A 144,179-nucleotide genomic window follows, 5' to 3' on the forward strand; every position below is an offset into this window, starting at 1 on the left:
AGTTGGACTATAAAGACCCACATGTTGTCATTGGATCAGACTGCCACTCTCCTTAAGAATAAAGAATTGGACTCTTAAGTAGTGTGCTTGGAATCCTAAACTTTTATGAGGCAGCTGTCCTATTGTGGAACCAAAATGAGCTGGCAACCTCAATCAGTCGTTTGTGTCTTCCAGGGAAGAGCAGACTAGGGGACCGTGCAGGAGCCCAGGAGCAGGCACACTAGGAGAGAGCTTTTCTCTCTGATGCTCCTACGGAGGTCAGCCCAGCAGACCACAGAAGCACCCAGGAGGGAAGGTGCTCGAATGAGATGGGAAGCCAGCCACTGTGCAAATTTCAAAGCTGTTGGGGCGGGCGCGCGGGGGGGGGGGGCGGTCCGTCCTTAGTGTTCAGGGACTTTGAAAGATGGCTCCATTTTTGTTTTTGTTTTTCGATTATGCTAAAGCTTACCAGCAAGGAAAAGATCCGCTGTGGCTCACCTGTTGGTTTATTCTGCTCTCTTGTGATTTCCCTGAGGGCTTTATTATTACTGCATGATTTTAGCTCTTCGATCCCCTGAAGAGGGGTTCGGGAACTGCTAACCTTTCCCTCTAATCTTTCCTTAGTGTTCTTTCTGAGTTGAGCCATGAGGACTTTGTATGAGGCTGAAAAATAGTGAAGCAAGCAAGCAGCTCCAGCCAGTGTAACATGGCCACAGAGCTGTTGCTAGGCAGGGCATTTTAATATATGAGCATCAGCCTGGGTTGCCAGGTTGGCACCAAGTCATAGGTTACCTCACCTGTCCTCCTGGTTAATCTTGTTATGTTAATGGGTGCGATTTCCCCCACTGTGGAGACTCAATGTTCTTGGCACCTGTTCAGAGCCCTACAGCTTGACTCAGAGGTGTATAAGAACTTGTCCAGAACTTCGTTATTACCAGTCAAAGCTGCAGGCACTCCCTGACCAGTGAGTGGTCCCAGATCCACAGGAATATGCCCACAGGTGGACCGTGCAGGACTCACTCCAGGAAAGCAGCCTTGGAAGAAAGGGAGGGACTTCCGGGAATTCCTTTTGGTCCACAGAACATACTTAACAGTTTTTATGACTTCTTTGTGGTGCTTTTCCTTTCCTAGTGGAAGTATACGTTTTCACATGTGCATGGTGCCCTGAATGTGACATCCTAGCTAAAGCATTATCACATTCCTGTGCATCTGAAGAAGCTTCCTTCTGTAACAGGAACGAGTCATAGCACACTTCTGGAACACCTAGTCGAACCAGTGCGTTATGTGAGAGGGCTGGAGAGCCAGATTTAGGGACCCCCTTAATTATATGGATGAAACAGCTCCCAATAACACTAACAAGTATATATTGGGTAATCTTTACCTTTGAAGGGTGGTGGGCCTCACTGAGCAATTCCATTCTGCTGGAAAGCCTAGGATTTGCCATTACCTATTCTAGAGGTGGTCTACCAAGTGCCAGAAAAATCCATTATTATTATTATTCTTGGCCTCATTTGTAATCTGCAAGGTGCCTCGCAGAAAACTCACCTGTTAAAAAAGCTTTATTTTCAGATTTAGACAAAAAGAATAAAGACAGTTTGAAGCCTATTTTTGAATTGTGTTGAAAAGTCAGATCATTACTAAAACTTTGAAAAGAGTTTTTATCAGATGAAAAAAAAAAAAAAAAGGAGCTGAGTGAGTAAGAGAGGCAGAGTTCTTTTTTGTTAACTATCCAAGGACTTTATTCCTCCGGAGATGGGTTAGAATCCCAGCTTTGCCTTTTCAGCCACAGCTCTCCAGGTGATTTACTCACGCTCTAAAAAGCTACTTCACAGACCAAATGGGAACACATCTGGAACCTGACCAGCCTAGCCTGGCAGATAGTGCCCTGCTGGTGGGTAGTGGTCCTGCCCAGTCTTTTCTGTTAGAAGATTTTAGCCATTCTTCTAGGAAGCATTGCAGATTCTGTTTCTAGATTTTTCTTTCCATGAGAGCCACTACAAACCAGAAGAGAATAAGACCTTTCAACCCTTTACATTAGGAGTACTTAAAATAAACTTAACATAATAAAACTCCACCACCCTCTTTTATTTTTCCCATTATGCGCTCTCCTGTCAAAGTTATGGGAACTGTATCAGGATAAAGGCACACACTCAAAGTCCTGGAATTTGTTGTTTCCCAAAATACCTTTGAAGAGGGAATTTGTGGGAAGCCTATGCGAATGGCCATGGTTATAGACTCATGACATCACTGAACAAGAATCATGGTCATTCTGGGCCACTCCCCAGTACATCATTCCTGTCATATTTGAGTGATAGCCATTTGACTAGAACACAGATGATCGATATATTCATACCTATGGAAATGTGCATGTCTATTAAAATCTTTGGGTGTGCCTGCTTTTGTTTAAAAACATATTAGTTCACTTTTTGAAAAAAAAAAAAAAGCTGTTTTCCTCTGTGTCCCCTGAGCCACCTGCATGTCCCCTTCAAATACCTGATTGACTCAGTACTATCCCCAATTCTAATGTATCTCCCACTAGCTTCTACGCTGATCAAAAGCACTGGATTTAACTTCTCAGTTACTTCTTTTACTAAATGTACAAGCTTGGGCACTATTCAGCCACCTTAGCCTCTGTTTCTTTTTTTCATCTGTAAAAAGGTGACAATACTAGCATTCATTCTCTGTCATAGGTGTTTTTGGTGAAGATTTAAATGAGAATAGAGAGTTTAGTATGGTGCCTGGCAGATAGAGTCCTATAGTCATCACTGTTATTATTATTGTGATGTCAGTATCTAGCATGACTGTTGACTGAAATGAGACTCAAAACGTTTTTAAAAATCGATTTATTGTGGTTACACCGAGTCGTGCTTATCTAGCTCTCTGCTAGCTCTGTGCTTTGATGTTACAGGGCTGAATGTGGCTGGAGAAGAGTAACAACCGTGTTGACGGGCTTCACTTTACATTCCTGACCCTTAATCTCAAGTGGGCACTTCACCCTGCCCAGCGCTCATACTGGGACTCTAACTCAGTCATCCTCTTACTCGTGGAGGTGAGTGGTTCATACTTTCTTCTCGAGCCTTGAGCCTCCCCCTTCTTACTCTTAACTAATAGTCATGCTTCTATTTCAATGAGGAAAAAAAATAAGATGCAATCAGAGGAGGTTGCCCCCATCTACCCCATACCTGTTCCTCTTCTAGAAGCCCATGTGTTCTATATTCTGCCCTAGAACTATGGAGGGACTGCTGTGTCCTTGGCTGAAACCACCCCCTTCTCTCAAACACATTCACCACCACCACCCCTCCCTTGCTCACTTGAGCACATTTCTCTAGCATTCTCCCTTCTCTGCATCATTGATTTTTCTCTTTTTACTGATTATTGTCATTCCAGTACAGGTATTTTATTTTTTTCTCCCACCTTTGAAGATCTTATTTTGACTTTTCTTTGGACCTTCTTTGCTCCTTCAATGACACCCCATCTCTCTCCTTCCCTTTAGTGCAAAGCTCCATGAAAGTGTGGACCATATCATCTGTCTTTGGTTTCTGTTCTCAGCCTCCTTTTGCTGATTACTTAACCTCTAAATGTTAGAGAACCTCAGGATTCAAACTATACATCTCTTTTCTTCACTATCTACACTCTCCTCGTATGTCCTTCCTGGTCAACTCTGGGAACCAGCAAAGTCAACTTCACCTAGTAGGGGGTTAGAAATGGCCCACCCCGGGATGCCTGGGTGGCTCAGTGGGTTAAGCCGCTGCCTTCGGCTCGGGTCATGATCTCAGGGTCCTGGGATCGAGTCCCGCATCGGGCTCTTTGCTCGGCAGGGAGCCTGCTTCCCTCTCTCTCTCTGCCTGCCTCTCCGTCTACTTGTGATTTCTCTCTGTCAAATAAATAAATAAAATCTTAAAAAAAAAAAAAAGAAATGGCCCACCCCAGACTTGCTGAATCAGAATCTGCATTTAACAAGATCCCCATGTGCTCTGTTGCACTTTAATATCTAGGATCACCTCAGGTGAGCCTGTCTGATGGCTTTAAGTGGCATGTATTTGATAAGTTGACTCCTGGATTTGTACCTTGAGCTAAGAATCTCCAGTGAAATACAAACTCATTCACCCAACTACCAACTTTTCCTCATGGATGTTTTATAGTCATTCCCAACTTAACCTGTCCAAAACTGAGCTCCGATATTCCCACTAAAACTGTTTCTCCAGTGTTAGTCCCTCTCTTCATTAATCAGGACTCCATTCTTTCATTGCTCAGGTAGAAATCCTTGGAACTGTTCTTGCTTCTTTCCAATATCTGGTCTGTCAGCAGTCCTGTCAACTCTACATTTTCAGTGTAGTCCCAAGGTGATCATTTTCATCCCCTGCCATCTTGGAAACCCTGCTTCCACCCTTCCTCTAGTGTACGTTGAACACATTTTAGCAGTTTATGCCCCTCCTTTGTGCAAATCCTTCCAGCATTCCCACTTGACCATAGGGTATGACCCATGAGACCCCACATGGTCTGTTTCCCCTACTACCTCTACTATATTCTCCTGCGAATTTTCTCTTTATTTGACTGCTCTCCAACCTCATGGCCTGTTTCCCTGTTCCTCAAACTCGGCCGGCATGCTCATGCCTGAGGGCTTTTTTGTACTTTCCGTTCTCTCTGCCTGAATGCTCTTTTCCCAGATATGAGTATAGCTCCAACCCCTTCTCCCTCCCTTCAAACCTCTACTCTAAAGTCACCTTCTGCTGAGGTTTTTCCTGGCCTTGCTCCCTACAGTCTTAGTCTCAACACCCTTCCTCCACTAGACCCCCTTTCCCTTATTTATGTAATCATTTATCTATTACCAAATCTAATATTTTCCCTCTCTCCTTTGCTCTCTGTATTAGAGTTCTCCAGAGAAACAGTACCAGTAGGAAATGTATGGATATAGAGAAAAAGATTTATTATGAGTGGTTGGCTTACATGTTTATGGAGCTTAAGTAATTCCTTGGTCTGCCATCTACAAGCTAGAGGCCCAGGGAAGCTGGTGGTGTAAGCCCAGTCCAAGCCCAAAGGCCTGAGGACCAAGGGAATCATTGGTGTAAATCCCAGTCTGAGTCTGAAGGTCTGAGAACCAGGAGCTCTGTTGCCTGAGACAAGAGAAGATGGATGGCCCAGCTCAAGCAAAGAGAAAGCAAATTTTCCCTTTCCTTGCCATTTTGTTTTATTGGGGCCCTCATTGGACACATGATGCCCACTCACATTGATGTGGGTGATCTTTTCTCAGTCCACCAATTCAAATGCTAATCTCTTCTGAAAACATTCTCACAGACACACCCAAAATTAACAATTTATCATCTATCTGGGTATCCCTTAGGCAAGTCAAGTTAACACAAAAAATTAGCCATCTCTCTCTCTAGATGATATAGATGTAGACACAGATACACATATTTGTTTGCTTCTGGGCTTTTATCATGTTCCACTGGTTTTATTTGTCAGCGTTTTTGAAAATGCCACATTGCTTTAATTACTGCAGGTTTATGGTAACTCTGTTCTTCTTTGACATTAGAATTAGCTTTTCTTTTTTATTTTCTTTTTTTAAAATTCTTTTGTCAGAGAGAGAGCGCACAAGCATTGGAAGCAGCCGGCAGAGAGAGAAGCAGGCTCCCTGCTAAGCAAGGAGCTCCATGAGGACTTGATCCCATGACCTGGAATCTGGGTCTGAGCCAAAGGCAGACCGTTAGCTGATTGTGCCACCCAGGCACCCTGGAATTAGCTTTCCTTGTCCCTTTGCTGTTTCATACACATTTTAGAATCTGTTTCTTGAGGTCCATAAAAAATTTTGCCAGCATTTTGGTTGAAATTAAATTGAATGTATATATTAACTTAGGGAGAGTCAACATCCTTTTTACATTCAAATTTCCTGTGCATGAAATGGCATTTGTCTTTATTTAGGTCTCCTTTAATATGGTTTAATAAAAGCTTTATATTTTCTCTTAACAGTCAGGCAGCTTTGTTATGTTTATTTCTAGGTAGCATATTTTTTAATGTAGATGTTACATGTGAATTCTTTAATGATATTTTTTTCTTTGGGGGGGATTTTTAGAGTTACAGAAAAGTTGTAAAGATAATACAGAAAATTTATATATACTCCTCATTCAGTTTCAGATTCCACTAAGTGTTATCATCTCCCATTACTGCGGTATGTTTGTCCAAGCTAATAAATCAACATTGGTACAATACTATTAACTACACTCCAAACTGTATTTGAATTTTCCCTGTTCTTCTACTCATGTCCTTTCTCTTTTCCAGAGTGCCATCCAGGATTCCATATCACATTCAGTTGTCATGTTTCCTTAGTCTTCTCTGGGTGAGACAATTTCTCAGCCTTTCCTTATTTTCATAACATTGACAGTTTAAAAGAATATTAGATATTTTGTAGAATATCCTTCAGTGTGGGTGTGTGGCTATTTTTCTCAAAATGAAATTGGGGTTATAGATTTGGGGGGAAATAGCACAGAGGTGACGTGTGCTTTCTCATTACATCATAGTGCAGCATGCCTGCTAGCCAAATGACATCGATGGTGACCTTCACCTGATCACTTGGTTAACATCTACATTTTATTCAGTTTTTTAAAAGAGAGAGAGAGAGAGAGAGAGAGAGAGAGAGAGCAGGGGGAGTAGCAGGCAGAGGGAGAAGGGGGCTACCTGCTGAGTGGAAGACTCAACGTGGTGTTTGATCCCAGGACCCTGAGATCATTACCTGAGCTGAAGGCAGATGCTTAACCAACTGAGCCACTCAGGTGCCCCATTTTATTTTATTTTTATCTTGGCTTTTTTATTTGTTTTTTTTTTGGATGTTTTGTTTTTTGTTTTGTTTTTATCTTTTTAAAAAGTAAAGTCCCTAATTTCAATCTTTTTTTGACAGTAGGCATTCAGTAAATACTTGCTGGATGAATAGATTTTTTCTTTTTTTGTTTTGTATTTACTATTAAATATATTTAATAGTATATAAAATATTCAATAAAATGTCAAATATTTCACATGAATGTAAGACACAGGAAGTCATCATAGTTGATAGTTGATCAGTTGGTCCAGTATGTTAATAGAAGTGGCTTAAATTAAACAAAAACAAAGCCCAAATGCCAATGGGCAGCACACCAAAATCTTAAGACACAAATCAGAATATTATTAAGAAATACTAGGTATATTTTAAGTATCGTATCTTATTTTCACAGAAGTAAAATGAAGCTATTCTCATTCTTGACATCTTGAGGAAAAAAAAATGTTTATTGGATGACTCAGACCATACCCAATGTGTGCTATTCAAAAGCCAAGCATGAATGTAGAATTTGAATTGGATACCACTAGTTTCATCTCTCAGCCTTCTCTCCCCTCTGGCTGTGCTCCTGGCGTATGTACACACGTGTTCTTCCCTTAGTGTGCCTTTCCTTATCTTCCTTTTGTTTGCAATCCTCCAACCCTCTTCTTGAACACGCCCCTTCCTATCCTCATTTCTTCACATGACTAATACTTACTCAAATGAAAACCACTTCCTCCAAGATGACTTCCCTAAAACCCTTAGACGAGGTCAGGTGCTACCCGAATCCACTTGCCTGGGATCATCACTAGATTAGAATCTTGTTCACTGTTTAACTGTTGAACAAATGATTTGCTTATTATCTATAGTAAGGATCTTGTATATTGTGCCAAATACCAAAGGCCAACAGATGCCAAATTGCCAGGACCCCAAAGATTTATTTATGGTAAATAATCTTATGCATTATTTGGATTAAAACCAGTTGTCTCACCATGCCGCCTGATAGCAGCTTTGATACTATGTATAGTTTTTTCATGCAGCATCTGTCTAATTTTGTAAGGAGAAAAGACTTCGGGGATCAAGATGTGTATGTGGTCAGACTGTATGTATCTTCATATTTAGCTCATTGTATCTAGTCTCTTCATGTCTGGAAACATTCTATTCCAGGTCCTTTTTCATTATCCAATTCATTTATGGGGGTAATGTAAAGCTGGTCAATATTTTCTATCTTAAATAATCTAACAATTTAGGCAAAAAGATTTTAATCTCAGGATCAAATATTTTTTACCTCAGTATCTCCATATAAAATTAATTTGCTTAATGCATAAGTTGCATTATGACCCTTCAAAAGAGTGTTATAATATAGTTATGAACTAAATATCTGAATATCATATCACATAGTTATGAACTGAATATCTCTTGATAGCTCAAAGAATGTTCAAAAGTGGTTTCAAGTATCCATATATTTGGTGTACGTTTTAAAATTGAAGCTGAAAGAAATAATTTTAAACCAACTATCGATCTCCCTTTTTTGTGTGTGTCCCAACTGGAGGAAGAAGTCTCCAGCTCCCACATAGGATTGGTGGGACTTGGAGAGTATATTCACCAGCAGTGCTTAGTTAACATAGGCATTTGAGATCAACTTTCAGATGTTACTCAGTTCACACAAGGGGCATCAGAACTTGAGAAATACTCTTACATTATCTGGAATTTTATTTTTATTTTTTTATCTTTTTTTGGCCGTTGTATCAGTCAGGATGGGCTAGGTAATGGTCTGATAACAGCAAAAAAGATTCAATGACATTACATAACAAAAATTCATTTCTTCCCCATAATCATTCTTAATGTATTTCTGAAGGGAGCTGTGCACCCTATGGTCTTTCAGGGATAAGAATCAAGGTAAAGGAAAAAGAAGTTGGTAAATGATGCAATTGCTCTTAATGCTTTCTTGTAAAATTTATATGTGCCACTTCTCTTCACATTTTACTGATCAAAGTAAGAAAAATGGCCATCTTTTAGGTTAAAGGATACAGAAGCATGGAAGTTCAACTGTATCATGTATCCAGATGGGCAACAGGAATGTTTTGCAAAAGTTCATATATGGCATTATAACAGTGTTTAAAAAAAAAACTCTGCTTTTTCCTTCTCTACACTCACAGCAATATGGATGGGGATTCTCTCCTCTAAATATACCGGGGTTTTCCCCACACCAAGCAATTCTTAAATTTTCCAGATAGAAACCCTGGGTGTCTTATAACTCAATTCTGACACTGCCTATGTGAATATAGGGTTAGATCTCACAGGGTAAGGGCTAAGTCCCAGAGGACTGCAGTCCCATCTACTCACTTCAGATGCCAATTGCAAAGCCAGGTGGTTACTTGTGTTTTTGACCAATCAGCTCTCAATTGGAGGTTTGACAACCTGCTCCTGGGATTCCATTAATTTGCTATAGGGCTAATAGAACTCAGGAAAACATTTTACTTTTTAGATTAGCAGTTGATTATAAAAGAATGTAACTTAGAAGAAGCCAGATGAAAGAGAGTCACAGGGTAATATATGTGGAAAGGGAGAGGAGTTTCCATGCCCCTTCCAGGCACGATAACGTCTCAGCACCTCCATGTGTTCACCAGCCTGGATGCTCTCTGAACCTGTAGTTCAGGGATTTTTATGAAGGCTTCATCACATAGGCAGGATTTATTGCCCATTAGTGATCAAGTCAATCTCCAGCCCCTTTCCCCTTCCTGAAGGTTGGGAGGTTTCAATCCTGTCATAGGGTTGGCTCCCCTGATAACAAATCCCAATCCTTTGGGGTTTTTCTAAAGTCACCTCATTAACATAAATGCAGGTGTGGTTGAAAGGAACTTGTTATGAATGACAAAGAGACACCTGTCTCATTTTTATTGCTCTGGAGCTATTTCAGGAGTAGAGGACAAAAACTAAATATAACAAAATGTGCCCCTGTTGCTCTAATTACTTAGGAAATGCCAAGGGTTTGGGGAGCTGTGAGTCAGGAATGGGAATGAAAACCAAATATATATTATTAAAAAAATCATCACAAACAATAATAGAAAATTAGAACTGGTATAGGGGAGATTATCTATTCAAATGTAAATTTGAATAGATATCCATAAAGAAAGACAATATACCAGGTTGCTTTTTTTTTAAAGCTTTATTCTGTTGAATGCCAGAAGATAAAGCTTAGTTGAATCTTAGAACCACTCCAGAGCATCTGCAGTTGAGGAAAGTTGAGTAGTGGGTTGAGGTGGAATTCTGTGGAGCATCAATGTTTGGATGAGCAAAGGAAGCAGTGAGGGAGACTGAAGAGAAAATGTATGAAAACTGGAAAACCAGAAGAGTTTGAGCCAGTATAACAGAAAATTTGCAGAAATAAGGAGTAGTTGGTGTCATGCAACAGAACACTTGAAGAAGCTAAGGGTACCATGCAGGTCTTCGGTTAAATAAACATAGGACCTCAATGGACCTCAAATTCTGCCACTGTTCTAAGTTAATTGTTCTTCTCTCCAATCATACTCTTCCTCCTGCATTTTCTATTTTAATTTTTGGCATCTGGCCACCAAAGCTAGAAAGCCAAGAATAATTATATGCTTCTGCAACACCCACATCCACTCAATTTCATGCACATTTATATTCCTGAATATTTCTCAGATCCTACTCTTCTATCCATCTGCACCCCACAGCCCAAATTAAGGCCCTCATTAGCATTTGCCTGGACTATTTTATGACCTCCTACGCAGTCTCATTGCCTCTGGTCCTGTTCCTGTACATCCATCTGTATTGGTTATCTATGGCTGCATATCAAATTATCCTAACGGTTGTGACTTAAAACAACAGTAAACACTTAAACCTCTCACAGCTCTTATGGATCAGGAATTTGGGAGAAGCTTAGCAGTGCTGTTCTGTCGGGAGGGTTTCTTATGAAGTCGTGGTCAGGTTGTTTGTGGTTGCAGTTTTCTGAAAACTTGACTGGGGCTGAAAGTTCCACTTGCAAGGGGCCTCTTGCAAGTGGTTTGCTGGGGAGGGATTGCTGGTGGGAGACCTCAGTTTCTCTCTGGTAGTCCTCTCCACAGAGTGACTTGAATCACTTCATAGCCCAGCAGTTCACCTCCCACCAGAGCAATTAATACAGGCAGAGGCTGTAATTCCTTCTATGATCTGGCCTCAAAAATCACATGTTTTCATGTGTACTATATTCTGTTGGAGAGAGGAGACCACACAGGCCATGACAATCAGGTGTGGGGAATTTAGCTAATTACTCCATGGTATTGCTGCCTTGGTATCCATTCTGTGGTGAAGAGGCCTGCAGGGATCTTAAACTGACACCAGCTCCTCCCATGAACACATATAGCAGCAGCCCCCAAGTCACAAGTGAATCTAAGTTCCTGATAAGAATTCCCCAATAGCCCTCTTGATCAGCGGTCTCCCCTGCCTTTCAGTGCTTATATATCTTATATATACTAAAATAAGACCCTCGTGAGATTTAGCAAAACTCCACTCTTTTGGTTTAAATTAAACAATCTGGCCCAGGCCTGGAAACCCCAAGCACTCCACTCATGGATGCTAATAAAGGCATCTGCCCCAGGTCCTGCTTTTCTCTCTGTCTGCACTCTGCCTTGACCTCCCCATGGGTCCCTTAAGGCTGCAATGTACTTTCTCCAACACCTGAGATGAATAAACTTCTCTATTTAAATTTCTTTTATGGTCTGTTGTTGAATTGTGGCTCACCTTCCTGCTCCCTGTGCTTTACTTAACATATGTTAATAGCATCCAAGCGAAAGGCTAGTTCATCCAGATCATCTTGGAGTCTGCCTCCCTCCTCACGTCCTCCTCATTGCTTTCAGAGTGTGATCACTTAAATTTGCACATGATAGCTGAAAGTGGAAGTGGTACAGGTGCAGTGGGGTAGGGACGCTGCGAGGGATGGTGAGGGTTCAGCACAGTTGCAGGGAATGGAAAAAGAGGCACTGAGATTACTGGGACCAAGTGAGAGTTTTGCTGAATGGTGTTCTGAGTTCAGCTGAAGACCGTTGAGAGGTTAGCTGTAATAACAACGATCTGATTATTCAGACATTTTCTTTAGTATGCTGTACATTCTAGATGTGGGAGAATGGAGCACAGATTTTGGGTGTGATGAGGTATTGGAATTTAGCAGGAACATGCAGTAATAAGAAGGGTAGGTGGCTGGGAGTTGGATTGCTGATGAAGAATTGAAGTCATCTGCTGTGGTGCCAAGACTAGGTAGGGAAGTAAGTGAGTTGAAGAAACTGAGAAGTTGAGAGAAAATGGAGTTATCGGGAAGAATTAGGGTTATCGGGGGACCTGAAAGAGGTATAGGACACTAAAAGTAGATTTAAAGGTGTCAGTGGAAGTGAAATATTTCAAAAGATAGGAAAGAGATCAGAGTGGGCACTGGAGTTTAAGGTGTCACATTAGGACGGTCTGGCTTATAACATGTCCATGCTGTGGCCATGAATGTAGGTTGAAGAATGTAGAGTATTGGAAAAGTCATCCCTGTGGACACTGATGAATGTCAGTGGTTTTCAGTATGATAGAAGAACATGGAATAGAGAAGTAAGCTATAAGTAGAGTACCAGGATGTAAGTTAAATATCAGGCTGTTAGGGGCCAACAGTCTGAAACATAGAAGGCACAGTAGTCAGATGCCATCCAGATTTGTATGCAAATATGGAGGACAAGAGTTTGGAAGAAGCATTGAACAGCTGTGAGAATCCGGAGACCATCTTGTGGCCACATGGTTGACTAATGGCATTGCTCTTTGGCCAGACTCTCTGCTGATAGAGAGCAAGGAAAAATTGTCATCTTTCACTCAAGGTTTTCTAGGGAGAGAGATTGTAACTTTGTGAAATCGATCCTTAAGATAAGAAGATGAAGTTGTCATTCTGTTCAGGTGTGTTTAGGTTGTATGTGTGCTTCTAAGAGAACTTAGTTGCCATGAAACAGGAATCTCAGAGAGTAGTTGAAAAATGCTGAAGAAAGAAAAGGTGGGAGAGTAGGCTGGTGAAAAGGATGTAGCACTGAGACATCTGAAGGTGAGAGCATGGGAAAACAGAGGAGAAAAAGCTCTCATTTTAGGCAGTGACATGCAGGGACAGGATTTCACACAGGTGGAAATAACTGTCTTTGTGGTGTCAAATGAAATCTGGCATGCCATTTTGGCAGAGGCACAGCAGAACTGACTTTGAGATTGTGAATTAGTGACAATAAAATTTGAGTGGAATATCTCTGATCGGGGTTGGGTCGGGGTGGGGACAGTCTGAAAAGTTCCAGGTGAATCCTAGAGGACTCAACTTCAGGTTTCTAAGAGAAGAGAAACTCTCTCCTATTTAGAAAGGTACTGGCAGGTCAGGGAGCTGAGGAGAATTTCAGTCAATGGGCAAGTGGGTTTAAATCTGCATATGGCCTGCGATCCAGTTAAGTAGATTGTACAATGTTAATTTCTAGGGTTTGATATTGTACTATAGTTACATGAGATTTTTTACCATTGGAGGAAACTGAATGAAGAAGGGTACACAGGACTCTCTGTATTATTTTTTTATAATTGTATGAGAGTTAATAATTATCTCAAAATAAAAAAGTTAACAAAAAAGGAAGATGTAAGGTATGGTCTGAGGGGATCTAAGCCCCCAGAGGGAGGAAATGTAGAGCAGTATACATTGTGGTACCCAGTGGAAGTATATGGGTGACTGACGGAGATGGCTACATGATTTTTTCCAAAAGACTGGGGACTAGAGGAATCTCATTCAAATGTTTGAAGATATTATACATAAGAAGCTGATTTTAATTTCATTAAGTACAGAACCAAAGGTCCTTGTGGGCAGTCACTTTTTGCCTACTTGGGCAACTGATGGATTTCCAACACTTAGGACAGTTGGTATTTGGTGTATATAGGTGCTCTTTGGTTGAATGAATGATTGAATGAATGATTGATTGAATGAATAATATCTCAGGAACTAAGATACTGTGGTCTAGGTTCTGAAGGGTTATTCATCTATTTATTCATGTTTTCCCAAAACTTAAGTTTACTTAATATGGCCTTTATTCTTTCAAAAAGAGATGAATAAATGACTTTTGGAACCCATCCTCGATATTTTAGAAAAATAATTGAAAAGAATTCATGTGGACAATTAGATTTTTCTTAAAAAGTAAAGGAGATACCCTCTTTTTATGGGGCTCTTTTTACTTTTTAAGAGTAAAGAACTCTTCTAAGTTCTTTAATAAAACTTCAACTTTATTGGGGCTCTAGTTGTTTCTAACTCTTTAGTGTTTCTAAGCTCTTTAATAAAACTTCAACTTCCTATTTAAAAGAGAAACCCACACAATTCTATCTAGAAATCTATGCCCTAACAACCTCTTAGCTCTTTAATGGGAGGATAAAAATAACAGCTGCTATTTATTGAGCACTTGTATGGCTTGGCATTGTGATAAATAATTACATACATCATTTTATTTAATTTTCTCAACAACCCTCTGCAGTTATTAGCTCTGTTTTACAAGTGAAGAAAATGAGACACGGAAAGGTTATGTAACCTTACATTCACATAGCTGAAATGTGGAGGAGTCGGGGTTTAGATACAGTCTGATTCCAAAGCCAGGACTTTGAAAAAAGTGTTTTTTCCTATTAAGGTATAAATTACATACAGAATAATTCATTACTTTAAGTGTCCAGCTCCATGAGTTTTGACTAATGCAGACAGTAGAGTAATTACCACTGCAATCAATCTGTAGATAATTCCATCACTCCAAAAAGTTTTCTCAAGCCCCTTTGTAGGTAGCCTCTCCTTCTACATCCATCCCTTAGAGACTACTGATCTATTCTCTGTCTCTATAGTTTTGCTTTTTGGGGGGAGGGGTGTCATATAAATGGAGTCATAGAATACACAACTTTTAAAGTTTAGCTTCTTTCACTTAACATAATGCCTATGTAAGCTTTCTCCATGTTGTCTCAGTAATTTTTTTCTTTCCATTGTTGAATCCATTAGATGAATGTATCTTGGTTTGTGCATCTGTTCACTAGTTGGACAGTTGAGTTACTTCTAGTTTTTTAGCCCTTACGAATAGAGTGGTTATAAACACTCATGTTTAGGCTTTGTGTGAACATAGTTTTCATTTCTCTAAGGTGGGATTGGGAGTGGATTGCTGGCTCATATGGTCAGTTGTGTTTAATTTCATAAGAAAGACTGCACTTATGACCACCAAAGGGGTTCAAGTCATTCTTCTGTAACTGTCCTGGAAGAAAGCTAATCAGGTCAGTATTAGGTCAGAGGCAGAAAGATTAAATACTGAACTCCAGAAACCTGGCATAAATCTTGTATCTTATTATACTGTGCCTCCTTCTATGGAGCAATATTAGAAGAATCAATACCCCATGGGTGTTTCATAAAACAAAATAGAAAATATATTGATGAAGCTTCCTGAATGATGCATCTCTGTTGACCCCTGTCCCCCTGCTTGAAGGGTGGTCTGCTCAGTGAATAAATTTATGTGATGTAACTGTTCATGAAAGGGTTGTCTGGCACATGAGGAAAGAATGTCATTCTGACAGAACATTTCATGACAGATTCTACAAGACTATGTTTATAGCTATTCTCTTTTCAATCATATTTCATATTTCCTGCCTGTCCTTTAATAAATTAAATAAAAATAAGAAATTAGATGTGATTATATAAAACAAAAATATCAAAGAAAATTAAAATAAAAATGATCATGAAAGAAATGATCATGAAAAGTAGTTATGGAAAAAGGAAAGGAGAAATAAAAATATAAAGTGATAAAAATAACTGGAAAAAATGAAACAAGAAAGAAAACAAACAATTCAAGAGTACAATGAATATACCTTATTTTTCTAAGCAGAAAAAATTAATAGGTTATTTTTAGGGATTCTAGGAGGTCAGGAACAAAGGCAGATTTTATTTTTATTGCAATAGGGAAACAGGGCAAGCTGAAAGTTTACCATGTCTTGTATTATTTTGACCTTTTGCCATACTTGCCTTCTCCAAGACTTGAGATTCCTTGCAAGTAGTCTCAGGGTAGAGCTCCTCCAGCCTAAGACCAGGCAAAGAAATGACCCCTGACTTCATCTAGAAGATTCTGTTCACTTTTAATATTTCTCCCATTTTAAGGTGTCTGTGTTGCAGATACTATAATGTGTTCACTTAGAATTTGTTAAACTATGCCTCACATCCTACCTCGTTTGGCCTTTTTGCATTTTCAAATTTACCTGGGAATATGATCAGATATCAGAGTAGACATACTGCTTCTTGGTCTGAATGGAAGGTTGTGACAGTCCACAGACTTCTGAGTCAAATAAATGTGGATTTAAAGTCTAGCTTCACCAATAAATACACTGTAGGCCTTGGTAATATGGAGCAGAGATCCTTCGAGGCCAGCTCAAATCAATAGCATATGGAGTAAAGATTGGCAAGAAGGTGAATTTCAGGGGAAAGCCAGAGGCAAAATCCACATGGTGCTGGGTCTTTTTGAGCTTGGCACTGGAGCTTTGTTGGATTTGGGCCAGCTCAAGAGTCCTTCTGGTTTGTGAACCTACCCTTTTGTGATTAATGTGGCTCTGGTCCATTCCCCAGGTCCACTCTAATTACCTCTCTGACTTCTCATTGAGTAAAATCAATGAGATCTCTCTCTACTTTCTGCTCAATTTTGCTATGAATTAATAAATAATTTAAAATTAAACTAATATTTAATGTATTTATTTAAATTTAGTTTCTTAATTAAAATTAATTTATTTAAATTTGTTTGAAATAATTAAAAATAAAAATTTGATTTATTTATTTAAATTAATAAATAATTTTTAATTTAAAAAATAAAGTCTATTTTAAAAAGTCCCTAAGCAAATAGAAAAAGCCAAACCAAACAAACATACTACCCTACTATTCAAGAGGCAGTAGAACTTCAAGGGTAAGAACAAGACCTCTGGTACCAGATTATCCGGATATGACCTTGACTCTGCTGTTTACTGGCTGCGAAATGTTGGGCACTTTCCTAACTTCTCTGTTCCTCATCGTCTTCATTTATAAAACAGAGTGCTTCAAGTATTGATGGTGGTTACCGTTGAGTAAGTATCTGTGAACAACTTGGAATTGTGCCGTTGAAAATTTACCTGTTATTGTTATTTCCTTTCAGGATTGTTGTGAAAATTAAATGAGATGAATTAAGCAAAAGCACCCAGTATGCAGTATATGCACCACTGATGGACACTTCCAAATGAACTGCCTGCCTGCAAATGTGGACCTTACACTCTGCTTTCAAGGGAACTCAGATTCAACAGCCACCTAGAATGTGCAATCACTGTGCCTTCATGGAAGAGAAATTGAAGAAATGAAAACCAAATAGAAATACGTGGTACTCTACTCCAGACAAAGACAATGATCACAGAATGAAGTGTTGTAGTCTTAGTTACTGCTTTGTTTCTTTTTTAAATATGAGACTTCAACTTCAAGACTTGGCCTTAGGATTAATAGCTCATAACTCCATGAGGAAACAAGTATAATGCCTTCTACTATTACTAAAGTATAAGCTCCTTTGGTGCAAAAATTGGAAAAGTCCCCAAAACAGCTTCTATGAATAGATGACAATATACTGGCAAATAGAAGAAGTGTCCACACATAAAAGGTATATGGTGGGCAAAGTGGGTCTGGGAGAATGAGAAAATTCTAACTTCTCTCCTTCCAATAAGCTGCTGTTAAAAAAAAAAAAATCTTAAAATTTTGCCAGGTTCCCAAATCAGTGATACTTGCTCAGTAAACCCTATAGATTTGAATTTGGTCTGAGAGTGTTCCCATTTCTGCACAGCCAGGGGTACATCCATGTGTTACTCTAAACAGTCAGTAAAAGTATCTGTCAAAGACCCCTATGTCAAATGACTCAGAAATAGCCAAGGGCTTAGGACAAGGTCTAAGTATATGGAAGCCTATGTTACAATGTCCAGCTCTGGGCAGGCAATCCATCACTGAATCATGGGGTTCCTTCTCACTAAGTGCCACAGTCACAATTTGGAGGAGTCCTTGGAGGGTCTGAGGGGGTTGCTGCAAGATATATTATCATCAGACGCTCTCTGGCTTCCCAAACAAATTGACCTGTGTGTAAGTCTTAAGGCATACATCAGAATCTGAGCAGGACATTTCACTGCTAGAATACACCCTTCCTTGGGGGCCATACTGGAAGCTGCCCTTGCAATGTTATCAATCCCACTGCCTTCCTATTCAATGAAGCAGATGTTCCCACTCCCAAGGAGATCAACCATGTCTGTTCTTGGGCTTCCAGCCAGAAGACAGCAATGAAAACTAGAAAACTAGCCCTTCAGTATTGGAAAATTCCCCCACTGACACCTCTTCTTCCTGGCCCACACTGACTGAGGCCTCTGTGTCCCAGTAGAACTGAGGTCACATGGACTTGCCTCCAATTCTGATCTCGGGATCATTTGGTAATTTGTTTATTTATTTAAAGATTTTCTTTATTTATTTGACACAGAGAGAGAGAGAGAGATCTCAAGTAGGCAGAATGGCAGGCAGAGAGAGAGGGAGAAGAAGGCTCCCTGCTGAGCAGAGAGCCGGGCATGGGGCTCCATCCTGGCATCCTGGGGATCATGACCTGAATTGAAGGAAGATGCTTAACTGACTGAGCCACCCAGGCACCCCACCATTTGGCAATTTAGAAGTCAGAGCCCTGGTTCAGCAGACTCAGATCTATCTCCTTCTGATAGCTCCTTTTGGGTAGATTCATCCATTAAACAACACTCAAAGTACCTCGGTAAGCTGAGCAGCGTCCCCAGTCTGAGAAACTGGTGTCTGCCATCACTGCTTATTTTCCCCAACCTGGCCTTCTCCTTCTTCACTCCCTGGACCAATGTCCCCTTACTGCTTACATGACATTCTACCCCCAGACCTGGCAGGTCTTTTTGTACTCGTATTGTTGAACTCCATGGGAAGAGGTCTTGTAGAGGGGACACATGGGGCTTTCCCAGCCAAGATTGTTTCCACCTGGCAGTGTCATCACCTTCCAAAAGCCTTACACCCAGGGCATAGTTTATGATTTTAGATACCACCTTTACCTCTGCTTTGCCTGAGCTGCCAAGCCCTGCCTTTCCCACCCCAGCCCCTAATCTCAGCCCAGGTAGCCAGAGAGTCAGGCCTGTGGTGGGAGCGCCAGACTCCTCCATAACTAACCCTGGCATGGGAGAGAAGGGTGTCATGAAAACCCACCTTCAAGAAACTTGTGTTGGATTTCTATACTTAGCCAAATTTGTATTTTAACTGTGTCCATTTTTTTTTTTTACCTTTATCAACACTGTATTTTTCTACTTTATTCAATACTACTGAGGTCCTGTCATAGACAAAGATCTCAGCTAGACCCTTTGGATAATACAAATATGGATAGGGTAGATATAGTGCTCTAGGAACTCGCTGGCTGGTGTTTTGAAAAGTTAAATAAAAACACAACTTTTTCTACATTGATAAGCTTTATTTGGAGGCTGATTTATTATACCAGACTAGAGTTGAGGTAGACTATGAATCCAGCAGGTTTTTGAACACCCAAATTAATTTTCTATGCAAATAGAGAAGTTTTGGCACTACAAGGCCAACTGAACTACACGAAGTCAATTATAAGTTGTCTGATTTTTATTCATTTAAACAGAAAAGTATTACCAGAATTTTGAAAAGGGAGAAATAATCCAGAAACAGGAAACTATGAAGAGGACAAAAAATTATACTGGGGAAAAGGGATGCGTGAAATTTTCAAGACTTTGAACTCTCCAGTGATGGATTGAGGTCTATTGATATACAAAGGAACCCTACCTAAAGCAAACTAAGCCGATTTAACAGTGAAGAACATAATAACTATGAATCACTAGAAGAAGCTCCTTTGTACTGGCCAATCCCCTCATGGTAAAATGTTCTCCCAGCTTGTGCAGGCCTGACCCAATGCAGTTAGAACCAAGGTAGCAGTCTGTCCTTCCACACTACACTTAATCCCACCTACATCTTGGCTCACAGTCACTGAGGTGGGTCAGAGCTGACTGATGTGACATTATCTGCTTTATGTCGGTGTTTCTGGACTCTTCCATTCTCTGTTGGGATGAGCAGTGGGCTCTTTGTATTGATTCCAGTTCACAAAGAAAGGAACCGCCTGTGTCTCCCTGCTGAGACTGACCTCACCAATGTTTACTCATGAGACTGTGTGGGCAGGACTCCAACGTCCTTCTATTGCTTCTATTGCTTGTTTGTATGGGATAGTCCAGAATGTCCTTTTTTGACAAGAACATTACTCATGCTTTTCATCTCCCTGACGTAAATTCTGCCAATTCAGTGATCACTTGTATGAGTTGGTACTGAGCTCTCCTACACATTTTGGTCCCAGCCCCTAGTCTCCTGTGCCTTTTGCCACAGAAAATTTTTTAAAGCAGTGGTGAGTGTACTTCCCCTCTTGTCTCTGTCTGTAGCAAAACCGAACTTCAGCTTGACTTGTGAAGTTGGGGAGAATAACGTCTCATTTAATCACTTGTGATTTACACACACACACACACACACACAGAGAGAGAGAGAGAGAGAGAAAAGAAGCCAGATGTAGCATGCATTTATCTCTCTGGAGTTGACAGGTTTCAGTGATGATCTCAGCATGATGATATTTTACAAATAACACACATGACCTCCACCTCCTGAGACACTGCGACTGTGTGATTTATTATCCAGGACGGCCTCTCTCACCTGTTATTACTCTCTCTTTCAAGTTCGTCTCCACGAAGAAATTTCATTTTTAAGACATGCGATGCATAAAATTAAGAGCAGCAACTTTCACTTTTTCTTTTATGCATGGGTTGGAGGTCTTCAGATGCCTGTGGCATCATGATTTCAGAGTGATTCCAGGAGAACTGGAAGGGGAAGGAGGAAGCCTAGCATACTGCCCAGAGCTGCACTTTCTGCTCTGTGGCCTGCAAACTGCTGAGCAGGCCTCTGCACAGCTCCTACCTGAGGCCCTAGCTGGAGCTGCAGGTCAGGAGCTCAGATGCTACGGACAATTGGGTGGTTCAGTTGGTTGGGTGTCAGACTCTTGGTCTCAGCTCATGTCATGATCTCAGGGTCATGAGATCAAGCCCAGGAGTTGGGAGTTGGGCTCCACGCTCAGTAGGGAGTTCACTTGGGATTCTCTCTGTCTCCCTCTTCCCCTCCCCCTGCTCTCTCTTTCTCTCTCTCAATAAACAAAATCTTAAGAAGAAAAAAAAGAGTTCAGACACAGAATGTTTTTCCAAGGAATAAACACACTGTTGTCATCACCCCAACTTTCAGCCAGGTAAGACAGAGGAATAAGGTGAATCTACTTCTCCCACGGTGGAAATGGTAATTGGAAATGTTAGCAATAAGGGATTGTTCAACTAGATTGTGGTATATATTCTTGGTGGACTATTACACAGGCTTTTAAAGGGAAAATTTAAAGACCGTGAAGTAACCTGGGAAATATTAGTAGTAAAATTTTGTATAAAAGTCAGAACACCCAATTTTATCAAACTATGATTGCAGCAAATGTGAAGGCATATGGTGTAAAAATGGAAAAATGAGCACTTTGCTATACGTCTGGAACTAGGCATTTTGTTTCTTTTTATATACTTAGAATATTTGGTACAGTACAAGTGCATTGCTTTATAAAATGGAGCCTAGGTATGAATGATTGTATCATTATACATGTGATTTTTTTTTAAGTGGTGTGTTTGATAGAGAGGCAATATCCCTGAACAATGTAACCCCTTTTCACTTCTTATTTTCTTCTTCTTCTTTTTTTTAATCTCCAGAACCAGTGAGCAAAGTGAGTTAACGAAGCCTCGTAACTCTGCATAATTTATTTTTTATTTATTTATTTTTTTAACTCTACATAATTTAAAAGAGAATCTTCAAGTACAATCATAACAGATCAAAACTACTATACTAAAATTTTCATTAAAATAAAAAGAAAGTTTCATGTTCCTTTAAATAGTATTGATTTTTTAAAATATACTTTTTAAGAACAGCTTCAGATTTACAGAAAAATTGGGAAGATAGTATAGAATAATTGGGAAATAGTATCCTATAACTAGTTTTCCCTATTATTAATGTCCTACATTAACATGATTACAATCATAACAATGTTACAATTATCAAACTAATATTGATACATTATTATTAACTAAAGTTCATATTTCCTTAGTTCATATTCCTTTAGTTTTATTCATATTTCCTCAGCTTCATTCTGAGTTCCTTTGTTTTTACCTAGTATCTTTTTTCTGTTCTGGGATCCCATCCAGGATATCACATTATTTGTAGTTAGCTTGTCTCTGAGGCTGTCATGGCTGTGACAGTGACCTTGATTGTTTTTGAGGAGTACTGGTCACGTGTTTTTTAGAATGTTCCTCAAAGGGGATTTGTCTGATGTCTGTCTGGTGATTACTCTGGGGTTATGCATTTTTGGGGGGAAGGACCACAAAGTAAAGTGTCATTTTTACCACATCATATCAAGGGTACGTACTATTAACATGACTTATACTGCTGTTGTTAACCTTGATCACCTGGCTGAGATAGTGAAAGATCTTTTATTTTTTATTTATTTATTTTTAAAAGATTTTATTTATTTATTTGACAGACAGAGATCACAAGTAGGCAGAGAGGCAGGCATAGAGAGAGGGGAGGGGGGAAGCAGGCTTCCTGCTGAGCAGAAAGCCCGGTGTAGGGCTCGACCCCAGGACCCTGGGATCATGACCTGGGCCGAAGACAGAGTCTTTAACCCACTGAGCCATCCAGGCGCCCCGTGAAAGATCTTTTTAAAGCACTGAGTATCTGCCAAGAAGAAAGAGTTAAAATAAACTTGGCATAAAATTACATAAACAAACAAATATGGCAAGACTCTACTCTGTGACTCCTAGACTTTATTAATAAGAAAACATAATTCTTCACATGGGTTTCCCTTCTTACCTTCCCCATATACCATTGCCTCCATCACTCCAGCTCTCCCTGCTTTGGCATCTATATTTTCTTTTATTTATGCCTTAGTGAGATATTTACATTTATGTCATTTTGGAGAGACAATGCCATAATCCCTCCAGAAAGATTTGAAGGCTCCAAGCTTGAATTTTGGGCTGTGAAAACACAAGCCCAGTTTTTATGTAAAGATGGAAATTAAGCATACAAAGTCATCTTTCCTTCATACTGACAGAATAAATAAATTTCATAGACTTGTCAAATCAAAAATGTGCTTTCAGTGATGAGTGTCAACCATGGGAGCCTCTTCAGGTCTGCAGAGGATGAGGCTTATGGTGAAGGGAATCGCTGGGAACAGGCACTTTTCAGCAGCCTCAAACTGTCATTTCTCCCCATATCTGACCCATGGAGAATGCATAATAAAAATGTTGAATAAATAGCTGCATATTTTCATAATGGGCCAAGAGAATATTAGAAATGAAGTGTCCTAGAGTTATTGGTCACTGTCAGTCCTGCTGCAGGCCTTTCTAAGGAAGGTGCTGCCTTTACAGTCTTTGCTCTGTGAAGTCTGAAGTCATTCCAGGAGCTAGACCCCCACATGCTCAGAGATTGGATAAGCTTGACCCAAGGAGAGCTCGTTCATAGATTTCCCATCATTTATTTAGGGGCTGGCATGCAGAGATGAGCTGGACCAACTAGAGTCTTCCCCTGGAAATCTGGAGTAAGAAATAAGGAATGAATTCCCAAAAACCCATTTTACTGGAGTTGTCAAATTGCCACAAGCTTGAGTAAGTCACAGGCATGTGCAATGTGAAGTTATGAAGTGACATATAGAAGAGAAAAAAAGCTGATAGAGGAAGAATGACCTTGAGAGAGACTGAGTCAAAGAGAAACCCTGAGAGGGTATGACCTCTGATCCGTTCTGGTTTGTTTGAACACTTCTAGGTAATGCCACCCTTCTTCTTGGATGTAAGGGGAGTCTTTGTTTTTTGAAGTTCAAAGAGCACTACCTAAAACAGTAAAGTTCTGTAGACCTCTGCTCACCAACAAATTTCTGAAAGATTTTTTCAAATTTGAATAATTTTCCTTGCAAAAACAAACAAACAAACAAACAAACTTTAATGTCATATATCTGTGTATCCCACCATCAAACTTCCCAGTTTACTGTTTCTCAAAAGGCTTTTTAGACATAGTGCAGAACAAAAGAAAAAAAAGAAACTGGACAGTATTCACAGTCTCACCATCTCCAAGGATAACCTGAGGCTCTTTTTCCAGGTCACACTTAGACTGTCCTGCCTCCTAGATGGAGCTCACCGCAAGAGCTCTGAAGTCCATCTTTGCATACACACATAATGATGCAGAAACCTCTTTTCCTGGAAGCTACTGGGATGCCACCCTTAGTCATACTATAGGAATGCATTTTTCCCATCACTAATGATGTTTTTATAAGATCAGTTATGTTATGTGCTTGTTGAGAAATAACACTGTATTTTTTATAGCTGCAAAGACATGACCAAGGAATGTATTAAAACACACAAGTAGAATGCTATGCATAGCAACAGATTTATAAAACACTAATTAAAAGATGATTGCTATTCCAACCAACAAAATATTTAGAAATGATATTTGAATAATTACGCTTCCTTTGAACATCATCTCTGCTTCTTTTTTGTAGTAATTTTTTGTTCCCTTTAAAGTAAATGTATTGATCCTTTTTTTTTTTTTTGGTGTTCAATTTTCTCATTTGGGAAAAATTGTTAAAAATCAACTTATTTAGTTATGCCGAAAATAAATAAAAAAATAAATTAAAAAAAATCAACTTATTTAAAAGTGTAATTGTGGAGTCTTCAATGAATTTTTAAAAGCAACTGTTCTTTTTAGTAACCAACAAAGGTTGACACTTCTTGTGCTTCATGAATTTATTGAGTATGAAATTTGAAAATGTTTTATTAGGTCATAGCTTTGTCTGAAAAGTAGAACTATATAATAGCATTAGAATTAGATTTATATAATTATATCAATTATATAATTGCATGGAATTGGAGTTTTTCTTAAGATCAATAACATAAATAGTGGCTAAGTGTGGTTGACATTGAAATGGATTTTTAATTCAATTTTGTGTTTAAGTAAAGCCTGGCCAAGGACCAGACCAAGATGTCAGACAGATGGAGGGAGAAATTGGTAAAAGTAGATTATTAAGGTGAGTTTCTTTCCATCTTTGAAATTGAGGCTTTACTTAAACTGAAAACAAACTTCATATTTTAACCACTAAAGTTTAAAAGAATATTATTACATCTAAAAGCATAAAACATCTGGGGTGCCTGAGTGGCTCAGTGGGTTAAAACCTCTGCCTTCGGCTCAGGGTCCTGGGATCAAGCCCCGCATCAGGCTCCCTGCTCAGCAGAGAGCCTGCTTCCTCCTCTCTCTGTCTGCCTCTCTGCCTACCTGTGATCTCTGTCTGTCATATAAATAAATAAAATCTTTTAAAAAAAATAAAAGCATAAAACATCTATATATTTCACTAGAATGACTCCTGGGATGGCTGGTAGTGTTGAATGGAAACTTCACTTAACATTGCATATGGATTAGAAAAAATATAGGGGGAGTAGAGTAGCAGCAAAGGAAAGTAGGGCTTGGTGTATGAAATTTGCAAACCATCAAGCCAACAGCCAGTATTTATTCATTCTTTAATTATGTACTCAATAGTTCCCTTATAGACAGATTGTGAACATTTAACTTCAGTTATTCCTGTGACCCAAAAAACAAGACCTGATAATAACTCAAACTCCTTTCATCCAGAGAATGCCTTAGTTTATATTTGCTTTGGTAAACAAAGACTGATGGACACTTTATTTATAGGGTGTGTGTAAGCCTACCTGTTTGAATTGGTGAGGGTTACACCTGCTGGACATTGAAGAAGTAAAAGAATAGATCCAAACTCAATTCCTTTCTTGCATATATAAATAATCATATTACCAAAACAAACTTCGGTCAGCTCAGTTGACAGAACTCTTCTCAGCTGGTAGACATACTCAGTGTATTTGTATTTTCAAGCATTGTAATTTATGTTTGTTTTATCTGTGCCTTTTTTTTTTTTTTTGAAAGCTGCTAATGGGTTAAAAGTATGACTTCTCCTTTCCTTGGAAGCTGCCCTCAGTGCTCAAGATAATGTTGTGTCCACAGAGACGGTTCAGTGAGCACTGGGGTCCCTTGAGAGATGATTAAACTGTTTCTACGCTTACGAGAATATGAGAAGAATGATAATTTTTACAGATTTGTTTCAAATCAAGAGGTTGATGGGTTACTCTTCTTCCTACTTTGTGTAAAATGCATTATTTATGGCTCTCACATAAGGAGCTTCTTTTCTGCTTGCACCATTTAATTCTTGTAGCCATTCTTTCACATTATAAAATGGATAAAAATCATTACAAATATTTCTGTGAAAAACAAGATAAAAAGCCTTGCAAAACTTTACTTAGGCACAAATAGCATTTGTGTTTTCTTCTTTAGTGCTTCTTAGACTTTTCCACCCAAGTAGAAGATCATGAATACAAACCCAGAAACCCTCAATCTTCAGTTAGAACTTAGAAACTTCTGTAAGCTCACCCCTTTTTGGACATCCCCTATTGATTTTTCTTTCTGCTTTATAATAAATATTCACACTTGATTTAATATAAAATCTTTCTGTAAATGAGGATACTTCGAAGAGGTATATTTTGTACTTCCTGTGAGCAAGGCTGTTGGTGTGCCTTTTCCAGTTTAAGTACGAGCCAGAACAAAAGATAGACTCTTTCACTTTGTTTAAAGAATAAGCTATTTTACTTAAGATTTAAAGTATTAATTACATGTGATTTAAATATGTAAACAATGATCAAGTTTATGACATCTTATAATAAAAGCTTATGACTGAATTTTTGTTGAGAAATATGTGATTTGTTTTTATAAGATTTGCCTAAGAGTTTATTAGAAATAATAATAATTTAAAAAAATCATTGTAAAGGCAGCACTATGAGTGACTAAGGTCGGGCTCTGGGGACAGGTCTGAGTCCTGTCTTTACGACTTACCTATCATGTGACCTGCACATGTCACTTCACCTCTTGTGCTTAGATTCCTCATCTATAAAATGGGATCAAGAATACTACTTACAATGTCAGGTTGTAAGAATGACCCAGTTGGTGAATATATGTAAGGCACTTTGAATATTGTCTAGTGCTACAGAACTATTGGAAAAACTTTTATGCGTAAGGAAGTTGATAATATATTGAGATTTGTTTTATAAAAGGAGTGACATCAATGCAGGGTTAATTTCAGAGCACTGTTTGGGTGGAACTCAGGCCCTGGGCTCCCATATGAGTTAGAATACCGAAAGTTGACCTGTTGTACCCCTCCTCCCACCATCACATTGCCACAACAGTTGATAGCAGGCTCTTTCTCTCTCTCTCTTAAGTAAGTAAGTAAATAAATAAAAGCTTAAAGAGAGAGAGAGAGAGAGAGAGAGAGAGAGGAAAAGCCAGTCATTTAGATCAGTCTTGTGAGACCCAGGCAAAGGTTTTGGAAATTTGGAAAGAAAGCTTATCAGAAAACTCCTCCCCCGACTCCTCATTTCCATTCTTTTTCCTCCCCCACTTCTCTCCTCTCTTCTTTTCTTTTCCTGTTTCTTTTTCCTGGACCCTGCACAAACACCATCAACTTTTAGATTTTCTAGGTAAGTTATGACAGACAGAAGTATCTGGAAAGTACTTGAAGCTCTTCAGAAAACAAATTTATCTTGAGAACCCAAAATATTCCTATTTCTTAAAAGATTAACCATTTTATATTACTCCCTGATTGACAAATTATTCCTTTATTTAAAATGGAAAGATGTATTTATATAATGACCTTTGTCAAGGGTAGTGTCTCCTTTGAGCAAGTTGGGGTAAATTCCACTGAGCATGCAGTATCCCAAGATGTCAGGTTTTCCTGGCCAGCCACTACCACTGTTTTCCACTAACTGCCCACTGAAAATAGCAAGAAAGACAGGACACAGAGCAGTTTTCTAATCTAATATACAGTCCTTTGGGAAAGTATGACCCTAACTCTAAACTTTGATGAGCAAAATGGGTTGATATTATAAATGGGGGAATAGAAAGGTACTGAAAGGGAGATGAAGTTTTTATATTTTATTGAAACTGGCAAAATGACAACTGTAGACTGAAATAAACTACATAAAATAAAATATCCAGAGCAAACACCAAAACAAAATCTATACAAAAGGATGCACTCAAAAAACACTAGATAAGTTAAAATGGAGTTCTAAAATACATTCAAGTAACCCACAAAAAGGCAGGAAAGATAAAGAAGATAAACAAAGAACAAAGGAAACAGAGAACAAAAAATAAAACAAAAGCTATAAACCCTAACCTATTAGTAATTGCATTAAATGTAAATTGCCTAGATATATTAAGTAAAAGACAGAGATTGGTGAAACAGATTTTTAAAATCCTAGCTATATGTAGGAAGGTTGAGAGAAAAAAGATGGAAAAAAGATATATCATGAAAGCATTAAACAAGAAGGAAAGAAAGAATAGCTTAAATCAGATATAGTGAATTTTAAAGCAAAGAAGTTATTTAGGTCAGAGAGGGACATTAAATAATGATGAAAGAGTCAATCCACCAAGAAGACAAAGCAATCTCCAAACAACAAAGCTGAAAAATACATGAAACAAAAATCAATAGAACTGAAAGAAGAAATAGAAAAATCCATAAGTGTAGCCAAAACCTTCAACACCTCTATCTCCACTGATAGAACAATTAGACAATCAGATCAGGGTTTTGTGGTAAATAACATTATCAAAGATTTTGGTTGTAATATGCACTGAGGTAGGTATCACTGGGAAGGAGAAGGTTTATGTGGAGGAATGGAAAAGAAGATGAGCTGGACTTCAGTCAAGTTAAAATATTCAAGAGCAATGTCAAAGGTTAGTTGGATATATGAGAAGGTAAAAGGTTAGAAATATAGAGCTGGAGTCATCTACATACACTTGGTAATTGAAGCAATGGGTTTCAGTGAGTTTGCCAAGAAGAGAGTACAGTGTTACATATATAGTTTTTAATTGTAGGCTTGAATTTTGAGGAATTCTGTCAGTTGTTGTCTGTGTAGAGAAAGAACAGTCTATTGGGAAAAATGAAGAAGCAGTCAAATATGTTAGAGAAAAGTTAAGTGCTTGTGACATGGACATTGAAAGCATAAGGTATTTCAAAAAGAATGAGGAGCCCAAAGTGAATGCTGCTGAAAGGACAATGAAGACTAGAACTAAAAAAAATGACCATAGGATTTCTTGACAGTGAGGTCATTAATGACCTTGATGAGAGGAAATTGATGTAAGGAAAGGGGTAGAATCTTGGAGTAGATAAAGCAACAAATGAAAAAATTAAGGCATGTCGATAGATAAGTAGAAATAATCATTTTCATAAGTTTGACTGAAAAAGAGAATTATGAGGAGCTGAGGGAGAGACTTTATTCATTCATTCACTCATTTATTCAGTTGTTTAGACATGGTTATAGGTTTTTTTGTCTTTCCCCCCTCCCCTGTTTTTTGTTTTTCCCTCCAGGGAGAAAGATTAGACAAAAATGAGAAGAAGAGGCTGAGAAAAAGAGAAAGTTATAAAAATTCTGTAAATTTTTGTTAAAGGAAAGGTGGGATAAGAATCAAGCAAGAGCAGAGGGACTGGCATGCCTCTTCTTAACAGGAAAACAGAGGCAATGCGTACAAATGGAATATGATTGGTTGTTTGGTAGGGGGAAATAAAGGGATTTCCTATCTGGTGTTTTTGCTTTTCTTGAAAGTCTTAAAAATCCCCACTTATGGAAAAACACAGAATCATTTTTGACAGATAAAGAAACAATATTTTATGTACCAAAAAGAGAACAAAATTATACAGGAAGTCAGGAGGAGAGTTTGTTGCAAAGCCCTTTATATGAAAATTTCTACAATAGTATAAAAATTAAGGCACACTAAGTTTTACAGTTAGTGAACACTTAACTAATTGTCTACATCACAAAGAATAAACTATTTTGGAAAATCAGGATGTGTGCAGACTTTTGGTTGAAAGTGACACAAAATCCTGGCTAAAATAGCTTAGGCAAAAAGAAACTGTTATTATTCCTGCAATTTTTAGTTTTAGGGGATGGCTTCAGCATGTCTGCAGTCAGGCCCGAAACGATACCATGGAAACCTCACCTCTGCCTTCAGCTACGTTCCTGCAGTCTCAGCTAACCCAGGAAACAGCAGCAATGGAGTCTTCTGCTTTATCCTCTTAGATCCACACCCAGTAAGGAAAGTCTAGGATGTCTTTCCCAGAAGACCTAGAAAAATCTCTTTGGCTTTACTTGGGTCATGGGCCAATCCCTGAAGTAATAACCGAGGAGGATTAGATATGTCAGTAGGATTAGGTTTGTGGTCACTGTGGGAGGTGAGTATGGAGTCACATGCTGTTACAATGGAAATAGATAGATTCCCAAAGGTCAAGGACTATTGATTATTCAAAATACAACCAAAGTGATTAACATTTTCACTTTTCCTCCCTGTATATAACCTTTGAGGTTAATAGCTAATGGATATGACAAATTACTGATTTGAGTTTCTCTTCTGCCCCCTTTACTATAAACTTGTCTTGAAGGTGCTGGACCCCAGTGAGGTGACCAAAAGGGAGATTCTACATGGATGAGCTCTGAATCATGGGGAATGGTTGTGATAGTAACCAATAATTAAAAAAAGAAAAAAATTATTAGGGAAAAAAGATTAAAAGTGCCTTTTTATTTAGCTTTGAATATGCAAAGTTCACTGTGATTTAAAATGTGAAAAGGTATAATTTCAATTTTATTAAACATAACTCCATCAGCATTTATTTCTTTGAATAATGTCCTGATATGGTGCATTCCTAAAATTAGTTTTTATCAACCATAGTCATGAAACATATTTGGGCATATGACATGACTTTGTTTATATTAGGTAAAATACAAAGCAAGCCCTCTATCCAGCAAGGCTTAGGTCAAACCCAGTGTAACAGTATAAAGATGGTAGCACTACCAATCCAGTATGCTGTGAATTCCTTAAGAGTCCTAATTAAGCAGTCGTCACTTCTGTGTTTCTTCTGCCTAGCCCTAGGCACCAGTAAGACTATGCTGATTTGATATTTTAGCTGGCCTTCTCTTAAGGATTCACAAGCATCATCAGTCCACTGAGTTAAAACTTTTAAAGCATCATGTGGTTTGGAATCTTGGCAGTGGGGTACAATCCCTTCCTTGTTTTTCTCCCTATTAATATTTGTGTACACATATTTCTTTCTCCTGAACTGTATGCTGCTTTCAGAGCAGAAACCATATCTAAAATCATAAATTCATTTATCCATTCGCTAATTTACTAACCACAAATATTCATTAATTGTTCTGTACATGTTAGGAAGTGTAACTATAAAAATAAAACAGAAACCACCCCATGAGAACACGTGCCAAGTTTTAACCTGCCCTGTTATGGCTTCTTCTTGTCTTTATTGCAATATCTGGTGAAGGAAGCAGCACATAGTGCAGGTTTTAGAAATGCTTACTTAAATTCTTTGATGAGGGAGAGTTCTACCAAATATAACCTATATCTATAGTTACTGTCAAATCACAATGTAAGTTATTATATATCCTCTTCAAGTAACAGCTAAATAATAACCATCATTTATTCAAAATCTTTCATTTAGGAACCTTATGTACATCATTTTTTAAAACATCACAACAGGCTTATATATTTCCTCATTTTATACAGGAGAACAGAAGACTGGAAGAAACTTCTTAAGTCTTACATGTAAAGTAGCAGACCTAGGATTTGAACCCTGTTCTGTCTGGGAGTGAAGTCTACAGTCTTACTCATTGTCTCATACTGGTTTCAACACTCTTGAAACACCTGCCTCTTCAGTCCTTAAATTCCAATAGTTTTTGGCAGCTCTTTTCTTTCTCGTTGCCCCCAACGTATCTTAATGTTGGACAATAGCAATCTAACACTTCAACTCAATATAAATTCATGTATTTTTTTATGTTAACAGCCATTGATCTTCTGCAGTGAAAGATGGCTCAGCTCTCTTTTCATGGATGGGTCTTTTAACCACCATTTTATAAATTCTTTGTTATGACTCTACCTCTCTGGGCTCAATAGGAAAAGACATACTTCAAACACTCTAAGAGAAGGCCCCTCTTGGCTTTCAGTTTCTGGACCTCAGGCAGATAATCATTCAATGGTCAAAAACAGTCAGCACAGTGATCTTCTGCTCAGATGGAAAACCATTTTTGTGCCAGTGAGCTCTGTGAACTCTGAATGATTGCAATTCTTCTCACTCTTTAGAGATTCAAGTGTGTAAACATCATCAAGAGAGCTTTGTTCTCATTGTTCTTTTCCATACACAATACCTATATTTTGCTCTTGTTTATGAAACCTATTTCTGTTGCATGTTCTTACAACCACAATGAGGCCCTTTCGATTCTGAAGTATTATCCCAGGGCTGTAGTGGGAGCAGATTCAACTGAAAACTGGGCTTAGTGTAAACAGTGTAAAACATGCAAAGTCCAAAGCCTGGTTGCTAGGCTTTCAACACAATGAAAAATACTCACATAAGGTTTATCATAAAGGACCAAGGTGATGGAAAAAAAAGAAAGCAATTGCCAGTGGTTCCAGTGAGAGGTGGTCTCTGAGGTCAGTGTCAATGAGCATCTTCATCATTGTCTTTTTGAAAAGGTTAAAGGTTCCTAGTCCAAATGTGGGAACAAAGAAAAAAATATATACCCTGAAACAATAATCTGTAGAGACAAGACAGCGCCAGAAAGACAAAGCCAGTTCAGCTGTGTTTCCTGACAGCCCTGCCCAGCATACTTCCACCTCAGGCAGAGAACTGAGTTTCTAAAGAATAATTATATCAAGTGATGTCATGATGGATGGCCTCTTTCCAGTGGCTTCATGGCTTATCTTTTGAGCCAGAGAGTTAGGGGAGGTAGCCTGCTGTGAACTGTTGTGGCAGTGTGATGGTGGGAGGAGGGGTACAACAGGTCAACTTTCGGTATTCTAACTCATATGGGAGCGCAGGGCCCGAGTTCCACCCAACAGTGCTCTGAAATTAACCCTGCATTGATGTCACTCCTTTTATAAAACAAATCTCAATATATTATCAACTTCCCTTACGCATATAAATTTTTCCAATAGTTCTGTCGCACTAGACAATATTCAAAGTGCCTTACATATATTCACCAACTGAGTCATTCTTACAACCTAACATTGTAAGTAGTATTCTTGATCCCATTTTATAGATGAGGAATCTAAGCACAAGAGGCGAAGTGACATGTGCAGGTCACATGATAGGTAAGTCGTAAAGACAGGACTCAAATCTGCTCCCAGAGCCCAACCTTAGTTACTCAAAATGGGGGAGGGGAGGAGAAGGAGGGAGAGAGAGAGAATCTCTAGTAGACTCCCCACTGAGTTCAGGGCTCCATCTCAGGAGCCTGAGATTATAACCTGAGCTGAAACCAAGAGTTGGAAGCTCATCCAACTGAGCAACCCAGGTGCCCCACTTTGTCTCATTTTTTGACTAGCTGGTGGGCATGCTTAGGATTTGAGAATGATTGTATTCTAAAAAGTTTCTTGACAAGGAAGTTTCTGGGAAATGTGTAAATCAAATCACTGAAGCAATCCAGACAGTCTCTCTTCAGCGTTTCCCATTAATACCATTTCTACAGGTGAATGTGGAAAACCTCAGTGTTTGAATGGGATGGAAAAAAACCATGATCTCAATCCTTTAATCTATTCCTAGTAGATCACTATCATTATCTACAATCAGTTCTATATATAATTAGAGGGTTTATTTTTGCATTACAAAAACTATCCCTAATTATGTGTTATTTGCAAATTGCCGCACAATTGACATTCATCTTTATGATGAAATAAAGGTCTTGTCCCTCACAGTATTAATATCACTTTTATGCTTTTTTTCTCCTACCCCAAATCTTCAATTTAGTGACCAGTTAAGTTCAAAACATTTTTTAAAACATTCACCTGTCTTCCCAGCATCCATAAGACATGTTCTGGGTCAAAATACCCTTTCTCACTTATCTGTCCTCTGGCAGAAGCAGGTAGAGAGGTAAGTCACAATGGGTAAAAGCAGATACTGAACAGGCTTTCTACAAATATTGCATTTGCTAACTTGACGTTCTGACATAAATGCTTACTATAAGCATTTTCTTGTTCCTTTGCTTAAACATGCCCAGCAAAGTTGTTTTTTTTTTTTTTAAGATTTTTATTTATTTATTTGACAGAGAGAGAGATCACAACTAGGCAGAGAGAGGGGAGGAAGCAGGCTCCCTGCCGAGCAGAGAGCCCGATGTGGGGCTTGATCCCAGGAACCTGGGATCATGACCTGAGGCGAAGACAGAGGCTCAACCCACTGAGCCACCCAGGCGCCCCCCAGCAAAGTTTTAATAAGGGATGTCCTTCTGGGGTGGACCTTCTTTTAGAAAAAAGAGATTCTTTTACACTAAACAAATTGGTCAAGGCTATCTTTGGCTGAGGAGAGATAAGATAATGAAAAATAAGTTATTTCTTCATACTTGAAGCACTCCTGAGGATACACGGACCCGCAAGGTGAAAGAAAAAAAAATTTTGAAGTAGTTTGGAAAGCTAATGAATACACAATTGGAACTAATGATTGTATAGTCTTCAAAATGTATTTCAATGATTGACTAAATTATTGCTAGAAAATTGTCCTATAGACTAAACAGAAGTCCTTTATTTTGTATCTCCAAACATGTAAACGACAAAATCCTTCTAGCACCATCAGATTCAGCTCACTCACACAGAGAAGGAAGCTCAAGGGGCTAAACTGTGTCCCTATGATTATACCAGGATTGTGGACACCAAGACTAAGTAAGTTTCCAGTATGTGCTAGCATTAAAACCACTTTCATTTTTAAGTCTGAGATAAAGCTGAGACATTGAGGATGAATTGTGCAAAAAAGATCAGAATTTTAAATCCCCACTCTGATACTTCTTTTCCTTGGAACTGGATGACTACTGCATTAAAAGCAGTTCTTCATACTGGAATCCATTATTTAACATTTATCTGTAAATCATATTTATTTTAAAAAATCTCAATGTAGATTATATTGTCCCTAGGTTATTTCTTCTACTGTCAGTAATGTAAAAAATCCAGTAGAGTTGAAAATATTATGGAGAATGACCACATTTTGTCATTAAATGATAACTTGGTGAAGTAGTCCTTCAGGATACCTGAAAATATTTAAGATCCCATCATCAATATTATTACAAAGAATATTTATTAAGAGCTTCTTTGCCTTTGCCTTCCCTGTGTTAAGAAAACCTGGTACTCCTTGAGGAAACTGGGAAGGGTCCAAATACTTGCCAGTCTCATCTAATCTTATACCTTTATCTGCTACTCATGCTTGATATTCTCGAGCATTCAGTATTTGGCCCATAGACATGACACCTTCTTGGGCAATCTCACCTCTTTTGCCACTAGTAATTACTCGAACAGGTATTACAGATATAGGAGGACTAGACTAACATAATGAGTAGGAACACAGTTACTGGCCATGAATGTAGGCTTCCTGAGTTCAGACCACCTCTCTGACACTCACAAACCTCTTCAAAATTCAGTTCTCCAATCTGTAATAATACCTATTTGATAGAGGTATGAGGTTTATACATGTTAACGAAGTGCTTAGAACAGTTTGTCACATTGCAAGTGGTCAGTGTTGATGATTATTATCCTTACGTCATTGTTTCTCAAATCTATATTTCTAATATGTCACCCAAACTTTAGAGCTAAATAAATTCTCCCTAAAAAAAAAAAAAAAAAAAAAAAAAAAAAAAAAAAAAAAAAAGTTGTCCAAATAGACTATACTAGTATCACCTGGGGTGCTTATTTGAAATGCAGATTCCTGGACTTCAACCTGTGTTTCATGAATCAGAATATCCAGGGTTAGCCCTCAGGAGTCTGTATTTTAACATATATCCTAGGCATTCTGATATAAAGTAAAATTTGTAATGACTTTTTCTAGGTTTCTGTTTATTGCCTCTGAGTCATCTGTACTAGGCTGACCCCCAAACACCCAGAGCTGAACTTAACCCAAACTTGTTTCATTATCTCACCCTCTGAAAATCATCCTTTCTTAGTCACTGGCATCATCTGTCCCATACTCACTAAGACATCCTAGAATTATCCTTGACTTCTGACCCTGTCAATTCCACATTTGATTCCTATGATTTCTAGCTGTCCTAAATATGTCCTCTTCTCATCTCCCATTGTTATTGACTTGGTCATCCGTTCAACTATTAGTAACCGAGCACCTACTCTGTGGTAGGCAAGGGATACAACCATGTCTGTGTTAAGATTTCAATTTATGGTAGCTCAGGCCCTTATCATTGCTCTCCTGTATTATAACTGCCTACTAGTTCTTTGTGTCTTTAGTCTTCAGTGCTTTCCAAATAATCCTTCACATTGCTAACTAAAATTAAGTCAATCATATCAGTCTGTGCTTCAAGCTCTGTCACTTCTAAAATAAGGTTAACCTTCACATTGTCAGAAACAACCTATTCCAAAATGTGTCGAAGTCTTTGCTCTACTTCGTATTACTCTCTCCACGTAGGACTTTTGCTCCAAAAACACTAAAAAATGTATAAGCCTCTCTCCCACACCATAACTGTGTCAAATGCACATATATTTAGCTTTTTCTCTTTCCAGATGTGTGTGCAGAATTTTTTGTGAGATATGAGAGCATTGCTCAGTCTTGCCCGGTAAGAGAATTTCCTGCTTCATGCCTCAGTGTCTGTCCTAGCATTGTTCTTTCTTGCAACTTCTACAATCCTACTTTCCCTCTCTCCCCAGCGCCCTTGTTATTAGCTTATCTTATTCATCCTTCAAGATTCATCCTTCCCAGTCAATCTCTACATCCTCATGCCTGGCCTAAGTTACCTTCCTGTGATATTTAAAAGAATCCGAAGCATCGTGTTCACTGTGTTGGACTGTAATCTATTTGTGTGCTTGTCTTTCTAACCAGACTGAAAACTCCTTGAGAGGATAAAGCCCGATCATCCTTGAATTCCTGGCAGCCCAGGGTCAAGGCAACCAGAGAAACAGAGGCACCCTCCCAGCCTGAGCCTTTACTCTTCTTACTCCTTAGTTCCCTCTTTCTTAATGAAAGCACATTCAAAATCTCTCCAAAATCCAGCCTCCTCTCTTTGGTCTGAAAACAGTTACTCCTTGGCTGTCCCTTGGACCTAAAAGCTGACATTCCAGACATGCTATCCAGACTTTGGAGAGTAGTAGAACTCAGAGAGTCTGCACCACCCCTAGAAGAAGGCTCAGGTCATCAGGACAGAGAATTCCAGGTCCCAAGTGACAGAACATGGTCTGGTTTGGGGATGGGACTTCAGTAGACATGTTCCCTTTATCTGATGGAGAGGGATGAGACTGAAGGAGAGGGATCTCCCCAAGCACAAGGTTCTGGGGAGCAACTCTGACGATATAGGTCTAAAGGCAGAACTGATCCTATGCTGAATATAGACCAATGGCTGGTGCACAACAGGTGCTCAACACATGTAGTCAAAAACAGAACCTTGAATCTGACATTCTTTTCCAACCCACCAACCCCAATGTCATGACACACTTGCCTGTCGCCATCAATTATGAGTTAATATGTACCAAGAAAATTTTGGATTTTGTTTTCATAAGCAAATTATCACAAATTCAGAGATGTCACTCTATTGATATCACTCCTCACTGCAACTGGCATGGCTTTATGGTGGGAGAGAAAGTGGTGATGGTAGTGGTGGTTTTGGGAGGGTTGAGAGCTCCTGGGTCATATGCACAGCTATATAGCCTCAGCAGGAGGACTCAGGAGTGGATTTCAGTTTATATTTGTACAGATTATAAATTATACTTTTATTTTTCCATAATTTTATTTTGGTGGGAGGTTTATCTGAAATTTAGTTTTCACATAAACTAGATTGCCTGAAAAATAAAAGTGTATAAAAAATACCAATGTTTTAAAGTTGCAAATACTCCATGAAGAGAGATGAATTTCTCTTAATTGGAGAGGTACATAGTGAAATGTCATGGACATTGAAGTTTCAGTTGTGCATTCCAGTTCCAACTCTACCATGTGTAGGCTGTGTTTTGTCGAAAAAGTAGATTTGGTCTTTCTGAGATTTAGTCTTTCCATAAAACAGTGGACTACTTCTCAGGTCTATGGTGAGGTACAAAAGACCTAATATAGATGATTGCCTAGGTTCTGCCTAACATGGACTGTATATAAGAGGTGACATGTTACAGACTTTTGTTTTCATCTATCTGGTCAAGGGATGAAGAAGAAATAAAAGCAGAACACAGAACTAGGTGGAAAAATAGAAAGTTGACCTGCAACTATGTCCTGTTAGAGACATTCTTTTGGCATTCCAGATAGATAAACAAAAAAGGAAACCAAAACAAAAACTAAACTATTTTTCGATCTGCCTTTTCCAGAATTCTTTAGTGAATCAAAGATTAGAAAGAGACAGAGAACCTGCACCCTGGTGAAGGGGACAGCCACATGGGAAAGGAGCCACTCTCCGAGGACACAACCTCTGCATATACAGCCAGGCCGGACAGCTCAGGTAAGCAGGTGTCACAGCATAGTGACAGGCCCTTTGGAAGCCCAGTCACAAAGGCTGTTTAAGAACAGTACTGGGTCTCAGGGAGGGGGAGGGCTCACCTGGAACTTGGAAAGATTAACTCATAGTGGGCCCAATCCAGAGGTAGGAGATCTGCTGCAAAGGGGCCCAGGGTTAGAAGTGTCTGAGGTGCGGCCAGTCTGGCAGAAAGGAGAACTGAGGCTGCAGAGAAGAGCTTAAATTCTCTTTCTAGGTCTCAAGGAGTCATTAAATACTAAGACCTAAGAGTGTAAGTGGAACTGAAGAGTTTCCTGGGAGCCTGGGGTGGTAGAGAAGCAAAGGAGTGAAGCAAAAGGCAGCTGGTAGCTGATGTGCATGAATACTGATGTATATCAGTTTGCTGAATCATTTACCCTTCTTAGCTGTTACTAAACTCAGCCTTCTCCATCTCTTATGAAGTTAGTTTTCCTAAATTCACTTTTCTGCTGTTCTCCCAGAATCTTTTGGACTATGACAAGTAAAAATATCTGTCATCTTCCAGACACTTTCTTCCTGCCCTTACAAAATGGCATCCAAACAGAAATGATTTTGATTCCAGGGGATAAAGATCGGACCAGAAGAGAGGTTAAAGACCATCTTGTCCACTGATCTAGAAACTTCTTTTAGCCATGGGCAAACACAGTTTATACAGAGGCACCATATTTGAAAAGATACAAGGGGAGCTGCTTTGGGTACAGGAAAGGAATATTTATTTGTCGGGCACAGGAGCAGAGACCGGGGAGCTCTGCCAGACTGCTTGTCTCCCTCCCAGTACCCATGTCCTGCTCAGAGAGCAGAGTTTGAAAAATGCCAATCTAGTCCAGCTCCCAATTCCTTATCTTCTTCTTTAAAATCCATGTCACATAGTTGCCCACGTGCAGGGAAAAAAAATCCCTCACTCTCTAAAGCAGCATGTTCTATCTTTGGCTAGTTCTTCCTTTTTTTGTACCACCACGCTTTGTTTTTGTGAAATGTCCACACATCAGCACTCTTTGGTACCATACTAAGACATTTTATCCTGAGATCCCTTGACTTAAATCAAGGATTTCACAAAACTCCTAATTTATATCTTTGGAGTTTATCTGTGTTTCCTTTTTATTACAAACATTATACTGAAAACAGAAAAAGGAATATTATTTTTGGAAAAGGGAGGGTCTGCTAGGAAGTAATATCAACAGGGTGTGGGAAATAAGTAGCATATAAATTAACCACATATATATAAACAAAAGCATAGTCCCTAAGATGAAATATCTAATCAATGTTGTAATGTCAAAATAAAAACAACTGAGTAACAAAATTCCTCAGTAGTAAAGTCTTCTCAGTTAAAGGGGGAAAAAAGCAAAACAAATTTATGTCACAAAAGTGTGTCGAAAGTGTATTTATATAAAGTAGGAATGCATTGTTTACCTACAAAGAAATAGTGTATATAGCAGGCATCGTTTTAAGTTACAAAGTTGAGATAGTATGTATCCCTTAACATCAAAAACAACTATTAAAGTGAAGAATCCTCTAAATATCATGACTTATATGTGCCACAGTTTCTCTTTGCAGTATCTGTCAATATTTAACAGGTTATATCAGGTGGCATTAAGCTACCATGAGTTTCATTGTCATAAGGATATGAACTCTGTGGTGGTGGGGGACCAGCATGCGAATGTAGCCACCAAAAAGGTTAATATGATTTTAAACTGTAAATAGAAACATTGCTCTGGGCAGCAAAATCTAAGTTTGATATTTAAGACAGAGTGTTGGAGTTGTAATCTGGCTCAGACAGCTAGGCTATCTCAAAGTGTTGTGCATTCTGTGTAGACAGAATGGAAACTCCATCATTCAAGGAACAAAGAAAAGTGGGCATAACTGAACTGGAGAAGAGAAGACTCCTGAGGAATTTGATGGTCATTTCCAGGATCTGGAAGGCTGTTTTAGAGATAGCAGAGACATAGACCTACCTCTACACACAGAAATGTTCAGAAATAAAATAGACTTTAACAGAAGAATTCAGACACCAGTCATAGGGGTCATTAAAAAAAAAGCCAGGGGCCTTTTGCTGGAGATGTTTAAGTAAATGTTTTTCAAATATGGTTCCAGACCTATGTGAAAGTCATAAAATGAAACAAACTTAGTGGATTATTACAGTTTTTTGTCCCTTAAAGAGAATAAAATAGGAAATATTCATATTCTGGGCCTGCGGAAAACGTGTATAAAGGCATATATTATTTTGCTATTATTTCATGAAACTTCTGTTATACACACATGAGTTGTGTTCAAGGTCTCAGTATGAAATAAGTCCCTTCTTTCAAGGAAGCTCTATGACCAATGTGGGGCTTGAATTCTTAACTATGAGATCAAGAGTGGCATGCTCCATGGACAAAGTCAGTTAGGCGTCCCCTAAAATGCCTATCTTCTTGTGAACTGCAGTCAAGAAAAGTATAAAATTCACTGTTTCGGTTATCATCTTACTTCCCGGGAGAAAATCAGGAGCCAGACACATCTGAGCTAGCATCTCAGCTAGAAAACTTTTATTTAACCTGTGGTTAACTTCCCCATTTAAAAATGGAGGAAACAATCACAGTTACCTCTGAAATTTACATACATATATATATTACATGTTAAAAAGAGATACATAAATGCTTTTTATAGGTTATGTAAATCATCATTTCTGCCTTTAACTTCTTTAGAATTACTTTACAGAAAGTAAGAGGGTTTTTTGTTTTCTTCATGCGCTGGCCCCAACATACACCAATACAGGTAGCTTTGAGAAGAGAAATCAATAGGCCAACGTTCTTGGGAGAAGGTTGTGGTGGCAGGGAAGGGTAGCAGAGTATGTGCCCAACTCCTTAATACAATAACGCGATTCATTCCCAGACACCCAGATGTAGCTCTTTTGCATTCCGCCATGGCTTTGGAGGGAAAGGAAGCCTTTCCATTTTTCTTCAATGGCTCTTTTGCAACTGTTAACTTTGGCTGTTGGTGTCTCCCCAGCTGGGACTGAACATTCATGTTATCAGAGAACTGAACATCTTGGCCCCTCGTGTGTGAGCCCCATTGTCTGACAAGGGCTGTGGTACAGGGTGCTGTACCAATGGTGTTTATTGCTGTTTGGGTAACAGGAAGAAACCTGGTACTTTTGTACTGTTCAAACACTCATCCTATTCATGGCCACTGTTTATGCCAGAGGAAAATGTTCTCACAGAGAGACCAATAATTTAGTAAATATTTGAGCGGGAGGTTGAATAGTTTCTATTGGTGTCTTTATTAATGATCTCTATTTCTGAATACAATGCAACTCTGTTGTAAAAGTGTTCTCTACTATGGATTTGGTTTATTGCAAGCCAACTCTTGTTCCCCATGTACAGAGTAAAATCTTCATCACCACAAGACAAAAAGCCTGTAATATGTGTGGAATTTTTGCTCCTGACTTCTGGGATGATAGGATGAACTGCAATTATATCTATATGTCTGCATCTATATTTATATGTGCATGTAAACATACAGTACTCTTTTCAGAAGAGAACAAACTAAATAGAATAAAAATGAGATGTCATTGTAGGTATTTTCAAAAGTGTATAAAGGCTACCATTCATTACATTAAACATACAAAGTTTTCCAAATTGGAGCAGTGAATTGGGTAGATGGGAGGGATTTTTAGACTTGGAGAAATATCTGGAGGTTTACGAGCTACTGACACATCTTTCCAACTTTTGATTAGAATAAACCAGCACAACTGAAAAAACTCAATTTTCTGAAATGTTACTTGCGCACATAGTGGGTTAAAAGTCTTCAAAGGCAGGTTTGTAGAAATAAATTTATTTGTCTATAAATTGACTTAAGGTTTATTTCTAACCTGCATTCTTCTTGGTTGTGCATATCTGGAAGGGCATAGCCCTGGCCAACGCTTCGAGAGCACAGTGGCATCTGGTCCTCAGATCATCTTGTCACGCAGGTATCCCCTGAAATATCCTTGGTCCTGCTAACCATTCATCCTTGTTCCATGCAGATCCATGCTTGGTTGTCCTGTGTCCCCAAATGCAAAGCCACTGGGCAGTAGGTAATCACTTGGATCCTACCAAATCCCTCTAGGGGGCACAGGAGTCATTCGACTGCTGCTGGATCATGTTGAGCAATGGAGAACCCCCTAAACCTGGCCAAGTTCAGCCCACCTCAATGCCCACCTTCATATGCAGAGGAGACCTTTTCAGTCACAGACTACTTGGGGATATTAAAGGACTATGAGTCTCCCTAAGGCCTGAACTCTTTTTAGTTTCTGTTGCTCCACCCACACTAGACCCAGGATGCCTGGAGGTCTATGGCCTTCTCTTCCTACGCACACCACACCCGTGGATCTGTATCTGTATCTTCTCTGTTTTTGCTTCTGCCCTGAGGGTAGGCCAAAGAAGAAAGCACAGGTCCCTCTAATCTCAGAAAGCACATCTTGGGCCTTGTTTTCATTCTTCCCAAAGTTTAACCTTTGGTAAGAGACAAGACATAGAATTCATCTTTCTCAGGAATGTATCTTCAGGGTTCTCCTCTTCTTCTCCTAGTCAGAGTTCTTGTCCAGAGCCCTAAGAATTGGGAAAACTTTGTTCTTATGCACTAAATATTCAAAATTATGCACTAAATATTCAAAAAAATTAGACATTTTTGAAACCTCAAAGCCAAGAACTGACTCATTTGCTCTCTGCTTTCTGTTGTGTTATCAATAGAGAAGGTCTAACTGACTAAAAGGGAAAAGGTCAGGGGTTACAGGAAATAGGGAGAAAAAAACCCCAAAACTTTCTCTTTTAAACAATTTCTTTTCACAGTAGTAACTGTCTTCATTGGTTTTGTTGGCTTAGCTGTCATTGTTTGAGGAACTGAAGGGCACTCAGAACTATGAGAATGATGTATGGATTGCAGTAGCCTTGTTTTTTTCTTCCATTGAAGAATACTTGGGCAAAGCATAGTGAAAAACTTGGATCATTAGACCAGACAGAGGTATTTTAAAAATATTGTCTTGGGCGAACAACCTATTTACCTTAGTAGTCACTTTTAACAGGGGTACCCAGGATCCTATTATAAATACAGTTTCTTTCCACGACCTCAAAAAATAAAATGAGAGGGTTTTTTCATCTCTAACATCCTTCATAATTTATCATTAAACTCATTCATGAATTTATTGTTTTCTTTTGAAACTAATTTTTATGTCTTATTTATCTATTATTCTATGTTAACATATTCCAAATTCTTATTGTAATACAAAGTTGAATTTTATTTCCACTTTTACAAGCTTCAAGAGTTACTTTTAGTATGAATGAATTAGGGAAATAATCCTCTCATTTCATATCTGTAGGAACTGATCATCTCCTTGTCTATTTTTGTGGTTTGGATCTTATAATGTTTTGTTAGGTTTTTCTTGAAGTATGGGGAGAAGAATTCTACATAGTAAAATTCTAGATGTGGATGAAATATGATTTCATAATGAGTAGACTTTTCAGTACCCTTTCAAATAAAGCCAAAGCCAAAATGGATAGACCATTTTGTTTCTAGGAGGATAAAGGACTACATACACACACACATGGGTTGTGTTGATTCTAAAATACCTTCCTAGAGATGGCCTGAATCTATGTGTCATGAGAACCACTTGGGCAATTTTTGTGACAATCTTGAGTTGGGAGTTTAAAGAACATCTGTGGCTTTTCTATTCATTCCCATAACTCTGAGATAAGGCAGGGCATTGTAGAAAGATGGTGGGATTTGGAGCCAGGGGCATGAGTTCTAATAAGCTCTCCATCCTTATTATCTGTGTAATCTGGGAAAGTATTTCACTTCTCTGAGTCCTAATTTCTGAGGTACAAAAAAACAATAATACTTAGCTCTCAGGTTTGGTGGTAAAGAATTCTGTGCTGAGTAAAATGTAAACATTAATTGGTGGTGTTATCTATATTAGATTGACATTTTGGGGTAGCCATGGAAAACCAATCCCTTCATCCCTGCTCTAAACAAAGAGTTTCTTTCCACCTAGGTAATATCAGATTGGGTTGGGTATAATGACATATGTTAGTGACACAGAACAGGATCCTCAATTGCAGAGATCAGGCCACATAGTTGGAAGATTTTCAAAAGAACCCCTGTATGGCTACTGGACTCAACAGGAGTTGCACTAATTCATCCACTCACTTATGCATTTATTGAGAACCAACTATGTATCAAGCATTGCACTAAGCGCTGAGGAATAAATCTGAATAAGGTATGATCCTTGCCTTCATGGTCTAGTTGGAAGTGAAGGTGAAAGAAATATAAATAGATAATTATAATATAAAAATATAAGTTCCTCATTAGATGTATGTCTGAAGAACAAAGCATAGAGAAAGGAACTACGAATTCTGCCTGGGGCAGTGAGGGCAAGTTTCATAGTCATCGCTGCTCTTTCGACCAAAGAAGATTAAAAAATGGCATGGGTATGGGTGTATGTATGTGTATGTGACAAGGTTTCAATGTATACTAATTTGTAAAAATAAAACTGACCACGTATGATCCCATTTCTATAAAATACAATGAGTGCCTCTGACCTCCTAAATCCTTTAGACCTTCCCTTTTCCAGAAGATGTGTTTTTTGTTTGTTTTTTTTTAATGGGCTATATACTCTTAGAAGGGATTCATCAAGTGTAATGGAAATATTATGGAAAGGCTATTTAATACATTCAGAGGAATAATATGTCAGCAACTTCAATTCTGTTTTTGACATGAATTAACCATTTTCTTCCTTGGGGTCTTCTCCGACATAGTTCAGTTCTCTCTGCTCATTTTGGTAAAGGTTTTACACCAGTGGTTATCTGAGACTAGGGCAGATTATCTCTGAGGTAGTTTGTCTCTTCAAAATGTCTAAAGGGAACTCAAAAGTTCAGGAAGTAAGAAGCACATATTCTCATGTGAAAGATGTGAGAAGAAGAACAAACTGGGATGAGCTGATAACTTAAACGTCTCCTTGCTGAGCTGAACAATTAGTGGTTACCCAATGGCTTCTGGACCGGTCTTGAATTGGTTTCCCATCTCAATTTCCCAACATTCTCTGTAACAAAAACTACCAAAGCAGATTTCTTAGCAGTTAACTCTTTCGGGAATCTATATGAAACACCAAAAGATGGGTTCTAAGAAGTGTATCAGGAATCAAATAAAGACATCTAAATCCACAAATATATTTTTATAAAAATTTTAATTTAATACTCATCTTTCAAAACTGCAGGAGGATGTAGTAAGCTAAGAATTGCATCCATCCTGTATGCCACAGGCAAGTTTATTTTTTAAGAGTATAAAAAAAGAAGATACAGATATTCAGAAACAGATGAACAAAAAAAAAAAAAAAAAAGCCTAATGACTCAACATTAACTTAACAGTGGGTTGACTTGGTTTTAGTTCCAGGCACGGGCAAAGGTTCAAGTTGGATCTCGTTTTATTCAAACTGGTTTTCCCACCAACTTTAGTTACATCGTGACAGAACTCCCACTACTATGCCTCAAATACCAAACACTTTGCCAATACTTTTATTGGATTAAAGAAAAGAGATCTCAAGTAAACATGTTTTGATACCCCCAAAGAGCATGAATCTCTATTTTGCTAGTGCCCCTTGTTTCTTATTTTTTTTTCTAGATTCTTTCACCACACCTCTTTGCTGCCAGCTATTTTTGTAGAGAAGGAATCTGTAATGGAGAAATGTACTTTTTTCATTGCCCAGTCATCCTCCAGTGAGACCTAAACCTGTTTAGCTGCAAATACAGTATCATTATTTTGCATAAAACTTCACGCCACTGTCATTTAAAGTGGATTGCAGTTCTTAAAATTTGCATAACCCAAGGAATGCCTCAATGTATTTGTCATAAAAAGAAAGAAAAATGGCTTCATCTCATCTAAGAGCCCAAAGATATTTTATAAAGACTACTGGATTGAGCAGGCAGTATTGCTGATATATTAAAGCCATGAACTGCTCTCATCCCCACATTAATGCTATGTATGACATCTCACAAGGTTTAGCAAACTGCATAAAACAAACTGCATTTGTTCCCATATTCTTAGGCCTATGGGCTCAGTTTCTGATTAGCAAAAGTCCACTTTGGGAGGAAAATGCAAAATGTGCCTATTACCAAAATACTTCAAAAATATTAATTTTTGCCTCAAGAGTGCCTCAAAGCCACCTCCATTTCCACCTCTGTCAACTACTTCAGTGCTCAGTGTGAACCATTTCTTTAAAATGGAAGGACTTAGATCCTCTTTTCCATTCCATAACATCAATTGACCTGAACAAATCGTGTTTTTTTCCTCTCTCAAAGGTAGTTTACCTCCCCCAGAATGCCTTCAAACAGTTACTTAAAAGATTTTCATGGTCGGGTTGGTCTCAGGCTAGAATAACTTAAGAGTCAATGGTAAAGGGCACAGAAATAAAGAGAGCCCTGGGCACCTGGTACACTTGATTGAAAAGGAGTCCTACTTTGGGCCAGAAATTACTGTTTATGCTTGGGATACAATAGGCACTACAGTAAGTTATTAGAAATGTGTCTTATTTAAGACCAAAGACCAGATCATAATCACAAAAACGTGCAGAGATTTTTAAAAAGAACATGGAATACTTTAGATTTTTCTGATGGTTTATCACCAAGTACTATACTGAATAAAGTGAATCCAGTAAAGAAAACATGAGACATCAGATTTAATCAATGGTTGGTTATAATTATGTTCTGTGTGTGGCCTTGGAAGGCAAAGAATAAGATTTTGCCAGTAGCATGTCATTTCCTGCCCATTTATGCCCAGAAGCCCAAATGGGTTTGTATGTTGGTGGAAGAATACAAAAGTTTAATCTAATAATAAGCTTTAGTTTAAGAATGGGGACCAATTACATAAAGCAGTTTCCTTCTAAATAAGCATTCTGAAGATAATTACATTACTTAAAAGTGAAGTACTGCAATGTGTTAGTTTCACATTGATGGATTCTGCCCGAAGCTGGAAGGTTGCACAGCGCTCCTTCAGGGCTGTCTATGACCTCTAGCTGGTCAATTTCAGTTCTTAGCTGTATCACAGCCACAATGACACATGGATATTAGTTGTCTCCATATCCAATATATAGGGTTATACCTTTGTTAAGTTAAAAAACCAGAAAGATATCATGGAAAGGTTATATGGTGGGTATGGGTAGGAGGCAGAGAGGTGGAAAGTAGGCAGTGTTCCCTAGTAAAGCCAATTTACACCTTAAGTACATAGAAAACCATCTAAAAAATATTCTGACCATTGCTTTAACTAGTTGATTCAAGAGTTTTTGTCTTTAAGAAATGTGGATGTGCGTACATGACAATCAGAATGACAGAAACATCATTACGTCTACCAATCACATTACCTTACAATATGACCTTTGTTAATCAAATTGTTAAAAGTAGCATTCAGAGAGGTGATTCAGAAATTGTTCTTATCTATCTCATAAAGGCAACTATAACCAAAATGCTACAATGCCAGTGAATCTTCAAGGAAATATTGGAGCCTGTTCTATTGATGTTTTCATTAAGGAAACAAAAGCAGACTATATTGTAGTTGAATAGAAGAAAGGTATTCTAATAGGAATGCCAATGAATATAAAGAAATGACATTTCTAGTAAGAAATTAGAAAAGACATTTTTAATAAGAAATAAAATCAAGGAATATAATAAAGAAGCAGTGTAATTTTTAAATGAGATAAATTCATAAAGTAATACAGAAAGCAATTATTTAAATAATTTAATAAATAAAATCTATTTGAAAGATTTGAAATTAATTTTATCATAGCACATAAGAATGTTGGAAAGGAAGGCGCCTGGGTGGCTCAGTGGGTTAAAGCCTCTGCCTTCAGCTCAGGTCATGATCCCAGGGTCCTTGGTTCGAGCCCCAATCAGGCTGTCTGCTCAGCAGGGAGCCTGCTTCCACCTCTCTCTCTCTTTGCCTACCTCTCTGCCTACTTGTGATCTCTGTCTGTCAGATTAATAGATAAGATCTTTAAAAAAAAAAAAAAAGGAATGTTGGAAAGGGAAGGAGTAAATATTAGTAGTCACAAAGAATATGTGAAGAGGTTAACATAGGCATATTGCATTTTCTTTCCCAGCATGAAAGAATCAAAATAAATGTAATTATTTACCGACAATACAGAGCTTTGAAATTCAAGTTGGTAACAGATCCAGAGAAATTCTTCTATGTTATCTATATTATGAAAGGTTGAAAACTGAGTTGGTCATTTGAAATGACTTAGATATTTAACACCAAATATCTAGCACTGAATGGTTACATAGATAAGAACTACAGTTCTGCCATTGCTGTCATAGGAAAGGTGATTCTGAGTCTCCTTCACTTATTAACATGTATATTCAGGTTTCCTTATTTCTAGATAAGTTAATGTAAAAAGAGGATTCTACTTCATATTTTTCACATAGAATTAAAAAGGAACATAGGAGTATGGACGAATAATTAGTTTTATCCTTGCCAGTTATTACCTTTCTTTTCACTCAGCCAAGTAATTTTAAATTATATGGAAATTATTCAACTAACATGATCTGAAATAAAAACACCACCACACACATGGCTAGAAACTAAAGGCACAGGTGAAAAATGTATCTGTCAAAAAAACATTTCAATAAAATCAAGGGCAAAGGTTAAAATGGCTAAAGGTCAAACTAACCCTCTGGAAACATGGAGACTGCTTAACTGATTTGGGAGACTATAATTGTATTTACTTGTCTTTTGTTGGAACCATTCCAACAAATTCCAAGCCATTCTAGAAGGGTAAATTTAGCATGGTTAAGGGAAGAAACCTCAGGACTTTTTTTAGGGACCTGCTCAGATATTACTTCCTATTCTCTATAGTGGCCTATTAGAGATATTGAGCCTTCTTTATCCCAAGAGCCGTAGTGATGGTTATTGCTTCTAAGGTACTGATTGTGATCCTAGAAATGTCAGAAAAAATACCCAAAACCTCTCACCTGCCACCAAAACCTCTCTACCTGCTTTCTGGGCACAATATCTTAGCTACTGTACAGTGGGGGTAATCTTTCTAGATGGACTCTTTTTTTAAAAATTTATTTATTGGGGTACCTGGGTGGCTCAGTCAGTTAGGCATCTGTCTTAAGCTCAGGTCATGATCCCAGAGTCCTGGAATCGAGTCCCACACTGGGCTCCTGGCTCAGTGGAGAGTCTACTTCTCTCTCTGCCTCTGCCCCTCCCCCCTATTTATGCTCTCTCTGTCTCTCTCTCAAATATATGAAAACTTTTATTTAAGATTTTATTTATTTGAGAGAGAAAGAGAATGTGCATGAGTGGGGGAGTGGCAGAGGGAGAGAGAGAATCTCAAGCAGACTCCCTGCTGAGAACAGAGCCCAATATAGGGCCCCATCTCACGACCCCAAGATCACTTGACCTGAGCTGAAATCAAGAGTCAAAGGCATAACTGACTGAACCACTCAGGTGCCCTGAGAGGGACTCTTTAATGCCATATTCCAGAACATGAAGTCAGGAAGTTAAAAGCCAGGTATTTTTGTTCCTTCATGAAATGGAAGGGAACACAAGCTGCGGTTGATAGATTTTCTGATGTTCCCTGTTGATTGTGAGACAGGACCACCAAAAATGAATTGGACATTTTTTCTTTAGCTCTGTGCCTGTGGTGTCCAATATGGTAGGCACTAGACACATGTAGCTATTTAAATCTAAGTTACTTAAACTTGTAAAATTAAAAATTCAGTTCCTCAGTTGTACCAGCCATATTTTAAACATACTCACTAGTCACATGTGGTAGTGCCCATCATATTGAATAACAAAGCTATAGAATATTTTTATCTACATAAATGTTCTACTGGACAGTGTTGCTTTACAGTATAAATGATGATTTTTAACATCTTATATCTTAAATCTGTATTGAGCAATCTCATCACCATTTGTACTTATAGGCAAAAAAAGTTGTGATTCCAAGAGGTTAAATGACTTGTCAGGGTGACACAGTGAGTGGTGATTTGCAAAAATCTGAGACTCACCTAATTTTAAGCAAGGTCAACTGACGTCTATCAAATGTACTTTCACAGAAACTTCACACTCAAAACAGATGAGTTCCCCAATAATGAAAATTCCCTACTTAAGATTTTTTTTTTTTAAGATTTTGTTTATTTGACAGAAAGAAAAAGAGAGAGAGAGACAAGCAGGGAGAGCAGTAGGCAGAGGGAGATGGAGAAGCAGGCTCCCTGCTGAGCAAGGAGTCCAATGCAAGACTCCATCCCAGGACCCTGAGATCATGACTTGAGCCAAAGGCCAGATGCTTAACCAACTAAGACACCCAGGAACCCCCCACCTGCCTTAAGATTTCTTACACAAGATTGTCAAAGGTGAAGAAGGGAGACTATCATGTGGTTATAGAAATCCATCACTTTTTCCTTTTCCTTGCTTCTAAATTACATTGAACTTTACACCTGTGTCTTATTTCATATTTTGGATCTTTCTGATTCATGGCCACCAATCCCAAATTTTTCACTTTAATTTATCTCATTGAATATTTTACCCTGATGTTCTAGTCACTTCTCTGGATCTAATTCATATGGAAAAACTTTGAGCCACAGATCTAGCAGATTTCTCTCACTCACAGACTCTAAAGGCGGACTATGACTGTGGCTAGGGAAAACAGATGCTAATGTCCAGGAGCACCTGGCTCAGATTCTGATCTTGCAAGTACTATAGGCAATAAGCAAACTGTAAAGTTGTAAACATAGACTATGTGATAGACCACTGTGGGCTCATTTGCAGTTTTGGATTTTTGACGACCAATATGGTCACAAAAATCAACAGTGTTTTAAAAAATGGGCAACAACAAATAGTATAAATGATTTGAATATATTATCTCTATTTTGCTAACTTCTCCATGGTCACAGTTAACACCTGTATATTTAATAAGGATATTACTCAGCCTAAAAATGTACAATTTTAGATATATTTCCTCAATGACCCAAACTTCTTTATGCTTCCTGATTTTCTATCTGTTTTTATCAATTATTGAGACATTGGTGTCTAAATCTCTGGCTATACCGTAGATTTGTCTATTTCCTTTTATAGTTTTATTGGTTTTGCTTTATGTATTTTGAAGTTCTGTTATTAGTTGCATAAATGTTTGCAACTCAGTTATCAGGTGTGTCCTGATTAATTGAAACCTTGATCATAATAAAATGAATTTAATTATTCCTGGTAATATTATTTGTTATCAATATACTTTTTTGGTATTAATATAGTCACTCAAGCTTTTTTTTGGACTAGTTTAGCAGGGCATATCTCTTTCTATCCTTCAAATTTTGACATATTTGTTTCTTTATATTAAACCAATTACTTATAGGTAGCTCGGGTCTTGCTTTTTATCCAGTATGACACTCCCTGACTTCTGGCTGATGTGTTTAGATTGTTTAGACTCAATGCTATTATTGATATAGTAGAATTTAAATATACTATTTTGTTCTTATGTTATTATCTAAACTTTTTGTTATTTCTTGCATATACTTCTCTCCATGTATTTTTTTTTTCATCCAAAGTAACTGCTATTAAAACTCCCCTGGAACATTTGTGTGTGTGCATTTTATTCTGTGCCACATTATTACATGTGTAGATTTGTGTAACCACCACTGCAATGAAGATAAGAGTTTTATCCCAAGGATGCCTCATGCTACTCTCCTATAGCTCCAGCCACCTCTCTAAACTCTGACAAGTATTAATCTCTTCTCCATCTTCATAGTTTTGTCACTTCAAGAAAGTCACCCTACATGAAATAATACAGTATGTAACCTTTTGAGATTGTTGTTTTCACTCAACATAATTATCTTGAGATTATTTTATTTTTTTTTACATATCAGTAGTTCATTCCTTTCAACACTGACTAGGACTTATGGCATATATGTATCACAGTTTATTTATCTGTTCTCACGTTGAAGGATTATTTGGGTTGTGTCCAGAAGAACAAAATCAACAACAGATTTATCTCTGTTAAAGATGCTGCGAAGGGAATGAAAAGACAAGCTACAGACTCAGAAAATGTTTGCAAACCACTTATCCAACAAAGGACTTGCATCTAAAATATATAAAGAACTCTCGTAAGCCAACTGTAGCCAACAATTAGAAAATGGGCCAAAGACATGAAGAGACATTTCACTGAAGAAGTATTCATGTGACAAATGAATATATGAAAATATATTCAGTATCACTAGTCATTAGAGAAATACAAATTAAAACCATGGTGAAATATCACTACATGCCTATCCAAATGGCTAAAATTAAAAAATGGCAATAATACTAAATGCTGGTGAGGTTGTGGAGAAATTGGACCACCCATTCATCACTGGTGGGATTTCTAAATGGTACAGCTAGTCTGGAAAATGTTATGCCAGTTATTTACAAAGAAAGACATGTGCTTACCATATGACCTAGTAATAAAAGCTTGGGCTTTTATTCTGGGGAAATAAAATTTTAAGTTCACACAAAAACCTATATGTGAATATTTATAGCTGCTTTATTCATGATAGAGAAAAATAAAAGAATTTTTTAACAGTATAAATTCAAAGGATAAAAAGTACTGGGGGATTTACTGTGAAACTTTAGGGTTACTTAAGGACCTACTCTTTGCTTGCATGGTGCCTTCCAAGGCTCTAGGAGAAACTCTAACAATGTGTTCAAGTGGTCATTTATTTTTGTATGATTTGTAAAGGTAAGTATTTTTTACTGTAATTAGTTAAGATTGATGTGTATTTCTACTCTTCTCCTTTATCACAATGCGTCTTGCATTGAATGGTGGCTATGGTCACTTTTGGGATCTAAGTAAGGAAGTTTATTTGGGTGTACGTTGAGTTTTGGTTTAAAAGAATATATTTATGTTGCATGCAATCATTTCTGTGAATAGGTGTGTTATCACAAGCCATCCTAGATTCTAGGAATATTTTTGCTATTCACTTTACCAACACTCTAGACATCACAATGCAAATGTGATGTATTGTAGTATTGTAGTATTGTAGTATTATTGTTCCTATGATACTAATATATCCAAGTAGTGCCAAAGTAATAATTAAAATATACAAAGCCAGAAACTAATGTCTTAAAAATTGTTCCAAATATCAGATATATAAAATTTGGTGAATAATTTGGTGTCCTTTAGACCATATTTTTTTCTGTTTTGATGAGAATTTTATCAACTGTGATTTATAAGATTTTTTGTGTTTATAGAATATAGAACAATATTGTCATATACCAACTCTATGTGTAAAGTAACATGTTTTGTGTATCTCAGCTCTCAAAGAAAAAGAAAAAAAAGTTTAACCATGTTAGAGAAAAGGTCAAAATATTGTTCTATTTTCTCTAAAGAAAGTGTTGTTACAAAATTGTTTCCATGTAAAGAGACAATCAAAGTGTATATCATCAGAAAAATTATGGGAGAAAAATATTATAGAATTGCATCAAGCTACTAATCAATAAAAATATACTATCTTTTAAAATTTGTGATATCTATAGTATTTTTAAAAATTTGTCACTTTTAGGTCTTATTTTCTGATTCAAAACAAATATTCACTTTCAAATCAAATTTTGTATTCATAATTTCATCCTCATTTTCTTAAAAAGTATATTCAAAACTATACAAACATTTCTGGTAAAAATTTTTTGTACAAACTTTTTTTGGTACAATTTTATCTATTAGATCTTTCTGAAGAGAAGAGAGGAGAGATGAAGAGGGGAGAAGAGGAGAGAAGAGGTAGAAGAGAAGACAATAGAATCAGGAATGAAAGTTGGAAGCTAGAAAGCAGATGGGTGAGTAAGTAGTTGCTTACTTAGCCAACCAGAAAGTGCCTATGCAAACCATAAAGGTTCCTTAAGCTTAAGCTAAATCCTAAACTGGTGATAGTAGAAGCATAGAAGCATATAGAACCCTAGAAAGGCTCGGATAACCCAAACACAGAGGAGCATATCAAGCTGAAACCAGGAAGACCAAGTAAAATCTGCTTAAGAACTAAGTATTCGTAACATTATATAACAATTGAATATTAATTTTATGAGCAATTGTTGCATTCCCTCAATTCATTGAGAGAAAGAGGAAATTATGTATGAGGAGTGAGATAGGGGTGTAAGCAAGTTAAGTTTTCATAATCCATAGTATGCACTTAATGAAGCTATCTAAATTGGGAAAATCAAGAAAGAAAAGCATAAACATGTTATTTAAAAATATGGAGGGAAATATCAAAAAACTTATTGAAAAGGGTTTTGTCTCAGGAACAGAGTAAGAGAGAAAGAGGGAAAGACACAGAGGTAGTATTTTTTTTTTATAAGCTGTGTCCAAACATTTAAAATTTGTGAATGCACTCAGATGGGATCTTACAAAGCCCTTTGTTCTCCAGCTTGCCTTTGTATTTCATTTTTGTGCCTTGGAGTTCTGCCTATAGCAGTACATATAGGTCTGTTTTTTTCTTAAAGACCAGAGAATCATCTATTTTATTGCTATAATGTAGTTTACCTAACCAAGATTATATTGATGGACACTTAATTTGGAGTCAGATTTTTTAAATTACAAAGCCTTAGGGGCAAATCTCTCATGGCATATTTTTGTTTATATACATATAGGATAAATTCCTAGCAATGTATTTTTTAAAACTATTTCAAAGAGGGTTTTGTTTTATCTTTCTTTTTTACAAAGAAAACCTTTGTAAACAAAGGTTTACAAAGTTACCTTTTTGACTAGTTTTTTTTTTTTAAATGTGGATATAGTACAGAGAGTTTTCATATACTTGTTATTAATATCTTACATTAGTATGGCACATTTTACATTAGTGAACCAATATTGGTACATTTTTATTAACTAAACTGCAAGCTTTATTCAGATTTTTTCAGTTTTTAACTCATTTCCTTTTCCTAGTCCAGGAACCCACCCAGGATACTACAATAAATTTAGTCCTCATGTCTTCTTAGGCTTCTCTTGTCTGCAATAGTGTTCCAGACTTTCCTTGTTTTTGGTAACAACCGCAATCTTGAGAAATAGTGGCTAGGTATTTTGTAAAATGGCCCTCAAATGGGATATTTCTCTTGGTTAGGATGGAGTCATGTCTTTTTCAAAGGAAGACCACAAAGGGAAAGTGTCATTTTCACCACCTCATAACCACGGTGCATACAATCAACATGACTTCTCACTGTTGATACTAACCTTGAGGCTCTATTTGTCATATTACTTCATTGTAAATTTATACTTATTTTTCCACCCCTTTTCTACCCTTTTAACATTTCATGCAAGGCAGACCTGCTATCAATGAATCCTCCCAGTTTTTGCTTGTAAAAAATATTTTATTTTTTCTTGACTTTTGAAAGGTAATTTCATTGGATATAGAATTCTAAGCAGGTTTTTTGTTGTTGTCATTGTTCAACATTTTAAATATTTCAGTCTATATTTCAATCTATCTCTTGTAGTTTGTATTGGTTCTGAGGAGAAGTCCACTGTAATACTTCTTGTTCCTCTGTAGATAAGGTGATTCTTTTTTTGCTCTGACTTTTCTCAAGAATTTCTCTTTGTTTTTTTATTTTTCTGCAGTTTGAATATGATATTCCCAAGTGTGTGGTTTTGGTATTTGTACTGCTTGGTGTTTTTTGAGCTTCCTAGATCTGTGACTTAGTGCTGATTATTAATTTTGGAAAATTCTTGGCCATTATTACTTCAAATCTTTCTTCTGATCCATTCTTTCTTTCCCTTTTTAGTATTCTAATTACATGTATGTTATACTTTCTGAAATTATCCTACAGTTCTTGGATGTTATGTTTTGTTTTCTTCTTTTGTTTGTTTGATTTTTTTTTTTTTTTTTTTTTTTTTTGCATTTCAGTTTGGGATATTGTCTTAATGTTAATCTCATTGGTTCTTCTCTCGACATTTTCAGTCTATTGATAAGTCTCTCAAAGACAATCTTCATTTCTACTACCATGTTTTTTTTGTTTTGTTTTGTTTTTTGGGGATTTTGTTTTTTAGCACCTAATATTTATTTTTTCTTAGACTTTACAATTCTCCACTTAACTACCCATCTCCTCTTACATATTTTCCCATATTCCTTCAAATATTAATCACAGTTATTTTGAATTCCCTGTCATCTATGTTGCATTCGAGTCTGTTTGCCTTGTCTTTCCAAATGTGTTTTTCTTACATTTGGCTTGTCCCATAATTTTTGTTGGAAGTTATACATGTTATATTGGATAATAGGAACTGAGGTAAATGGGCCTCTAGAGTGAGGTTTATGTTAATTTCTGCAGGGGGTTGATCTCTGTTTAATGTTTGAAGTAGCAAGAGAAGCCAGTGGCCTTGAATTTCTTAAGTTTCTTTGCTTTTGACTCCCCTCTTGTGTTTTGTCACCCTTAACTATTCCCCTTGGAGAGAATTTACATCTTTCATCTCTAAGTCTGCAACTCCAAGGAGTATCTCTTTCTCACACTAGACCATACTCAACCTCTGGCAATTTGTCAAAGTTGCCATCCAAGTGTTCCAACTAGTTTGGCTCCATGGGCATCTGCTTCTGGTAAGCAGATCTCAGCTTCTGACTCACTCTCTGGATCCCAGATTTGGGGGTGCCAATTTGTCCTGTGACTTTAATTCTCTGATGAGTCCAAGAAAAGTTATTGATTATCAGTTTATTTGACTTTATGTTGTTGTAAGAATAGGAGTGACCCAGAACTGAAACTGGAAGTGTTGTAGCAGAGGAGATATTTTGATAGATATTGGCAAGTTGCCCTCCAAAAATTTTTGACCAACTCACGTTCCCATCATAATATGTGCAATGATTTCAATATACACTTATTTTTAAATATCTTGACATCCACATTTGCTAATATTTGACCTTGAGACTGAGATAAACTTAAAAGAGAATAGATATTGAAGAAAGTCTTGAAGATAACTTATTTTCAAAATGCATATGCATTTTTGTTATGTATTCACATGTGATTACATTCTATTATAATGGTGGTAGCTGTCTATTTTGATTTCCAAAGGGACTTATTAGCTTGACCTAAAGAAAGAGGAAGTGGGGTTGAGGTAGATTGGGTTCTAATAAGAATTCCTCCAGTTATGTTCATTTTTTTTAAAGACTTTATTTATTTATTTGACAGACAGAGATCACAAGTAGGCAGAGAGGCAGAGAGAGAGAGAGGAAGCAGGCTCTCTGTTGAGCAGAGAGCCAGATGTGGGGCTCAATTCCATGACCCTGGGATCACGACCTGAGCCGAAGGCAGAGGCTTAACCCACTGAGCCACGCAGGTGCCCGTTATGTTCATTTTTAATTAAAAGAAATTAATGGGTGCCTGCGTGGCTTAGTGGGTTGAGCGACTGCCGTCAGCTCAGGTCATGATCCCAGAGTCCTGGGATGGAGTCCTGCACTGGTCTCCCTGCTCAGCAGGGGGTCTGCTTCTCCTTCTGACCTTCCCCCTCCCATGTTTGCTTGCTCTTATTCTCTCTCTCTCTCTCTCTCTCTCTCTCAAATAAATAAATAAAATCTTTAAAAAAAAGAAATTAATAGGCAGGAATACTGATTTTGCTGAGAAAATTTGCATGCATTTGGATTTACACATACAAAATGTGTCAGAATTTTTTGTAAGTTAGCAATCAAAATTGAAATTTATGACCTTGTTCTGGCTTCAGGAGGGAGTAAAGCTCAGCTATTATGTGCATGAACTGACTTCTACACTAGTCCTAGATAGTTTCAAGCTCTGCCTCTTCTTTCTTTTTTAAAACAAAAATATTCTGCTAGAATTTCTCTTAATGTCCTTGATTATTGCCAGGAATGTAATGAGTGCTTTCCTCCCTATCTCTCCTTCCATGTAGAGATGATGAAGCAGAATGAGTAGATTTTTTTTCTTTTTTCCACATGAATGTTATTTTTCCATAAGTGCTTTTTCTGTAACTGAAAAATACACTTCGAAATCCAGTAAATGCTTTTTTAGTCAGCAAATAGTAGAATTTTAGCAAGCCAATGATCTTTCTGTTGGACTTAAATTTTCAAGCATTATTTGATCTCACTGAAAATTTTATCCTGAAAATAATTAATTGTTGGTGTTAAGTAGAATAGATGAAAAGAAAGGTCTGATATATCAGGGCCAAAATGCAGAAAAAGGAAAAAAGTCAAAGAATTTTGAATGATCAAGCCATTTTAACTCAAGTTTATTCTACTCTCCAAGTAAAAGAAGTGGAGACTATTTTAAATGGGCTATTTAATTATTGTGAAGAATCACAGTGTCGTTTGTTCATTCACTGATACAAATGTCTACTCATAGTAAATAAATTCTATATTCTAAGGAATGTTAAAATGTTCTCCATCCTGTAAACAATACGTTATGTAAAGGAAATGAAATATGAAACGAAGCCAAAACTCTTACTGCAGCTTTGTTTTGTTAAGTTCTGTGTTCGTAAGATACTGTCAGCCGTGATGAAATGTAGGACTTTATTAAATGTTATCATTTAACGACATGGAGTATGAAAAAATAAAAGCAAGTCACACTTGATGTTGTGGTTGGGACAAACTGAAGAAGTTATCTTCACATTTATATGACAATATTGCTATAAGCTGTGTTGAAAACTGGCAAATATTCAAGTTTTTAAAAAAATAATTCAGGTTCTACCCCTTCTGACCATAGAAGTATATGTATCTTGTAGGAAATCATCACAAAACAAAAGTTAAAGATTTCATCTGCATCCTGATCTCATTTTTTTAGACACTATATTTTACTAAAAACAGTTTTTGGACCTAAGGAATTGAAGTAAATATGAATTTTTTTAAGAGATTATGCAGCCAATAAAAGTAAATTTAATTACCAAATGAAAACTTACTATATGAACATAAGGTCTTTCACTCCCAAATCCCTCTGCTTCTGTTTTAACAGAGTTGCTGAGTGGGAGAATGTTCTGAAATCGCCCACTTTACAGCTCACTTTCTAAACCAGAAGCCTAGGATTAGAGAGGTTTTATCCGTGTACAGATAAGTAACAGTAGTTAAAATATCTTCTACATTCAGGCATCAGGAATCACCTTTGTTCTCTTGTCTTTCCTTAAGTCAGAAAGAAGTTTCTCAAATATTCTCACGTTACTAAATGTTATACTTAAATATTTGTTTATCCCATTAAAACTGGCACTTAGAATGTATGTGTCTTCTTTTTTTCTTGACTTGAATAGAAAATCATTTCAGAGAAAGCTCTCAATCCTAAAAACTTAAACAATTTTTTGTATCATGAGAAAAACAATGCTTAGAATAATGGTGCCATTTGCAGGTACAGTCCTACCATGTGAACTCTAACCCTAAGCTTATTAAGAGGCATATTAATGAGAATCTAGTCAATTTCATGATGAGTGGGGGGTTAATATTTAGTTGGTCAATTTATTTACTAAAGATTAACTACTTTCAATAAATGATATATCAACTCTTTATTTGTGGGCTAATTATTTTTATTGAGAGCAGACTAGGAACAAGAGTATGGAATGAGAAGAAACAGGGAAAGAGAAGTGAGAAATAGAGTTGATTTTTTACTGTTGGGAAGATAGGCAATTTATATTGGCAATCCTTTCTCAGATGCAGTAGTGAGGAGGTATTTAAGTAACAACCAACCCATGTAGCAGAAAAGTTCTGCTGCCTTCTCAAGCGTATGTGTAGTAATTACCAACTCTTTCTGGAGACCCATTGCTGTCCCTCCTTTTTCTTGGTCAGTCTGACTGCATTTTAGCTCATCCAAGGATGGGTCATTGCTCAAAACCAGTTGTTTCTTTTGCACTCTTTTTACTGATTTTAGCTTTTTGAGCTCCTATAGTGGTATACTGCAACAGTCTGAATCTAGAGAAGCCTATGCAGTTCAGCAATCTCTGTGTTGAAAATGTATTATTCCTAGCCTGTTTGTTGGTATCAAATATAACATTTTCCTGTGTAATGAAATAGGGTTCAATGTAGAATAATGAGCTCCAAAGTAAGAAAGTATGGGGTTATGTCCCATCTCTACCACTGTACCACTGTATAGGTGAATGCCCTTAGCAAAGTGCATTTATTCTCTGAGTCCATATTTTCTCATTGGCAAGTGAATGTAATAACAGCACTTGCTTCATGGATTTTAAGTTATTATTACATGAGCATCTGCCTGAACAGAGCTTAGCATAGAGCATGGGGTATAACAGACACTCAGTGAATGATACCGTAGAAAAGAGGTTGAATAAATAGCATGGCAAATCTACTCTAACTAGAAGGAAATTGAGTACAGTACTCATGCCTTGTTTAAAGCCATTCCTTGGAAATGTGGTGAAGTATTTAAAATTAGTTGCCATGAATCTTAGAACTCAGGTGTCAAGTGTGTAGCTTTCTGGATTCAAGCCACAAACTGGAGGGCACAGAATAGTGGCAGACTCTGATTCTCATAGCTGATGGAGCCTAACCATAATCCATCAGGCCTAAGGCATCAGATAAACTTGTGGTCTTCTTAACATCAGTCATTATTAATTAATTTAATTATTAAAGCAGGGTGTATCTCAGGGCGAATTCCTGCCACTCAAAGACAAGTCTTATGGCTCTTATCAAACAAGGTCCCAAAACAGATGATCTATTTTGTGAAGCTGTTCCTTACAAGCTGACTTAATGAAACAGAAATTTAAGAAACTTCCCTTCTAGAATTATTGAGATTTGGCTTTTTAACTATACATTATGACTCAGAAAAAGAAAGAAAGGGAAAAAAAAAAAAAGTTAAAGAATCAATAACTATTTTCTAGCCAATTACTCCTTGCTAATTTCTAGTGGACTTATGTTTCTATGATAAAGTATGACTTGGAATTTAAAAGATGTGTGCTAAGTAATATAAATATTGCTCTAGTTATTAGGCTCAGTGTTCCAGTTTTGGTCTTTGTGATGTCCTCTAGTTGTTTGATGTAGTTGTGGAGGGTTCAAAGTAGGTTAGTCATTTTTCATTGCAATAGTTCATGCATTTTTTTTTTTATTTGCTTATGGCTACTCAACAATGCTCTTTCCCAGTGTTTGACATTTTATCCAGCAGGTCAGCAGATGACATAAAAAGAAATTAAATACTAAGTTGTAAATTGACTCTTTGTTAAGCAGTAGGGTGGAAATTTTGATAGAAAAGCTATCAACTGTTTAAACAACTGTTTAAAATAAAGTTTGTGAATGATGTATGGTTTCCAATAATCTATTCTTTCCTTTTTCTCCTGTACCACTGATTATCAAGATTCCAATAACTATAAATAAACTCTCCAGATGCAGAGGCTGAAACTGCCAATCAACATTCTCTGCCGTCTTCTATGAGTTCCTGGATGTGTGCCTTCCTATTTTTTCCTGGTAAGGAAATGTGTCCAGCATGCCTTATGCTGGGTACTTCAATATTAACTCTTTCCTGAGGACTTTCTACTTTAACATCTACAAAGTCATAAATGCAAGCTGACATATACAAAAACGCTATATTGATACTATTGCCAAGAAATTTCTTTAAAGCCAGTCACATTCCAAGGCAGTGTTTCTCAAATTGGTCCCATTGAAATTCAAAGGAAGCAAAAGAAACACTCTTTAAATATCTCTGCAATTCCCTCGAAAAGCCCTCCAGTGTCCTAGTGTCCTTTTGTTTGTTTGTTTTTAAGTAAGCTCCAAGCTCTGGGCTTGAATTCAAGATCCTGAGATCAAGACCCAAGATGAGATCAAGAGTCAGATGTTTAACTAACTGAACCACCCAAGTGCCCCCAACAGCTGAGTGTCTTTTACCCCACATTGAAGAATCCAAGGGTAACCTTTAACCTCTTCCTTCTTGCACTGTCCTTTCTGTCTTGCTCCCTTGTTGGCCAGGGAGCCCTTTGAGCTTGAACTTCCCTTACCCAAAATGCAAAGTAGACAATGGACTAGCTACATGGATCATCATTACCGGATCTTTAGTGAGTGAGGTTAAAATTCGTAATAGTCATTAGGATGTTAGCTCAAATCATTTCCATCTTCATTTTTAATATAATAAAAAGTCTTTGACTCAGGCAGCTAAATGATTTCTACAGTTGTGGTTCCCTGCCATTGGTTACTCTTACTGCCTTAGTTTCTATGAGGTTGAGTTATAAATTGCACTGTTATTAGTCTTATTGCCTTGTTTCTATGAGGCTGAGTTATAAACTGGAGAAAGCTTTACTAATCCCAGAAGGCTTTCTGAAATAGTTTTGTAGTTAAAATAAGAAATAATTATTGGGAAGACGCATTTGCTTTAGACAATAGTTAGGAATATTAGTCCATTGCTGCGGGGGTGCTGGCTTCATGAGCAGGTAAGTCTATAGGGGCTCACAGGAGTGATGAGGGAGCACGGGGCTGGCTGAAGACAAAGCAAAAGCTGGCGCCTTGCACCCCCCTCTCCAAACCTCCCTTCCCCTCACCTTCCCCCAACCGCAGGATACATAACCTACCATCCCCCATCCCTCACAACCCGGGGCGGCAGCTCTTCCTGCCCACGGGTCCTGTTCCCGTGCTTTAATAAACCATCATTTTGCACCAAAGATGTCTCAAGAATTCTTTCTTGGTCATCGGCTCCGGACCTCAGCCCACCGAACCTCACCTAGGTTCTAGAACTTCATCAGGAGGACCTCAGGCTTGGTTTAGACACCGCTACTGTTGATGAGGGGGAGCAGAAGGCTAGCTGAGGATAAAGCACAAGCTGACATCCTGCAACCCCTCCACCTCCCAGATGGGACATGTGTGACATTCTTCCTGGAAGCATCAGATGATCTTTATGTTAATGTCTTGCTAGAGGGAAAAACAACCTTAACTTGACAATGGCAAGGGCTTCAATATCCTGGGAGTCCTCTTTAACATATGAAAATCCTTTTAAAACCTCCCTTTTCCTTACCTCCCCAAACTCCTGAGGATATCATCAGTCATTCCTCACAACCCCAGGGTAACCTCTTTCTGTCCAGGGGTCCTGTTCCCATGCTTTAATAAAACCACCATTCTGCACTAAAGACGTCTCAAGAATTCCTTCTTGGTCATCGGCTCTGGATCTCACTTTATCAAACCTCACCTATATTCCAAAACCACATTACTGCCATCTTAAAAGTCTTAATAATTTTATCCTTGAACTCAGGCTTTTAAGTGACATTAAATAGGGCAATGAAACATGCGTTTGAACAGATAAGATACATATCTTATTATGGCTGTGATTCCTTGTTGCCCCATTCTCATATAATGGTCACAGTGGCGCCTGAGCACAGGACTCAGGTGGACCCATGAGGCACAGGAGTTCACTGTAAGGTGGGGCAGATCAAAGCAATATATTAGGTTTATGACTGTGTGGGGGAAGGGCAGTCTGACAACCCTGAAAGGTCCCTTTCTCTTTTTGAAAGGGAATTTGCTCCATATGCAGATAGCAGATAAAGGAGTTCTAAGAAACACAAATAACTAAGGAAGTCTAGCCTATCTTTCCTTACTCCTGTTACTTCCCTGTATTAGCCAATCACATATGCTAGAAATCGTGATCCAAAGGAAAGAGAGTGATCATGGCTACCTTTCCTGTTAGTCCTTTTTTACCCACTGAAGGTAGTGTTAGAATGTGCTTGCACTGAAGGTTGAAGTAAAAACAGCTGAGTTAGTATTCTGCAGCGTTTTTGCCCTTCTGGGGTAAGAATAAAATACATAGGCAATGTATGAGCTATAAAGTGTAATGTATGAGCTATAAAGTGTAAATTGTGTCATTTTGATGATTCTACATGCAAGTTAAAGGCTTTTATATTTGTATTTAAGACTAGCTTTACAATATAAAAATGAATGGTAAAATTCATGCTAATAATTAAAATTTTTACTTTTTCTGTATTTATAATGATTTAAGTAAAAATTAAAAAGACACCATGACAAGTCAAGAGAAAAGACTGGAAGAAAGGGATAAGTGTCACATTTTAATACTTCTAGGAGCATGTTATTTTCTGCTTTTTGAAAAAGAGTTCTACATTTTCATTTTCTTCTGGCTCCTGCCAATGATATAGCTGGCCCTCATTGCTCCAAAGTTGTCTGGGTTTTGCCCTATCATTAAGGGATGGAGTTTGGGACAAAGGGAAGGGGAGGTGAGATGCTAAAGGAACAACTCAAACCCCTTCACTCCTGAGGCCGTGAGGACTTTTCTCTTTATTGTTTTAATGGAAGTCTTTCTTGCCTTTTCTGAAATTATCTTGGTAATAGCAGCTTCCAACCAAAGAATGGTCCCAATATTCCTCCTTGTTTCGGATTTTCTAAATACACAGAAGCTTAAGTGCGGTTTGCTATTATTACTTCCTAGAGAGCAAGTTCAAATGCTTGTGTTCGATCACTTACTTTCAAAACATTTCCTTTTCATTCCATTTTTAATCCCATAATTTGAGGTCACTAAAAGCATTTTACACATATCCTGCAGTTTGATTCTCTCCCTTGCCCTTTATTCTTCCGCTTTGACTTCATTTTCATTTATTCTTAGGTGCATGGCATGACAAGTTAGGACACAGGCCTTTGTAGATATCCTGCAGGTTGCTGCTAAGGGGGAAAAAAAAAAGAGAGAGAGAGAGAGAGAGAGAGAGAGAGAAAGTAGCATTGCTAATGCTCTTTGAAATTCTGCTAGGCAGGGTGCCTAGGTGGCTCAGTCAGTTGACTTGATTTCAGCTCAGGTTGTGATCTTAGGGTTGTGACATCCAGCCCAGTGTTGGGCTCCCCATTTAGCAGGGAGTCTTTGGGATTCTTTCTCTCTCTAAAATAAAAAGAATGAATGAATGAATGAATGAGCGAATGAATGAATAAATAACTCCGAAAAGGCCAGAACCAACTGACCCAAATGTCAATCATGTTTTATCCCCGCTTTTAACTCTAGTGGCCTTTTCTGACCTTAAAGTAAATCTTTTGATGTCACCATAACCTCTGTTTTGCCTTTTCAGTTTCTCTGATATCCAACCTCACGATAATTCCTTGAGTCTTAGTATCAGAAAGTGCTAAGGTGTAAATTCTGTTCTGGTTTCTTTCATCTGTGTCCTAACAGAAGGTTTAAAGTTTCTGGACAGATGAACTTCATGCCTGGCCCCCACCAACATGCCCTGCCCTTACCTGCCTTACTCTGAACAGTTCAGAAATAAAAGCTACTTGTAGTTCTTCGAAGGTGCCCTATGTCTCAGGCCCCTTTACTTGCTTCATGTGAATCTTCCTGTCTAGAATCTTCTCCCTTATCTTCTTCACCTAGATAATTACTCTTCAAGCTCTAAGTATCATCTTTGGCACTACCCCATCTAGAAGCCCTTCCTGTTCCTTCACAAGGTGAATTAAGAGGGCACCTGGGTGGCTCAGTGGGTTAAGCCACTGCCTTCGGCTCAGGTCATGATCTCAGGGTCCTGGGATCGAGTCCCGCATCGAGCACTCTGCTCAGCAGGGAGCCTGATTCCTCCTCTCCCTCTCTCTCTGCCTGCCTCTATGCCTACTTGTGATCTCTCTCTGTCAAATAAAAAAATAAAATCTTTAAAAAAAAAAAAAAAGGAGCCACAGGGTCTCTTGGCTGTCACTCTACTCTGTAAATACTATATTACAGTGAAATCATCTGTTTGTGATAGCCTTCAGACCACATTGCAATATGTTTTTCATTTGCTGCAAGTTCTGTAGTCTTGGGCACACACCAGGTATATATATATATATAATATATACACATATATATTATATATATAACTGAATTAGATGTATTCTAATCTAATATGTGATATCTTTCTTTTCTGGATATTATTTATGTGGCTTTCACCCAGAGATCACCAATATATATATAGAAATTATATGCATCTGTTGGGGTACCTTGGTAGCTCCATCAGTTAAACATCTGACTCTTGATTTTAACTCAGGTCATGATCTCAGGGTTGTGGGATTGAGCCCCAAAACATGTGGCAGTCTCAGTGTGGACTCTGCTTAAGATTCTCTCTCTCCCTCTCCCTTTGCCCCTTCTTCCCTCTCCCTTATCACTGTGTCTCTTTAAAAAAAAAAAAATTAATCAATCTAAATAAATAAAGAAATAGAATGACTTATATGCATTAGCATTATATTTCTAGAGTTTTTAAAGTCATAGATTCTTAAAATTAGAAGGACCCCCAGAATCTCCTACGGATGCTGGGATCCCATTTACAAAGCCTCGGTCCATTTTATTTTATCATTTAATTTAATTTTACTTTTTTAACTGTAGTTGGGGGAAGAGGATGATTGAGGAAGAGAGTTTCTTGGATCCTTTCTATCCAAAGCCAATCCCTAATATAAATTCTCTTTTCCAGAAGCCTATCCCAATCATAGATGAGCTACTCGTGTAAGAGGTAGGGGAAAGTCACCAGAAACTTAGGCAAATCCTTTCATAAAAATATCCAACAGAAGACACAACAAAATTTCCAGGTATTTGAGAGTTCTATTATTTGCTCAGCTAAGAAAATCCAATCAGAAAACACTTTTGGATCCTCTTCGTGGGGTTTAGCCAGAATTTTAATTTCTTAGGACTTTTTCAAATCTTTCCTTCCAGAGAAAAGTTAATTGCCTTCAGTTGTCATTTTCGTCCACATCCTGCATCACTTACAAGATTGACGTCTGTTCTTCTCAGACTAGAACAAGTACACTGAATTGATTCCAAGAAACAGCTTCCATGTTTTTCAAGTTCTTCACTGTCATTATCTCCTTATACATCTGTCATACCTACCTTCACACAAACACACCGACATATATGACTTTAGGCTTCTGGGGACGAGAAAAGCCAGCCTTGCTGCTCAGATTGGAGACTGATCATCAGTCCACGTGTCTAGGGACCCAGCCTAATGAAGAGGGCTTGGGCCAGGAACCTCACAGGTCGCTTCTCCTTCATGTCCTGTTGCCAGGTCTTTATGAGGTTCCAGGGTTTCCTACCTTGTAGTGTCTCTCTGCTGACACCCTCCACTGCCGAGATAGACAATGCCTTCCTAACTTTGCCAGCAGCTAATTTTGAGAGTTGAAAGAAAAAAGTATATGCAGAGTCCAAGGTGCCATCTGTATTGAGAGCTCATTCTTTTATATTCCTTTGCATGGATGGTTAGTCCAGATGGGGTGGAGTAGAGAAGGAAGGGCTATGAGAAATGAAGAAAAGTTAGCCTAACGCTGGTTGACCTGTTTGACCATGTACTGATTTAGACCTCTTAATAATCGGAAGACTCTTGGAGTCAGAATGTTTTTCTCTGAAAAGAAAGTGAATTGCTAAATTATAAAACAATGAGATGGAGAGACTTCTTACCCATGATTTGACTGTGGATTATTTCTTCCTCTCCATGTTTGTCCATTGAGAGTCAGAATTGCTTTGAAATTTAATAGATACAATAGATAACAGAGCCTGGCTTGCTTCTGGGCAGCTCTGGAGGGCCCCTAGCACTCAGAGCCATAGGTAAGTACCACCGTTTATGGCTTGTAGCATTGTGACCACTGGGATAAGAAAAACAATACTTCCTGCTCCTAAAGACAGCTGCACGTGCGGCAAGGGTCATCTGGGCGCCACTGTGTCCCTCCCCTAATGTAGCTGGTGCTTCATCAGTGAGTCAGGACTGGGGGAGACGCGAATTGTTTTTTATTTTATTTTTAATGTTCCCTCTAGGCCCCAGACTCACTGGAGACATCCTGACACAGAATGCTTTGCCCGGCACAATGTGATGCCCTTTACCTAGTAAAAGAGGGAGTCTCATAAAGGTGCTGCCTTCCCCTCAGAACAAACAACGGAAATGCATCAGGAGAGCTCAGCTGCAGACAGAATGCCCATCGTGGAGCGGGAGCCACTCTGGGATTCCTCAGATGAAAGCCGATTTCAATGAACATTGTGCTTCCCAGGCTGCTTCCTCTTGCTCAGTAAGAGCTACAGAAGGAACATCCCACTTGCGTCTGCTGACACAAAAGAATGCTGTGGCTGGGAGATCTTATCAAGCCTTCCTGTGACACAGTAACAGAGCTCCAGTGTGTCTTATAAGAATTGCTCATTGTTTCACAGGACGACTGGCTCCTTGGGGTGGGATCTGATGGCATGTCAGGGAGTGGAGGTAGGTGGTGTGGCGGGGTGGGGGGGGGCGGTTGGAGAGGGTGGTCAGCCAGCCACATGACCCAGATTGCTGGCTGTGGGGAAGTCAGCTGGAGGATGGAGCTGCACCCAGGTTGGCTAGGGAGCTAAATCTATAAAGTTAAAATACGCACATGCCATCTACTTACTAGTATCTTCCACAGTGTGAACTAGAAGTGATGGTCAGGGTTTCTCTGTTGTTACACATTCTTCCTTCTTTATTCATCGATTCGCTTAAGCTGTTTGATTATGGTAAAATAGAAGAGAATAAAGGAGAATTGTTCTGAAAACAGAAATGTATTCACTTAAAATCATCTCTGGACAACTTGGATGTGAAGTAAATGTTTTAGTGTGTATGCTACGAACCTCAGAAATACGTACTTGTTTTATGAGGATGAACCTCAGGTTTAAAATCCTCATATTTATATTTAAGAGTACAAGTTAATAAATTGAATGAACTAAGTTTGGCCAATTTGAGATGTTTCCTTTCCTTAGAAAGTTCATGGCTTCCTAGTTTAGGTCTTTTCTTTCTTTCTGTTTTTTAAAGGTTTATTTATTTATTTACTTTACAGAGAAAGAGAGTGGGCAGTGGGCAGAGGGAGGAGAGAGGGAAATCATCTCTAGCAGATTCTCCACCGTATGTGGAGCCCAACAAGGGGCTCAATCCCAGGACCTGAGATCATGACCTGAGTTGAAAACAAGTCTGATGCCCAACTGACTGAGCCACCCAGATGCCCCTGGGTCTTTTCTAATAGAAAAAATGGATGGTTACCTGTCTAGCTATATGGAGAGTAGAATTGGGTTTTGTTCTCTTTCCTCTTTCTCTTTCTAAAGGTTTGTTACAGTAATCAGTACATACAAGATATATATAGCTGGCAGTAAGACATGCCGAGCAAAAAGGGTGACTGTGAGTTTCTCAAAGGGAGAGTGCTTGAGATGAACGTTTATAATTTTTCCTTTTATATCTTCATGGAGTACATTCTGAAATGGCCTTTGCCCTAAATGTCCTCATAATCAATTACTTCAACAAAAAACCCCAACTATTCTCCTCTTATTCTGTGCAAGATCCTGAGGATCAAGGTAAAACCAAAACACCATCTCTGCTCTTAATATATTCATTATTAAAATTACCAAATGTTGTGATTATGTATAGATTTGTTTTCTCTGAGTGAACTGTGAGCATCTTGAAGACAGGAGCTAGGTCATATCCCTCTTCTTGTCTCCTTTGCTAAGCACAATGTCTTAAACATATTAGTGTTCACTAGACACTTGTTGGATAGATAGATGATGGATGGATGTACTGACAGACAATAGGTGGCTGGCTGCTTAGGCTGTGGTGCCTACATTTACAAATGGGGGGTTCATTCAAGTTGTCTACGTGGTTCTTGTCATGACCACACCTGTTAATCCTCTAGGACTTCATTATTCCATTCTGAGATGCATCAAATAAAGAGATTTTTCAAGATTACATAGTCTAGCTCCTTCCATTGACAGCTAAGGAAACAAGACTCCGAGAATCTAATTTATTCACAGTCCCATCCTAATAAGTAAGTGCCAGATCTGGGTTAAAATCCAGATCTCTTGCTTTTTAGTCAAATGCCTGCTACATTATGTTGTTTTCCATGACTCATATTTGGAGACTTTAAGGGACCCTGTGGAGCAATCTGTCACTCTTGGCTTATCTGTGAGAAAAAGTGGGGCTAGAGCAAAACTAGGTGAGAGGAGCCTAAGGACTGCTGAATTCATTTGTTGATGGTACTGAAGAAAGGTAAGAACAAGAATGACTCATCTTTATTCAGGGGGATGTCATTCATGTTTTTCTCCAAAGATGCAACACTCAAAACTCAGTGGGCATTCCATTCCCTCCCTAGTCTCCTGGACAACATTTGGAGATGGTGCTGTCCAGCCCTACTCCACTGGCCAAGATTTCTGTTTGATGCAGAGTCCAGCCTTTGAAAGCCCTTTCCAAAGAAGCTCATGCTGTCTACCTAGCAGCAAGGCTGGCATGATGACACTATCTCTCCATCCTCTAGCTACTGGGACAGGCTCCCAGCATATAATCTCTGATTGCCTGGATTTCTGTTTCTCTGAATTATGCCTAGTCACACTGCATCTAAATGCCAGTGATTGACCTGTTCTAACAATCCCTTCATTAAGAATTTAACTTTTTAGATTAAACTATTTTAGAACGAACATAACAACGTAGATGAATCTCGAAATAATTGTGCTGAGTACAATAGGCCAGACAAAAAAGAGCATATACTGTCTGATTCCATTTACATAAAACTCTAGAAAATGAGAACTAATCTTAAGTAAGAGAAAGCACATCAGTGGTTAGCTGGGGAGTTGGGAAAGGAGAGGTAGGAAGGGAGAGTTAAAAAAGTGAATTTTGAAGGTTATGAGTATTTACTTGAGTGTAGTAATGGTGTCATGGGTATATGTATACATTACCATTTATCAAAATGTACAATTTAAATATGTGCACTTTATTATATGTCAATTACAAAACATATAATAAAAAACATCTTTTTTAAAAGAATGTAACCTTTTAAAATTTAACCTAAATATGATATTAATCAGGGTTCGATGACAGAAGCAGAAACACTAGGGTGTGTGTGTGAATGAGTATCTGTGTGTGTGTTCATCTGTACCTGATGCACCTATCCCAGGTCCAACCAAAAATACATCACTTTTCCTCAGAAGAGGATATAAAGTTCTTTTCTGACTTGAGGTGATATTTATTCTTAGTGTGATTCTAACAGATTCACATTTTTCCTTTGCTATCCTATAACTTATATACTGAGATAATTAAGTTAACTACTTTTAACACATGTTAGATAGTCAGGGGATGAGAAAAGACAAACATAAAAAATAACTGGTTAAATATATATGCAAAAATATGTTTATATATATACATATATATAGTCATATCATAATGAAGAAAAAACACTCAAAACTTATAATACTTATATCTGCAAATCGTCATGTGGTCATAGATGGTATTTATAACTGCTTCCTTCCAGTACTCATTCCATATTCCCTTTGTCTTTAGCAAAGACCTCAGCTAGTTGTGGATTCTTGCCTGGTGGGGTGAACCAAATCTTTATTCCTGAAGGGTCTGGGTCATTAACCGTCCTTTTTAGCTTAATACAGGATATGGGAGTACGGGGAGATAACCCAGAAGATTTTTAACATCCGAGACACACTCTCCCTTACCTCTGTGCAAGGAAGCCTGAGTGAGTTCAATCACTCCCTTCTTTGTCTGTTGATTCAGTGGCATGTGTCAAAGTGTCCAGGGACATACCAGTTCACTAGAATCATCTTTGGGTCCCCTGGTGGGAATATTCCTCCTTTTGGAACTAAGACTTCTAGACCAGCAGAGTCTGATATCTTAAGGATGGGAAACAAAACTTTAGTGGGTCACTAGTGATAACAGTGAGAGGACCCTTTCCTATAACACCCTTTGGTCCCAGACCCATGAATCTTGGACACAGGAGAAAAAGAAATATATATCAGATGATGATTTAGAGCATACTTTGCATCCTAGACATCCTAGGCCGTTCTGCCAAGCTATCAAGCCAGCATCTTTTGACTGATGGGAGTCCTGGTAAGACCAGTAAACTGCATGAGCCAATTGCTGTATTTCATTTAATATAAAGTAAGTTCCTCAGGCAGATGCACTGTGCACAAGCAAGGCGTAACTGTGTCCAGAGTTAGTGTCTATTCCAGTAGGAACAAAGCATGTCTGTTCTGTGATGGAAGTGATCTGATCTAATGTTATCAACCTGCCAATAGATGGCTAGCTGATAGCTGGGAATGGTGCCATGTCAGGGGCTCAATATTGATTTCTGCAATTTGCAGATGGAGCACTGCACGGTGGCCGTAGCCAGGTGGACCTTGGTAAGCAGAAAAGTATGTTGCTGAGCCCATGTATAACTTCCATCTTTGCCACCATTGTCACTTTATTCATGGACCAATTGGGCAATGACAAGAGTTGCTGGAGAAGGAGGCAGACTGATGTCCAATGAATGGTGCATCCTATCCAAATATTCCTCTGCTGAGTTTAGTCTTTGGTGAACAATCACATAGAACACAAATATTATCACAGGCCATGCCCATTTAGAGAGGTCTGTCAATCTCTCTTTCCTTTAGGTCTCTTTGTTACCAATTTTTCAGTGTGTTCCTTCCAAATCTCTGACCTTCTAACTAAGTATTAGCTATGACCCATGAATTAGTGTGACTTGTACTTCTGGAAACATCTCCTTCCCAGCAAAATGGACAATCAGGTGTCAGCTAAAAGTTCCATACACTGAAATACACTAGGAGTTTTGTCCTTCACCACTGTCCTACAGGGCCATCTCAGAGTGGGGCTGTCATGCTTCACCTGAACATTTTCTTTTCAGCTGTCCACTGTTAAGTGACTTCTGGCCTCTTTTGCTGAATCATGTGCAGACTAGGCCTGAGTTTTTTCTTCCTTCATCACCTGGTCGCAGGAGCTCCCCAAGAGGTCATAGATGCAGGTTAAGAGAGAGAAGACAATCAAGAGTAGGAGTCATGGGTGGTGGGACCACTTACTCATGCAACATGCTTGTGCCTTCAGGTTCGTTCAAGCCTGATTTCGTATTTATCACCCCCCTTTGAGAATGAAGTACTTCTGCACATGCTTAACTTTATGGCTTGGTCAGTCAGAAAATACCTAGTAATAGGCAGCTTAGGTCACACACTTGGTAACTTGGTGAGCCGTCGCTAAGCACTGAATTTCTACTACGGCCCAGTAGAAAAAGAAGAGCTATTTCATAAAAAAAGAATAGTTGTCCACAGAAGATGCAGAGCTTTATTCCAAAATCCTAAGAATCTATATTGTGATCTCCCTATAGGAGTCTGAAAAAGGCTCTAAAATGCATCCCTATCTTGACATTTCAAGTACCATTGAATCTTCTGGATGATATGGTCCAAGTGGCAGAGCTGTTTGTAGAGTGGTCTGGACTTCACATAGAGCTTTCTCTTATTCTGCACCACACTCATGATTAATAGCTTTTGGGTCGCTCAGTAAATGGGTCAGAAAGGGTACCTCAACATAACTGCAATTGGAACCCTAGACCTTTCACTGAGGTTGCAGGTCCCTGGTTTATATGGGATTTATTTCCCTTATCTCAGCCACACTATGTCTTATCATTGTGTCTAGAGCTGTTGCTACTGCCTGCTACCTGAGTGCAGGAATCTGAGAAGCTGATGGAGGATCCAGGGGAAGAAGGCTACTGCCTTACACTTGTGTGGTGAGATAAGCAACAGTGTAGGTAAGCCTGGCTGCTGCCCCATTCTGCCCTCCCCATCTTCCATAACAATCCTTCCTACAGTCCACCTTAACCAGAAACATACTGGACCAGGAATTCTGGGAAAGGTAGTTCATCCTAGCCAAGGTGACACACTACAAAATCACCACAAATACAACGTATAGTAGATTGTTATAGTAGATCATTATAGGGTAGAGAATCCAATTAAAAAAAAAAAGTTCATGGCATGATCTTCTTTTCTGAAGAATTAATCTAACAAAATAGTTCTTTTCACCTACAAGGCCTTGATTCCATGGAATATCTGTGTGTTCTCTGGTCTTGGGGAGATTATCAAAAGATAGCTCTTTTCAGAAACATATATTATTTTTTAATAAATAAATGCTTAACAGTGTGAAAATATATTCACAGTTAGAAGGTATTTTTTTTTTTTTAATCAATTGCTTTTCCAGAGAGACTAAAGTTTGTTTTGGTTTGAGGGTTTTGTTTTTTTTTTAATGTTTCGACTTCAAAGAATTAGAATTTGCTTTTAAGTTAAAAAGTGTGCTTCAGGCCAGCGCAGTGTAATATGCTTTCACATTTTAATGAAAAGAAAGTCCCAGAATTTGCTCTTTTGGATGCCTGGAATGCTGGTCAAACTGGTGCTGGTGAATGACCATTGTGGTTCCAGAATGGGCTCTTCCTGGAGAGGAGAGAATTGACCATCTCAATTTGCGCATGTGTTTTGTACAGATAGCTTTCTTCTTCTTTTGTTTTGGAAGTCTATGGTCTAAAAGGCAGCTGACATCAACTTTTGTCTCTGACCATAGGAATCTATGATTTTCTCTCAGAAAATGGTAAGACAATTGCTCTATGCAAGGAAGGAATGTGTATGTGTGAGTGTGTGTGACATGGCTGGTTTGCAGGGACTTAGAGGACATAATTTATGACAGATGAGAGCTGAAGGAAGAGAAAATACAAATGAGACAAAGGGAAAGGAGGTTTTCAAATTGCCCTTCCTTATCTCAAGCCAATTCATGACTTCTTGATGAGGATATTGTTGGTGTTTTAGAAACACCAACAGCGCTTGTGTTTCTAAAAATTCCCATCACACAATAACTGTCAACACCTGTCTCTGACACAGAAGCCAGGAAAAACCAGAAGTGGGAAAGATATTTAAGTGCACAATGTTACTGTTGTAGTGGCGGTCAAAATTGGTCATCCCAGCTAATTTGCTGAGTTGAAGGATTAAAAAAATAGCTGTGTGGTGTCTTTGACGTAGTATTGGCTGAAGAATTATTTAACAAATACAATTGGGTGTTTGATGAAACGGGGAAAGAGTTGCATTTGCTGTTTATATAGACATTTAGCAAATATTTGGTCCTATCCCAAAAGAGTTCTGACTCCCCCCCCCCCCACCATTTTGGTCTTTGAGGCTTTAAAATCTCAAGTAAAGTTGACCCTTACAATGAAAGCATGTTTAGGATCAGAATGGACAGAGACCCCAAACAACTGGACAAAGGAGGGAGGGACAGAGTACAGAATGGAAAGAATTATGGAAATTCTCCACCCATGGACTGGACATATCCGTGCACAAACAAAGCTTTTGGATTAGGGCTGTATTTTAGAAAAATGTGATAAAACTTTTGATAAGCCCTAGGGGGCCCTGAGAGCATAAGCAATAAATTCTTCTTCCTTTTTTAATCCTTCAAAATTCAGTACCACATCCTGAGTAGTTGAAGGGGAAAGACCTTTCGTCAAATCTGTTTCCAAATGTCTCTCTCCCTTCTGGAGGCCCTGAAGTCTGAGCTGCTGTCCAAAGGGAGAGGCTGTGTATCAGCAATTCTGCTTCTGGGTCCATCAGTTCTTGTCCTAACCATGCGAATCCACCATTACTAACTCTGAGAGGACTACTTGGCCCAGTGTCACAGGAGGAGCGGTCAGGCACATTTCTCTCTGGATTGATGCTGTTTCTCCAGCTCTGTGGTTTGCTCTGTGTCACTCAGGACAAGGCAGAGAAGACAGATGCAGGTCCCTCTGGAGTTTTGCTCCCTGCAGGCATCTCCCAGTGCTTTGTAATGGGGAGCCAAATATCCGAGGTCCCTTGAAAGGGTTTCCTTCCCCTAACACATCTTTGTTGAACCACTTTGTCAGAAAAAAGTCTGTCGATTTTTAGGGTTTTGAGACTACAATAAAATTGCTTACGCCCTGTTGGTTAATATTAAGCACTCAGATAATCTCAGAGGTGGTTGTAAACATCTGGCTCTAAGCTGCATTTTTCTTAAAAATAGTATGACCCATCTCCTCCATTTCCTTTTGTGTTTGACTTGGGACTGCCAGGCCCAAGAAGAGCATGCAGTTTACTTGTGGTCAAATGTTATATGTTACTTTGGTGCTTTACAGCTTTCAAAAAGCTTTTACACAAAAATGATCTCATTGAGTTTTCAGAGAACCCAATGAGGTGGGTAGGGTGGTTGGATACTCATCACCATTTCTCAGAGGAGGAAAGAAGAGTAAACGAGTTATGCAACATGGCCAAGGTCACACTGCACTTAAGTGGTGGAAGTAGTTTCCAACAGAGGCATCTATCCTTTTTCTTTTTTTCAGTCTATTTCATCACACCAAGCCACCTCTGAAGGACAGGTCCATGTATCACCCTGATTCAACAGTCAGGTTACATACCTACAAATCTGCAGCCACATTGTGGTATCTCAGTAGCTACGCTTAAGAGGTGACAACTGGTTCCATATTTCCATATCCTTTTTCCTCCACAACTATTTTCATTTTCTTCCCTTGCCTGTATCCCCTGTTTCCCATTCACTAAAAGAAAAAACATCCTCTTCTATTTCTTTTGGTCCTTTTCTTTCTCCCTCTTTTTCTCTCTTTTTGTCTTCCTCTCTCCTTTTGCTTTCTCCATTTCATTCTCTTTCTCTCTTCTTTAAGTTTAATTTTGTTTGTTTGCTTATATATTGGGTACTGAAAATAACACATTACTAGGATATGAGAAGTAGGTTTGAGATTTTCAATTTCATATCACTTTTTAAAAAAAGATTTGTTTACTTATCAGAGAGAGAGAGAGAGCACATGGGGGGAGAGGCAGAAGGAGAGAGAGAATCTCAAGCTGACTGCGTCAAGTATGGAGCTCAAGGTGGGACTTGATCTCATGACCCATGAGATCATGACTCAAGCTGAAATCACGAGTTGGATACTTTACTGACTGAGGCACCCAGGAGACCCCAATGTCATATAACATTTATTGATCACTGTAGTTTGTTTTATTTATAAAATTGTGTTTCCTAAAATAATGATTTTTCTGCAGCAGTGAAGAACAGAAAAGGGAAAAATATGATTTTTGTGTTAATCAAAAAAAAAGTATATAGTTAGAAATGTCTTTTTAAAAAACCCAATTTGTAGATTTCCTTATTCTAAGGTTACAGATGAAGTGACCAAACCTGGCTCACTGGTCTATAAGTTAAATATTTAGTGGTTTTATTCTATAGTTGACTTCCATTAGGCTAATCAATAAACCATTTTTCATAGAAAATACCAGATTATCCAAGATTTAGGCAAGAGAGAAGTCAGAGTTTGAACAAGATGATCCTTGCTTCACCATTATTAATACCTGATACTTTCTCACATTGATGGCATTATTTTAAGCTCAGATCTAATAGTTAACAAAAAAGCAGCAACAAGAGAAAGAAGAGCCAAGATGGTCATCCCAGCACTCTATTTTTCTGGTGCTCTTTATCAAGCTCAGCCATAGGAGGAGGTGGGGGTGTTTAAGTACTGACTAGAAATGAGCTGCATTTAGATACTGTCTACAGAGGTTTCTCCTAGGATGAAGCCCTTATTTAGTGTTAAACCATGGTTCTGTAGGCTTATATGCTCTGAACACAGCTGCGTAATTAGTAATCATCATTAATCATTTCTACTTCTGTACTTCTATCACCAACAAAATTACAGCAACCTATATTTTTAGTAAACTTTAATTGCAAGTTTAATTTGATACTTATTTATCATTTTAAGGAGCAGTTTTCCGAGCTGATTATACAAATCTAAAATGATGTTTCTGAAGATAGAAATAAAGCTTCTTATCAGGAATAAGTACGATTTTCAAAAGAAGAGTATTTTCCTCTAGGCAAGAAAAAAAAAAAAAGGACTTAAAAAGAGTTGGGGGGAAAACCCCTAGAAGATCAGGCTCTCAGGCTTCTTCTACTTTTAATGTGAAAATGAGTGTTCATGTGGGGCTGCTTCAGACTACCTATTGGAAAATACATATCAACTAACAGATGTATAATTTATGGAACTGATCGCTTTAAGCAGAGAAACTTAAAAATGAGTTTTTGCAACTCAGGTGGTTCTCATGTGATACTAACAGATACTAATTATTCAAAATAGATACTAATTATTCAGAATTGAAACCTGTCCATGAAACATACAACAAAAAGGAAATGAAACTTATAGGAATGTTTGAGAAGTAAGATGTCCCTCCTCTCAGGGGCACCTAGGTGGCTCAGTGGGTTAAGTGTCTGCCTTCAGCTCAGGTCATGATGTCAGGGTCCTGGGATCGAGCCCCGCATTGGGCGTCAGTGGAAAGCCTGTTTCTCCTTCTGCCCCCTCCTTGTTCTTTCTCTCTCTCTCTCAAATAAAGAAATAAAATCTTTTAAAAAAAAGTTCTACCTTTTAAAGAAATATTTTTGTGTCTCTTTTTGTAGGAAAAGATCAGATAGAGGGTTGTTTATACTCTGTTTATTTGTTTTGTTTACACTCTTGAAAACTCATTAGAGAGTGAGACGGCACAGCTAAGTTTCTCTCTCTAAACTGAGTAGCTGTTCCTGCCATGCTGTCGTGGGTAGATAGAGGAATGCATGTATCAACTGAAACATAGAAACACCTTCTAGGCGGGACCCAAGACATGAAGGGGACAATGGCTTATTTCATTTATGAAATTGCATCATTAATAAACTCAAGAATGAAAGTCCAGTGAAGATGATTAACATAGAATTGTCACGATTGGCTTATATTATGTCCAGAAGAACTGGATTAGAAAACCAAGCTCCATGTTGTCAGCAGCCTGGGGTGTGCGAGGAAATTTTCTCAAGAAGGTGTGTGTGAAAAATGTCCCGAAATGTAATCTGACACCTGTTAGTAAAAAAGGGCCGAATGTTCTTCACTGGTAAGAGGGGGGCAAGGGAAAAAGGGCAGTCTTTAAGGTAGCTAGAAACCTTCAGTCACATGCAAAAACTGGTTGTTTGAAAAAAACAAACCACCCAAAAGAGTACAGTTTAAATATCACAGCAAATCAAGTTGAACCTGATAAGTCAAACCCCACAGAACAAGGAGTTCCAAGGAGAGATGCACTGAAGTTCCCAAATATTCTACAAAGAGCAAGGTAGCCTTCACTTCCCTCTTATTTCTTGTTTTTGTTACGTTTTGTTTTGTGTTCATTTTAATGTCTTCCCTGGAAGACACAAAATTTTAAATTTTCTCCCATTTAAAATGGTGCAAAAGTTTAAATTTTCTCCAATTTATAAAGAAAGAGGAGGGCCCTTAAGAATAGAATGGATAACAGAGAGTAGGTAGTCTATAAATAAATTAGCTACTAGCTACAAGTAGCAGTTACTTATAAGAATCTCAAAGAACATAATATTGAGCAAGAACAAGTCATAGGAGAATATGATTCCATCTATACAATGGTCAAAAGTAGGTAAAATTAAACAATATAAGAATTCATACATAGGTGGTGAAACTATAAAGAATAGGAAGGAACAGCTAACAGAAAATTCAGGATTATTGTTTTTTGGAAAAAAGAACTGAGAGAGAGATATGTGATCAAGGGGGAACCTGTCATCTATAGGGGGAATATGTCATCCACATTGGCCATGTGCTCTTATTACTTATGCTGATGATGGGTGCTTGGGTGTTTTTTATTATTGTTCTTTTAACTGAGTATACATGTTCTCATGTACCCTTGTAAATGGATGATATACAAATTCGAGTTTGGTTTTTTTTGTTTTTTTTGTTTTTTGTTTTTTTTTTTTCAGAAGAAATGGGTCATTGTTATCATTTCCTTTTACCTCTTGAAATTCTAACATTCCTATCTTCTGAAGATAGCCTTTGCCCAGAGACAACAATGAAAAAAACCTCAAGATCTGGAGGTTCCAGACTCAGACAAGGCAACCATAGAGCACAAAATGAACAAACAACTAAAATAAAAATCAGGAAAAAAAAAAATCCATGGTCAAATGATTTCTAAAATTGGCCTCCACGCATTTGGCCTGCCACGGCCTGACCACTCAAGGCTTTTCCTAGCTGAATCCAGTCTTTCTAAGAATATTCTTCAGAACTTCCCCATAGGCCTCTTTCTGTGTTAAATATTCCAAGCCTATACTTTCCACCCTTGTGCTTTTGGTAATCTCCTTTCAGTTACCTGCATTTTCCAACCACTTGACAATTGACCATCCCAGTTTGACCTCTTCTGGGAAACCACAGTGATAACCTCATAGCCTCAGTCTGAGGCGTTCTGGCCTTTTCCTGAACTCTTAACAATGGGCTATTTAATTTTTCTAGCAATTCACCTTGTGTGTCTTCTGACACCTGCCTTTTCACTAACCAGATTCCTTTTCCTCCTAGGCATGGAGCTAGGCTGCATTTTGACCCTTCCTTGCAGGTGGCTGCAGCCACATGATTGTGTCTGGCCCAAAGGAATGCAGACAGTAGGTGCATCTACCTTGTCTGGCCTGGCTCTAACACGTCCCACAGAATCCTCCATGTCTGGCCCACTTTCTTCTCCCATTGATGGCTGCTTAACGTGGTCCAAGGGAAGCCCTTTAGTGCTCTGAGGAAATGTGGACCCATATCAGAAATCAGCAAGCTTTTTCTGGAAAGGGTGAGATAAATACCTTAGGGCATCTCAGGTACCTAAGGTCTCTGTTGCTGCTGCTGCTGCTTCTGCAACCCTTTAAAAATAAAAAAATCTTTCTTAGCTGGATTTGACCTGTGAACTGTAGTTTCCTGATCCTTCCTCAAGATGGAAAGAGCCTGAATTTTAGAATGTCTATGTAGAGCAGAGTCTTCTCCCCCACTGCCTCCCAGCCCCCAGGCTCCGCAACTGACTCACTCATATTATGGTGGGAATATTTGTTACCAGGCTTAGCTTTCTCTGAACTACAATTATGGGATCTCTCAGGGTCAAATGCCCTGAAGAGATAATATCTGCTTGGTTAATTTGAACCAAGTAGAGTTCCATATTCAAGAAGTCGGGGCCCATTCACTCCAGTAGTCTTCTTCATTACAAATTTGCTTACACTGGAAATACCTTAATTGCTACTCCACTTGGTGTAGTCCTTGCCTAGGAAGCCATCATGACCAAACCAATCTGCCTAGGGCAGAGCAGCCTCCTTTAAAATCACAGCTTTGAAATCAGGCAGAAGAAATTGCCAAGTGGGAGGGAGAATCAAGAGGAGAATCTGAAAGAATAAACAAAGAAAGATGTATGCTTTACCACACATAAATTGAATCTGCAACATGTATGAAAACTTCAGGTGTATGTGACTCGTACATAGTATTAATGTTTTCTCCAAGACTTATAACCTTCCTCCTCTTTTCTGTTTTTCTGAAATAACCCACATCTATGAATTTTCTTTCTTATCTGTACTCTCAGTTCTTATTGATTCATAGAACTCACTAGAATTGACATGCCCAGGCAGCCTTGGGGAGCAAGTCAGAACGGTGTAATGAAAGTTCCAGAAGGAAAACACCTCACCTCAGCCTGGTTCCCTGAAACATGCCGCCAAGATGGTGTAGTTTTCATGTGAGAAAGCTCTCCTTCACCTGTATCAACAGGTTGTTCCCCCTAAAACAGTGGCTTGCCTTTGTTTTGACCCTGAGTAAATAGCTATTTCCTTTCCTTTGCTGACATTATTTTTTCTTTGTTCCTTGAAGCTACAAATTACCTCAAGGGTAATTTTTTTTTCTACATACACTCAGTCATCACTTAATTGTTCACATATAAAACTTGAGTGGCACAAGAGGAAAAACCACCAAGGAAGAGCCAATAGACTCTTGTATCTGTTTCTGTAATGCATTTCTAGAACAAAAGAAACAAGGTGTCTTTTTTGATTGTGATATAAAAAGCAAAAAAGAAAAGTGATAGCTTTCCTACAGTTGTCTTAGTAAAAGAGTCCTCTATGTTTTGGACTCCCATCTTCCTATCTCTGGAAGCATATTCATACCCATATCTTTTCCCTGGAGTAGGCTATAAAATAGACCATAATTCTCAGCAACCGCAAACAATGGACTCTGAACAACTTATTTATATGTGAACTTTGACCCTACCAGTCTCCTTTAATTATCTGGTCAGTTAGTAATATTTTATAATATTCATAACTTATTTGTTAACTTTTGTAGAGAAATGACATTTTACTCAGACCTCTGAAAATTATCACTGTGGAACTTCCATAAGCAACAGAAAACCCAACTGAAAACAAACCAACCTCCTTTCTGGAGGTAGATCACACTATATCACACTGTCCTGGTAGTATCACACTTAGTAACTGCAGACTTCATGGTGCCTGGTCTTCTGGCTTGAGTCAGATGCCTCCAGACTGGGGCTGGTGAAGGGTGCGGAGACCTTGAGGACTAGCCTTTGCCATCCCATGAATGAATGAATGCTGGTCCGGTGTGTGGGGGCTAGTCTAGAATGAGCCAAAGGGATAGAGTAGATTTTATTTTCTGTTCAATCTTCTAAGGTCTTTTTTCTAATGCAATTATTTAAAATATAACTCAATGGAAAAGAGTCAGATTGCTCTAAGTTTCTTGAAATGTTTATTTCATAGGAAAGCTTTTCCTTATTTAAATAATTTTGGGGGGATTTGTAGCATGATATTCTCCTTCTCCACAACCCCTCCAAAAAATTTTGAAGAAAAGATGAGCAGTTTAAAATTTTGAGTATCTGAAGAAAGGCCTTGGCCCTTGTGAAATTTTGTTTGGAAATTCAGAGAAAGTCAGGGGAAGCAACCATGTTCTTAGAAAGTGCCTTTTTTGAGACTCAGTTGGGTCAGTTCTGAGGTTATTCTGGGAGCTGGGTGCATTTGTTCTCCCCTTGAATCACAGATTCTGACATGCGATTTTACAAGTTCTTGGCTGTTTCTAAAAATTGACAGGCATACGGAAAAGTTAATAATTCAGCGAGTAAAATATGCTTATGTCTGCAAACAACAAAGATGAAAAAAGATGCCCTACTTTTACTGTGACTCTTCTTAGGAGTATTAAAAATGCAAACCCAAAATTGACATAGAAAAAGTGCAAAAGATTTTGGCCCTTAAATCTTCTTGGCAGTTTCTCATTGTCATATAGTGTGTTCATTCTCCTTGAAAGGAAACAACTTGAAGACCAACTTTTGATCACTCTGTCCTATACTACAGAGCCTCTAGAATTTAAAAAGGGGTAGAGGTTTTTTAGAAAAACATGGCTTTTGTTTGTGAAATACAGCCATATTTCACAAAATGGTGATTTCTACACTACTGTCTAATTTAAAGATAAATTTAAGGGTGATTAAAAAATGATAGCAATGTCTTTTACAAATGCATGGATACAAATCAGATCTTTTAAGAACACACGAATAGGACTTACCTAACCACTAATATTTACCTTCCATTGTAACTCTTCACAATGATATTCCAGTTATATTTGGACAGTAACTGTCAACCTATACAAATAGCGTCATAGCCCATAAAAATTATGCCATCTTCAAATTAAAGATGAACACTATTTTCCAGAGCATGAAAAGTCCCATAGTTAAGGTTGCTATTCTATCTGTCCATAACTGAGTAGAAAACTACCTACCAGAAACCCAAACTTAGGTAGATCATTTTTGAAGAAATACATAAACTCATTGAGAGAAAGAAAACCATTTATGATGACAGATCTTGCTGTGAAGCAGTGGGACAGGAACAGGTTCTTTTCTCCTTGGGAACATGGATTTCCTTTGCCTAGAATCCTTGTTTCTCCATCTTTGTATGGCTGCTTCCTTCCTGTGGGGAGCTCAGGTTAAAGATCGCCCTGGAGTCATCTTTCTTACCAATCAATATAAGTAGGGGCCCTATTATATAATTATCTACATAGCACTTATCACCAACTGAAATTCTTGGGTTTTGTTTAATGTCAACCTCCTTACATTCAAAGGGCATGAACTTTATTTTATCCATGCAGTAATCCCAGTATTAAAAGTACCTGCTGGGGCGCCTGGGTGGCTCAGTGGGTTAAGCCGCTGCCTTCAGCTCAGGTCATGATCTCAGGGTCCTGGGATCGAGTCCCGCATTGGGCTCTCTGCTCAGCAGGGAGCCTGCTTCCCTCTCTCTCTCTGCCTGCCTCTCCATCTACTTGTGATTTCTCTCTGTCAAATAAATAAATAAAATCTTAAAAAAAAAAAAGTACCTGCTAAAGCAGGTGTTCTAGGTTGAATTGTATTCCTCTTCCAAAGATGGGTTGACATCCTAACCCCAACACCTCAGAGTGACATTATTTGGAATAAAAGTTGTTATAGATGCAATTAGTTAAGATGTGATCATATGGAGTTGGATGGGCCTTTGATCCCCAAAAACCACTGTCTTACAAGAACAGAGAGACAAAGACACAGAGAACACGATATGAAGAGACAGACACTTGGAGAAGAGGGTTGTATAAACTCAGAGGTGGAGATTGGAGTTTTGTTCCTACAAGTCAGCAAATGCCTGGGGATACCAGAAGCTGGGAGAGACAAAGAAGGATCCCCCACTAGAGACTTGGGAAGTAGTATAGCCCTGCCAACACCTCCATTCTCTTTCAAATGTTGGGGGCCAACTTTCCACCCTCTTAACCAGTGGCCAAATATGTCCCTTAAAAAATGAAACTAAAGAAGATGGGATTTTTGCAATTAAAACCATCTGTATAGCAAATGGGCCAAAACATACCATTCTATTGCAGTTTTCTGGTTTGGCTTGAAACAATATTGCTATAATTTCATCAGAAATATTTTGAGAAAAAAAAGAAATATTTTGAAGAAGAGTTTTACCATAATTCTGTGCTCATATTACTATAAATTTGCAAGTTTCAGCTAACATCTTTTAGTAATATAAAAATGCATTACAGATGTATATATACATACACATATATTTGTTTTTTCCCTTTTTTTGTAGTGACAGGAGCCAGGAGCATACCTTTGGGGTACTAGATGGAATCTGATAGCTAAACTAAAGCCAATTCCAGTTTTTAAGAAGAAATTTTCATGGTACTTCCAGATAAGCAAATTAAAAAACAAGATGAATCAGTGTCAAAATGATGAAGAAAGATTATTAATTTACATTATTATTTGTGTTATAATTTATATTATAATTTGGATTTTTCTTTAAAGATTTTATTTATTCATTTGACAGATAGAGATCACAAGCAGGCAGAGGCAGGCAGAGAGAGTGAGAGGGAAGCAGGCTCCCTGCTGAGCAGAGAGCCTGATGCAGGACTCAATCCCAGGTCCCTGAGATCATGACCTGAGCCGAAGGCAGCGGCTTAACCCACTGAGCCACCCAGGTGCCCCTATAATTTGGATTATTAATTTACAAACTCTACATGGTCAAAATGAGTAATAACTCAGAAACACAAATTCAAAATTTACTCATTACTACTACTGACTTTTAGTGATTGCTTTTTAAAAAAATCTGTAATCACTTGAAAATCAGTCACACATATGTATATACGTATAGATAAGTGTGTGTGTGTGTGTGTGTGTGTGTGTGTGCATGTGTGTGAAATCATTATTACCATATGGAAACTAAAAAGATTATATTAAGCATTCCTTTGTGAAACTACAATAACCTTACTATTTATACTGACTATCTCCTTATGACCCCATGGTAAGAGTCTTTCTTGATCCCTTGGTGCTGTAAGAGCAATTTCCTTTGGAGGCATATTGTTCTATTGCAGTTTGCTCTCTGTCTCATCTGGACACAATGCATAGACTTATGCACAAAGAAGCATGGGGAGATATTGAAAGCAAAGAGTCGTGTGCAGGGTCTGAGCACGTTTCCTGTCTCACAGGAAGTGTGCACATCATGACTTGTCATCTATACTGTTTAGCTTAGTGTCTCCTCACTTCCTGGAATAAAACCAAACTAAGCAAAACGATAAAAATGACAACTTTTCTGTGTTTGGGAATTCCAAACTCTTATTACTGGAATGCTAAATCTTTCAGCTCTACTGGCCATTGTGCTCCCCAACATTCATAGTGGTTTTTATGGTAAGCTTTTTCAAATGTAGTGCTTCTTGATACACCCCATATTTTACAACTTATTTTAAATGTTATAACAAAACTCTGCTTGACCCGTGTCAAGGGAAAATACTGACTTATTATTCAAATACTTCAGTTGCTATTTCTGTAAGTTTCTTGGACAAAATTCATTCTCCTTTAAATATTAATTGAGTTTTAGATGTAGGCAAATGCAGGGAAATAAATGATATGAAAGCAATCCTTAGTTTATCCTGTGAATTTACCATTTCTGCCCCCTACTTGTTGGTTCAATGTTTTCCAAAGTTGATGTGTAAGTTTCAACTTGGCTTCTCTAAGAAACCATCCCATATAGAAATGAGGTTCTATTTCATCAGCACTATCCCTGCCAACTACATGACCATCACTGATTTTCAATTTGTAGGAAATCCAGCATTATCTGTCAAGTTGGGAAGATGTCAAAAGTGCGCTGAATGTTTTAGTGAGAATCACTTGTTCAGTAATAGATGCATTTTAGGGACTCGGATCTGGGAAGAGCTTCTGTGTCAGAAGCTGCCACATTGCATAGGTCAGTAAAATGGTACAGATACTAGAGGCCTGAAAATCAACAAAAACCTCTGCTTTTCAAACCAAGCTAAGGTGCCCCTTCTAGTGTGCCCTTGTAGAATATGCAACCATGGGTGAAGTGTGTCCCAAGTAAAGGGACAAACAGGAGCTGGATCATGGAGTGAGGTGACTGTAGGTGTCTGTGTGTGTGATGGAAAGAGGTTTTGCTAGTAAATCATTTAGCAGCTATTTTTAAAATATCCAAACAAATTCAGATTCTGGAAGCAAACGCAAAATTATCATAACATTTAGGATGAAAACATTTTAAAGTCATTTTCTGTTTGGAGCAAACATTCATAGAGTACAAATTTCATTCAGCCTGCAAGAAACATCTCAGGATTACCTAATCCAATGTCTTCATTATACTGTAAGGAAATAAAAGTGATTTACCAAGCGGCTAGAATCCAGATGTTCTGACTGCTAGGCTTCAGCTCTCATTCATAGCTCTTTGAGGAAAGAGGAAAGTCGGAATTAACACTTATCAAATTGCATCCATGGGCCAGATATAGCAATAGCTGCCAGGCATTGTCACTGTGGTTAAAGGTGAGGTTCCCAGTCAGAATTCCTTAGCGGGAAATTTGTTCTGTCTCTTATTACCTGTGTGACTTTGGACAGGTCACTTACGTTCTCTAATTCCTAGTTTTTTCATGTATAAAATAAGATCATAAATGAAGTTTCCTCACCGACAAGGATTAAGTGAGATAATCCTTGCAAAAGTCTTAATAGTGCTTGGCACACAAATGTTGGCTCAATGAATACTGAATTTAATAAAAAAGGAAAAAAACCTTTGCCTGTCATAGGGGTGGAGAGAATAATTTGATGCATCTTTTACAAATGAGAAAAATTAGGATCGAGTAAAATTCAGTAATTCTCCACTGAGTTGTAAAACCAGAATGTGAGGTTGTATCTGTTTGAACCTAAACTTCAGGCCGTGTCTGCTCTACAGCGATGCGCTTCGAAGAACCACATGGAGCTGGAAAGAACACAGAGACCATCCACCTTGAAAGCTGGCTGCTGTTCTCATGCTGAGTTCTGAAAACCTTCTGACACTTTTCCAGCAATTCTGCCAATCTGCGAAGCTCTGAACTGGGTGTTGCCCATTGGCAGAAGCCAATGAGAATATTGAGGTGATCGTGCAAATATCACTCAGCATTGAGTCTGGAAGGTAAGCCTGGCTTCCTTTAGCTAATGACCAGTCCGTTCTCAAGAATAGGGGCTGGGTCTGCTCTTTCTGCAGAAAGGACTCACCCCATACCCAAGACTGTAAGCTCCCTCTGTATCAGCTCTGCCCATAAAGGAACCTTGTCCAGGTCAATTACCTCTTCAAGGCTGGATTAGGACAGATCCTCAGGCCACACCCCCACCCAACTATCCCAGACTCCCTACACAGACCTTGAAAGATCCACTTTTATGTAAACTTTTCACTGAATTAAAGGTTATATCAGAAAAAAAGGTACAAATCCTGTAAGCATAAAATTCAATTAATTTTCACAAAGGGAACACAGTCTCAAAGTCAGTAGTAGAGCATTCCAGTCCAGAAGACAATCCTTCTAGGTCACCATGCATCCTAGGCACAATCTGGTAAGATAATCACCATATTCTGCCTTCTCCCATCATAGCTTGCTTTTACCTATTTTTGAAATTTATATAAAAAGAATCACAATGTGTGTTCTTTTGTATCTGGCTTCTGTTACAATATGTTTGTGAAATTCATCTATGTTATCGCATATAGTTTGTTTTCATTGTTATTTGGTGGGGACGGGGTCCAACATCTTGTTTTGTAAATAAAGTTTTATTGAAGCACCGCCAGGCCAATTCATTGCTGTATTGTCTACAGCTGCTTTCACACCATAATGGCGGAGTCGGGTTGCGACAGAGACTGTGTGGTCGTCAAAGCTGAAATATTTGCTATCTAGCAGTTTACAGAAAAGAAAGTTTGCTGATCCCTGCTCTGTTGTATCTCATCACAACATTTCTTTATTCATTCTATGTTTGAGGGATATTTGAATCTTTCTAGTTTTGAGTTACTGTCAACAGCGTCACTATGAACATTCTGTAAGTGTCTTTTGGTGACATTATGTACATGTTCTACTGAGTATATGGATGGCATCTGTATTTCTTAAAAAGTCTCTGACTTACTCTAATGTACCGACAGTTTGGAAACTGTCTGTTTAAACTTCTTTAGAGAAGTTTAAAGAGTTTAAACCCAAAGTGTTCAGACTGCTTTGCCCTCAAGGTCATGCGGAAAAGAATTGGCAGGACAGAGACTGATAGTCAAAGCCTTGCTTCTTAGAACAGGTCTGGTTTTCCACTATGGGTCCTGTAGTCCTTATCTCCAGAACATTAACTTAAATGCTTCTTGACTTATCCCAAATCCTTCACAAGATGACTCTTTTCTACCACATCTCTTGTGCATTTTCAAGAACAGGACACTCACTATCTTATGAGAATCCTAGAGAAGGAAGGAATGTTATAAATCACTAATTCAATCCCCTCATCTTATAAATTAGTTAATTGAGGCACAGACATACTGATAATTTGCCCCAAATAATCATTTTCAGTGTTTTTATTATTTACTACAAAATGATTTTGAACTTTGTTTTTTTCTTTGCATTTGATGTTATTTCAGTCAATTCATTACAAAAATAATATTTTTTAATTTTAACTATTTAGACATTACAGAATTATCTACAGTAAAACTAGTATTTTCTCCTTCTCCCTCTAGCTGTATAGTCTCTTGCCCCTAGGTCATCACTCTTGACAATTTATATTTATCTATATATAAATGTATAATTATGCCTATAAGTGATGTGAGTCCCAACTTTGATAAAGAAGGCATATAACAATTTTCCTTAACTCAAGTTAATTTTTAGTTCGAAGGTCCGTTGTGTTGGTTAGATGGCCACTCAGTCTCAGTTAGTGTGGAATACGCTCCTTTTTCCTGAAGTTATGTCTACATTTCGGGAAGTTTTATGTAGTACCAAAAAAGTGAGTGGGAATTTGAGCATCGTCACCATCTGCTCCTTGGTAGCCATAGTGATAGTGAGACATCTTTCACTCTAACTGGGCCTTGGCCACCAGTCCCCACAGGTGTGTTGGCCCCTGTTGTCAGACCGTGTCAGGTGTGGTGGTTCAGTGCCTGAGCCTTGGCAGTTTCCGCCAGGCTGCCTGCAGCCCTACCAGCTCTGGCTCACTATAGCCATTTCCTCTGTGGACTCTTGCCAGCTTCCTTGGCCTCTACCAGGAAACTGAGGCCCAATTTTCCTCTGGTCTTAGGTCTCACCAGACTCACTGGAATTTTCCATTTGTCCAGGGTCTATCTGTAGCTTCTGGCATCAACCCTGCTCTGCTGGGCTCACCTCCAACACTCATCACTCTCCTTTCAATACAATCTTGTCTCTCTCCAAGCTGGGCACATCTACTCTCCAACCTTCTGTGAGCATCCTTGTACAGGGTTTTATATGCTAGTATTTATATCTCAGTCAGGCAGTAGGGAGAATACTCTCCCTACTGCCTTAAATGTTTGCAAATTTGACTTTTTGGAAACTGGTTGCTGAGATGATTCTTTTGCTTACCCATACCTCATTGGGTACAACAAGCCCAGAGCAGCCCAAGGGCTTGAATGAGAGAGAGAGTAGAAGGAGGTAAAAAGTGAACTATTAGAAAGAAAAAATTATTGTCAATATCTCAAATTATTATTGTACTACAAAAATAGGCACCTATTTAGGGGAATTATTTAATTTTGCCTTTTTCCCCAAACTGGGGTTATGCAATATATCAAACTATAATTTGCACTTTTTAACTTCCTACTACTTGGACAAATACATGCATACATACACTTATGTTTCATTATTTGTAATGGTTTCATAGTAGCATTTGTTCAGTTATATTCCTTGTTGATGGATGGCCAGGTTGTTTCTGTTATTACAGATAATAATAATCGTTATTTATGGTTTTAAAATGACCAACGTTAATTATGGTTTTAAAATGACCAGATAATGTTCTAAACACTATCTCATTTAATGTTAAACAACATCCAGGAGATAGATATTACTGTTGCTTCATTTTTACAGATGAGAAAATTGAGACATATAAGGATTACATAATTTACTTAAGGTCACAGCACATTAGGATTTGAATCCAAATGAGTATGCTCTTCCCCACTATGTGGTTCTGCCTTCCCTCCCCTAATTAGCATACTTGTACATGTGTTTATATACTTCATTTTTATTTCTGTCCAGTAACTACCAGAACTGAGAACGTGGGCAAGTTTCCTTGCATTTTATATCTTAAGATAAGTTGGCAGATTACTTTTGGACTAAAGCAATTTACAGAGCCACCCCTAGTATTCAGGAGTAATGATTACCCCCAAGCCTTACCAACACTGGACGTCAGGACTTGTCTGAAGTTAAATCATGCTGGCAGGAGCACTGATCCTTCACCCCTAAATGATTACCAGGTGTTTCAATCTTCATTCCCTCATTACTAATGTGAATGTCAAACATCTTAGGCTTATTGGCCCTTTGTGTTTTCTCTGCTGTGAATTGCCTGTTTGCTACTATAATTTTCTAATTAATTTCAAGAGCTCTTTGTGTACTTGGGATATTAAGCCATTGTTTTATATGTGTTCTAAATATTTTCTCTTAGGAGATCATCTGTTCTGTGCTTTCTACTACATGAAAGTTACGCAAATTTATTTAATTGACCCTTCCCATTCTTTCCTTTATAAACAAGCTACAGAACAATCTATACTATAGTTTTTATTTATTTATTTTTTTAAACATATATTTTTATCCCCAGGGGTATAGGTCTGTGAATCACCAGGTTTACACACTTCACAGCACTCACCAAAGCACACACCCTCCCCAATGTCCATAATCCCACCCCCTTCTCCCAAACCCCCTCCCCCCAGCAGCCCTCAGTTTGTTTTGTGAGATTAAGAGTCACTTATGGTTTGTCTCCCTCCCAATCCCATCTTGTTTCATTTATTCTTCTCCTACCCACTTAAGCCTCCATGTTGCATCACCACTTCCTCATATCAGGGAGATCATCTGATAGTTGTCTTTCTCTGCTTGACTTATTTCGCTAAGCATGATACGCTCTAGTTCCATCCATGTTGTCACAAATGGCAAGATTTCATTTCTTTTGATGGCTGCATAATATACCATAGTTTTTAAAAACATGTATTTGGTTATTTACCTTCAGTTTCCCATCTTGCCAAAGAAATATTTCCTCATTCCACAGGTATACAAATATTTTCCTAATTTTCTCTAATATCTTTATGGTGTTCCTTCTTTTATATTTAGTTTCTTAATATGTCTGGAACTTACTTCTGGATATATTATAATGCAGGAGTTGACATTATTTTCTTTATGTTTAGCTAATTATCCCAACTCCACTTATATTTACTTTGAATTATATATATAATTAATATTATAGGTCCTTCCCCAAAGATACCTCCTCCCAGATATACTTGGCCCCAAACCCTATTCTTTTTCATTGATCTGTCTGTTTTGATTCTGCTTTGATTCTCATCGCTTGATAGTGGGTTTTGATAGCTGTTAAATGAAATACTTCCCTCACTTATGAAACAGAACTTTAAAGTTCATTAGATATTTCTCTTCTCCAGATATTTAATAATATCACAGGAGGCCATGATGCTACTTCTTATAAAAATTTTTTAAAAAGATTTTATTTATTTATTTGAGAGAGAGAGAGTGAAAGAAAGAGAGAAAGAGAGAGCAAGTGAGCATGAGCCAGGGGAGGGGCAGAGAAGCAGACTCCCCTCTGAGCTGGGAGGCTGACCTGGGACTCAATCGCAGGACCCTGGGGTCATGACCTGAGCCTAAAGCAGACACTTAACTGACTTAACCATCCAGGCATCCTATATTGGTTTTTTTGTGAATGTAGAAATGCAACCTTTTTAGGCAAATGAAGTTCTTCATGTCTGACATCATTCAAATTTCATCAAATAATATTATCAATGTATAGACCTTGAATTTGTATTAAAATTAGCATTTTTTTCCAGCTTTAGATACTGTCCCAACTCCAGACAATAGGAAAATCAGCCAGTTAGGGAAAGAAAGCTAGTAGATTTATGACTGATAAAGATCATTATCTTATTTAAATAGAAACAATTGAGTTTAACAATAATTTAACTGAAAAGTTATATACTTACTATTCTTATAGTGCAACATTTATCATTGGTATCTCTTCCCCCATCACCCTAAACTTTACTAATTTGCATCCAGCTTTAATTCGAAAATGTATAAAGATATAGAAAACATCACATGGTTTTTATTTCAAGCTTCATTAAGGAGAAGGGAAGTTGAAGTTTATTTTTCTTTTTAATGCCAAGATCTTAACTAATTCTATATTGAACTTCATGGGTGAATCAGTACTTATGATTTTTGACGAGGTCATTTTTGTCTGTAAATGCAGCTACATCTGCGTATTTCTCTAGATTATATATATATATATATATATATAATATATATATATATATATTCAAGCAATCAAATTAGAACTACTCTGAACATAGCATATTACTAATCTATAATCTGGAATGGGCACAACAGTGATTCATGTGCTGTAATACCCGTTACTGCTTATAACAAGCTTTGAAAAACTTTATTTTGGGAAGAATTCTGTCTCAATATCCCCCACAGTTAGATTTTTGCCCTCATTTCCTTTGTATTTATTCTGGTTGGTGTTTGCAAGACTATGAGGATCTATTTTGGTTGGGGACACTGTTCTCTTCCTAGAGGAGGAAGTGAGAGCGCTGTGCTTTGTCTCCAGCTCCAAAGCTGTTAGACAGATCAGACAGGGAGCTCTGTCAGCCAGGCTCCAGGAAGGGTTCTCTCTTCTGATGGAACAACTAAACAATTGTTACTATTTACAATGGGCCAAATGGAGAAATATTCTTAGAACAATAAGAAAAGGGAAAGTCGGCCACTAGGCAGGAAAGAAGGCTTTCAAGCAACATCAAACTTAAAGAATGTGGATATCTTTTAAATGTAAACAGTTTACCATATCACTTCTCCAAATAACAATACCAAGAGTGCTTGCCATGCGTAGGGCACTTGACGGACACTATTATCTCTAATCCCATATCAACCATACCAGACAAGTATTATCCCAATCTAACACATGAAGAAACCAAGGTCAGAGAGGTTGTAAGTACTTTTCCATGGCTGGTAAATGTGGAATTCTAACACAAACGTATACAACTTTTATATTAGAATCTACTTCTTCTTCTTCTTCTTTTTTTTTTTTTAAATTAAAAAGTAGATGAGGCCTCCTAGGTGGCTCAGTGAGTTAAGCCTCTGCCTTTGGCTCAGGTCATGATCTCAGGGTCCTGGGATCGAGCCCCGCATCGGCTCTCTGCTCAGCAGGGAGCCTGCTTCCTCCTCTCTCTCGGACTCCCTCTCTGTCTGCTTGTGATCTCTCCCTCTCTGTCAATGAATAAATTTAAAAAAAATCTTTAAAAAAGTAGTTGAAAAGTTTGTAATTCTTGATAAGAGACTCTATAATGTCCTTACAAAAGCACAAAGTTTTGAGGAGTTCATTAATAGTTTATGTTCTTTTCCTTTTGCATTTCCTATGAAGGTGATGGGAACCTGAGGAAAATTTGGCAAAGCTGTATGTGATGGCAAAACTGTCCTTTCCTTTGTTACACGCATAATTATTCTCCCTTGATCCCTCTCAAATTATTCAAAAGACACAGAGGATAAACTCTTATTTGTTTACAGTAACTTCAAATCTTACAGACAAGTATGTAAAGATCTAAATTATTAATAACTATCATACTAATTTTCAACACCACTATTGGGTTACCTACTGTACACATATTATATACGCATCTGAAAGATAATGGTCTGTTGTCAAATAATTGTCAAATAATTTTTTTTCCGTTAGAGTTTTAGTATTTCATTGAATGTTTCCTTTAGGTGCCAGATCAATGAAACAATTCTTTACCTTAATTTCACATAATTTATAGTATGTGAGAAGGCAAAATAATGAGTCTAAAAGTGAGGTATGCTTTGGATTGCTTTTGGATATGTAGTAATACACTAGAATAAGTCAATAACTCAATGAATGACATAATGAAGTTATGACATAATGAATGACATAATTAAAGTTACTAGTTGACTGGTTACTCAAGAATAAGAACACAAATGATTTTATAGTTCTTTACTAACTTTTTAGCTTCCACTGTGCCCAACCTGGGCATAATCAACATATAGGTGGAGCAAGGGGCTATTTATATGGTATTATGGGTAACTATATTTCTTGTTGCCCAGTACTACACATGCATTGGAGATTTCCTGGGCTTCAACTCTTGCATTGGCCTGCCCCAGTTTTAGTAGTATCTACCTCATGCTCTCATTAGCTCTAGTTGGTAACATTTTCATAGATCAGTTAGCCATTCATTGATTAGCATCACAGAAAGCCGGATTCTTGGTTAAAAATGAGATGGAAGACAAAAGGTGTGCTGTGAAGTTAGGACGGCAATGGTGTCTGGAACTCTGCTCAGGGCACTGAACATAAGGAGAAGGACAGAGTAGAATGGAGGAGAGAAATAAAGCATGAAAAGAGAAACGTTTCCCCAAAAAGGAGGTAAAAGGCTTCCTTACCCTTTTGCCTAAGGGTCCCTGAAGTTGACTACATCTATTAAAATGCTCAATTTACAAAACACACCAAGACCTTGACACGGCTGCCATGCATGCCCATAGTCTCTTCAGAGGGAAACCACTAAATCCACAGCACCTGTTGAGGAAGTTACTCTAGGAAGTTCCTAAGGCATAAGCAGCCAGGTTTTGCTCCACATCAGCCTGCTCCCCACAGACAATTGGACCAGAGTGGGGTGCCTAGGTGGCTCAGTTAGTTAAGTGCAGGACTCTTGTTTTAGGCTCAGGTCATGATCTCAGTGTTGTGAGATGGAGCCCCACACTAGGCTCCATGCTCAGCACAGAGTCTACTTGAGATTCTCTCTCTCCCTCTTTCTCTGTCCCTCCCCCTGCTCTCTCTAAATAAATAGATAAAATCTTAAAAAAAAAATCAGAACAGGGTATATGCCTAACCCAAAGGCAGTTAATCTAGTCAGACAAACAGCCTCTGCCATGGTCTGACAGCAAAAACTCTGCCCTCTAGGAATGGCGGTAATTAATTGGACAACCTGTTGCTCTCTCTTGAGATGGTGAGCACAGGTTATTTTGTGAAAATAAGCTAGGTGGTAGTAGAATATAGCTACACAGAGAGAATACTTGAGAGAAGGCAAGGGAATAATCAAGTCATTAGAACCACATAGAATCCTGACTCATTTTTCAGAAAATAAACTATGTTCTGGTCTTCATGGGAAACTTCGGTTCTTGTGATTCTTGGTTGTGAGACTTCTTTTGGACGCTGGTTTAGATTCTAAATGCTTGAAGAAGAAGACTGGTCAAGATTCCTGTTTTCCTTTTTTCCACAGGTGTCATTCCACAAAGCATGATATTTCCTCCTTGTCTCTTGAGGTAGAAGCAGTAAATCTCTTCTTTGTAACCAAAGAGGCCACATAAACTGTTATCTAAAATAATTCATTGGCATCTTTTTTTTCTACGTAAGATGTCAGATTATATAAAGGTTTAATAAATAGAATTTTTTTTTATTTGACAGAGAAATCACAAGTAAGCAGAGAGGCAGACAGAGAGAGGGGGAAAGCCGGCTCCTTGCTGAGCAGAGAGCCCGATGTGGGGCTTGATCCCAGGACCCTGAGATCATGGCCGAGCCAAAGGCAGAGGCTTAATCCACTGACACACCCAGGCACCCCTAACAAAATTGTTTTAGTTCATCTTAAAATCCAGTGATGAGAAAAATAGCGGATAAGTACACTCACATTCTAAGGAGACATGCAGAGTAAACTCATGTTAGAAATACTAAAAGAAAGCTGAATTAATTGAACAGCCACATTTGGACTAAGATGTCAGAGGAAAGTTTGCTGGGCTTATAGGAGGTACTGTAGTTTCATCAAGGAAGCTATGCCAAGTACAGGGAACCCCTAAGATAATAGTCATATTAACTTATGTTCTGTAGTGGTGGGCTAGCAAGCTAGAGACTCAGAAAAGCTGATGGTGCACAAGTTTGGAGTTTGGAGGCAATCTTCTGGAGAATTCCCTCTTGCTCAGGGAGATTGGCACTTCTGTTCCATTCAGGCTTTCAGCTGGTTACATGCAGCCTACCCACATTACGAAGAACAATTGGCTTACTCAAAATTCAACAATTTAAATGTTAATCTCATCGAAAACACCGTCCAAATTGACACTTAAAATTTACCACCAGAATACCTGCCAAGGATCAAAGTGGGGAGGGGACCTTCGGTAAGGAAGTACAAGCAACTCCATCGCTGGTTGGTCTTTGCTGAGCCCCAGAAGCTCCACCACCATGGTGGAGCAGGGCAGGAAAGTCCTTAGGAGAACCTGAAATGTGTCTCCTGTGTTTGAGGTCATTGCAAGCATGGAGTTTAGTATTGGTTTCTGCCTGAAGAGTTTTGCAGGAAAACCTGTTGAAGGACAGCAGGCTTGGGCCATTCTAGACTTGGATCATGAGAAGGGCAGCAATTGTCTTGCAAGAGACCCTTGTCTTTTTTTCTGGTACATCGTTTGTGTTTCAAGTAATTTTTCCAAACCTCTACTCTTATGTCATTATTCTTCTGTTTGTGGCTCGTGGGTGTTCACAGAATAGGGTGCTAATTCCTGCAAATGGCTCATGAGCTCTCCATGACCTGTAGCTTCTACCACTCCAGCCTCACTGCCTTTTCTTCTCAGCTTCCCCACTCCCCCACAGCCCGCTGTGCATGTGATGCCTCTCCCTTGCCAGTCAGCTGAATGCCTACACCTAGGAAACTCACACTGCCGCATTTCTACAAAACTTACACTCATCACCCTCAGGTTGAGTTGTCCCTCCCTTTCTGATGTTATATTTTCACTGTAAAACCAATTACACCCTGTAATTTTCTTCTAGTCAGAGAAATCTGCTTTGCCTCTGTGCTCCCAAAACATAGCTCAAGGCCTGAACACAGAAAGCCCTCGATTAATGTCTGTTGCATGAATGATTTAACAAAATATCTGGAAATAAAGAAATTTCAGGTGTTTGAAGAAATATCTGGAAAGAACGGAATTTGAAGTGTTCTCAGTATTTTAATATTTCCTACTTTTTATTTCTTCTCCTTCCCAATTTGTAATTTTTATTTCCCCTTGGTAGAAAGCAGCAGTTCTCCAAGGATGGTCTACAGACCCCTAGAAGTGGCCAAGCTCCTACTAGAAGGTCTATGACATCAACAGTATTTTCATTCACTAGGATCTGCTTTTCTCACTGTTGGACATTTGCACTGATGCTGGTACAAGGGCAGTGGTGGGTACCTTTGCCCCATGCAGAATGGCGGCAACAAATTGTACAAGCAGTCATTGCCGCATCCATACACTGCACTCCACTCATAATTAAAACAGAAAAAAAAGAAAAGTCTTACTTAAGGAAGTCCTGGGTGATGCTGATGAAGTCCCAGAACCTTAAGTCAGGCGCCAGCTCTTGCTTTGTCCTCAGCCAGCCTCCTGCTCCCTCATCAATGCAATAAACATTATTCATTTTATTTAATCTCAACCTTTGAGACCATGTTCTGTCTGATACCATAGGAGTATGAGAATGTACTAATGCTGCCCACCGCAGTGCGAGTTGTCTCAAGGAAAGGCACCTGGGAGATGTCTTGCAGGCTGAACTAGCCAGTTTTTAAATGGAACACTATTTGTACTTGAAAGAACAACTGACAGACAAACTGTGGTTCTTCAGACTTCGGCATCTGGCAGACATTTTCTTGAAAATGAACAAAGTATGTCTGTCATTTCAAAAAAAGACTTGGCAGTAATTGTTGTGAATGATAAAATTTGAACTTTCAAGTGAAAATTAGAATTTTGCAAAATTTGTAGCTGCCATTTTGAGCTTGACAGCTTTCCAAAACTCACATATTTTTTATTCTGATGAGATTGGTGATGATGTTAACAGATGTCATTTTCTTGGTACTGAATAAAGACATACATAATCATTTATAAGATCTGTGTATTTCTTGAACCAAATTTTCCAGATGACCAATACTTAATATTACAAAAACCATGTGTAAAATGTTTGTTTAAGGGGCAAGATATATGAATGGATGTTGTTGATGAATGAATTTTAATGTAACTATGCAAATTTCATTAATATAATTTCTGACTTCCTGTTGCAACTAATCTCTAAGAAATTACTTTTTGTTGAGTTTTGATATAGTATCAAATTACTTCTTGTTGAGTTTTGATATAGTATCATACTCTAGTATGGATACTATAGTATCCATAGTATGGATATAGTAAGAATATGCATAATTATCTGGAAAAGATTTTAAAATAGTCTTCCCTTTTCCAAGCATGTCTGTATAAGGTCAGATTTTCTTCATATACTTTAATATAATACATAATGCAATGAATCGAATGCAGAAGCAGGTATGAAAATTCAGCTATTTTCTTTTAAGCCAGACATTAAAAAGATCTACCAAAAAATGTACAATAAAGTTGTGCTTCTCCTTCATTGTTTCCATTTCAGAAAAAATAATTATTTTTCCAGAAATCTATTACCTATGTTAATAGGTAAAAAGTTAGCATTATTTTAAGTGCATTAATTAATATTTTTTAAATTGCTCAGTTTTAATTTCTGAGATGGTAAACAGCAATTGACATAATCTACATAAACAAAACTTCTTTGAGTTCCTCAATAATTTTAAAATATAAAGGCTGTTTGAGATCAAAAAGTATGAATTACTGCCTTTATCTCTGTCTCTTCTTAAAAAAGGTAGGTAATTAAAGAGGGACCATATTTTTGTCCTCAATGCAAAAAAAAAAAAACCAACAACAACAACAACAACAACAAAAAACAGCCAAAAAACCCCCAAACAGATACAAAAAGTTCATAATACCCTAAGGAAATTTCTGTTTTAAAGTTGAAATTAAAGTTGCAGCTTACATGTCTGAAAAGTAAATTAGAGATCCACATATCCAAAAAACTTTCTGGTTTATTGATATTTTAGCTAGGAGTCCTGTATAGCATATGAATGCAGAGTCATCTATTAGGTTGTATTTAAACTAAGACAATCGTTGCATAAATAAGTGCAACCATTAAAAATACAAAATAAGTCATCTAATTTGAATCAGTGAGCGACTTTCATATTTTGAAAATATATGTATTCTTTAATGCTCCCAGATTCAGTTATAAAAGAACTAGGAATTAAACAAACATCTTGTTTGCACGGATATAGTCATATCCCTTATTCCAATAACAAAAACGAATCCAAATTGTGAAAATTCATGAAACAAGCAAGTGCTCACCGTTTCTTCAGAACATTTGCTAGTATGAGGAAGATTATATTTGGATGAGAGTGGTAGCTTAAGTTTCAACCAAATTCTATTAATTATAGTAAATTTCAACAATGATTGATCTAAATTACTGAGCTTCCAAGATTTTTTCCATCAAATATTACTCAAAATAGGCTATTATCTCTGACTTAAAATAACTTCATTTTTAAGATTTCTCTCTCTATATATATGATATATAAGATTTTGTGTATATATACTATTTATAGTATGTATATACACATACACATACTATATTATACATACATATATATACTATTTATGTTGTACAACATAAATATATATGTGTGGGTATATATATATCCCCATACACATTAAAAGAAATATCTGACCTGTAGTTTTGGGTTTTGATGCAATATTAATGAATGCTTTTCACTAAGAAGTAAGTGTCTTCTCACAGACCTGAGGTGCTGACTTGTTTTTATTACTATAGTTATATTTCTTATACAAGGGAAAAACTAAGCTAGTTTCACACGATCAGTGACGTAGCTTTGCAGAAGCTAAGCCATTGCCAGCTGCCAGCCAGTAGCTCCCACTACTACAGCAGAGCTTTTTGGCTTGATATGCAGATTGTACTACTATTAAGTTGTCTGATGGCCATTCTCACCTGTGACTTCTTGTTTTAAGCAAACTGCAGCAAAACTGTCCTATATACAGGATGCTATGATATCCCTGTTCTTCACTCACATTCTTATTAGCCAGAACACTTAGATTCAGTGGGTACTGGATTCCTGGGACCATTCTCATTTTGGCAGTGACCGCACAAATGATCAATTATTTTTATCAGCTTTAGGAATGAAAACACAAAAACTTAAAATATTTTATAAAGGACTTGAGTGACCTCTAAAGTGTGCCCTCAGAGTCCAGTTTAGGAAACCAATGCTTCAGATTAGAAAGCTTTGTTCAAAGTTGCAGGAAGTACCTTGACTGCAAAGGAGGTGCCTAGGGGTGATTTTACTGGAAATACACAAGCTTTTTAAAGCCTTCAGAGCTGGCCCATTGAAAGGTCACCAGATGGAAAGCCACTCCTTGAAAGATCATTTTTTGGGGGGAAAGTGAAATTTTACACATTGATTTCCACTTTCTGAGAAGGAAGTTTATACCTTTCTCTATTAAAAACAGAAAGTCTCCATGTCAAGAATGCTTTTATTTGCCAATTTTCTATGAAATCACTACTTACTATGTTTTATAAAATATTATTGTTTTATTATTTATATTATTAGATTATTTATTTTATGATCATTTTAAATTTTACATAAGATTCTGGCCAACATTTGTCCTACTCTGAAATCTGGAGCAGGAGTCAGCAAACTATACCAACTGTGAGTCAAATTTAGCCACTGTCTGTTCTTGTATAAGTATGAGTGAAGAATGTTTTAAACATTTTCAAAGGGTTGTTTAAAAAAAGAAAGAGAGAAAGAAAGAAGAAAAGAAAGAGAAAGAAAGACACCCCAATATGAAACAGAGAATGTTAGTAGTAACACAAAATAGTTACTACCTGGCCCTTTACAGAAAAACTTTGCCAACTCTTGTGCAAAGCATTGCTTATTTTTAAAAAAGAAATCATATCTTAAGGAAGCATTGACAACATTCATATTCTGTTCTTCTTCCCCTTCATCCTCTTTTATTTTTTGTTTACCTTTTCCTCACTATCATATTGAAGACTTTTAAGACATTGTTATGGTTTTTAAATGAATTCTGCCCTTCAGTCTTTTATTTTAAAAACAGGTGAGAAGATGGGTTTCCTGGGTGGCGTGGCTTAGTCGATTAAGTGACCAACTCTTGGTTTCTCAGGTCATGATCTCAGGGTCCTGGGATTAAGCCTTCATCTGTCTTTTCACTCAGTGGAGAGTCTGCTTCTCCTCCTTTCTCTGCCCCTTCCTCCAGCTCACATTCTCTCTCTCTCTCTAAAATAAATAAATAAATCTTAAGGGGGAAAAAGAAATTGTATCTTTTGTGAGATACAAAAATCAAAACTGTAGAGGCTCCTGCGTTGTGCAGTTGTTTGAGTCTGACTCTAGGTTTTGGCTCAGGTTGTGATCTCATAGGTTTGTGGGACTGAGTCCCGAGTTGGGCCCTGCACTCAGTGGGGAGTCTGCTTGAGATGCTCTTTGTCTCCCTTTCCCTCTGCCTCTCCTGTTGGTTGTCTCTCTCTCTAAAATACATAAATCTCAAAAAAAAAAAATTCAACACTCTATTTCTATAAACTAGCAATAAATTGGAAACTGAAATTTAATAAAACTACCATTTGCAGTTACACTAAAAAAATGAAATATGTAGGTATAAATCTAACAAAATAAATGCAAAGATCTGTACACTGAAAAATACAAAACATTGATGAAAAATATCAAGAAGTTCTAAATAAAGGATTATACTACCCAGCACAGACAAGGATATAGATGAACTGGAACTCTCATACATTGCTGGTGGTAATGTAAAATAGTAAAGCCACTTAAGATAACAGTTTGGCAATTTCTGATACATGTAAGTTTCCATATGACGTAGCAATCGTATTCCTAGGTATTTACTCAATAGAAATGAAAACTTATGTTTATACAAACAATACAAAACTTATGATTGTTTGTAGTGACTTTATTCATAATTGCTCCAAACTGGAAACAACCCAAATATCCTTCAGCTGCTGAATGTATATTTTATTCTAAAACAGATTCAAATGGCTACATAGGGTGAATCGATTCATAAGGCATTCAAGGAAGGGAAAACTACAAGCACAGAAAACTAATGGCTGCCAGGTGGTGCGGGGGGGGGGGGAGGACTTGACTACAAAAGGGCACAGGAGAATTTTTTGAGGACATGAAACCAATTTAAATCTGGATTTGGTGGTGTTAGCACATCTTTGTTAAAACTCCTGGAACAAGACACCAAAATGGTGAATTTTATTGTACATGAATTTTACCTTAATTAAAAAAAAATTTCCAGTAAAAAAAGTACAGGATGTTAAAAAAAAAAAAAAGTGAGAAAGTAATTTATTTTAATCCTCCTATTTAAAAATAAAATTCCCCTAAAATGAAATAGTTCGTTTTTTGAACCATTTTCCTTTGGGTCAGTAATTCTTGAAAAAAAGAAAACACTACCTATTTGCCTTGAACGCCAACATTCATTCTTTAGTGTCTTCGATTTAAGTTCTCATTCTTTTCTTCAATAATTAAAAAGTGGTCACTAATGCTCACGAAGTTTGGCAATGACTTGAGGAATGTTTAACCTGACCTCCCCGCTTCCCAAATGGAGTAAGTAATTGCTAAACTCAGCCAAAGACGAGCGAGCATTAACCTCATTTTCTGAATCCCTTTTCTCAGGAATTAAAGCATGAATAACATTTGTGTGGTAAAATCTAAATGGCTTAATAATCTCTAAGCCTACAGAGAAACTCCTTTTCAGAGCTGCAAATGGTTTATAAGGTTCATTAATAGTCCATTTTAAGTATGATTAAGTGCTTAGGATATTGTTAAGTACCCACGAATTACTTGTTGGTTATCTATGACGATCTCCTTCACCTGACTCAGAGAACACATTTAAATAGCCCAAGAAATGTCATAATTGCTCACTAAGGAAATAAAATGTGGTGGCTACGTATCTGGATCCTCCGTCATCTCCAACAGCTTCTGTAGCAAAGAACATCTGAAACTAAGTCCTCGGGAAAATGCCGTTGCTGAGGAAGGCGTGGAGACACAGATTGCTGGTGGCAGGATTTGGTCATGAACATTGCATTTGTAAGACTCATGTGAATTATGTTTTGTTCCCCGAAGGCAGATGGGTCCTTGTTGAGCGCTTCCTCAAGCAAAAAGTTAGGATCCCTGCCACATTCTCCACCCCCTCAGTGTCTCAGTTTCTTCCATTCCAGAGCTCTCAGCAGGAAGCAGGGGAGGGTCACCAGGAGGGGGAGGCTGTGGGACACCCTTGGCGGTCTGAGAACTGGATCTGCGTGCATGTGCGTGCACCCGCTGGCCCGGGGATGAGCCCATTGTCACCAGAGAGGCCTTGCCCCTTAAGGAGTGCCGATCCAGAACTTAGCTCCAGAAGCCCTGGCAGTCAGTGGGTCCACACCCTGCACTCCCCTGGCATGTCACGTGCCACCCCTCTTTTGGCACGGTTTCCAGCTAATAGCTCTGTAAAGGACTTTGGGGATAGTTGTGCCCTCCTGGCCTCTGGTAAAACGAGTGAAGCTCTCCGGGGACATAGAAGGTATTGCCGTCCCCAGCACTAGCAGAATCCCGTTGCCTACCTACTAATCCTTCTCTGCAAATTCAAGGCATGATGCCCGTGGTTCCCTGTGCCAGTGCCCCGCCGCCCTCATGGGCGTCAGTGCAAGGCCTGCAGAGGCTGGCTCTGAGCTCCTGTTCTTGCCCTGACTCCTCAGGCCAGCTTGGACCTGAGTTCTGACAGGCCCAGCCCCTCAGATTTTCTTTTTCCAAGTGTGCATGAGTCAGGGCAGCTGAGATCTCTGGGTCTGAAAGCACCCTCTGCTGTGTCACCCCACCCCCACCCCATGACCACCCCCCCCCCACCTTTGTCCTTGGTGGATCTTGACCTCTGACTTTCTCCAAGCAACCAAGCAACTTGAAGTCTGAACTTTGGCTTGCACCTCAGAATCTTGTCTCCCCGCAGGCTTAATGTTCCTACATGTTTTATAAATTTCCCCTCCTGCTCTGAGCTCTCAATCCGTCCTGGCCTGCCTTACCTTGGCCACCCAGCCAGACTGGCAGAGTCCCCAAAGTCAGCGTCTTCATGTCTCTTCACCAAGTTTGTTCCAGCCATTTGAATGCTCCCACATGAGTAAGGTGAGTAAGCTGAGTAAGACAAGGCTTGGAGATAGAGTGAAGTAGATACTCACTGGAAGTGAGACAGGACTGAAAAAAGATCATCTCTTCTACCTGGCTCCTTTCATAGATGAGAAAAAGGAGGACCAAAAATAGTAACTGACTTGGCCGGCATCATTCTGGTTAATATAGAGCAAAGTTGCTTCCTTGATGGGCACAGTGTTCTCCATTTTCATTCATTCAAAGAGACTTCATTGAGTGTCTACCTTAGGATATGTTATTACGATTTAAAAATTCTTGGACATATAATAGCATTAAAAAGATACAAAATAAATATAATAAAGAGATGTTTTAAGGAACATTGTTCTGATAAAGAAAATAATAAGAAAATACATACTAAGCATTTTTAAATAATCCAAGATTATTTAGGTTCGTGTGGTAATAAAAGTGGGGAAATTTTTGTGAAATTCAGAAATAAGAACTATCAATTTGGGTTGTGTTCGCAGGGAAGACTTGGGTTGGATGGTGCAGAAATTAACTGGAGGACAAGCTGGTTTTTAGATAGGTTGAGAGTTGTGAGAAGGGTTTTCAAGTAGGAGAAATTGAAGTTTTTTCTGTTGGAGATCTAGAAGAGAAAGTTGTATAGTTTGTGCAGGAACAAATTATAGAAAGCTTTCGGGGTGGGAAACAATTATCAAAAGTGTTCAGCCGGCACTGGGGAGTCACTTAAGTGTTTAGCAGGAGACCATCCATGAGGAAAGAGATTCAAGAAGATGGATCCAGTAACACTACTTTGGGAGGCAATAGAAATGAAGACAGTGAGAGCCCAGAATTGGTAAGGCAAGTTACCAAGCTATCAAAATAACCCTCAGTTATAGAAGAGTCTTAAAGAAAATCAAGTATATCGTTTTCAAGTACTTAGAATAATGTGATCTCATGATTAAAACATAACTGTCTCCTTCCGTCCTGAGAAATCTGCTGAAGCAAAGAATTTAGATTGTGTGTTCCTACCATGAGGCTTTTATAGAAATGGATGAAGGTAATGCTCAAAAATAAATTGTTCTCAGATTAAGCTAACCACCTACTCCCCAAACACAACTTCTTTTTCATCTATCATTTGTGTTAACATTTCTTTCACAGCTGGTACAAAATTAAACAAGACTAGTTTATGCTCCCATCATGAAAAATTCTCCATGAGTATATTCTAGGTTAATAAGCACTTGCTCCTCTATCAGGGGGTTAAAGATACCAAACAACAACAACAACAACAACAACAACAACAACAACAACAAACCCCATTAAAAACAACTACAAAAAGTAGCAAAATGAAATTCACTCTCATCCCCATTACTGCAATACCAACAGTTTTTCCTCAGCCATGTACTTTTCTCCAGGTCTTGTTCATGTGCTGCTTTGTCTCCTTTCATGATGGTGAAACTAAGTTTTCCCATAACAAGAAATGTAGTAAAACTGACTATCTTTGTCCCTAACAAAGCCATCATTATCTTACTATTATTAAATGTGAAATGCTGATCTTGGTAGATGGCAAGATGAAGTAGATGGACAGTTGATTTCATTGCCTTTGAGTTCTTCAACGTAAAGATCAGGACCGTGGTATTTACTGCAAAAAGCTGGATTCAAGCCAGCAGAATGGTGTGCAGTTAACTGTCTTCTGCTCCAACTAGCTAAGTGACAAAGGGCAGCAGCTGCGCTACTTTCTTTGTGTGTGTGCTTGTGCATCTGCATTTTAATTGCCAAGTTAGACGCTAATCTCTCTAGCAAGTTGAACATGGAGTTGGTTGCTGTGTCTTATGAAAAACATAACCTACATCTCTACATATGGATTCCAAAGAAGTGAAACCCTGGCTATCTATTTCTAAGATGTTTCTGAGAAGCAGTCATCATTTTTGGAAGAATGTTTTAATATTAACTCCATTAATATTTGAATACGATTATGTTCAGAATCTTGTTATATGGACTGTAATTATTCACTTATCATTGATCAAGTCATTATCCCCAGTGAACCAGATTTGCCTGCCTGGAGGCCATGTTCTAGGATGGACTGCATTTATTCAGGGGTTTTGGGTTTGTTTATTTTAATAGCCCTTATTAGAGCTGAAACTTGAAAATTGTCCAAATTCACTACCAGAAAGTAGCTAGAGCTCCAATTTGGTGATGAAAGCATAAAGAGGTCTTGATTCCCAATGACCTTTTATATCTTGATTTACATAAATTTGCATATGCATCATGATTTTTGCTTCAGAGTCACAGAAGCTGAAATGAAGTAATATTGTCTTCAGCAATTGAATACACGCTATGAAAACAAATATGAATTCCCCCCAAAAGTTAAAATTTTAAAATGCTTGAGGTAATTCCATTACAGTGAAAGTCTACTACCATCATTTCTGCCAAGAATTTCATTCCACTGCCAAAATGACTTTTGTGATATTAAAAAAAAAAAAACAAACTAAGATCTATTTTTATAGTTCCAGCTTTTATTCCATTAACTGACACTCCATGTGATGATTACTTCACAAAAACCAAACCAAAAATTATGTGTGCAGGAAGATTTTGTAGAAATGGTCTCTACCGAGTATAAAATGCTCTCTATCTTATGTCAGATTTTAGGAGATCAGCATTTTGTACAGAAGAATTTATTTGCCACAAATTAATTTTTCTTGTGCCTTGCTTTTCTAAAATTAAATACTATCTGTCCAAAAATTGTTTGTCAGGAATAATGGTAATAATAAAGTAATTTATGGAATTTTCCACAAGGTAGATCTCAGTATATTCTCATAAAATCTTGTGAGATAGTAAGTATTGTTTTACTTTTTGATGGGTCAGGACATTGAAGGTCAGGTGAATTAAAAGCTCTTTTTAATTCTTATAACAAGTTGATGGAAAACCCTTAATTTGAGTTCATGGACAGCTTCCCAGTGCATTGTTCTTTTCATCAACCTTGTATATCATGTGTTGACTGCAATGGAGCAATGATTGAAAGTCCCCACAAAGGTTACCTTAAAATCATTTTATTGCTTCAGCCAAAGTGTTTTGTCAAAGTTAAATGCAGTGATTTGTGCTCATATGCTGACTCTATGTTGGTCCACCAGCAGCCTTGTTTGGCACAGTTTTAAAGCTGTGAATTGTAAGTGGAAACATGTGCCTTCTCTCATCTCCTATAGTCACTCTCCCCTCGTCCAGTATCCTCCCTCTTACTCAGATCCTGCCATCTCTATTGAGCTTACCATTATTTTTAAACTTCTTTCGATGAGGTGGTATCTGCATACCAGCTGGGGGAGAGAATGTAATCCATCCTACATAAGTTAAACTGGGGTCATGTGAAGAACAGGAGGTAATAAGAAGGGGATATTTGATGTAACTCCCCATGGAAATGTCAAACTCAGTATCACATGTCTATCTGACTCTAGATTTTAGATTTCATAATGTTTGTACTAAAACTAATCAATGGAAAGAGTTCCAGTTTGGAGAAATTTTTCTCCCAGATTAACAGAGAAAGAGAAGGGGTTAGAAGGAGAAATGGAGGGGTGTAGGAAGGAAAAGGAAGAAAAGAGATGAAGACCAAAAAAGGAAAAGGAAAAGGAGGACACCAGGGTGGGTCAGTCAGTTAAGCATCTGCCTTCGGTTCGGGTCATGACCCCAGGGTCCTGGAATCAAGCCCTACATTGGGCTCCCTGCTCAGTGGGGAGGTGCTTCTCCCTCTGTCTGCCACTCCCCGTGTTTGTGCTCTCTGTCTCTGAAAAATAAATAAATTAAATCTTAAAAAAAAAAAAAAAAAAAAAAAAGTAAAGAAAAGAAAAGGATGCCTGGGTGGCTCAGTTGCTTAATCTTCTGTCTTGGCCTCACATCATGATCTCCAATTCCTAGGATGGAGGCCCATGTCTGCTTCTCCCTCTGCCCCTTCCCATTGCTCCAGCTCTCTCTCTCTCTCTCTCCTTCTCACTCAAGTAGATAAATAAAATCTTAAAAAAAAAAGAAAAGAAGAGAAAGAAAAAAAAAAGAAGAAAGGGGCAAAGGTTTTGGTGCATGCATATTTTCTTTCTCTTAAAAATACATGGTTTTATGTGCTATGGTGAGTGCTGTGAAGTGTGTAAACCGGGCGATTCACAGACCTGTACTCCTGGCTAATAATACGTTATATGTTTATAAAAAAATTAAAAAATTTTTTAAAAATTACATGGCTGGGTGGCTCAGTTGGTTAAGTGACTGCCTTCAGCTCAGGTCATGATTCCGGAGTACCAGGATCGAGTCCCACATCGGGGAGTCTGCTTCTCCCTCTAATCCTTTCCCCTCTCATGCTCTCTCTCTCTCTCAAATAAATAAATAAATAAATAAACGCTTTAAAAAAAAAATACATGGCTTAAATAATTTAATTCATTTGGCCATTGAAGATGGTTTTGGCTAGAGAATTGATCAATTTCATCTGGCCACTGACCTTAATTTGCAAATTCATATCAGAGTTATTGCTGGGAGAGTAATGGTTTGGCCAAAGAACTGGACAAGAGGTTAGTACACTCCTGTTGAAGCACAACAAAGTTTCATGTGATAAAACAATGTGGATATGAGTATCCACATACTTGTTGCAAGCTGGTGGAGCACACATGCTTTAGGTTCTACCCAAGGGAAGGAAGGAGCATTACATGGCCCTGCTCCTCTGATTCTCTCCTCTCAGGAAGTACCACCAGCCTGGGACCCACTGATGCCCTTCACAACTTCTACTCTAGCAAAGGGAAGTAAGAGACTATTTGGGCGGTGGAAGGGTATGCCAACTCGGTGCTCCTCCTTGTTCTCCTCTTTCTTAACTGCAGCTCTCTTACTTCTGGCTGTCATTCAGTTTTGTTAGTATAATAGCAACAGCAGCTTGCTTCCTCCTTCCTCCCTAATCTTGCCACCTTGATCTTTCCAAAACACAAATATGTTAAGGTCCCTTTGCTTGAGGAGCTTAAAATCCTTGAATGCCCTGCACTTGACTCAGGATAAAATTCAAAGACCTTCACCAAGCTTATAGGACCAAGCATGTGAGTCAACCCCCACTGAACTCCCCAGCCCCACTTTTCATTCCTTTGCACACGACCTGACGATTGAACAAAATTACATGCCATTCCAGAAAGGGCCATGCTCTCATCTGGGCACGAGTTTCTCCTTTTGCAGGATGATCTCCCTCACTCTTTCACCTGGCTAGCGTGTTTAAAAAAGATTTGCTCATTTTATCTAAAATGGTAGATATATTGACATATAGTTGTTTACAGTATTCTTTTATGATGCTTGTCATGACTGATGGATCTCAGTCCTGTCCCCCTCTTTCATTCAACAGTCTTGGTTAGTTGTATTTTCTTTTATCACTATTGTTTGGACTCGATTAATTTTTAAAAATCTTTTCAAGGAACCAGCTTTGGACTTTTAAAATTTTCTGTATTGTTTTCTATTTAATGTATTTACACTCTAACATTTCTTTTCTTCTTGAGGCTTCATTTGCTCTTTTTCTAGTATTTCAAGACAAAAATTTGGATTATTGACTTAAAATCTTTTTTGCTATGTAAGTCTTTAAAGCTTTACATTTCCCTCTAAGTACTTACTTAGCTTCCACCCACAACTTTTGAGATGATATGTTTTTAATATAATTCAGTTTACGGTTCCCCCACCGCATTCTGGCTTTATTGACATGTGCCCATTTTAATTGCACAGTTTGATAAGTTTTGACAATTCTATATAATCATATAATCATTATCAGAATCAAAATATACACTTAGGTCTATCATGCCTCTTTGAAGTTACTGTCTTCCTTCAATTCCTGGTATCAGAAATCCCTCTTCTTCTTTAGGAAACTAGAATTTTGTCTTTTCTAAAATTTAATATAAAAAGAATTATGGTATATGTAGCTTTTTGGCTTGACTTATTTCCCTTATCATGATATTTTCAGGCTCACTCATGCTATGTATATTAATACTGTGTTTCATGATAATGTTGAGCATTTCTCAGTATGGACTCACCAATTGGAATTCAGTTATTTTCACTTTTATGAATAATACTACTGTAACATTCCCATAAATGTCTTTATGTGGACATATCTTTAATTTATCACTTTAATACCTGGGATTTGGATTGCTGAATCAGATGATAAATATATGTATAAACAAAGGACACTGCCATACTGTCTTCGAAAGATACTGTGATATTTTGCAGGTCGATTAACTGTATGAGAGTTGCAGTGGTTTCACATTCCTCACCAGCACTTGGTGGTACCAGTCTTTTTAGTTTTAGCTATTCTAAAGGGCATGTAGTAAGATATCATTGTGGTTTTAATTTGCATTCCCTTGATGACTAAAGATGTTGAGTACTTGTCATCTGTATATCTCCTGTATGAAAGATTTGTTCAAATCTTTTGCCAAATTTTTCATTGTGTTTGCTTACTATGCTTACTATGAATTCTTCATAGATTCTTGACACAAGTCGTTTGATAGATGGATGTTTTGCAAATATTTTCTCTCAATCTACAGCTTGCCTTTTAATTTATCTCATTGTGTCTTTCTAAGGGCATTCGATTTTGATTTTGCCCAAGTCCATTTTAACAGCACTGTCTTTTATAATCAGTACTCTCTGTGACTTATTTAAGAAATTCTTGATTAGCTCAGAGTCACAAATATTTTCTTCTATGGGTTTATCTTTGAGTTTTATTGATTTTATAATAAGGTCTATGATCCATTTTGAGTTCATTTTTGCTTATAATTTGAGGGAAGGGTCAAGGTTAATTTTTAAAAAATCTATAGAGATATACATACAATTGCTTCAGTACATTTTATTTAAGAGACAATCCTTCCCACATTGAATTACCTTGACACCTTTATTGAAAAACAATTGATCTTTTTTTTTGAAAGATTTATTTATTTATTTATTTGATAGAGAGAGAGACATCACAAGTAGGCAGAGAAGCAGGCAGAGAGAGAGAAGGAAGAAGCAGGCTTCCCGCCAAGAGCCCGATGCGGGGCTCGATCCCAGGACCCCGGGACCATGACCTGAGCTGAAGGCAGAGGCTTTAACCCACTGAGCCACCCAGATGCCCCAAAACAATTGATCATTTAAGTGTGGGTCTATTTCTGTTTCATTGATCTAATTGTCTATCTTTATACAATTATCATACTGTCTTGAATAGTATAGCTTAATAGTAATGTTTGAAATTGAGTAATATAAGTCCTCCAACTTCATTCTTCATTTTCAAAATTATTATTGCTCTTTTATACCTTTGCTTCTTCTTCTAAATTTTAGATGCAGGTTATTAATTTCTTCAAACTAGCCTATTGGGACTTTGATTGGTGTTGCATTGAATGTATAATTAATTTAGGGAGGCGTCATCTTAACAATATTGAATTTTATAATCCATGAATATTTATATCTCTCCTTTTATTTAGGTCTGCTTTTATTTCTCTTAGCAAGATTGTGTAGTTTTTAGTGTGGAGATCATACTCATCTTTTAATAAATTTATCCCCAATTATTCTTCTGCAAATTATAAATGAAATATTTTTTTCAAATTCAGTTGTTCATTTTTAGTGTTATACACGAGTAATGTATTGCTGAAGATTACATCAAAAACTAATGATGTACCCATATGTTGACTAAGTGAATTTAAATTAAAAAAAGAAATATAATAGATTCAGTTTATTGAATTTATATCTTGCAATCTTATTAGATTCACTTACTAGTTCTAATAACTTTTTATAGATTCTTTAGAATTTTCTCTGTATACAATCATTATACATAGAGAAAAAACTGTTTCTTCCCTCCCAATCTATATGCTTTTTATTACTTTTTTTTGCTCACTACCTTGATGAAGACCAATGAAATGTTGAATAGATACAGTGAAAGTAGTTAGACATCTATGCCTTCTTTTTATCTTAAGACAAAGAGTTCTGTCTTTTAATAGTGACTATAATATGATCCATAAGCAGTCACAGATGGTCTTAAATCAGATTTAGGAAAACTACTTTTTCATAATAGGTACTGAAATTCTATGAAGTGTTTTCTCTGCATTAATTAAAATAATTAAGTTTTCTTTGTCTTTACTCTTTAGTGGTGAAATTTATTTATTAATTTTTAAATGTTCAACCCCATTTGGTCATAAAGTATGATCCTTTTTACATATTTCAGGATTTAATTTGGCAAAATTGTGCTAAAGAATTTAGCATTTCTATTCAAATGGCATATCAAGGTGATGCCTTCTCTTGTGATGTCTTTTGTTTTAATGTCAGGATAACGCTAACCTTGTTAACTGTTGAATGTGTCCCTCTGTTTTCTAAAATAATTTGTTTAGGATAGTCTTATTTCTTCCTTAAACATTTAATGAGAATCACTGTTGAAGAGTTCTGGGTCTAGAATTTTCTTTGTGCAAAGGTTCTTAATTTTGATTTCAGTTTCTGTAACTAATATATAGATATTTAAAATCTCAATTTCTTTTTGGAATCAGGTGTGGTAATTTGTATTTCTCAAGAATTTTTCTTAAGGGGGTGCCTTAAGCTTAAGCTTAAGCTTCTGCCTTTGGCTCAGGTCACGATCTCAAGGTTCTGGAATCACGCCCTGTGTCAGGTTCCCTGCTTAGAGTGGGGAGTCTGCTTCTGGCTCTCCTGCCTCTCCCCCTATTTGTGCTCTCTCCTCAAATAAATAAATAGAACCAGCAGGTGGAGGGGCAGAGGAAGAGGGAGATAATCTCAAGCAGACTCCTTGGTGAGCGTGGAACACAATGCAGAGCTTGATCCCAGAACCCTGAGATCATGATGGGAGCTGAGACCAAGAATTGGATGTTTAACCAACTGAGTCACCAAAGGACCCCTCTTAAGAATTTTTTTTTCCATCTGAATTGTCATACTTATTGGCAACATTTGGGCATAAGATTGTCTTATGACCTTTTAAAGTATAACTAATTTTTATTTATTTATTTATTTAAAATGTTTTCCAGGGGTGCCTGGGTGGCTAAGTTGGTTAAGCGTCTGCCTTCAGCTCAGGTCATGAATCCAGGATCCTGGGATGGAGCCCTCTGTTGGGTTCCCTGCTCAGTGAGAGCCCTGCTTTTCCCTCTCCTTCCCACTTGTGTTCTTCCCACTTGCTCTCTCCGTTACTATCTTTTTCTCTCAAATAAATAAAATAAAAAACCTTTTAAAAAAATAAAATGTTTCCCAGTTTTATTAAGATATGATTGACATATAGCATTGTATTAGTTTAAGATGTACAACATAATGATTTGATATAAATATATGTTGCAAAATAATTACCAACAAGTTTAGGAAACATCCACTACCTTACATAGTTACATAGTTATAATATGTGGTGTGTGTGTGTGTGTGTGTGTGTGTGTGTTGAGAACTTTTAAGATCTACACTCTTAACATCTTTCACATATTCAGTACAGCATTGTTAACTATAGTTACCCTGCTGTACATTACATCTCCAGAACTTATTCATCTTTTAATTGTAAATTTGTAACTTTTGATCACCTTCCCACATTACTCCCACTTCATCCCCATCTTCCCACCTCTGGTGACCACAAATTTGTTCTTTGTTTCTATGAATTTGGGTTTTTAAATTCCACATGTAATTGAATTCATCCAGTATTTGTCTTTCTCTGTCTGACTTATTTCACTTAGTATAATACCTTCAAGATCCATCCATCACAAATAGCAGAATTTCCTTCCCTTGGGGCTAAATAATGCTCCATGTGTTTTACATGCTACAATAATACTCCATCATGTATATGTACACATACCATATTTTCTTTGTTCATCCATCCTTCAATGGACACTTAGGTTGTTCTCATGTCTTGGCTATTACAGATAATGCTGCATTGAACATGGGGGTAAGATAGAGTTTTGAGATAGTGTTGTCGTTTCTTTTGTATATATACCCAGCACGGGATTATCAGCTCATATGTTAGTTCTATTTTTAAATTTTAAGGAACCTCCTTACCGTTTTCCATAGTAATTAAACTACTTTACTTTCCCACCAAGAGAACGCAAAAATTTTCTTTTCTCCACATCCTCACCAACAATTACCATCTCTTGTCTACCTTGACGGTAGCAGCCATTCTTACAGGTGTGAAGTGATATGTTATTGGAGTTTTGTTTTGCATTTTGATATATTATATTTCCATTATCATTTAGTTCAGATATTTTCTAACTTCCCTGTAATTGTTTTCTTTAATTAATGAATTATTTATTAAGATATTTAATTTCCAAATATTTGGGTTTTTTTCTGGGATATCGTATTCCTACTTATTTCTAACTTAATTCTTTCATTCTTGGTATGATTTCATTAATTTGAAAATGTGATTAGAACTTGTCTGTGGTTAGACACACCTATACGATATTACATTTGAAAGGATGGATCTCTTGTATTCTTTCAAATATCAGCTGTAGGAATCTATAAATATCAATTAGGTCAAGGTGGTTAATAGTCTTATAAAAATCTTCTATATGTTTCTGATTTTATTTTGTCTAGCTTTTTCTTTCAATTTTTGATAGAAGAGTATTAAACTATCCAACTATGGGAAATTGAAATTCTTATTTATAGTATTTGGAAATTTTGATATTAGGCACATAAACATTTATTACTCTTATGTGCTTCTGATGAATTGGCTGATTTATCAATATGTAATGTCCCTCTTTGTCTCTGGTGATATTTTTAACTTAAAGTCTTTTTAAAATCTTATTCTAATTCTGAATATGTTCCCTCTATTCCATTATTTGTAAGATTTTGATAAAGATTATCACTAGTTTTTTTGTTGTTGTTGTTAAGTGTTTGGGTAGAAGCTACCAATGAAACCTTGTGGTCTGGGGTTTTTCTGTGCTGGGAGATTTTTGATTCCTAATTCGACTTTCACTCTTGCTATTGGTCTGAGAAGATTTCCTATTTCTTGGATTCAAGATTCATGATTCAGTCTTGGTAACTTGCACAGTCTTAAGAATTATAATAAATGAAACAAGATGGGATTGGGAGGGAGACAAACCATAAGTGACTCTTGATCTCACAAAACAAACTGAGGGTTCCTGGGGGGAGGGGGTTTGGGAGAGGGGGGTGGGATTATGGACATTGGGGAGGGTATGTGCTTTGGTGAGTGCTGTGAAGTGTGTAAACCTGGTGATTCACAGACCTGTACCCCTGGGGATAAAAATATATTATATGTTCATAAAAAATAAAAAATTTTTAAAAAGAATACATACAACTGGATAAGGCCCATATTAACATACCCCAATCCTTTATCTTATAGTTATTACGTATATTACAGCTGGATATGTTACGAACCACAGAAGATAATGATACACTTTATTTTAACAATCACACTGATTATAAAGAAATCAAGATAAAAGAACAAAAATCAAGGTTTTTCCATTTAACCAGAGTGATGCTCTTTTGTGACCATTTCTAATGCTTTTCATTTTTATTTGTGGATCTAAGTTTCCATCTCTTATCATGTTTTTCCTTCAGAACTTCAGCCTCAAGTACCTTTAGGGTTTCTCGTAATGAAGATCTGTTTGTACCATAGCCTCTTAATTCCCCTTCACCTGAGAATGTCTTTATTTCTCTTTCATTACTGAAGGATATGGAATTTTGGGTTGACAATTCTCTTTTTTCTTTCAGCACTTTAAAGATGCTGTCTCACTATCTTGAATGGTTGGAATAATTAAGTTCTAATTTCTTAGCAAGAAATGATAATTACATAATGTGATAGAGGTGCTAATTATCACCACAATGGCAATCATGCTGCATTATATAAATGTATCAAGTTAACATATTGTACACCCTAAATTTACACAATGTTATATGTCAAAAATATTTCAAAATAAAAAGATGTTGTTCTCTCTTCTGGCCTCCATGGTTTCTCAAAAATATCAGCTATTATAGAATTATTGTTCTCTCACATTTAAAGTGTTATTTTTCTCTTGCCACTTTTCTCCATTTGCTCTTTATATTTGGCTTTCAACACTTTGACTCTGCTGATAACTGTTTCTGCAAGATTGGCTTTGGCAAGAAACAAAGTTTTATGCTAAATAACAACCAATGTTGATTCCTTTACTGGCTAGAAAATAAAACATATCGGGTGAGGTCAGGTTTCAAAGGAGAATTTTATTAACTTTAAAGAGCAGGTAATTTAAATGTTATTGAGATTGTCCAAAACGACATTCTTTATATGAAGCAAATATAATATTGATACCAATATCTGATTTAAAGTTTACATAAAAAAGAAATCTATAGATCAATATCACATTGGATTACAACCAGAATCCAACAATATATTAAAAAAAATCATAACCAAGATGATTTTACTCCATGAATACTCAACATAAGGAAATCAATTAATATAATTTGTCTAATTTAATGAGATTTAAGAAGAAATTTCACAAGTCACTTCTGTAAATATAAAGATATTTGACACCTCTATGTTTGTAACAGTATTATTTACAATAGCCAAGGTTCAGAAGCTGCCCAAGTGTACATCAATCAATGAATGTTTAAAGATGGGTTTGACTCTGTGTGTGTATGTGTGTGTGTGTGTGTGTGATGGAATATTATTATTCAGCCATAAAAAAGAATGAAATCTTGCCACTTACAACAACATGGATAGAGGTAGAAAGTATTATTTGAAGTGAAATAAGTCAATCAGAGAAAGACAAGCATCATGTGATTTCATTCATATGTGGAATTTAAGAATCAGAACAAAGGAGCAAAGGGAAAAAAAGTGAGTGAGAGAAGGAGAGAGAAACCAAAAAACACATTCATAACTATGGAGAACAAACTGATGGTTACCAGAGAGGAGGTGGGGGGGATAGGTGATGGGGACTAAGGAATATACTGGTCATTAGGAGCACTGGATATATATATATTTTTTATAATATAAAAAATATATTTATATATACAAGAATGCCCTCTGTACCACTAATATTTAATATTTCATTGGAAGTATTAACTTATGCTCAAACAAAAGAACTACAGTGGTATAATAATTGAAGTGGTATACAGTGGTATATATAATTGAAAATGAAGAGATAGAACTATAACTAATTGCAAATTATATTGTTGTATGGGATTTTTCTCTCATAAAACATAAGAAAACTAACTGAAACTAACTAACTGAAAAATGCTATAATTTAAGACAGTATTAGTAAAATAGCAGGATTTAAGTTAATATACAGAAATCAAGGCTTCCCATTTGCAAACAATATCCAGAAAAAATATTTTGCTATTTATTGCTATTGCAATAGCAATTAAAAAATACTTAGCATAAACATGACATGAAATAGGCAAAATATGCATGAGAAAAACTTGCAGGGAGAAAATACAGTTAAATAAGTGAAAATATATATCATGGTCATAGGTTAAAGGACTCAAAAACATTACAAAATTTGTACTTTCTAATTTAAAGAATTTAAAAATATCCAAGCAAAAATAGCCAGGAAAACATGGAAACTTCCAGATATTAAAATATAATACAAGCCCTCATTCACTGATTATAACACTATACTTGTTAAACACTGTGCTTATTAGCCTTTGAATAGACAGGCCAGTGGAACAAAGTAGGAATTCCCAAAATAGATAAGCACAAGTACATGTAAGAATTTGAATTGGTGAGGATAATATCTCAAATCATTTTAATAAATAGTACACAGTGGGCAAAGGTAATGCTGAGTCCATAGTTCACACCATACTTTAGGATAAATGCCAAATGGATCAAATATTTAGATGTAAAAAATTAAGCCAAGTAAGTACTACAAGAAAATAAAAGTAAATTTCTTTATAATAATATAAAGGAGAAAACGCTTTTAAAATTTAAATTCTAAAGCATTAAGAGAAAATAATGATAAAATCATTAGGGGCTCAGTGGGTTAAGCCTCTGCCTTCAGCTCAAGTCATGATCTCAGGGTCCTGGGATAGAACCCCACATCGGGAATCTCTGCTCAGCAGGGAGTCTGCTTCCCCCTCTCTATTTGCCTGCCTCTCTGCCTACTTGTAATCTCTCTCTCTGTCAAATAAGTAAATAAAATCTTAAAAATAAAAAAAGAAAAGAAAAGAAAACTTAAGCATGGCTTGGGGGCAAAAAAAAGCAAAATCTAAAGACAAAAGAAAGTTGATCAAAATTTTGCAATTTATTATTGGCAATTATATAGTCTCATCTCCTAAATACATAACAGCTCCTAGAAATCAAGATTCAAAAACCAGCAATAATAGAAATGGGCAAAGGACATGAACAAAAAGCTCACAGAAAAAATAAATTTAAATGTCCCTTTAAAATATGACAATATATTGTCATATTCGTGATAAGAAATTAAATATTAAAACCAAGATACCATTTGTCCTCTATTGGATTGGCCAAATCTAGATGTTTGACACACAACTCACTTGACAAGGCTATAAATAGGCACTCTTACACATTTCAAGGCTATAAATAGGCACTCTTACACATTACACAATCCTTTTTAAAAAAGGATTTTATTTATTTATTTGAGAGAGAAAGTGAGAAAGAGAGCCTGAGCAAGGAGGAGGGCAGAAGGAGAGGGACAAGCAGGCTCCCTGTTGGGGGGGAGCCCAATGGGGGGCTCAATCCTAGGATGCTGGGATCATGACCTGAGCCAAAGGCAGATGCTTAACCAGATGCTCAGATGGCTGCTGAGCCATCCAGGTGCCCCAATATTATAGCTCTTAAGGAAAGGAGATTGGAAATATCTATCAACATTGTAGATGCATTTACTTTTTGGTTTTTTTTTTTTTTTAAGATTTTATTTGTTTATTTGACAGAGAAAGAGAGAGAGACACACACAGGAAGGGAAGGAACACAATCAGAGGGAGTGGGAGAGGGAGAAGCAGGCTTCCCTCTGAACAGAGTCTTATGCGGGGCTTGATCCCAGGACCCTGGGATCATGACCTGAGCTGAAGGCAGATGCTTAACCGAAGACATATTTACTCTTTAAGCCAAGAAAACCATGTCTCAGAATCTGGCCTTTAATTACATCTGTACACAAACAAAATAGCGTTTGCAAAAGGATGCTGCTTGCAGCATTGTTTGCAATAGAAGACACCATAGAGTTACCAGGAGACAATAAAATCTAACACATTTACCTAAAGAAAAAGAAAACACTAATTTGCAAAGATAAATGCACCCCCATGTTTATTAAACATTATTTACAATAGTGGAAGATGTGGATGCAGCCCCAGTATCCATGGGTAGATGACTGGATAAGCAAATGGGGTACATATATATGTACAATGGAATCAATCAAATACTAGAATAGAATAAATCCTTGCCATTTGTAACAACATGGATAGACCTAGAGGGTAACTTGCTGAGTGAAATAAGTCAGAGAGAGACAAATACCATATGATATCACCTATTTGTAGAATCAAAAACAGAAACAAAAAAATTAAAAAATGCACAAACAAATAAAAAACAAATAGTAACAGACTCATAAATACAGAGAACAAACTAGTGATTGCCAGAGGGGTGGGTTGGTGAGGGATGGCCAAAATCGTGAAAGGGATTAAGAGGCACCAATGTCCAGTTATAAAATAATTAAGTTATCGAAATAAAAGGTACAGCATAGCGAATATAGTCAATAGTATTGTAATAACGTATGATGACAGACGGTGACTACAACTTAGCCCTGAGTAATATATAGATTTGTCAAATTGTTACATTGCACCGTTGAAATGAGTGTAACATTGTATGTTGACTGTACTTTAATAATTAATATTAAAAATAAACTCCTAGACTAATGCTTATTTTAAAAAAATCCTAGCACATTCATATATTGGAATACCATGCAGCTCCCCAAAATGAAAAGGATTTCTACATACTTTATGGAGAAATCTCTATATATTAAGTGAAAAGCAAGCAAGGTATAGAACAGTAAATTCTTATCTTTTTAACTAAGAAAGAGTATGAGAATATTTATTCATATGCGCATAATGAACTAAGAGAAACAGAAATTCAGTAGCGACTTAGAGTGGGCAAAAGGGCAGGGTGAGTGAGGACAGGAGAGCGCAACGCTGCTCAGTGTACCTTCTTATATAGTTCTGATTTTTGAGACATGTTCAAAAAAATTTTGGAGCAAAATAAACACAAGAAGATCCAAGGAAATAGAAGAATGTTGTAATCTGGTAACATATACGAGCTTCTGTCCTATGGTTCTGTGGAGTGATAGTATGCCAGGAGTCTTGCCTGCCAGAAACGAGGGGCTGGGTCTAGGGGGCCAGTGTTCCTAGAGGAGGCAGCTGGGCGCAAAGCCCTTCAGAACAAGTCAGAGCATTAGCCCAGTTTATCTTGGCCTCAAGCATGGTCTGATTACACTCATTGTCTTGGCTCTCAGTGGTGGTGGTTGGGGTCAGGGAATCGCCCGGGGAAAAGAAGTAATAGGTTATCCAGACCAGCTTCCTCTCTGTGTAACCAGGCCCTGTGAAGGTCTCAGGGAAAAATTAGCAAGTGTTTCCACCACTTTTCTTTGAAAGGTCTTTCTATAATTACCTTTTCTCTTTCAGGAAGGCAGTTCCTGCACCTCATCTAAATTTGGGTTTCCTAATTCCATTGCATATTTTATGAAAATAGTTCAGACAATGTAAATAATTATCCTCTGCGCCAATGTTTCAGAGAAGGAAAGATACTTAAATGATTCCTCTAACCAGAGCTTAGTTGGAAATGGAGGCACCCCCAAGGTCATTTCCCTTGGTAAACTCAAGAGACACAAAGTAGAGGGTTTGACCATGTTGTGCTTGCTGACATGGATTGGTATTTCTGGGCAAGGGGACTGACTAGTTCTGGAGTCTCCCATTGGCTTTGAGCCCAGTGTCGCCTTTCCATAGACCATATCCTCTATTATCCATAGCAGTGGGGGGCGGGGGGGCAAATCATATAGCTGTCCCAGGGCCAGAAAGCAGATACCCCTGGGGCCACATGAAATTGCCATCTGCCTGGGCTCACACAGCAGCAGAGAGAAGAGGGACTTCCAAGGACAGGTCTCCCACATCCCCTCCTCTCTCTGTGCCAGTGGTTTGGCAGTAACCGTGAATAATATACTTACGGTGTGGAAGTCTGGAGGCAATTGGTTAAGATGACTTGAGTGTGACAGGCAGAGAGAGGCCCCAATCTCATTTTTACAAATGTTCCCTCAGAACATATGACCAGAGGCAGGGAGTTTCTTCCCTAAGCGTTTGGATATGAGAGCAAGAGCATAAACAAGGAAGGGCAATGAGAGTATGTGTACAACGTCCATCTGCCTCCCCGTTGCCGTGGCCTCCAGCTCCTTGTTGCTGGAAGTGTGGCCTATAGGCCCGCAGCCTCAGCATCACTAGGGAACTTGTTGGAAATGCAGAGCTTTAGACATTCCTCCAAATCCGCTGAATTAGAATCTGCATTTTAACAAGATCCTCAGGTGAATCACATGCATCTTGAAGTTGGGGAAATGCCTCTCTGACCTCATTCTCACAGAGCTCTGCCTTTCAGCCGCTCTCCTACTTTAGACACCTGCCCTGGCCTGGAGTCTTGGCGCACTCCATAGGTGCAGGTCCCAGTGTGGGAGCCACTGAAGCCACGGGATGGGATAAACCTCCCTTCTGTTGCCATCCTGTCCACACAGTTGGCCCAAAGCAGAAACACCAGACGTTTAAATAAAGCAAACATCTTTATGTTCAACATCAACTTTATTTTAAACATCAACTTTTTTTAAAGTGGTAGAGTAATGAAGTGCTATCTAGAGAAGTGAAGAAAAGGACTGTTTGCATAATATAATTATGAAAATTCTAATTCGAAACACTCCCTAAAATAGGAGAGGAAAAGTCAAAATCTCTTACCCTCCTAAACTGCACCTCTTTTGAGATTCTCCCCTACAGTTCTGCCCACCTCCCAACAATGGGGAGGGATGCTCCCCTCACTTACAGGGAGGGTCTGACTCTTCACACCGTCTTTCCTTGACCCCTGCGATGAGCCAACCTTGTGACATTCTTTCTAAAATTATGGATTACAGTTGACCAGTGAGTGATGTTAGTGACTCAAAGTCCCCTTGTCAGTAGTGGAGGGGGCAGTTCCTGATCTGATTTATGGCTTCGCTTTCACACAAACGTGCGCTGCAGACAGATGGGGCCTGTAAGTAGGGGTCTTATTAAAATAGCCTGTCTTGGAAGAGGCAGGTCAGTGTGAAGGGTAAGAACACAGTATGAAGCTGGACCCCCTAGGGTCCAACCCTAGCACCTGGTAAGCATTGGATAAGTACATAGTATCATTATGTGGGTGCAAATAGTTTCTGGAAATGTTTCAGAATGTTGTTGCCTTGTGAATTCAAGGAGCAATTTGTCATGATTAGCTTGGAGTCTGGTGCAGATTCACAAGCAGGAAAAGTAACAGTTAATGCTTAAGAGCTCCAAAACTATTAGCGGTGTCGGTGTGCAGAAGAGATGTCAAGATTTCTTGGTGCTTCCTCCACAATCCCAATCTCCTGACTTCTCACGGAGGCATCTGAGCATCTTGAATCGCTTAGGAAATCAACTCTGCTTTCCCATTGTTTCAAGTCTCATTATTTCACGGACTATCCCAGTGCTCTTTTCCTATTGCAAACATTTGTCAAATGGGGCATCATTGTTAATTTCCTTTTGAAAAAATGATGGTGGGATAGAGGAGCGGGCATGAAATGATTTCCATGTAATTGCATAACTCTAAGGAATAGAATTAAGGACTCAAAAGAGCTATAAACAGATTGGCAGAGAATTTTAGCATCGGTGTTTCTCTTTTGAAAGATATGCTAATTGTAATAAAGTCTTTTTTGTTCAGGGGTACTTAGAATAGCTCTCAGTAAATTTGGGACCATTGAGAATAATATTCCTCGAGTCACTAGATATTCCGTGCAGTTAGTCAGTCCGGGATGGTGTCCTGCACTGTGTTTCTGCTAGCGTGGCTTCAGGAATCATTGCCAAGCTGTTTAATGTGGTCCAGATATTAAGAAGATGAGAATCCTATTTTGAAATGTGCCAAAACTTATAAAAATAGGGATATTTTTGTCATCATACCAGGTGGAATTTTGCATGCAAGAACTTACAACAAAAGAGAGAGAGAGATCTTTATCATATCAGGTAAAATTTTTGTGTAGGTTTAGAACATTTTTAGATTTTCTATGAAATTTAGGAAGTTATCTTTCATTTTTAAAGTGGTAGGGTAAGGAAGTTCTATCTAAAGATGTAGAGAAATGAACTACTTACATAATATAATTATGAAAATTCTATTTAGAAGAAACTTAAAACATCATCTACTGCAACATTTCATAGAGTGTTGGCATCCCTTTGATAGCATCCTTATTGGAGATTGCTCTGTGATATAGCAGGGAAATTAGAGCTGTAGGAGCCAAATGGACTGGGGATTAAATACCAGACCCATACTTCCTGGCTCTTTGACCTAGGTCGAGTTGATTAATTTCTATTAACCTCAGTTTCCTCATCCATAAAATGGTACATAATACCTACCCTAGAGGTGTTGGTAAGAATTAAATGAGAATATATTACTATTATTATTATTATTGTATTTAGCACTATACCTATGTGTGTCATGATAATTGCCATATAAAACACTTAGCCAATCCAGACAATTTAATGAAAACAAAACCATACAAAACTCAGTGTTCTGTGGCCTTTTTTCTTCCTTACCTACTTTGAAGAGTTGTTATTAGAAATATATATGTATATATATATACATATATATAAATATTTAAAGCACTTAGCACATAGTGGTTGCTCCATAAATTATAAGTGTCATTATTATTTCTTCTAGATTTTCATTCTACATCATTCATTCATTCTTCAAATATTTATTACTGTGTACCAGCGTTTGAGGGAACCCGATGTTCCCAATGCATTTGAAAGCAGTTGGTTTGAGGTGGTTCGAGAGGGATAAGCAGAAGGACACCTAGAGTTTGGGGTCTAAGTAACAGGTAGATGATGGTATAATTAACTGAGCTAGGGCAAAGTGATGATGACAAGACTTTGAGGTGGAGGATGATGGAAGGAAATCAAGAATTCTATTTTTCACATAGTAACTTTGAGATGTTCATGAAACATTCAACTGAAAGGTCATAGAGATGGTTGACTATATGAGGCTGGAAATGATATTTGGTTGAGAAAACAGTGGGTTCATTATCACATATACATGGCATTTAAGACAATGGAACTGGATGACATGTTATAGAAAAAGTATGTAAAGGAAAAGAGAGCCCCAGACTAAAATCTGAGCAGCCCTAACATTTAGAACTTGGTGAAGCACAAGTAGCTCAATGATACCTAGGAAGCCAATGTCACTGTTAGATGTCTTGAATGTTCAGGATGTTTCTTTTGAGCCTGCCCCTTTAGAATTGCAAGGTATTGGCCTTTTGGGAGCAACACAGAACAACTTTGTTTCTTTTCAAATAGATGAAGAAGTCTCCTTGCACATCTTCTATCAGACTTCTCTCTTTTAGCCTAGAAATACCCACACGTCCTAGAAGATGGCTCAGAGGCAGCCATCACCCAAACCTTACTTTCCCATCTTGACCAGCCAGCCATCTGCAGGACTTCTAAGCAAATACAGAGCAAGGTGGAGTAAAAGGAAAACAGATGAATTACTTTCAAAATCCACTGCTGTGGTCTTGATGAATCATGACTGTGGATGTAAGTAAAGTATGAAAATCATCTTCTAGAAAATACCATAAGGCTAAAAGGGCACATTCTATAGTCAGTTGTGCTTCTAGCAGCTTAAAAAATGTGGAGTGGGAATGCATTCTCTGGTGACATTAAAACAACTATACACCAGCTGGACTTCCAATGGAATTAAGACAGGCTGTTCATGTTTCCTTGGGTTCATGACTCCAGCTAACTCATCTGTCTTTGTCCAGTTTTGGTTTTGATTCCCATTTCACAACTCTTGATTTAATGCATTTGTTACTCAGCTACAGGATTTGATATTTGGAGTCCATTAATTGATCTTGGCGTCACTCAAACTCTGTACTCAGCTCTCCATTTTGAACCCAACATTTGCTTACTACTTTGTTCAGTACTTAGGCACTTACGTGAAGTTTTGATCTTGCGGTCTCCTGACATATATAAAGTCATATGCAAAAACAAGTACTACGAGTAAAAGCTCCTGCCATTAGGCGAAGGTCGGATTTTCCTCTCATACTCTGTATGAAACTGGAGATTTACCTGCATTGGCTTATTTTTAGATACTTGTGCAAGTTTAACAGTGCTGCTACCTAGCAATTTCTTGACCAAGAGGCAGATGACTAAACAAGTCAAAACCCTGTCAACCTACTGGCTCTGTGAAGAAAGATATCCGTGTGGGAACTAAGTATCTGACTAGATAGTCAGTTGAGGTGATTCTCCTCAGGTTACCATGACTCAGAGCTGAATAAATATACCTCCCTTTGTAATGCCAACCTTCACCCAAACATAGGACCATAAACTAGGTCCCCTTCTGGTGTGGCTCTTCTCATTCCTTTTCTATGAATTACTCTCTCACTGATCCTCCTCTTGAGGACATCATCTACTTGCTTCTCCTAGCAATGGGTTTTCAAGCCCTAGCTACTTCAGACTAATCAGGAAGAGCTTTTAAAATATATGTAGGATATTCTTTAAGAGACTTTGATTCAGTTGGCCTCAGGTGAGGCCAGAACTCTACAATTCCTAAAGCTCTTTCTGAAGTTTTCTAAACCTTAGTAACCAGGTTTGGGAACCATACTTGCCAAGAACCCAAGTCAGGAGCATGAATGAGGTCATGACTTCATGTGCTACTCCTTCTCTCTGGTCTCACTCTATCTGGTTGACTATTATCCAGTGGCTGTGTTGGTCAGTTTGTTCCCACTTTGACCATTACTATCTTTGGACTGTTCTGATTCTCAGGTCTTAATGGATTTATTGTTTTCTCCAGATTCTCTGATCTTAATAATCCTTTTGATTCCCAGTTCTAGTTCACTGAGAGAGGTACAAATCTTGTTTCTGTAGTTTGATACATGACAAGATGCAGTGACAGCACATATTGAATATCCACGGACTCTGGCTATTTCTCAGCCATCTACCCCCTTTCATGTTACTAGTTTTATCCAAGAGATTGAGAACTATAGAGACACATGTAATGTGGAGGCTTAGACCACTAAGAACTGGTGGGACTTTATATCCCATTTCTCCACTATAACAGCAGTCTTGGAAGCCACATATTGAGATGGTGTCATCGTGAAATGGAGGACAGGCTTGCACCGCTGAGTCATGGCTGAAGGGGAGTCCCCGTCAGTCTCCATCATTTCTCTGTGTGAGCTGTAAATCCTTTTTTTTTTTTTTTTTTCCTGAGCTACAGAGATTTCAGGATTAATTTGTTACTACAGCACTGCTTACCCTGTCCAGAACTAAAGAGAAACCATGACTTCTGGATAAAATCCTGCCAAGAGAACTGAGCCCAAGCCATCACCACACACTGTCCTAATTTCTTGTTCTCTTTCCTTTCCAAATAGCACATATACATCCATTTAATGCCACAGAGTACAAATTATGCTAGTTATATGGGACAAAACAGTTGTGATGAATGGTGAATAAAATGGACTTCCCACTTACACAGTGACTGTTGTTTCAGAAAAGTCACTTACAATTATTTTTAATGCCCTTAATGTTCCTCTTAACTCTTAAACAGAACCTGCCAAAGGTGGCATACTCAGGCAGGAAGCGAAATACATGAAATAAGCAGGTATTAAGACAATGGACAATGGTGGGGCCTTGCACATGTGAAAGAACAAATAGAAAAAGGCGTGATCACCTAAAGGTATTCAACACAAATCAAAGGAAATAATAGCTCTACCTTAAGTAAAAAGTTGAAGCCCCAAACATCAACCTGCCACTGCAACTATGCCCTGAAGCTGTAAGTACCCACTGTAATTCTTGTCAGGCGTAAGTGCCATTTTTCAAATTTTAGTATACACATGACAAAATACTATGCAGCTATTGAAAATGTGATATAGAAAAGTAGTAGCAATAAATAAATATTTTTGAAAATAAATAAACCACATATATACTTAAAATTACTAAACAGTTATAATATAATACAATTTTGCAAAATAAAATGTGTGGGGGAAAAGACTAGAAATAAGATACATGTACCAAGCCAATAGTTGTTGTTTTTTTTAAGATTTTATTTATTTATTTTACAGAGAGAGAGATCACAAGTAGGCGGAGAGTCAGGCAGAGGGAGACAGAGGAGGAAGCAGGCTCCCCACTGAGCAGACAGCCCAATGTGGGGCTCGATCCCAGGACCCCAATATCATGATCTGAGCAGAAGACAGAGGCTTTAACCCACTGAGCCACCCAGGTGTCCCCCAAGCCAATAGTGTTAACAAGAATAGATATCTCTCGGTTGTAGGATTATATGATTCTTATTGACTTGCTTTTATTTTTGTGTATTTTCCATCTCTTCCAAAACAAGCATGTGTTGTTTTAGTAATTGGGCAAAAAATGTTATGTTAGATACTGATATTTAAGAATAAAGGGCAAATATATAAATATATTTAATATGAGATTTTTCTAATATTTTTATTCTAGCTACCTACTTTATCACATGGTATATTGTGTATGGTGTATTTTTGGTCTAGAAATGGCTATACTAAATTATATAAAACCTAGCCTGGAACCACTATTCATCTATGAGTTCTGGGTAAGTTGAAACCCACATCTCTATTATTTTTATGTATTTCAGAAAGAAATTTTGCTGATTTTAATAATTATCATAACTAATGTGCAACAAAGAACAAACCACAACTTAAAAATACACCAACGTGGGGGCAAGTTGTAACAGATAATAGAAAATATCCTGTAATTATAGCTGCCAAAAGAGTACAAATAATTCCAAAGACGTTTTGTTCTCCAAGTTTTTCCACTGTTTATTCATTGGAATGGCTTGGCATTAAGAGTTCACAACTGGCTTGAAATGGATTCATTAAACTCTAATCTGATTAGGATTTTCGTTTCTTTGTTCTCTGCATCCTCAGGTGGCATTTTGGCTGGACATTAGAAATGTTTGTGCCATATCAGGTACAGCAATGTAACTTTGCCTATGTATTATATAATCAGTACATAATTCTAAGGTGCTAATCCTAAAAAGGCAACTCTAGGTAATAGAATTCCACTTCTGTCCACATACTCTTCAGCATATGAATTTTACTTATACATATGTACCAAAGCATTACAATGCATTTTGAACAGATGACCAGATATATCTAACTTCCCAGAACCATTAAGAATTAAATATAAGTTGTTTTTTTTGTTTTTTTAAGATTTTATTTGTTTGTCAGAAAGAGAGAGAGCACAAGCAGGGGAAGCAGCAGGCAGAGGAAGAAGCAGACTCCCTTCTCAGCAGGGAGCCCAATGCCAGACTCCATTCCAGGACCCTGAGCTCAAGGCGGACGTTTAACCAAGTGAGCCAGCCACCAGGCGTCCCAATATAAGTTGCTTTTAAAAATGCCATAAAAGCTCTCCCAAGTGGTTTTTTATCTAAATAAATGAAAGGTTGATTTAATCTAATTTAGGTGGATAGCAGGATAGGTGAAAAACGTGGTAAGGAAGATCACTTGGCAGTAAAGGTGCAGCCCAAGGTTGGTTAGATAAAGAGAATCACAAAACTATTCAGAAAGGCTTTAAATTAGATATGAAATACAATTAAGAGCCCCCCAAATTTTCAAAATTGACAATCAAGTATGACGCACCTTGCTATACTGGTAGGCAAAAGAGACTCTGGGACAAAAATAGCCACTAACTGGATGCTATCCTAGCAATGACTGTTGGCTTACTCTATAAACACAAAAAATAAATGTTAGGAAATTACCACTTTGTTGAATCCACCCAGAATTTTATAATCAAGAAATCACCTAGGGAGGAAAAAAAAAAACTGTTCTGCTATCAACATACTTATAAATTTTGTTATTCCAAAAAATTAAAATTGTATTTTTATTTATGTGCTTAAGAGCTTAGGGGCTTTAAAAGTCTTATTCTGGTCCTGGCACAATTCAGATGAATTGGGAATGAAAATTAAGACACTTATCAGGGGAGGTCCCTAGACTCCACATGTTCTGGATGAGACATGACCCAATAGAAGATAGACTTAAGGCTCTGGAGAGTTCTAGAATGGTGGCTTCTGTGTGTGTGTGTGTGTGTGTATGTGTGTGTGTGTGTGCGCGCGCGCACTGTGGGCACTCTCCAGTCATTGCATAGGCATGGTCTCCAACTTTCCCAACAGCAGACATCATTTGGACATCATTGGCTCCTGGAGAGGCTGCCTGTTTAATGGAGATCTGCTCTGTAGGAAGAAGCATTTTAATTGCAGTTGGTTTTGTAACATTAACACTGGTGGAAGTGTTGGGTTCCTTAAGTGCAATCTCAGCAGCTGAATATGAAAAATGGATGCCAAACTGGCTGCCAACCTATGAATGCCAGGCAGCATCATATGAACAAAATAGGCATGAGGACAGAGTCATATGATCTATGGAAGATGTTCTAAGTCTGTCATGACACCAGAAAGATCTGTCCTCAACTGAAAAGAGCCAATACATTTTATTTTAGAATCTACAGAAACACACCTGTGTTCCCCATTCTATATTATAACTCCAGCGTTTAAGTTTGCATACGGTGAAAGAAACAGAAAATGAATCTCTGTCTTAAGCTTCGGACTACTGGGGACTTGAAGGGAGATCAAAGAAGCCCTTCAAGTCATTCAAGTTTTTTTTTTCTTTTTTTTCTTTCTTTCTTTTTTTTTTTTTTTTTTTTTAAAGTTTTTGGTGTTTAACATGCACACCTAACATTAATAAGCTTAGTTCCATGAAGCACCTTCTGGGCCAAAAGATAAGACTTTCTTTCCCCTGAATCACATTTTCTCAAATATTTTGCAAAGCTGAGGCATAAGTCTTTTAATAGAATTATGCAAAATTTGCCCTAACCCCACATGTTTTCTGAACTAAAGACAGCTTTGAAGAGATGCTGTATTTGCAATGACCACATTGGGGAAGGAAAGCTGGAAACAGTAGGTGGTGAGGGAGAATGAAGCAACACCCCACACTTGGGCTTTAGGTGCTGCTAAGGTTATTTTGTGCAAACTTAAAGCAGAGTCTCCTTCTGAAAGGTCAAACTTGCTGGGATGGAAATGCTGACCCATCAGTAGGGGATTATCTTCTTGGCAGCAGCAGAAACCCAGCTCGAATGCACCTCACTCCTGATTTGAACTGTCTGGATGATGGGATAAAAACATCTCAGGCACAAGCCCGGTCAATGACCCCAGGGAGGCAAAACAACATAGTACATCCCTCCTAAAATGGAGATGCAAAAGTACATTTGTTAAAAAAAAAAAAAAAAAAAAAGGTACAGGGTTCCTTGTGAAATAATGTTCTATTTCCTAGTTTTCCCTCTTCAAATGATGGAAGACATTTTCTTTGAAAGGAGGCTTAGAAAAAGATGACCATAAAATCATTTCTCCAAGTGTGAGACACACTTAGCATTTCAGAACTGGGTAAGACTCCTTGTTTCACAGATTAGTGTATTTGTGCATGGAATATATTATCAAGAGAAGCATAGTAATTGTCCCGATTCTACAATTTTCAGTCCTTCTCCATGTGGGTGAAACAAAAATCACACATTTGAAATCACCACAGGGACACCTGGCTGGCCCAGTCAGTTAAGCGTCTGCCATCAGCTCAGGCCATGATCCCAGATTCCTGGAATCAAGTCCCACCTTTGGCTCCTTGCTCAGCGGGGAGCCTGCTTCTCCCTCTCTGGTCCCCCCACTTGTGTTCTCTCTCTCTGACAAATAAATAACATCTCTCTTTTAAAAATATTTATCTATTTATTTATCTGACAGTCAGAGATCACAAGTAGGCAGAGAGAGAGAGAGGAGGAAGGAGGTTCCCCACTGAGCAGAGACCCGAATGCGGGGCTCCATCCCAGGACCCTGGGATCATGACCTGAGCCGAAGGCAGAGGCTTTAACCCACTGAGCCACCCAGGTGCCCCTAAATAAAATCTTAAAAAAAAAAAAAAAAAAAAAAATGAGCTTGCCACAAGCTCAAGGGCACCATCTTAATTATTATTGTAACTCGCAGGAACTATATGGCTGACTGAAAGCAGTATTTGGGGTCTCAAGTTATAGAACAAGAAGGCAATGTTTGTGTTCGGAGCAGAGTCAAGGCTGTTCTACCTCTGGAACTTTCTGACCTGAGGCCCTCTTGTCCCCTACAAGTGGTGCTTGCAGGAGGAGTGTTTGGCAAAGCACTTTCAGGACAAAGAAAAGGGGGACTTCTGCCAAGTTTTTATTTTGACCCCCATTTAGCTTTTTGAGGTTTACTAGTTAAGATGACATTTATTGCCAAACAGCTATTTCCTAATAACGGGGCCTCAGTGGACAATCTGACTCCAATCATCTTTCTACGTTCTACTTTTATACTTAAAAAACACACGGGAGATAACAAAACCCCCAAACTCCAGCCCTTTCTCCGTCCCAGCGTCACACATGCCTCCGCTGGTGCTTCCCGTTCCTCTGCCTGATGCGCCCTTCGGAGCAGCGCCGTGCCTGCGGGGTGAGGGGAGTCCCCCGCCCCGAGGTTGTTTGTTGCCCTCTGTCTCCGCAATGTGCGCACTCAGCGCGCGTCCCCGCCAAGGAGTTAATGTCGGGAACCGGCAGTTTCAAGGATGTCATCTGAATTTCAAAATAAAGTTCCTGTGCCTCTGGCACATCTGAGTGTTCGGAGCCAAGGTGGGCTTTACTGTGACTTCTCTTGCAAGCTGCTTGGTATTTATCCAGCGTGAAAACGGACGTCTGCGGGTCAGCAGAAGGGGAGCAGTTTCTTCCTTGATTTATTCTTGTTCAAGTTCAATTTTGATTAGAAGCCCCCTCTGTGCAGCTGCTCCAGCATTGGGATTTCTTCTAACAGCACTGTTCAGTGGAATAACATGAATATGAAAGGAATATTAAATATATTAAATTAAATAAATTACTTAAATTAAATATTAAAAATATTTAAAAAGGAATCACTTTTTGCAGTTTAAAGTGATGTGGATGGTGTCCTTTTATTAAAAAATTACGGGGCACCTGAGTGGCTCAGTTGGTTAAGCCACTGCCTTGGGCTCAGATCATGATTCCGGAGTCTTGGGATCGAGCCCCCCCCCCCGCCCCCCCCTTCCTTATCAGGATCCAGCTCCACAGGGAGTCTGCTTCTCCCTTTGACCTTCTCTCCTCTCATGCTCCTCGCTATGTCTGTCTCTCTCTCAAATAAATAAAATCTTAAAAAAAATGCAGAGGGCTGCAGTGTGTAGGTATATGTGTTAATCCATCTGAAGTTTAACCTTGGCATATTTTCCTCTAGAGGAAATTTTTATACAGGCAGAAAGACAAATATGAAAAATTAAATCAAACCTAAAACGTAATTACCAAACGAATTCTGATCAGAATAGCAATATCCTCTTTGTTGCTGATAGATTTCTGAAAAAAATGTGACTCTCCACTTTGGACTGAAATGATGTCATGTTATGCAAAGAAAATGGTATAGCTGTTCATAGGGTTTCGGGTTCACTTTGTTTTAATAATCCCATCCTACCCCTCCAAACCCTGACCCCTCCCCACCCCACCCCACCTCGCCACCTTCCCCAATTAACAGGTATTTCATAGGCACAGATAAACTGCATGTTCTTTTCCAAGAAACTTCTGCAACAGCGTTTTCAGATGGGGTCATATTACAACTCTGAACATGAATAACACAATGGGGGGGGAGGCACACTGGTAGTGTTTGTGTTAGCTTGCAATTTTGAAACTAACTAAACATCTATGGACTCTGAGTACAATTTAGAGATGACTCTGATGCTCTATCTAGTTCATACTGGTTTGGTTGCTGAGTTAAAAGTGCTGGGAAAATGAACAAACAAACAAACAAATAAATGTGATTGGCTGCTTTTCTGAGCATCATTACAGAAGGTCAAGAATGACAAGGAGACCGGATCTGGCCTCAGGGAAAAAAGGTCAATCATATATCCAATATGTATTTTTGACTACACTGTAAATATGACCATAAATGCGAGCGATTAAGCAGACCACTTTCAAGCTCTACGGTTTCCAGAATTTTGAATTTCAGCATAGTAGATTCAGAATAGACCATTGGCCTTCACATTTATCATCTTGTAATGTGCCATTTGATCTTAGAAATATTGAATATTGGTATTTTCTTTGTTTTCTTCCTCCCCTACTAAAACCAAGAGCTAAGGAAGCTTGACTTGTTTTATTTACGCCTCTGGCCCTAGACCTGGACCAGCACCAGGTACATAGCTGTTACTCAATAAATGTGTGTTGAATAAATATTGATTCATCTCTTTTAGTTCTCTGTCCTAAGAAGCGGATTGGTGATGTTTCTGTAACTTCTGAAGTAACACTACATCATTCCATAGTCACTAATCCCAAAAGCAAAATCTCTACCTTTTTATTTCAACATCCAGCACAGAATGAGGATTTTAATATTATAGCTTGAAATGAGGTGAGGCCCCTTTCTAATTCGAAGAGTTCCTGGTTGGTTATCAATTTAACTGCTTATGAGACTGTTCGTTTCTTGAATGGAGGCCAGAAATAACACTGAAATAGAATACTCCTTCCAAAGTTCTCTTATAAACGCACCATCCAATTAAAGAAAGCTGAGAAAACATGACTTCAAAGTGCTTTCAAGCAAGCGAACTCAAATTTTGCACACAAATGCAGTGCTGCTTTCATTCCACATAAGCACATGTATCTGCTTTTAATATAATGTTGATAGGAAAATCTTGTTACCGCTGGAAAAAAACAAAGAACGAATGTTCTCTTACAACTTTGCAAACCTCAGTCAGTAAGTTCTGGACTCCTAGGCCAGTGGGCCTAAGTCTCGGTTGCTATGCTTGCTAAAGAAGGAAGACTCTGGGTACTTATCCGGAGCTTCTAATTCGGGAGATAAAAATAGGGTGCAGAAATCAGAAATGCCTATAATCGTGCCACATGACTTGTATGCAAGTTATCTGCAGATTTTACTTTGAGAAAAATTAAAAATTAAGGCACCTGGATGGCTTAGTTGTTAAGTGTCTGTGTTCAGCTCAGGTCATGATTCCGGAGTCCTGGAATAGAGCCCCACATCAGGATCCCTGCTCAATGGGAAGCCTGCTTCTCTCCCTCTCACTCCCCCTGCTTTTGTTCCCTCTCTCGTCGTGTCTCTCTGTCAAATAAATAAAATCTTAAAAAAAAATTAAAAAGTAAAAAAAGAAAAGAAACAAGATCTCGGTTTCCTTTTGAGCTCAGTTCTCATAGATTGAATTCAGGTATCTGGCTGCCAAACAAATATGTGTATATTTTGATTATAAGTAAAATAAAATGGCCAACAGATTATCAGAACATGCTTATATAATTCTAAAAATGTTCATCTTTTCTATTGTTCAATAGAATCAATTCTATTATTCAATACTCAATTTCCTATTATTCCATTATTCAATAGAAGATTTGTTTAGGACAATGTTACAAATGCTGGCAAAAGTCAAGTGCAGGGAAAAAATCAATAAAAATATGCATTCTTCATTTGGAAAACCACAAAATATTTCCTCACATACTACCTAATTGGTTTCTCAGAGTAACTCTCTAAGGGAGTCGGGGCAGGTGTGAGTTAATCTAATTTTGCATGTGAGCACAATGTGATCTAAAGAGGTTCTCACTTGACTGTGCCAGATAGATTGAAATCAACAGCAAAGTGTGGCCATTCTTCCTGGGACCTCTCCTATCTAGTTAAGTGCTTGTTCAACCACCCTTCATGGACTTCCTCCTTGCCTTTCTTCCTTGACTCTTTCATCTCTGGAAACACTGTATGCAGAGCTCTGTGCACAGTGCCCACCTCATGGTACCAGGAGGAAAAGAGGGCTGAATGTTATTACTGTACTTACACTTAAATGGGATAACGTGTGTGAAAGTGCTTTGTAAGTTACACGTGTGCACACGTATGTTATTATTGCATATACATATGATGAGGATAAGATTACTACTGTTTATCTGATCCTAGGCATTAAAGCTTCAAAAGAGAAACTCTTGAAACTTAAAGTTATCCGAGGAAAAAAATGACAACTACCAACAAAAAATTTAGTATAAATTGTAAGAGAAAAAATAGAGAAAGGAATACATGAGTAAAGAATTAATACTTTTATTTATTTATTTTTAAAGATTTTATTTATTTATTTGACAGAGAGAAATCACAAGTAGGCAGAGAAGCAGGTAGAGAGAGAGGGGGAAGCAGGTTCCCCGCGGAGCAGAGAGCCCAACGCTGGACTTGATCCCAGGGCCCTGAGATTATGACCTGAGCCAAAGGCAGAGACTTTAACCCACTGAGCCACCCAAATTAGGCACCCCGAATTAATACTTTTAAATACAATAAGGAACTGGGGCGCCTGGATGGCAGAGTCGGTTAAGCCTCTGACTCCTGTTTTTTGCCTCAAGTCATGATCTCAGGGTCCTGAGATGGAGCCCCGCCCCAACCCGTGTCGGGCTCCACACTCACCTGAGTCTGCTTGAGATTCTCCTTCCCTCTTTCTCGGCCCCTCCTGTTCTCCTCTCTCTCTCAAATAAAAAAGTTAAAAAAAAAAAAAATCTTTAAAATAAATAAATAAAGTAACGAACTGAGAGTATGCTGAACTTTGAGTCATTGCTCAGATGGGATTGGAGTTGAATCGTAAGAGGAGACATGTGTCCTGTATCCCAAACATCCCCACATGGCACATACATACGTACATACATACACAGAAGCTTAGAATTTCTTGTTTTGGTTGCTCAGCCAATCTCTTCCAGATGCATTTGAATCTGCTTGAGATGTGGAACATTCCAGAGGAACCACACAGTCTGGCTGCTTGTGAAGCGTCCTGAACTGACCAGGTCTGGGAGTGTCTATCCTGAAAGCAATGAGGCATTCCGGCAGGATGGTCTCCCTCCTCACAGCCTGATGAGGTAACACAAACTGACTGCCTCATCGCCTCGTTATTGCCATCTCTTTATGTTTCTTCTCTGCGCTTCAGCTCTCTGACCAGATTTCCCTATGGCCCTTTGTAACCGAATCCTACCTTGGGAATGTCAGACAGGAGCATGAGGAGTAGTCACTCCAATAGTTGCCCTTCTGGGCCCTTCTGCTGTATCACAGCTTAACATGTAGTAAGACATTAAATTGAAATACCCGAGTCCTTTCGATCAAACGAACACTGCCTAATGCTGGCATCAATAAATGGTATGTTACTTGGTCTAGCCCATTTTTCGGAATAGGAATGAAGTCAACATCAACTAACCACAAGGACATGTATTTATGTACAACAGAACAAATTTGTATGAAGATCTGAGGGGCTTAAATGATATTTTGCTCACGTAGTTGAACCTGAAAAAGAGAAAACAAACAAAAGAAAGTTCATCATAGCTGACAGATTCACAAATATCACGCATCTTGCAGCAAATTTAGAGTCACGTATTACTCAGACCTTCCACAGGTTTGTTGTCTGGATTGGATCCAACGTAAACCAGAATCTGGACCAGATAATATCGGATATGTTGCTTGATCTGTTGGGGGCATCAACTGTCAATGCTTCATTGATTCTGACTCAAATGTCCACTCAAGGAATTCATGAATCTCAGCCCCCTCTAGAAGTTTGTAAATCTCCTATGAATCTCATTATACAATAACCACCTGACATCAGGTACTTGAAGGGTATATTGAAACAGTATTTGAGAAACAAAATTCAATATACTCTGGGAGTTCTCACACTTCTTTCTTTCTTCTTCTTTCTTTCTTTTTTTTTTTTTTTTTTTTAAGATTATTTATTTATTTATTTTCCAGAGAGAGAGACACAGTGAGAGACGGAACACAAGCAGGGAGAGTGAAAGGGAGAGAAACAGGCTTCCTACCGAGCAGGGAGCCTGATGTGGGGATCCCAGGACTCAGGGATCAGGACCTGAGCTGAAGGTATATGCTTAATGACTGAGCCACCCAGACACGCCGCCACACTTATTTTTTTAAGGGAAATTTAAAAATTGCTTTGGAATGAAAGCTTTCCTACCTTCTTGAACCTTCTGAAGAGGTGAAAGCAAAAGTCATTTTTCTGTGACATTCCCCCCAGATAAAGATAAGAAAAAATACTTTTAAGATGTTCAGACGACAAAACAAAAAACAAAAAACAAACAAACAAAAAACTTGGTCAATTCTGGGTCCACTAATCTGGTCTTTTGAATGTGAAAGAAATAAAAATATTTCAGATTCTTTACAGACACCCAGAACTTCCAGATGAAGTAGGTATTCTAGTCCCTCCTTTCTATTTTTTGATTCCCATGTCTGAATAATCTTTAGGATGATAAGCATTTGCCCACAATAAAAGTTCTATTTACTAAGAATCCACTGTGTATCAGATCCTAGACTGGGAGCTTCAGAAGCCTTACCTCATTTGGAATGTTTGATCCCTGGAGGCATTGTCTACCTGCCTTGCAATAAACAAAATGAGGGTCAGAAAAGGTAGGTAATTTGTCTAAGACAAGGAGAGAGAGATAGAAAAATGTACAGTCAAGTCTGTCTTACTCCAAAACTGTGCCCTCTGTTTTAAGTCTGCCTGTCCACATGTGTGGGATTCGTCAAACAAAGTTACTGAACTCTCTGGCCCAGAGTGTCACTGGTTATTTGACCACGTGCAAGTCACTTAACTTTCTCAAAGGTCAGTTTCTTGACTGGAAAATGGAATGACAATTTTTGTTCCTTGAAGTTCATAGCATTGTTGAAGAGGTAAAGGAGATAGGTCATATATGGTGATTTTATAAGTGTTAAAATGCTTTCAAATCACTGGCTAGGTCTCCGAGATAGCCCGGGGGTCACCGCCACTCTCCGCTCATTGAGATGTCCTCAAGAGAGATTGAATGCCATCTGCAAGGCTTCTAACCATACCTGGGTGAGGACTTTATTCAGGGAGGTGGAGGCCACCAGAAGATTCTAAGGAGAGGAGGGACATAATGTGACTTATGATTTATTTGGAAGACCACTCCGGTAGCTAGGTTAGCAATGAACCACAGGGGTTGGAATGTATATCGAAAGACCTATTAGGCTGCAACTGAGAGAAAGAGTGAGGTCAATCAAGGATAACAGCAAGATCTGGGGCCTGAGCGACCAGCAGGACCAAGCTGCCACACAATGAAATGAGGAAAGGAGAGGAGTTGGGGGCTTAGGGAAATGGGGATTGTTGGCACTCAATCATGAATAACAGAACTCATTTGGCCTATTTAAGCAACAAAGTAATTGAGCAACATCCTGAGCTGCTGCTGGAGAGTCAGAGAGCCAGGCGGAGAGGTTACAGCCCGGAAGCCAGCCCAAACTGCACCCCCACGGGCTGCTCCGGAGAAGTCTCAATGGCCCTGGCCACTGGGCAGACACAACCGCAGCTGAGGCTGACACCAGACACCGGAAGCTCCGCCCCTGTTGCCAGGAGCTCCAGCTGTCACGGTGATCCTCACCAAAAAAATATAAATAAATAAAGTAGGACACATGCTCCTGCTTCTCACTCCCCGCTTCAGATCTGGGGCATCTGTTGGTAGAACCCGGTCACAGGCCACAGAGCAGTGCAGCTTGAGGATTCGAGAACGTAAGCCCCCGAAAGGCAATTCACAAAGTCTTGATGAGCAGCAAAGCTGGCAAATATCCTGAGATATTTTTGCCATCATCGCTTTGCTTGTTACTAAATGCTCAGTGAACTTTTTCTTAAAAAATGCATTTTTTTTTTTCCTGACTTCAGATCTAGACCAAATTCCCCTAGGATATGAGCCCCGTCCTAACCCAGACTTGGAAATCAAAAAATTTCGAGACAAAGATTAATAAGAGTCTTGAGGTATAGGAGGGAATAGACCTCAAGTAAACAATAAATGGATAATTAAAACTGGTTGTGTCAATATTAAAAAATTGAAAATTTGGGAAGCCCCAGTCTACTGCTCCTTAAGAATAATCACTATCACCAGACAGTTATTAACTACTTATGTTATCATTTATTGAGAGGTTATCAAGGCTAAATACCACTGTGCAAAATGCTGACTTTCAACATCTCATTTGATTGTCTTACTAACCCCATGGAGAAGGACTAGGTTCAGAGAGATTAAGAATCTTGTCTGACTCATAAATGATGGGATTCCATTGTCCTCAACTCTTAGCTACAAGGTTACACTCCTTCAATTTCATCCCTAAGAAGACATGATGTCAAGTAAAGAACCAAGAAATCCAGAGCATAACAATCCACCCCAAATACTCTCATTAATTGTATATTTTAACTTTGCTTTCTAGTCTCATTAAAATAATCTGCTAGGCTATCATTAATCTTTATTATAAGAAGATATGCCTCTGTGTACAAAGGCACTTGATCCAGTTATCTTTGCCGGAGGGGGGGGGGGAACCCTGGAAATCTAATTATTATCTATTATTATTAGGAGCTGGTCAATAAATTGTGACATGTCTCCATAATAGAATACCATAAGTCCTCTAAAAGCATGAGAAGAGTTTTCAGACAAACTTTAAAGTTAAAAAGTATCCACATGGAAAATAGTGACTCTAGTATGATACTATTTGTAAACCTATAAACACAGATTTATATGCTGATAGATGCATAGAACATTTCTAGAAAGATACGTAAACTACTGGGAGAAGAGGAAAAGGGATTTGTAAAGCGCAAGAGAGAATTTACCTTTCAGTTTATATTTTTCTGTATGTTTCGGTCCTTCTTTGTATAAAGATAAATTTTGTACTTAATGAAGGTATTTTCAGTAAATTCTGGATTTGAAATATTATTGAGCCCTTTGAAGAAGTTAGTATATGCCTTCATACACTTCATTTTATTTTTTAATTTTTTTTTTAATTTTTGTTTATTTGACAGACAGAGATCACAAGTAGACAGAGAGGCAAGCAGAGAGAGAGGGAAGCAGGCTCCCCGCTGAGCAGAGAGCCCGATGCGGGACTCGATCCCAGGACCCTGAGATCACGACCTGAGCCGAAGGCAGCGGCTTCACCCAGGCGCCCCAACTTAATTTTATTTTTTAAGAAGATTTTATTTTAGTTATTTGTCAGAGAGAGAGCACAAGCAGAGGGAGCAATAGGCAGAGGGAGAAGCAGACTCCATTGGGGTGTTTGAGTGGCTCAGTGGGTTAAGCTTCTACCTTCGGCTCAGGTCATGATCTCAGGGTCCTGCGATTGAGCCCGGCATAGGGTTGTCTGCTCAGCAGGGAGCCTGCTTCCTCCTCTCTGCCTGCCTCTCTGCCTACTTGTGATCTCTGTCAAATAAATAAATAAACAAATAAATATCTTTAAAAAAAAGAAGAAGAAGAAGAAGAAGAAGCAGACTCCTTTCTGTGAAAGGAGCCTAATGTGGATCTCAGTCCCAGGACCCTGGGATCATGACCTGAGCCAAAGGCAGAGGCTTAACCAACTGAGCCACCCAGGTGTCCCCATACACTTCATTTTAAAATTATGAAGCTGTGGAGGACTTTGTATTGTTTTGATCTTCATACCAAATGTTCTTATTGGTCTTGATTATTTTTCTCAGTGCTTAATGCTAAAGCAAATTGCATAGTGTTAATGTATAGATATTTGTTATAAATGGTCATACTTCCCCTGTAAATAAAAAGAACACAGAATTGCACAAATGGTTAAACTGGTCCCTTTTAGATTATATATATTTTACCACAACTAAAAAAAAAAAAAAACCCAAACCAAAAACAAACAAACAAAAAAAACCCCCACAGTACTTCCTAACATAAAGTCTTCAATGGAACTATATAATAACCACAGCTAAACTTTGTTGTCTGCCCAGTGCCAGGCTCTGGGAAAAGCACATGAGACATTTATCTCCCTGAATCTTCAGACTTCCATAACCTTGGTGCTTTTCCTGTCTATTTGACGGGGAATGCAGACAGAAATGAATTGCCCAAGGGCATGCAGCTGGCTCGAAGTGAACACAGAGGCAGCCCCCAGAGTGAGCCTGGCCACAGGAACCCATGTGCTAACATGTCACTCTCCACTGCCTCTCAATACAACCGAGTTTGACTCCTAGAAATATAACTGTGACATTCTCGAAGAAATTTGATCCACTCTTCCTTGTACATATGTAGTGAAACGTGAAGCTTAACCACATAAAAATTATTTAACATAAGGATCTGGGAATTTTAGAGTTGTATTTTCTGATTTGCATAATAGTAATTTTGACAACAGTTCTCAGTATTCATTGTATGGTTCCTAACTGATAGGTAGAGTTTTTAATAAGCAACTGGGGTACGGCGGCTGGGGAAATTTTCTGGCTATATCAGTGATGAATAGAAAACTTGTCTTCATCTTTAGTACTGAAAATATTTCTGAAATATATCTACCAACCTGCTTTTCTTCATAGAATAGTGATAGGAACTTCTTTTGAGGAAAGAATTTCTTACGCAATCATCATGAATTTCAGTGTTCATTGCCTAACCACACACTAAGCTGAATTTATATTGAAACTGCGCTATAGCTTGAAAATGTCCTTTTTTATTCTAAAGCATCAATATGGGCTTGTTTTAGATGATTTTCTTCTGTGTTTTCGAATAACAGAATTTTCAAAGTCATTCTGGCTAATTGGATGCCCGTTGATAAGGTTTGGCTACACACTCATGTTTCAAGCAGTCCCACCAATGAATAATTCTTGAATTGCTGGGTTTGGAGAGAGCACTACAGCTAAAGATACTAAATCAACACAAGATGGAAATGTGGTTTGTGAAAGAGGAGGCTACCCTTTTACAATTTACATTCCTGTCACACCTTAAATCCCACTCCTACCTCTCACCTAGATACTTCCAGGAAGAAGACAGGAAGGTGTGATACTTGCCTCCCTTGCCCCTCCTCCATACTATACTTTCTCACTTTAAGTCCCCTCACTACAGAGATATATAGAGAGAAACAAAGAGAAAGAATGAGAGAGAGAGAGTACATGTCTTATAGGATTTCTAGGAATCAGCTACTCAAAGTTCTTCCCTAGTGTAGACATGCCATTGGCAGCATTCCTGACAAGACAACCATCTAGTCTGAATGTTAATTCTTTCAGTTCATAGGGACCTCTATGTCATTGGACATTCCTCCCCTTGTCAGACAATTCTAATTGCTGTAATCCTGCTGCTACCAAAAACAAGCAACTCTTGATACCAGCTTCTGGCACTTGGAGCAACTCAGATGATGAACACTCACTCTTCCACAGACAGACTTCTCAAGCCTTCTTTGCCTAAGACCTGTCCTTATCCAGTTAGGAAGTCGCTACAAATGATAAAACCAGGGGCTGAACAAGGCTCCTTATAATCTCTGGACAAAATATTTATTGAAATGTATTGCCTCGTCCTACAACATAAAGCATCCCAGACTCAATTTATTTTTAACCCGGATGGAAGTTACAATTTGCATTACATAATGAATTGAACAGTAAGAGCAGATCATTCTAAGGTATCCGCATCCAACAGAATTAGGCTAGAAGCCATACAAAACAGGTTTTAAACAGACAACAGTTGTTTCTCCTTGAAGAGTGCCTAACACGATCCTCAGCTCCCAGGATGAATAAACGAGGGCTGAATGACTTGTATAAAAATAATCTACACACACAATTATCAACACATAGGGTGACAATGGCCCAAGATAATAAACAGGTAAAAATGTACATAATTAGGTCTTAGAATTTCTTTAGTTGTGAAATGCATGTGATTCACTTGGTGATTCTGGGTGTAGGTTAGGAAATGTTCACCTCTCTTAAAATGACCCTGGTAGAAGTCAACCAGCTTCATGCTTTGCCAATCCACTGGGTGTTTGTCTTGCTGGGTAATATTAGCCAACCAGTTTGACAAGAATTCTTTGTTTTTTTGCACTGATGTGATGTATTTTCTGACTTGCCTGAACAAACATGTTGTTTAGGTCACTGTGTGGAGAAACCTGGAGGTGGTTTTGAGGAAAGTAGAGCACTCGTCCAGGGAAGGACTATTATATGGTTGCAGTCACTGCTGAGAAATGATTCTCTTGGTGTCTACTTGTTGTTGAAGCCACTGGAGGGCAGGGAAGCAACCTTTCAGATTGACGTGAATAGTAGCGGGTAACTCATCAAACCAGTTTCCCCTGAAAACTGGAGTTGAGAATGTTTTCCTCTGAAAACATTCTCAACTAAACTCCTCCTAACCTTTCTCTTCCCTCAGATACCCCTAATAGATTGTAAGGGGAGGTGGTTTACACTGAAACGTATGGTG

At 38.1% G+C, this 144,179-nt stretch overlaps 1 long non-coding RNA gene across 1 annotated transcript; it reads left to right on the plus strand.

Moving 5' to 3' along the window:
• Positions 1–38,341: 38,341 nt before the first annotated feature.
• LOC309864850 lies at positions 38,342–98,181 on the plus strand. The gene is made up of 6 exons (XR_014311792.1): positions 38,342–38,434; positions 54,162–54,271; positions 61,691–61,800; positions 68,072–68,507; positions 87,588–87,824; positions 97,901–98,181. It is a non-coding gene; the product is annotated as an uncharacterized lncRNA (long non-coding RNA).
• The last annotated feature ends 45,998 nt before the right edge of the window (positions 98,182–144,179 follow it).

This window comes from Mustela nivalis (genome assembly GCF_964662115.1).
Source record: "Mustela nivalis genome assembly, chromosome: 5".
NCBI lineage: Eukaryota > Metazoa > Chordata > Mammalia > Carnivora > Mustelidae > Mustela > Mustela nivalis.